The 144179-nt window shown below is 42.0% G+C and overlaps 1 protein-coding gene across 2 annotated transcripts; it reads left to right on the top strand.

Annotated features, from left to right (window-relative positions):
• The first annotated feature begins 8155 nt into the window (after window positions 1-8155).
• Window positions 8156-75057, top strand: LOC125020673 (polypeptide N-acetylgalactosaminyltransferase 10-like). 2 transcript variants are annotated; one of them, XM_047606088.1, is made up of 14 exons: window positions 8156-8423; window positions 24161-24263; window positions 27847-27985; window positions 30786-30952; window positions 53623-53808; window positions 56341-56524; window positions 63911-64028; window positions 67256-67363; window positions 69469-69690; window positions 71458-71574; window positions 72745-72894; window positions 74069-74303; window positions 74429-74589; window positions 74722-75057. In XM_047606088.1, the coding sequence occupies exons 1-12, from the start codon at window positions 8265-8267 to the stop codon at window positions 74231-74233; spliced, it is 1818 nt and encodes a 605-aa protein (XP_047462044.1). In that variant the 5' UTR covers window positions 8156-8264; the 3' UTR covers window positions 74234-74303; window positions 74429-74589; window positions 74722-75057. The 2 variants fall into 2 exon arrangements, with proteins under 2 accessions (XP_047462044.1, XP_047462045.1); XM_047606089.1 differs by lacking the exon at window positions 8156-8423 and adding an exon at window positions 21725-21756.
• Window positions 75058-144179: the final 69122 nt, after the last annotated feature.

The raw sequence follows: 144179 nt of genomic DNA on the forward strand, positions 1-144179 counted from the left end.
TATGTATGAGGACTGGGATGATGAGGTAAATCTATTGTCGCACAGCTGGGAGTTCGTCCTTGAAAGGCTGCTCTGTGTGTGTATATGACCACCTGGCTGCACCTGTGATATTTTTTAAGGACTTCTCACTCTTTCGAGGCCAAAAACAGAAGAAGATCCACAAGAGAGTTAATGTTATGTAGAGGGACGTGAGTGCTGTGAGCCCAGAGGAGAAAGATTTACAGAAGGCACTCGTCCAGGAACGGCTCTGGCGAATTTAACAACCTAATCTCTCTATTTTTTTTTTTTTGTCTCTGGCAGTTACACCACGAGTCTGAGGGAACACTCATAGTGCATAATTGTTTTATACACACAGAGAGCAGCAGTCATTATTTTCAACACAGAGGGATCACCGCATGAAAAATGTTCGACTTGGCTAGCGCACCCCCACCAAACGGAGGGATACGGTTTTCACAAGAGAGTCCAGCTGGTAGACTTTTTAGCGCAATAAGTAAATGAATTATTCTTAGTTGTCATTTGTTTTTTTGCGTTACGTAATCTTGAAGTAGATTGTTACGCCTTCTCTTAGCCTCAGAAATAGTCCCCAGAAATAAAAATTCCTCAGAAATGGAAAGACGCCGCGTGTTTTAGATCCTACCCACTATTTATTTGGTGTTCTCGTAATGACACTGCACTGGTTTCACGACTGGAGCGTGCGGATTAGCTTGCTCCCTTCTCAACCGTAGCTCACTGCACTTTCACACCAAATGGTGCGTCTGAAGCGCGTCTGTGTTTTACGGCCTCCTCCGCGGGACAAGTTTCCTCCCAAAAAGTCTCCCAAGCCCGTGATAGATCGCCGTGCTGCGCGGATTTAGCCAGAAAAGCGTGGCAATTATATAGAGAGCATCGGATGAGAATGCTCGAGTGGAACCATAAAACAATTCTGCTTCGGTTTTACTCTTCCACTCAGCATACCGGTCATGCCTGATATTATTCCGCTCCGTCTTGCCATGTGCGGCGGTAATTTCTCTTGTGAATTACCACTTCTTGACCTTTCATGGCATTAAGAAAGGGCACTTTCACATATAAATTGTGTATGCAGTGTTCCTCCGGTGTCTTTGTCACTAGTAGAAAGAAAGCAAAGGCAAAGAGGGAGTTGGATTATGGGTGTATTTTTCTATCCGTACAGGCAATATTAATGTCATTTATTTTTTTTCTTCTTTCCAGCAACAGTTATACAACATGTGGAACAGTGTCACATTAAGCATAACATTATATGATGGAGGACACACACAAATCTTTTTAAATATTAATCTGCAGCACATCCAGCTCTACTACTTATATTTTATTTAGAAAAAACACGTTTGCAAAAAAAAAGTATTAAACTTGGTAATAATAGTGATATATATATATATATATGAACAATGTCACAAACCATTGGTCCCACAAGGGCGACGACGTTAACCCATTTAACAGTGTAACTGAAGAAGACATAATCAAGGAAGAAACGCTTCACAAACGATAAACGTTGAGAATTGTTGCTTGGCAACTAATTGGTTGCCTCTCTGTAAGTGGCGTTTTCCTGTTTTGTTCCTATTCTGCTTGTGTCTCTTAGTCTGTGTCTTTCTGGTGGAGAGGGCACAGCACGGCTCAGAGGCGACATTTTTCTCCCCACAGCTTAGAACATTTGGCCAAAAACAGCTCAAAGTTTACTGCAATCAAAGGCAACCGTTCAGATCTTGCATTAACATCCGACCCAGACTGTCCAATTGTGACCTGCTTTAGATGAAACCTCTTATTAAAATTAGTCTCCACGTGCGTTGACGGTCAGCACTTGAGATCTGATCTCAATGTTCTGAATGCCATAATCATCATTTTGTGTCAGAACCATGAACAGCTGTTTGTTCTGTGAGCATCAAACTCCCCGGGTCTGCAAAAAGGCTCCAGCTCCAGTGAGTTCTCCTGGCTTCTTTCTATCATTTAAATCAACCTAACATAATGAATTATTTCAACTTAATTTAATGAGTTCTTGCTATTCCAACTTCTGAAACCAAAATTTCAATGTGTCAAACAAACTTGATAACATGAGTTTTACGACGCTAACGACCTCTCACGAACTGTTATGGGGGCAATATTGATGCGCCTATAATTAGCATATAACATCTTTTAAAATACATCAAAAGCTGCCTTAAAAATAAGAGTTAAAGTAACTTGAAAAGGAAATCGGTGTGAATATGTAGAGTTAGTAAAACTGAAAAATAAAGTGTAATAAAGTTAGTTTGAACTCAAATGATCAAGTTCAAATGTTACAAAATCAGGAGTTAAAAAACTAGTGCAGCTGAAGTTTGTAAGTTAACAAGACAAAGTCATTTTTTATCTAATGCATAATGAAACATGGTCATTTCAAGATTAAACAATAAACGGTCATTAATTAAGCGATTTCTATAACTTACCTTCCTGAGTTGAAGTAAAGCTTTTCTCAAAGCTGAGTTTATTCATGTGTTTAAGGCAGTTTTTGAACTTAAATTAATAAGTTAAACCAACCTCAGATTTATTACAGTGTTCGTATTTTGGAACAATATATGCAAAACTTCAAAAGCTCACTGAAAGCACGCATGTTATGTATCTGTTTAATTTGCCTGGGATGATTAATTATTCAGGAAATATCAAACTTCAGCATGATCCCATCAATAATGGATCACATGCCAATAGTGTATGTTTTGTACTGTCAGAATCACACACAGTGTACTCATATTCAAGAATGTAATTTGGTAATTCTTGATTAGATTTATTTGTTATTTAGATACTTTCTCAGGTACTTCATGGTACTGTCTTTATTATTTACATCAGGCGAAACTCTACTTTGCTGACAGTTTAATGTGACCCAAGTAGATAGAAAGTCCAAAAAAAAAAGCACACAAGATACTACTACTACCACTACTACTGACGTGGGATACATTGATGAACTGGCAAAGGAGGAAGAAAAAGGCTAAATAAAAAGGGAATAGTGAGACAATCAAGGACAGAAACCACATGGAGGAAGTGAAGACATCTGAAACGACAGAGGGTTAGTGATTTCCAAAACAGGAAATGCCCAAATCCAGAAACTGTTAAACATGACCAGGTTCTGCAGAGCCTGATGCGAATTAGAATTAGAATTAGGTACACAGCCTGCAGACATATGAAAACCGTGATAACAGGTGATGAGCAGGTGTTGCGTTTTTTTGTAGGGCCTGAAGGTCGAGAATCCTGCATAATTTATCAAGCTATTTATCACACTAAAAAAAACAACAACAACAACAACAACAAAAATAAAACATTTGCGGATAGCCGTGGATGGAGAGTTGGACGGAGTTTGCAGTCCCGATACCAAAGCAGATGACTCATCACCTGAAGCAGCGTTTTTTGAGTCCCTTGTATCGATGAAGGCCCTTATCAGACCCTCGCAGATAACGCGCGCCTCGGTCATTTCACTCTACGGCGGAGAGAGGGAGAGCATGAATCTTCCTTAATTCTCCCTAGGTGGAGGTTTCAGTTTCTTGTTTACAGGAAGGTAAGATTGTAGTTTAGCTAAAGTTGCTGGAGCAGAAATAATTGCCCACATTTGTCTGTTTTTGTCTCCTGGAGAACGGTGCCAGCAGTGACACTCAGCTAATGAGCGTTTCAGTCTGACTAAAAACAGCACCATTGCCCTACAAGAGGCAATATTTGTACTTCCTACTCAACCACCTAACACATATTTTATATTCGTGGTGTGACTACAGTGTAAAGTATGCTCCTATTAGTGTTTAATTCACAAGGATATTGTATCAAAGTTTGTATGGACAAAAAAATAAAATAAATAATACATGCAATGTGAAGATAAAGGAACAGGAAACGTATTTTGACAGGTGCTGTGTACTTCAAACTTAACAACATTAGACTACAGTATGGGCTGTTTATGTAAATGGGTTAAAAAACAGTCTACTCAAAAGATGGGATTCAGAGTTTAAACCCTGATCAGACCTCATGCCATCTACCAAATAATATTCATTTAAAGCCCACACAGAGAAAAGTTCTTGTAGTTTAAAGTCATCTTACCTCTGCTTTCATTTTCTAATTCTAACAGCCCAGTTTCACATCTGGCTTTTGTGTGGAAAAAAAAAAAAATGGAAGAAATCGTTATTGCCAGTTTGATAGAAACATGTTGAAATCAATATGTAGGCCATAAGCAATACGACAACTACAGAAAATTAAAGAGATGAGGCATTCACTTTCATCTTTCCTCCAGTGCCTTGTTGTCTTCCTCCTCCTGGGGGGGACGAATCACGACTGAATCAAACCACAACTGACGAGCGTGAGAAGTTAAACAATTTCCCTGCAGTAACACTGTCACAGATCATGTTCTGTAATTCTGTGAAGTTTAAAATCAATGAGTTAAATCACCGGGGGGCCGCAGGGCAGATTTTCTCCCCCTGCTCTTCCCTTGGAGTTAACTTGTTCCAAATGGGGCTTAATATTAAGATGTTGCCCGGCAGCGGTGCAAATGTGCTCTTCCAAGCAGGAACGACAACTTGAATCCGGGCAACGTTTTTTATTCAGCCCTGATTCAAATCATTCTGATTAGAGATTCTAACTTACCGAATAGTTTTATTTAATGTGGAAGGGAAGACCCAAATGTAAACCACAGGAGGAATGAGGCAGAAAGAAATAAAATAAAAAAGGTGCATTTAAGTGTAACAGGTGATGTCAAAAAGTTAAAGGAACCAAACTTTGGACCTGCTCCTTGGTAGTTCAGACCTTCACAAGTTTGATTTTTTTTTTTTTTTTTTTGGGATACTTGACTGTACCGGATCCTCACAAGTCACTTGAGGTAACTTGCGTGGACTCAGCCAGATTGTCATAGAGCACACTTCAGAGCCAAGGTTGTTACATTGGAAATACCAAGAATGTTTGAGATTGTGCATTGGTAATGATAAATGGCCAAGGTCCACAATAAAACATGAAAACACACTGAAAACTGTGAAACACGCTAAGTAATGGAATGGCACATACAGAGCAGACTTCTTTATTTATCGATTTGTTTTTGCTCCGCTGAACTAAAAGGCTTCGCTCTGATAGTGGTAAGGGAATAAGATATCAAGATTCAAAGAGTTTGTTGTCACGTGCGTGGTGTAGAAACATGCTTCCATGTAAAATGAAATGCTTCTTTTTCCATACATCCATGTGCAAATGAGCGTAAACAATAAACTGAAATGTAAACAGACACTGAAGAAGTACATGTACATGAAATAGCCCATGGATATAGACTCCTGTCAGCTGTTGAGGAGTCCGAGAGCCTGAGAGCAGAAGTGTGAACAGTGTGTGTCGGGGGTGGGTGGGGTCTTTAGTGATGGAGAGGTTCAGTGGAGACCTTCTAGATCTTCTCAGCAGTCTTCACGACTCTCTGCTGCCGTACCATGAGGTGATGCAAGATGCTCTGGGCGACGCTGTAGAAGTTTCCGAGGATCTCAGGCAACACGTCGAACTTCCTCGGTCTCCTCTGGAAGTGTAGTCGCTGTAAAGCCTTCTTGACCAGCTGTGTGGTGTTCAGTATCCTGGTGAGGTCTTCTTTGCCGACTTAAGGCTGCTCACCATGAAGTGTAAGATTTTCTTTTCAGTGTGTTCAGATTCCTAAATGTAATATTCACTCAGTCAGCTGCGCAGTCTTACTGTCACACATCCTGACCACTCCCTCTTGACCCCAAAGTACCGCACGATTCCTTATTGTCTCAAGTGGCAGCCGGTTTGACAGGCCTGAGTAGGAGGGTTAACTGGAGATTAGCCACGTTGTTTAACAGAGCGGACGGACTTGAAACCAGGATGCACCGGAGTCTCTCCCTCTGCTGATCCGGAGGCTCCGAGACGGGGAACAGCTCATTCCTCTCTCGTCCTCTCCATCTGTACCAGCCGGAGTTGTGACAATTCAATCTGTTCTGCGTCTTCCTGCATGAATTATGGATAAACCCAGCAACCTCTGAATGTGGTGGGGATTTAGGCTTTATAACCCCGCTTGCTCATGTCACAGTATCAGCGTGGATTTGAAAGAGGGTTGGGAAGAAAAAAAAAAATAAATAAATAAAAAATCAAGGTAATTCAGGGAGCATCAAAGCAGAGGAAATGTCTGTATTATTATCCTCCGATGGCAGACCAGTGATCGGCTCTTGCTTGCTGAAAGCCATTAGCGGAGCTGATTCAGAAAGGCCTGGGCCGCGACTTCCCTGATAAGCAATTACAGAAGCGCCATTCTGTCCCAGTGACCCGAGCTGTCAAATCTGCTCCTACGGGTCAAATAAACAGAGAGATTTCATCAAGAGCCTTTCCGAAGGAGCGACACAAATACAGACACATTTTGCACAAATTATAATTATAATGTGTGGCCTGATAATATGGTCTTTTTGTGAAAATGCTCTCAACGCATTCAGTAGCACTGTTTTGTGAACTAGTTCAGTGACGTTGAAAAGCTCATTGGGAAATATTTCATCTGCAATGAGGAAAGAAAGAAACCGTTATGAATAGAAAACATTAATATGCCACAAATGGGGGGGAAATACTTGATTATTTTTGATACACGGTGCCCTGTAAGGCTGTTATCGTTCAATGTTTGCATTCAGTTTTTACACCCATCTAATTTTATGGCTACTGTTCACGCAGTTTTCTTTCATCCTCCAGCATCAGCCAACATCTGCAATGACTCGCCAGTGTCGTAGATGTCGAGTGCATAAATACATCAGAAATAGGTACATTTATTAATCAGAAGCACTGCTGCTTGTCGTCATTAATACTTTAATCCTGCAGCCAAAATCCAAAGGAGAGGAAGAAGAAAAACGCGTTCTTTGTCCGTTTAAATAAGTAGAGGTAACACAGAACGCTTCGAGACCTTCAGCTGCCGTTCACGTGCGCATTCTGATTATACACTGAATTATGAGAACAAGGTTTATCAAGCTGAGCCACTGGATTATCTCGCCAATTTGTGTTTTAATAAACGGCATCAAGCTCGACTGAGGGAATCAGAAAACCGCAGGAAGATAGCTCGTACGGCCTTTCAAAATAAAAGCATCTGTCCTGCAAGGCGTATCCTGTGAATGGGGTTAATGGAGCAACACTGGAGGAGTAAAACACTAAATCAAACATCTGAACGAACGGTTGAATCCCTTGATGCTGGTTCTTTCGTGAAAATGTAAAATTTAAGTATTTCTTCCTGTTTATTTCTCCATTAAGTTCCACAGTTGTGTAGTGGAGGTTCAAATGCAGAGTTTTCTAATGACTGGGAGCTTTGCAGAACAGTTGGCGCCTTCCAAATTGTAAGACAGAGTTTTTCTTTGTGGCTCCCTGCAGCGTAATACCACACTGTGCGCAGAGAGCGCGTTCACTCTCTATAATTTAATATAATTACTCTGACAGCAGCCGAGCGTTGTTTAGGAACAATTGTGGAACAGCTTTAGGGTGAAAACGGCTTCATGGTGAGCTCTACAGTTTACGTGAAATTACCTTCTCTTCTGTCTTCTGTGCTAATAATTTGGATGAACTATTTTTTACAACTGAGTGAGTATAGAGTGTATATGACTATGGTGACAGTAAAGCTTAAAGCTTTTTGTTGCTCTTTAGAGTTTCTCACATACACGATTCACATAAGTACTTAAGGTGGACAAAGAGCATACAATCAAATAAATGAAACCCAAGTATTACACTTCTACAATATTTAGTCAAGAAAATGAATCATTTCCACATATCTGCATGTTATCTCCCTGTGCAACAATAATCATCATCAACTAACCATTCATCTTTTTCTTCTTTGAGCGTTCTTTTGTAGAACCACTTGTGTTCTTGGGCTTGTTGTCTTACAGTCGAGTGACCATTTTGTTCTGGTTGTCAGCACCCCACCAACCCTGGTGTGCACTCAGATATTTCCTTCAAATGTTCATCTCTCATTCAAAACAAACAATTCTAGTTTGGTTGAAGACAGGAAAACAAAAGGCATGCCAGTCACAAAGGGATAACAGTCATCGTAAATCTCCTCCATATGTTCACAATCTGTCTGAACTGTGGATTTGTGGAGAAAAGTCAAGGCGCCCTTTGAGGACTGGGGTTTTATTTTGAAAGTCACAGCCGGATGTTGCGTCTCTCCCGTGGTTGCACGGAGCTTGAAAAGAGCCGGTCCCCACAGTCAGAGTGAAAGTTGTCTCCGCTCGGAAAAGCGGTGAGTCGGGGTCTCGCTAGTTCGCAACCGCCGCTGCTTTTCACACGCACGCTTTCTCCCGGACGAGATGAGGCGGAAAGAGAAGAGGCTGCTGCAGTTCGCTGGGCTGCTCATAGCGGCTCTTCTTTTCCTCCCCAACGTCGGACTGTGGTCTTTGTACCGGGACCGAGTGTTCGACAACTCGCCCAACCCGGTGGACGGTCCGGGCGGCATCCTCCAGATACAGGTAAGAGGCGCTCGGTCATAATTCCCCTTGTTATGCTCTTTTTCAAACTGGGTAACTGAGAGTAAAATAGGTGAAAAAAAAAAAGAAAGAAAAAAAAAGAAAATCCCTGAATTCACGTTTTTCTCAATTTAAATCACTTACATGGGTGAAGTAACCGTAACAGAAATCACTATGAGAAAGTCCAGAAGGCGCAGTCTACTGGTTATAGAATCAGGACCATGGACAGCGACTTAGCACTGTACAAGTTCAGCACCGTGGAGAGCGCATAGACTTCAGGATCCCAGTGTCAGCCAGAGAGACTTAAAGAGACTCAAGTAAGAAAATCCAGTCATTCAATTCTCATTCATAGTGTATTGGCTGATTAATTGTAAATTGACATGTTTTGAACAAGTAATGCAGTAATTTAAAAAAAATAAAAAGTTCTTTCTGAAATTTGCTGGTGCTTGGTGTTTGGCATTTAAAATTTCGAACATCAGATTTATCCAGCATAAACAACTACAGGCACGTTTATTTAATACATGCTTTAATTTCAAATTGCAATTCTTCAGTATGTTGTCTGGGATCCTGAGCATGGGGAAAGAACTGCCTCACTGATGTTAACTCATCCATTAACTGATCTGTTATAGTAGTACACGGCACATGAAGAACAATGAGGAACATCCAATACAGGCTGCCACCGTCATAAAATTGTCTTTAAACTACTTTTTTTTTCAACAAATTCCTCCTTGCTGGCAGTCCTTTGGTAATAAAATCGATGTACTGTAATGTATTTTCTCTTTAGTGCCAGTCTTGGTATTAAACCACAGAAACTATAGCAGGAAATACTTGTATAACCAAATAATCTAAAGTATTGTCAAATGAGTGATGTTAGGCATCTGTTTGTTTGACTTTCCCGACACTTCTCTGTTATCAAGTAAATATTTAAAACGGTAAAGCTGACAATATTAGAGCTACTCAAATATATACGTGTAAACAAACTGCAGAAAAAAATTGCCAGTGTGGATAAATGATACAAGCTTGAAGCGTGTCGGGCACTGAGGCAGGAAACTCAAAACAATAAAATAAAAACAAGCGCCGCTTCAGTTTCTCTGTAAGAACTAAATTGGCAAATGTAAAACTAGCACCACAGCGCGTTGTTTATGTGCAAATTCATGCATTACCAGCCGCTATTAAAGCACTTCGCAATGCCTGTATGTTCAGTTAGGGATCTTTCAGCATCAGGGTCCTCATCATGACTTTCCTCTTATTGACGCCTGCATCGATTTCCCAGTTCCATTCCCACTGTTTCGACAGAGCAGATGAGAGAAGATGAGAACGAGTGATTAGAATCGATTGCCTGCCGACTACCTGACTTACTGGCTGTTTTTCTTTTTTCTTTCTTTTTTCTTTTTTTTTTACGCAGCAGATAAGTGTAGCTCTTTGTATCTCTTCTGTGCACCATTTGTTTTGCTCTGCTTTATTGTGCCGGAGTATTGAAAGACAATTGGACTTTGGAAATTAGATTTATTTTCAAGTTTGAAATGCAGGTAGCATATATTCAAATATATTTCAAAATCAATGGAAATTTGTATTTATTGCATTTGTATTCTATTAGCTGTAACGATCTCTTTTTGGCAGAGTTTAAGCCTCAGGTATTTTGTGATATGAATCAAATTCCACTTCATCCATCTTGTAGTAGAACTCCTGCTCCTGCATTCCCATCAGGCGAGATTAATGTTGGAAAACCTTGCAAAACGTTTACAATTTTTCAACCTCCTGACAACTCAAGGAGGCTGAAAGATTGCGGGGCCGGTTGTGTCGATGTTAATAAACACTGTGCGTGGCCAGCGCAGTGCAAGACGCATTCATTTAGCAATTCATTAGCTTGTTCCGCAAATATGATGCATCATCTCCTCGCCTTCCTCGTGTTGTTTAGCACCGCTGCAAAGTTGTGAAGTTGTACTTACTAGCGTAGTGGAACGGTCAGACTTAGACGGTGTCGTGAATTAGGATCGGAGTCAACTCCCACTTGACATTGAAGTGTGATTATTTCATAGGGGACGGTATGAACAATCAATGAAACACGCTGGTTGACAGTCGGCCATAAAGCAGCGCCAACGTCTCGTCGCATTCTTAGCTTTTAATAACACAAACCGTCCTGTTCGCTGATGGAGAATAGCTGTAGGCATTATTTTCTTCTGTTTTTCCTTGTAAACTTTTAATGGGAAAAGACAAATGGAACAAAGGACAAATAAGGGAAGAGAAAGCAACAATATGTGTGTTTGTGTTTGAGTGCTGCCCGCGGGCTGTTACGGCTTCACTGAACTAGATAAAAATCAATACCCTTATCCCCTTCATGCCCCCCCCCCCCCCCCCCCGCATAAGACTTGTTAGTGACATTTGTAGCTGATATTTTCTTCCCCCTTGTTGGCTTCTGTCTGCCTCACTCGAAGACAACACACAGCTTAAACCATCGGAGGATGATCAGAGCCGATTAAATACAAACAGGATGAGCCGCAGCCCCAGTCACACACAGTGTCTCCCGCTGAGCCATTAGATAAAACGGAATTAAAACGAACGACAGTCGTATTGTTTACTTTCTTCGAGATTTATTTGCCCTGACAGGAGGACAAGAGGGTTTGTTCTTTTAGCGGTGGCCTCGTTAGCGTTTACAGATTTTGATTTATTCAACATCGGATCCCTACGGTTCGCCCCGGAGCTTCACGACTTAAGGAATTTGTACTTTTAACACTTTCTCATTTGAACTCAAACCCAAAACCTTCTTCACTGTGACGCCATTGCACAGGATTTAGCCTTTTATCGGGATGGAAGGAGCTGCGTTCCTCAAGAGGACAAGATTTCCAACCTTCCATAAACGCAATGGCTTAAATCCAGCTGTGGTTGAGTGTTTGGTACTGAAAAAGATCCACTTTCCATGTCCCATCATTCAAGGTAAATGACAACAACAATCACAACCATTGACATATTTCTCTGAAAGTATTAGAAAATGGTTTCGGCAAGTAGACCAAAGCGCCATGCTTGGTACAGCTGACAGGGATCTAGTCAGCACGCTGTGTTACACCTCAAATGACTGCAGGTGGATTGAAGTGACTGTTAGGAGGGAACAAGAGGGAAACTTGGAATGACTCGGCTTATTGGAGGCTCACAGTCAGATCATTAGACACAGTGCTACCACAACAGCTCCACCAGAGACACAGGAAGAGCCAGAGCCTTGGAAGCCAAACCAGCTTCCCTCACCCCATCATGGTTTTATGGTGGAAAGTTGATGTGGAGTCTCTCCACTGGGAACTGATTATGCTCCAACAAATATCTGCTGGATCAGGCTAGTCCCTTTGGACCCGGCTTCATGAGGTGATGGTGGACAGAAAAGTAAGAATGATACAATCATATACTTCACTTGAACACAGTGGAGTTGAATGCCGTGCAGACCCCTTTCAAAAAAACAAAACAAAAAAAACCCTCCAGTCTATAGAACAATAGGAGCATTAGTAGCTGGACAACAAACACCACTTGAATCTTGATTCTGAGATATGTAAATATGTGATCATACATCTCATCTGAGCGCCGTAAAGTTGAATTTGCTTACCGCCAAATGGCTGTTATGGGCAAGTGAGTTGTCTGTTACGAAATATATCGACTGCAGAGTGTTTTTTTTTCTTTCCTTGCATCAGTTGAAACACGCTCCATGGTGAGCTGAGTCAGGCCCCGCCAGGTTAACGCTGGCAGGCAGAGGGTGTTAAATTATGGAGTTTAATACACAAACAAGGAAAGAGAAATGTCACTACAAAAACACTGCAATCACGACAACTGTATCCCTGATGAAAATGAACTTTTTAACCAAAGGCGGCTCTGAACATTTAAGCTTCTCTTGACTTTTTCCGCTGCTCTAATGAATCCGATTCATTGACACACAATCTCAAACTGATCCAAGAAAACCAGAACTCTGCTGTTTTTAACTCTCTGTTGGACAAAACGCAACATAACGCTTATGCCATTCGCTCTGCTCATACCTGCGCTTGTAAATAAGACCTCGTTTGCCCTTCTGTTTAGATACTTGCCTTGAAGTGTTTCATTCTCTCCGCACTGATTTACTCAGGACAGTAAAACTGCCGCTATACTTTTTCTCTACATGACAGTTAACAGGTCCTAATGTGGCTCCCTGCTGCCCTCATTCCCGTCTCATCTGCAGTTTAACTGCTTCGAACGGGGGATGCAACGGAGAGATATGAGCGAGAGATTAGTTTAAAAATGTCTGATGGATGCTGCTCCGGTTCTGATTACAAACCTATTCACCGTTTTAGTGTCCCGTCAGACCAAGCCAACCAGTAAACAGATTCGGGGTCGTTGTCATCTGATGAAAGAGGCCGTTCCTCTCCGCGGGATGTTATCTTCTTTCAGTCAGATTCTCCATTTTATCACTGGCACGAAAATGTTTCATTTTAAAAAGCGAAAGCCTCTTTCGCCACACCTTATATAGAAAGAAAAATGGCCTCAGTGTGACAGTCAGCAGCACAGTGACAGCTCTTTCTGTTCAGCCGTTTGATTTTCTCCTCCTAACCACACCGAGCATTGATCGCTGTGGTCGAGGTAAAGACCGACCGGCCCTCAACAAAAAACGTAGCACGACTCCGACTCGGCGGCGCAGGGGCGAGTCTGCTTTAGATGGGGTAGATGGGCCGACACTGGGAGGAGGAGGATTATGCGAGCACAGGTAAGCCACATGGGTCCTTTTAGCTAGTGGAGACATGTTGACAGAAGCCAGGCTCAGAAGCAGCGAGCGGAGGGAGAGGTCTCGCATCTGTAGGCTGAGATCTGCTGACAGAGGGGCTTTCACGCTGAGGGAGAGAGAAGACTGCAGGTCTGTCGCCGCCGCTGCCACTGCTGCCGCTGCGACAAAGAAATAGAGTTTGACCTTTGTCGCTGCAACAGTGCTTTTTACTCAAAACTGCACTTAAGATTCTACAGCGTGTCCATGCGCCTAATTAACTTACAGTTTTGTGTAAAGGTGCTGCAACACTTGCCTGGAGCACTCAGCCTCAATTGTAATGAGAATATAAGTCTCCATTTGGATTTCACTGTGTGGCATGTAATGAACCCATACAGAAAAAAAAAAAAAAAAACTAAACAGGCTAATTGTATAGTCCCACATCCGGAGTGCAGTTGGTCTTCCATCCATCAACGCATAAAGCTCGGACAAATTCCAAAAAAACGACTGTGGCAGAAACTTGGTCTTGAACCCCTCCATTGGGATCTGATTAAGCTCAGGTAAAGACCTACACAGCCAAGACAAATGTTTTGGGCTGAGCTTTTTGCGGCAGAAATGCGAGACGTACACGTCACCTGAGCGCCATGGAGTGACTCTGATTGGTAGGAGGATTTTTTTCTATGTGTCGGTTGAAATGCTGGTTCCAGCAGTGTGTGCATCCTTTTGAATAGAATGCACTCAGTTGCCACTTAATTAGATACAGGGAAGAAAGGGGATTTAAGTGACTTTGATCGTGGTGTGGTTGTTGGTGCCAGACGGGCTGGTCTGAGTGTTTCAGAAACTGCTGATCTACTGCGATTTTTCACGTACAACCATCTCTAGGGTTTACAGAGAATGGTCCAAAAAAGAGAAAATATCCAGTGAGCAGCAGCTGTGTGGAAGAAAATGTCTTGTTGATGTGAGAGGTCAGAGGAGAATGGGCAGACTGGTTGGAGATAACCAAGTAACCAAGGAATGCAGAATACCATCTCTGAACGCACAACACGTCAAACATTTAAGAAGATGTCCTACAGCAGTAGAAGACCACACCAGGTGCCACTCCTGTCAGCTAAGAACAGGAAACTCAGACTACAGTTCAACACAGGTTCGACAAAATTGGACAACAGAAGATCAGAAAAACATTGCCTGGTCTGACGAGTCTCGGATGTCAGGGTCAGAATTTGGCGTAAACAACACGAAAGCATGGATCCATCCTGCTTTCTATCGACGGTTCAGGCTGTTGGTGGTGGTGTAATGAGGGAAAGAACAGAATTAAGGCAGTTCTGAAGGCAAAAGATGGTCCAACCTTTTACTAGCAAGGTGTACGTAATAAACAGAATAATATACGTCCAATATATGTAAATGTGCTGAGTATAGGCAAAAATCTGTATCAGGACAGAATCTTGGGGTCGTACAGTGGCAAACAGGTCAGAGTTGCCCATACTGCACACTCATGAAAAAGTACTGTGCATCACTATAAAATATATTGTCCTGCACATTGTTGCAGGTAGGATTGCTCCCTCTTTTCTCAGCGTGCTCCTGAATCTGGTCTTCGAACTGAGCCATGAGTCGGGGGCTGATGGCGTGTTCCTGTCCGTCAGCTTTGCCCTTTGCGGCATCATGTCTGAGCGCTTAATGGTCACTGTACGGTGTTTGTGTGCCGCTCTTCCCTTCCCTTCCCTTCCCTGCCTGTCCCCCAGACATGATAATAAGGAGCTTATTTGAACAGCTCATGTGGGTTTGGATTGAAGCCAGTGAAGGCTGTGATCAAAGCAGTGCCAACACAGCTGTAAATTACCAGCAAACTCCCCAGAAACTCCATCACACCACGCCGGTGTGTGTGTGTGTGTGTGTTTGTCTTTGTTTTGCCTGATTTTGCTCTGGTAGATTTGGCTTCACTTGCAGAGGTGTAGAGATGTCCACCTTGTCAACACAAAGCCGATAAACCGAGTTCAGCGCGTCCCTGAACATGTGCGCACTCATTTTTTTATTATTATTATTATTATTATTATTATTATTGCCGCGGTTGTCTGCGTACTGCGCGCATGACACTCGCAAACACTGCGGGCTGAAAAGAGGAGTGAAGGTCTGCAGGGAGACAGCAAAACGTGTCTGCTGTTGTTGTACATCTATTTGTGGAGTCAGGGAACGATAAAAGGCCTCCACACTTGTGGTTCCAGGATTTTAGAACCTGGCAGCGGGGATTTGTGTCCACCCGGCCGAAAGGGCATTAGTGAAGCTGGCCGACGTTGACGGCTGATGAAAAAGAGTCTGAACTTCGTGGAAAGTTTCTGTGAAGTTCTGTGCTCCGCCAGTGACGCCACAGAGTGGCGCCTTCTAAAGTAACTACGGCCGCATCCACCAAATATTTGCGTTCGTGCACTGAGACAATATTCCCATGAAAGGAGGGAGGGCTGTGTTTGCATGCATCTCTCTTTTCACATCCAGTTAAACTTTCCAGCAGCTCATGTCAAATGTGCAAACGCAGCCCTCCTCTTTTCATTCCTTAAACAGCCCTCTGGAAGACGCCAGCGTTGTGATGCGCGCGCGAAAACTTGTCATGAAAGTATTTATTATTTAAAACAAGCTGTGTTTCTTCTTCCGACCAGAAATCCCTTTGTGTCCCTTCCCTATGTGCTCCAGACGTGTCCAAACAACACTCCTAAAATCAAGAAATGCGACATCCGAAACAGGCCTGATTCAGAATATTCAAGCAGTATGTGCTGTACCCGACACAGGGAATTTTGTGTGCACACGACGGTCTGTTTTTACATTGTGTATTTACGAAAGAGAAATGGCGCCGTGGTCTCATGACGATTTGGAAATACTCTCAAACAGCGTTGCTCTTGGGTTGTTTTTCCTGTTGACTCCTGAAAGCGTCTGTAGCGCTGCTTGTGTTTTATGAATCAACAAAACAAAAATTGACAGCGCCGCCACTTTTTATAACCCACTGTTTGTGCTCTTGATCTTAAAAACCATAGAGATTCATGATTATTTGAAGAGAGTAGGTCAAAACCCAAAGGAAACGACTCCAGACGTAACGTGAACTAGCTAAACTATCTAAGCGCTAGCTGGCAAAGTTCAATTGAAAGTCAAATGTCTACTAAAAATTAGATTTACTCGCTGATACTTTATTTAATCTTACATACATTTGCCCAAAGAATGGCACGTTGTCTGTTTCATTTGGTTTTCCTGTAGATGAGCTGCACAGATTGACACGATTTGTCGCTAAATCCAATATTGGTGCTTTTACGGTAATTTAAAAACGGACTGATACAAAACTCATAATCTTATTCCATGTGCCATATACTGTCTAAATTAATCGTTGGGATAGCATCATAATTAAGGGCTTGAATGAATGAATGAATGAATGAATCACCCCCCAGGTTCTCGTGTAATTTTCTGGGAAACTCTGATACGCACTCTGATACGTCTTCAACCTGGATTTTAAATAAAAAAGGATTAGACCCTTTATCTGCATTCATATTCTCTGGTCATCTCACGGAGACAACGGGGAGTCCAAACATTTTGTGAGACCCGTGATGATATCATAATCCGCCAATATCTAAGCAGATAGTCTGAGTCCGCAGGAGGCCGAGGACTCCTCCATGAGCCGTGGCCTCTCTCTGGTCCTCTGCCTGCTCTCCCAGCAGGACTCTGGATAATGACTCCTTTTGGGAGATAATGGACTGTGCAGTGGCCCCGCTGTGCTCCTCTTTGAGGGGTGTTTGGAGTGCCTCTCTGCAGGGGCCTCTGCCTGGAGGTCCCCTGCCTCAAGCTCATGTCTAGCTCTGACAAGACAGCGAGCAGGAGCCAGGAGGGATTTGCATGTGTTTCGCAACAGGGTTTTGCTCGCTCGCGGCGGAGTTTGGTGTAGGCACCGTGTTGCAGCGCCCGCGAAATCGTGGGAAGTTAAAACAGACTTTTTCTAAGCAGGAATAGGTCTTTCGGGGCAAGCAGAAGTTTTGTGTTCTGAGAAGACGGTGCAGGGGATTCTGAGCCTCCAGCACAGATTGACTTGTCTGTGAAGTGGCTAAAAAAAATCGAGGAAGGGGGGGAGGAGGAGCAGAAGGTGAGGTGGAACAGGAAAGGCAGGTAATTGTATCTCTGGGGGTCTGTGATCTGACAAAACAGGAAGGGGAAGGAAAAAGAAAAAAAAAGAACAGAAAAGATTTCGATTCTCGCTCCAAGACTTTGTCAGCTCTCTGCAGGAGGCCAGGAAACAGACGAGGGTGGTATTGACCCGGCGTGTTCGGACTCGTCCTCCTGAGAGGATGAATGGCCAGTTCTGCTCTTATCAGACTCACGGCTCCGCTGGTAGTACTGGTTTTCCCTCCGCGCTAGATAAGGAGTCAAATAGCGCCCATCAATCTTTCACTCCTCGCTCCTCCTTCCTCCTCTTTGTTTGGAATCCAAAAACGGCTAAAAATGAACAAAGCCGCTATTGGTGCCAGAACGCTGGGGACATTTTAAGCCGCCGTCTTCTTTTTGAAGGCGTCATAAAAGCTCAGCAATGTTTGATCATGTGGCCAGATTAACAATGAGGCAGCTGTGATATTGCTAGAGCCATTTCACAATTGAAACTAATATAAAGTCTGTCCCGGGGGAGGCACTGGTAGGAGGAGGCACGTTGCTCCTAAAAATCAAAGGTTTAACCTCAGCTGAACATAACAGTGCCCCATCTAGTACTGGATGGAAGTAGGAAGGTCACTTGGAAACCTTAAAAGCACAACATAAACAGGAATGTCACACTCAGTCAGGTATGAAATGGTTATTCTAATATCTCTATATTATGACTTCCACATTGAAATGTTAAGGTGCCTGTTCAGTTGTTTTTTCTGATTGACTTTCATTCAATCACAAGGGAAATTGCTTGGTCACAGTGGCTCAATCGCACAAAAAAACACGCTCTTGAAGACCCCCAGTAAAAAGCATCGTCAGTCCCCTGATTAACTTTCCGCTGCAAACGTTTTGTGGATGCTGCTGTAAATGTGCAGCATAGTTCCCGTGCTTCGCCACAGCATGAAATCCGCTTCTTGTTCGTTTGTTCAAGCTGCTCAGGTGGAAGCTTTTTTTTTCCCTCCACAGTTCTCTGGAGACAAAGCCGCCAGTAGCTTTTCGTGTAAACAACAGCAGATGTGTCTCAGCCGTTTCACAAATGGAAACACGCGTTTTGTACAGCTCTCCGGTCCAATGTTCATTTGTGCCAAGACACATTCTTGTCATTAACCCTCTGGAGTACGGAGTGCAATTGGCCGTTTTCGACTGACTTTTGGTTTTTACGGAGACGCTGAGTCTTTGCGTCCACGTCGTCTTAAATTGGTCACGTAATTTGGCTTGAATATTTGTTTTGAATTGTTGAAAGTTTGGTTTTACTCATAGGAGTCTTCCTCACTGTTCGTTGCTCTCAGTTTGTCGGTTACAGTAACAAACAAGGTTTTAGTGGAATATATTAAGAAAAAAAAATAGCACAAGCCTGCTTTCAAAGAAGGTGCAAAGGATTTGGAGACTGAGCAACAACCACCATCAGAGTGGATGAAAAACCCTGACACCCTAACCCTCACCATGTCGCCTTTTATTGCTGAAGTTTTTCCACAGTATTTTAGCAGAAAGTTTCAAAAGAGACCCGGTGGGGTCATTGGCATTTTCTCCCGACTTTGTTGTCACTTATTTCTTGGGAGAAAGGTTTCTCCCGCGTGCCGTAATACTTCAGTGGGAGAATAAAAGGCGCCGCTACAAAGCATCAGGCGGCACAAAAGGTGACAGCTCGGAGGTTAGCTTGGCATTTTCTTTTCTTTTTTTTCTTTTTTTTGGGAGGAGGGAGGTAAAGACCTTTACACATGCACATAACATTTAACAGACTCATTCAGAATAAGACTTGGCTAGTGTTTAATTTATTGTATTTTATATACAGAGTTTAATGTACTTAACACATGAAGAATAAAAGGTAAAAAAAAATGGTGGTCCACCAGAGGGTCTACTCTGGGCCACAGCATGAATTTAGTGCAAAATCTACCTAGAAAACTACAATATTTCATTTAAAATAGGTGCTATTCCTAATTCGACACAACACCAAGACCCAGAACTGAACAACAGGCTACAACATGCCCAAATTTCACTTATTTTTCATGATAATCTTTTTTTTTTTGTTTAAAATAGGAACTAAAACACTACAACAAATGGAAAATGTGTACAGGTCTACTTATAGGTGAATATTAAGCTGTTATGTTACTGGCCGGTGCGCTTGAGAAAACCAATAGGTTTTTATTCCAGAGCGGCACATGAGACACTATGAGTCTGGTGACATTCCTTATGGAGCATGTTTGAACCGAAACAGAGCAAAAATTAAATAAATAAATAAAGAATACATTGGCATACATTGGATAGTCCCGCAACCAATAACAGGAACGTAGGATGTGACATGGAAGGACTGACAGTTACCAGGGATTAAGTCACATAGGTCTTCAACACGGGATCCGTGGAGGTACTGCAGGGGGGGGGGGGGGTCACAATCTTTGGTTGATTAGACATTTATTATATATTTTTGTAATTTTCCCACACAAACTTAAAGAGAGCCTGTTCAGTCCCCAAGTGAAATCTCATGTATGTCTGTATGTTTACGTTTTACAGCAGTTGCACGGCCACACCACTGTTGCACATGTTTGAAATGAAAAAACATGAGTATTTGAACCTTCAACCATTTTTGAATAGCTTAATACTGAATGCAAAATGTTAATTATAATGTATATTTAACGTGATGTATATAAATAGCACTAGGCCAAATTTAATATAACACATATAGTAGGTAGGGCGTCACTGCTAAACCCCTCCATCAGTTTTGGGGTCCTTGGCCTGAAAAACTTTGAAGTCCCCTGCTTTAAGGTTATATTACTGTCAATATCCTTTAAGACCTAAACAGCTCGCTCCTCCGACAGCAGCCAGTTTGTGGTAAACTGATTAAGCGCCACTGTGCACGGATGACATCTTCTATCCATCACATTTGCCGTGGCGTTAAATTAGGAACACAAACAGTTCCTCAACACTTCCTTGGATGAAAACTTAGTCTCTCCGTTCACCTTTGAGCTGGCCAGACATTCAGACTAAACTCCACACAAACAACACGAGTCCATTCATGACTGGCGGTGTGTGTGTGTGTGCGTGCGTCTCACCTCGCTCCACAATGGGAAGGGAAATTAATTGTTGTTGTACTACACCATCAAACTCCGTCTCCCTCCAAGGTGCCAACTAAATCAATTGTGGTTTTTTCAACATGACATTACACACGCATAGAGAGTTCAGAGTGGAGCGGTGTTTATCTTCACCCGGGGACAGATACTTTGTAAGCAGCAAACATTAGATGAATGGACGAATTAGGCCGTTAAAAGGCTCCGCGAGAGTTAATTAGTGATCACTCAGGTGAAACCGGCCTCTTCCATCTCTCCATCTTGCCGCCCCACGCTCTGTCGTAAGCCGCACGCTTTGCAGGATAAAGCGTGAGTTTCCACGGCAGCCCGTCACTTATCGGACGCGGCGGTGTGTAATTGGCGATGGAGCACTCGATGGATATAATACATGGGTTGTGGTGCAACTCCAGCGCCTCCTTTACGTTGTGCTGCACCTTGAATAATGATGCGGTGAAGAGATTCACCCTTGGCCAAGCCTCGTTCCTCTGCGGTAGCAGCATCGCACAGCAGGGGGGGCGAAGAAAACATGAAGACTGCAATAAAGATGGATGAGTTTATTTACGTGTTAGCCCTGAGATAGACTGGAGACCTGTCTAGGGTGCAACCCGCCTCTCGCCCGATGACAGCTGGGATAGGCTCCGGCGACCCCCGCAACCCTGGTGAGGATAAGCGGTAGTAGAAGATGACATGGAGAGTTTATTTATTTATTTAGTTACTTATTTACAATTCTTCTTCGCCCAGCAGTGTAGATTCACTCTGTTGCTTCTTCGCTTGATTTGAATTCCACGCATTGCTGTGGATGTGACAGGTTCAGGCAAACCTAGACGTTGCATTCAGTGGCCTATCCATTGTTACATTTGCTTGTGTCAGATTTACTCATTGCCTTATTTTGTAATATCTTTATTATTATTATTATTATTATTATTAATATTATTCCTGCCTGAATCATGTCAGAACGAATGAGGAGTCAGGCGTTAAGAGACTCCACTGAGCTTCAAAGTAACACTCTATCCACACTTCACTGTCCAAATGTAGACACATTTGTAAGTTTCCTACAAACAATAGCTCCTAAAAGAGCTTCTTAAAGTTAGAGTTTGTTGTGAAAAATTGGATGCAGTTGTTTGAGTAACTGTAACATTTTAGCAGACAGGAGGCTAGCCTTGAACTCCCCTAAGCTTCACTTCCTCGTTGCAAAACCAATTGTATTTGGCCAGCGCCTTGCACACTGTATACAATATAATGTTTCCCACCGTCAGCGCTCACTGCTCTTGCTCTCACCGAGTATTATTTATTGGTGCACTTCCACTCCCGATCACATTGATAGTGGAGTGGCGCTGTTGAGCTCCTGCCGGCTCAAATCCTGTAAAGTGAAGAAGACCAACAGCGAGTGAGAGGATGCAGCGAGGTGAGCGGTGGCACACAGACAAACGAAAAATTAAAAAAAGAAAAGTTTGGAAATGATAAATGTCTTTGTATTTGGAGACATAGTTCTATGGCCTGGTAATGACCCATATCTGTATTCAAATAGTTCAAAGTGCCTCAATTATTTTTCTTATTTGAAGAAGGCAGATGGATGTTCAGTATAAGTGAAGCGTTACACTGAAAAAATGTGGTTAGAGCAAATGATTTCCGGCTGCTTCTGATTTTTTTTCCTCAAAATTCTGAAATTAAAGCTAGAACTAAAAAAAAAAGAAAAAAATTAAAATACATTCGCTTCAAATACAATGATTTTTAGTGGCCTTAATCTTCTTCCATATATAATAATATAATAACCAGTGGCATTCATTTTTCAAAGTTATTTTGAGATAGTATTCATTTTGCACATGCATGCTATATATAGCTATATACATACCTATATATGTACTCAAGGTACTGCAAAAATAACAAGTTTACTCACGACCCTCCACTCTGATTCAATTTTGGCCCTCCACTGGGAGGAATTCGGGCACTCCTGCCTCATTTATAAGATAGGGCCTTCCAAATCTGCATGTTTAAATAAATATTCAAAAAAATAAAAAAAATCTTTAAATTATTTAGACTGAAATGGGGAGGCTGATCTTCATCCTTCGTCTGCTGCTCGGCGCATCACACCGCTGACGTAATGTCATGTGACAGTGAAGTCAAGCCGAGCCGAACCGAATTCAATAGAACTGGAATGAATTGAAGGAAAATGAGTGTGCCTCGGTGGTGGGAAGGAAATTGATGTTTCACTAGAACGCTGGGTTAATGTGGTGTCCAGTTCCATTTCCTGCATATTAGTGTTGAGTGATCACGACAGCTTTTCTGGGAGTTAAATTCCCTTGGCTGTTTGTTCCCTGCAAGGTCCTCCACTACATCTGCTGCGTGTGGTTGTGCGTGTGAGAGAGAGAGCCAGAGCTCGAAGAAAATTATTATTATTCTCTCATCTTCCTCATCTCCAACCGTTTCTCACCCACACTCCTTCTCTCTTGTGTTTCTCTTTATCTTGTACTGCAGACTAATACACGGACGCACACACACACACAGAAAAACATGCAACTTACACCAAAGTAAACTCACACCATAATATTCACTCGCATTGTAAAAGTTTCCCATTCTCCTTGTCTTGTTTTTCAAGGTCTTGTTAGAGCAGAAAGCCTCAGAGGAATATCAGCACGATATGTGTTGAAATTTTAATCATAAGGAACTGGGCCAGCACAGCCCTGCTTCCTTTTAGTTGGACACGCACAGACGGACTTAATGCATGACGTATTTTATCTTCCTGTCCCCGAGATGAGTAATGTGTTCATGTTTTATGTACGCGAAGTTTCTGACCCAGAGTTGAGCTCAAGTGAAATTATCCACTGTGATTTTACCTGTTGCTCTCGCCTTGCGAAATGTAATTGTCAGCAGCCTGACATGTGACACACGTGTAATATAATTACATGCGAGCGTTGAGTTGTTAGACACGGAACGCTGACACGGTGATTTATTGGTGTCTGCCACCCCGGCTGATCGGCCTGGCTGTCTGTCTCTGGAAAGGAGAAAAACTAAACGGAGAACAGCTGCTGTCTGCGGTTTACACATGAACACACATGCTCCCAGTGCTCGTCATAGCGGCGCGTTTGACTGCGCCGCCGTATCAGCTAACAGCTCGGTTAATAGTACTGCATGCAGCCAGACGTGTCGTTCGTATTAACAACATTTGGCTAATTGCATCCTCCCACGGAGCTAATTAATTTACCATTGTGCTGTGATCCCGTAATATCTTGACTCACGGAAAGTCGTTTCGAAAGCGGAGAGAATTTCATAAACGGCTGCTTTTGCATTTTAATGCTGAGTCGAGAATAATAGCTTATGGTGATGAGGCGGTGGCTGAATATCATTTTATCATGTGGCACGAATAATAATAATAAAAAAAATAACCATTTTGGTTTTTCTCTCCTTTGTGTAAACCCCCAGCTGTCAGCAACACACTTTCGGAAGAAAAATAAAAATCATGCATGCTGGCTGGCAGCCTGGAGGCAGATTAAAGTGGAAATAAAGTCTGTTTTCTTCAGCAAATGCATGCCTTTGTTGAAAATATTAGCAGTGTGTTGCATTCAAGCGCTTTACTGCGCTTTTTACAGTTTAATATAAAAGATATCTTCCTCTTTTCCCAAAGTTTTGACTGTACGGATTTCATCATCATGGAGGATAAAACTTCAACAGGTTTTATCGTTTGCGCCAACGCTGTTTTGCGATAAATTCTTCATTGCAAGATAACAAGACGAGCAGTTCTGAATGATTCTGCCTCGGCCTATGTTCACATCTGTTTAAAGGATGTCTGCGTATGTTCTGTTCCCCTGCAGGGCTTGAACCAGATGCGCAAGGTCGCTCAGGTGGGACTCGATGGGGTGCGGCGGACAGACTGGCACGACTACGAGGCCATCAGGAAAGATGCCGCTCGCGTCGGTAGGTCCACGCCGTGCTGGTTTGCTTGGCTTGCAGAAATTAAAAAAAAAAGGGAGTATGTGCTACGTTTTAGCGGAAGGCCACACATGTGCGCCCGCCGCGGCGCTACAATTACACTGTCATTTTTCTTCTTCTCTTAATTCCCTCAAAGTGGATTTCTCTCTCAGAACCAGTGAGAATCAATGCTGCAAATAGTGTTCAGAGTTCATAATTAAACACAGTTAATCTTCTACAATGGGCATTGATTCTGCCTCAGGCCCTGACCGGGAAACATAGATTTGTCTTATTGTTACAAATGCAACACATTTACTATGCCTTTACTCTGTTGTATATGGAGAAAAATGAATGTAAGAAGTTACAAAGTGGTTTAGACCCAGAAAGATTATAAAAAGTCATTGTGGACAAATCAATAGTTTCAGACTATTTCAGGTAACTCCTAGCCTGGAAGCCTCCCCTAGCCCTCAAAACTTTTGTATGGAGTCACTGCTTTTGGGAACTGATCTTTTGAGCCATATATGTCATTTGAGCGTTTAAGTTGTCTGCTTCCCTTCACCAATGTTTCATTAAGTTAGGCCCACGACACCTCAAGAAGGCTTAACAGTGAGTTCTGGTGTCCAGCGTCCTGGAGTCACCCCCCTCCATGCTGCTACCACACAATCGTGTGACTTTCAACCGAGAGATTAGCTTAGCCCTACTACTTACTACTAAAACCACTCAGCTAACGTGTTTCCTCCTCAGCCACAGCCACTTGTTCACTCTGCTGCCAGGGACATGTTGTTTACTGCGACCCTCTGTTCTTTCCTGTGAATGCCCACCTCACACATTATTATTATTACCATAATCATTTTTATCTTACACCTATTTTCCTTCTTTTATATTTAAATCTAGTGTCTTATTTAACAAACTGGTTTTGGTTCCAGAAATAAATGGATCATTTTTTCTGAGGAGACACTCACAGATGATGCCCTTCCACAGATCAGATGTGAAACTCCAAGCCTGTGTGCATAAGAGAATTAATCCAGACGTCAGACCAGCTTCCCCACAAATATGTTTTTAGTGCGGATCTGGAGTCTCTCCGTTGGGAATCGATTATGCTCCTGCGTAGATCTACCAGGACAAAATCCAAATGACATGTTACCAGACTCATAAAAATCCATTTTGTCTCAGCTTTTTTCCTAGGTACACCAGGACGTAAAAAAAATGTCCACCTCTGTGAACAAACATCAGCCCCCGAACTTAAATTATTTTGCCGGTAAATATGAGCAAAAGCTGAGAAAAGTGATGATGCACTCTGAAGCTTGAACGTCTGTGAAATCCTTGCACTCGTTCTTGCACATTTTGATCCCAGGTACATTTTGATGTTTAATCTGTGCGTGAAAAGCAAAAACATGTGGGAGTGAGATCAGTGACTTGTTCTGAAAAGCGCAGCATCGCATTACAAAGTGTGGGTGGTGTCGTTGAGCCGGCCACCCTCGTGACTGCACAGAAATTCTCTGCAAACATTCTTCCACTGATTTAGCAAAAAAAAAATAAATAAAATAAATAAAGAGGCCAAAACTGCCTGAATGATGTGTCATTGCCAGTGGGATTATTGTCATTAAAGTATGTTAGTCAGTCACAAAGTCTAAAAGTGGACTTTTAAAATCTTCTCGGCGTCTATGTAACGTGTTGCGGGTACAAGTCAAGAGTTTATCTCTGAAATGAGCCATTAAAGTGGAGAGTTATTTTCCACAGTTATTACCTACAGGAATATAGACATAGATAATTTTTGCCTAATGGGACAGGGCAGCTCAGTCTGATTTGACGCTCTCCTCTGATATATATAGAGGCACAAACACACAGCCACGTATGGACGCTATATAGATGTGTTTGTGTGCAATGACAAGTGCTTAATTTGATGCTCTTGTGAAATGAGCTCAGGATGCCGAGAGTTTGTGTGGATATAAGGGTCGTTAGATAGCGATTACGTGAGAACTTGTGTCCTTCATATGATATTAAACCGAATATCTCGGGGCTTGGGCGGGGGGGGGGGGGGGGGTTTGAGTTGGGGTTGCTCTTTTAATGTCCGCCCCGTCGTTCAGTTCAGCTCGTGGGATGGTTTGCGATAGCTGCTCCAGTTCGATAAACCTCCTCGCACAAATCACCCGTAATTGACCAAGTCACGAACACCACATGTCAGGACAATATCCTGCCAATTATTTCAATTAGAGGAGCCTAATTAATTTCAAAGGGCTCTGGAACATAAGCTTTGTGCATCAAATGTCTGTCTAGATTTTCAGTCTGAACACTTGCTCCCGAACTCTGCCATTACCAAGAGGATTCTGCATGCAAGTACGTTTTTCCTCACACTTGCTTGTATGGGAGTTGACTTCATCGGTTAAAAAAATGCAGTTTATGCATTTCCATTCTCACTTATTTTAGACACTGTGTGAGAAGCTGTTTTCCATATTTCCTCCTTCGACTATGTGTAAATCGGTCGGGCGCAGCATGGGCGGCACCTTTTAATGTGCAGCCCTGTTTAACATTTATGTTTTCAGTAACAGCAGTCTGACTCATCTCTGCCCAGCCTTTATCGCACACTGTGCGTTTCTGTCGGCGTATTCACATGAGGTCACAGATGTATAATATAACAAAGAACATTATATATCATAGGATGCCCTCATGAAACATGGAGTGTTTCAAAGCACGGGAGCCAAAGCGGTTTTAATTTAATGTTAATGATGGTGAAGATGAAGATAAGTTGACGACGCTGGGTTCTGTTCAGGCCGCTGCTTGGGGCCCCAGGGGGAGTAGGAGGCCCCTCATGGGCTAAATTAAAACTACGGCAGTGGCAATGTGCTAAGTTTTGGTACAACTCAGTCCTGTAACATGTCGCGTGTAAGCTTCTTTAAAGCAGTCGAGTATGAATATAGTGCTCAAATTCAAATGGAAAAGAAGTTATTCTACTAGGAGTAAAAAGAGGAGAAAATAAATCATGACGGTGTGAACCAAGGTAAACACAGTGTCTGGAGCTTTCCCCGTCGCTTTTTAGAACACTAAAGAAAAAGATGAGCTAATTTGCACGAGGTGTTCTGTTATATTTAATAACTAATTTTTATTTATTTATTTTTTTTTTTACCAAAGACTCCAATAGAATCACCTGAAAATGGGATTTAAAGAGTTTTAAAGACATGGTTTATTATTGCTAAGCAGATGCAGATGCTCGGTCAGAAATCTAAGTTTGAGCGTCACTGAGCTCAGACCTATTGTGTCTCATTGTGAGATGTTTATTCAAGCTTTCGTGTAATCCCATTTAGAATACTATAATTCTCTCCACAGTTGTTTTAGAAAATCGTCCCTGGATTAATTCCGTATGGGTCCATAATGTGGCTGCTAAATATCTCATGTGACTCAGAACACTTTACTTCCTGTTAAGAGCCAACGAGCCGGAAGATAACACTGATGCAAACGTCCGTAGCAAAAGCAACTGGGCGCGTTTCCTGTGCATAGACCGTAGATTAATCACGAGATAAAATATGCATACGTGTTTTGCGTTGTGTCCATGAATCCTGAACATAAGCGCAGTTCTGTTTGTGTCTTCTAGGTAACGGCGAACAAGGGAAGCCGTTCCCTCTGACGGAAACCGACCAGGTGGACCAGGCCTACAGAGAGAACGGCTTCAACATTTACATCAGCGACCGGATCTCACTCAACCGCTCGCTCCCTGACATCCGCCACGAGAAGTGAGTCTTGTGTGTCTGTGTTTGTGCCTCCAGGTAAATGGATTCCATCCAGAGCCGGAAAGCTAATTTGGAATGTTTTGGTTTGTTTGACTAATTTCCTGTGTAAATCTTTGTTGTTGTTTTTTTTTTTTTTTTTTTTTTTTTTTTTGTCACGCTGCATTCATCTTATTTTATTACGCAAATTAGACAAGAAAGCAGCATTATATTCAAGAGTTAAAGATCAGAGTGTTCACAGGAATTAATGTGCAATGAGGCTTAAAATACAACAAGGACGAGGAACAGCTTTAAAAAAAAAAAAAAAAGAAACGGTCACAGTATCAGAGGTTGTCCTCATTCTTTCGAATGCCTTCAAATCTAAAAAGGCCTTTGCAATTAATTATGCAATAATCATGTTCGTGGTTTGGGATTAAACATGACAGGTGTGATTTCAGTTTGCAGCTTGCTCGATCCGCTGCCTCGCCATAAGTCAACACCGTCTCTTTAATCAGTTCATCTTTGAGAGAATATCAGGTCACCCGTCAGAGGTGGGGGAGCTCTGAGCCAGTAAGAAACCAGAACTTGCCTAGACTCGAGTCAGCTGTGTGCCTTGTAGCGGCATCGTGAAAGGCTTTTAAATCACAGCTTTTCGCGGCACGGCAGCAGTGGTGGTCAACAGCCGTTCATACGCAGCTGTCCTGCAGTCCCAAGACACGCGAGGCGTGCGTGCTGCTCTGTTGTTTCTTTTTTTTATACCCCTGAGATTTATCCTGTGGCCCCGGTCTGTAGTCAGGACCAACACATTCAGGCTGACATCTATTCACACTTGCGTTCACACCTACGTCCCCCTATCCGACACCGTTACGCTCCCGGTGCGCTCAGGTCCGGGACAACATCAGAAGCAGCATGTAAACATCAGATGTTCGCATGACAGCTGCTGTAATCAGAGCCTCGCTTTAATGTGGCTGTAACCGAATTATCGGCATGTAAAGGTTTTAAGCGGAGGGATGCTGTTGAGGAATGATGTCACCCTCCCCGGCTTCCATCACTCTCCTGTGACCAATCACACGGACACACCTGCTCCCACATCCACCACCACCCAACCCCCCTTCCCTCCCCCCAGTCAGCCCTGCAGGCAGCATCTGCCTCTCGGTGATTGGCATGTTGTCGGTGCATCGGCGGCAGCCAGTCCCAGGCCCGCGGCTGACACATTCGATTTCTGCACGCTGACGAGATTTAATTGAAGCGCGCGCTCTCACACACACGCACACACACACACACACCCCTTCATCCCCAGTGGAATTGGACAAGGTTTGTTAAGATTCAGCGGCCGGCCGCCTGTCGATCACTCAGCCCCGCCTGTCTCCCGGTGTTCATATTTGAATGAATAACACGCAGGCCGATGTTCAACACGGACACTGATCGACTGACAGAGCTCAGGACAAACTTTCTCTCCCGCCTCCCGTCAGTGCAGACGCGCAGCTCTCCTCCCACGGCCGGCACCTCTGCAGGGGGGTTCGGCCGTTAAGTTTCAAGGTGACGGCTGTGACCCGTCATCGGGGCGCACGTCGGCGGCCCGATAGCCGCCCTGTGCGGCAAATAATGACATTAAGGCTGCTTCTGGAGCAGGAGGAGCGTGTCAGCGGCGTCACCGGTGTGAGCAATGAGCTCCTCGTCGAACAGCTCGAATGAAGGTCTTTATATTGTGAAAGGTCAGAATGTACATGTAATGATTTTTTTTCATCACACCTCTAAAAAAAAAACCTTCCAGAGCATAATTTATTGGCCTAAAGTAAAATATTAAGCATCGACCAATGGGATGAGGCTTCTTTTTTTGTTAAAAAGAAAAATTAGAAACACGTAATAAATAGCATGACAAGTGAACGTATTGGTCAAAAACTGAATTAGTCTCAACAAAACCAAAGGATCCTCTAAAAGAATAGACACCATCAGCTCTCCAGAAAGTTGAGATTTAAAAAGTGTGTTTTGGGGTTTTGTGTCACAAATCAGTTACGTGATCTGTGCGTATTTACAGTAACCTGTAAAATGTGATGAGTAATTTCGATGGATACCGCAAATTTTAAATCCAGACAAACTTCACCGCCTCTCGGCCTGGAGCCCCTCGGCTGGGAACTGATTTTGCTCCAGCAAAGATCAGTATGTTGCACATTTTCACTACAGTTAACAGACAATACAAACATTTGTTGTCACACACTTCATTGCTCTGATCGGTTTATTGGACTATCCAATTGCAGGCTAAGAATTTTTGCACGCTTTTCATTTTTCTCTGTATCGGTCAAAGCAGGCACCGTAATAAAATCCTAAAAGAGTGTTACTAGACTCACATACTAATGGGAATTTAGTCTGGCTACACCAGGCAAGTATATGTATAATCAAGCATATGATTACCATCATTTATTATATAGTGAACAACATACAAGGACACGGCCTGCACTAAAAATGTGCATGTGCGTCAATATGAAACGGAAACGAGTCCTTGAAATCGATTTTATTTTATTTCCCCTGAAAAGAGAGCAAACATGCCAAATAAACAAAATGATAATTAATTGAATGTTGGTTTCAGAGAAGCTTGCGTTTAGATTTCAGCGGACTGAAAAGCGGGAACACATCCATTTCAGCAATACATTTATGTATCACTTTAGTGACCTGAGATCAGTTTGAAGATGCAACAACAGGATGGAGGCTGAGGAAGGATGAGAAGATGTTCCTGTCCTTTCTGGAAAAAGGAAAAAACACGAGATTGGAACTGAAAGAAGGGACGAATGAGAACATGTTTCTGTCTTTATGTCGTGTGTGTGTGCAGCTGTAAACAGAAGCTGTATGCGGAGAAGCTGCCCAACACCAGCATCATCATCCCGTTCCATAATGAGGGCTGGTCGTCGCTGCTGAGGACCGTTCACAGCGTCCTCAACCGCTCTCCTCCTCAGCTCATCGCCGAGGTCATCCTGGTCGACGACTTCAGCGACAAAGGTGCGGCGAGATGTTAATGAGGGAAAAATCTGCTAAGAGCTGACTGAACCCAGCAGAAACTAAGCTGCTATTGGTGATATCAGTGATTAAAATGAGCTTTTCTGCAAACTCGGTGTATATACGGCGCCAGTCAAAAGTCTGGACACACTTCCTCATTCTATTATTTATTAAATTCCTAAATTGTAGATTAATGATGAAAAGATTAAATCGTTGCAGGCACATGCGTGCAATGATGAGATAAAATAATGCTTTAATTTATTCCACAGTGGGGGAAAGACGGGCCGGAATACGTTTGAGATTTTAGCTTCTTCAAAGTGGCCACACTTTGCTTTGATGACAGCTTTCGCATTCACGACGTAGTCACGTGGGATGCTTTTCCATTTACAAGTACGCTTTGCAAGGGTGAATTTGTTGCTTCTCGGTGTGTTTGACACACAACATGATGTGTTGCTGCTGTTCTGATCTGTATGTTTCGACTCAGTGAAGAGAAATGACAGTCCAGAGTTACTTTGAGAAATAAAGGCCGGTCAGTCTGGAAAATATCCAGAACATTTGGTGTATCCTCAAGTGGCAAAAAACATCAAATGCTGTGAACAAACTAACAAGGAAAGGAAAACAGAGAGTTACCTCTGCTGCCGAGGTGAAGGTCATTAGAGTCGCCAGCCTCATGCGCCATTTCCACCTCTGCGTCAGTTTGTCAGCCCAGACCCTACACAGACCTCACACAACCTAAAGTAACATTTTTACACTCAGAGAAGACGCCACAGGGGGTCACGTGACAAGTTCATTTTTGATTCCATCTTCAGCTCATTTATAAAACACCATTCGATGGAAACATGTACAAACTGCACTTTAAATTTCAGAAGCATCGCATTTACTTTGTGAAAAACTGTAATGGAAACGCCGCCACTGTGACACAGGCAGAGAGAGCTGTGATTGATCTGCTTGGTAGTAGCATGTTTCCACTTTAGTGTTTCCAGCTCCTTCTCCATCTCCTCAGGTTTCAGTTTGGTTGTTTTGGTTCAATAAGGATGGAGCACATAGAGGAAAAGTCAACTGAGCAGGTTCAGAGACACAAATATTTGTGCCTCCAATCAAATATATGACTCGTCTTAGGAAAGAATTCGGCAAAAGCTTCAGTCGCCATTGTTGAAAGCGAAGCGTCAGAATCATAGGTCCATTTTTTTTTATTGTTCCAGCATCCCCAAAAGTAAGAGTTGGAAAAAACTGTTTCTTTCGGTTGTTTATTTCAATGTCTATGATAAAATGACAAAAAACAGCACAATATTAGAAAGTATGTGGTTTAAACATAATATTTTAAGGAGGATGGAGCATCCCTCTCCCCCTTTGTGCATTGCAGTGGTATGATCCACCCTCTCGTTCACCCCTCCCTCCCCCACGAAGCACGCGCTCACTCGTCAGGTTTGTCTGACCGTCTCCCGTAAGTCACTCAACACTTTACAGTCATTAGCGTTGATTCATTGATTCTTGATGAATGCTGAATTTATCGCTTATTAACACGTTCGATTGTGACGACAGCCGGACCATTAGATAGCAGTCACTAAAAAGCACTGTGTATAAAATCCCGTTACCCAAATCTCCCGAGACTCACGTCACGTATGGCAACACTGTAGGGTCAAAACAGTGTAACAGTGTGGCTGACTGCAATTAGCAACAGCCCCAACTTTTCCTGTTGTTGAGTAGGAGTTTGCTAACTAACTCTGGCAAATTAATAGTTCAGATTGTCAGTCAGCCACTGTCCACAGTTTAGATCGGAGCTGTGCTGTTGTTAAGCTTGGTAGGAATATGTGTTGATGTTAAAGCCAAGGTGTAAGACTAATACTGCCTGTAAGCTAACCCCCAAAGCACTGACCATACAATCGCCACTGATCAGAGTTACAAAATTAAAAACCCATATCTATAAATTAAATATCACTGTAAAATAATCAGATATAAAGATACTGAACTGTGTACTATTCTGGTCCAGCCCATCTGGGTTTATCTGCTTCCTCGGCAGTAAACGTGTTTGCTCCATGCGCTGGTGTGTACGCACAAGTGTCCGGGTGATATTTTCTCTCCTTTCGTCAGAATCTCTTAAGAAAGTGTTTAACTCCTTGTTAATTAGCGCTGTCTGTCATGGTCCCTCGTCGAAGGATGTGTTTCTACCTCCCGTCTCCACGGTAATGGGATGTTCGACGGCCTCAGGCTCCTTTAGAGGTTACCACCCATTGGGGCTCCGGGGAGTGGAAACGGGCAGAATTAGTGCCATAGTCGACTAAATTCTAAAGCTAATTTACGCTTAATTAAAAGTTGTGTTTGTTTAAAATATATATTTGGGTAATATACGTGTTGAGTAGTTTGTAAAGTGTTTGAGGGAACATGAGATGAAACAGAATCATTAGAATTTGAAATCACTATTATGCTTAATTTTAATCAGCATGAATAAAGTTTTTTTTTTCATTAGCAGACTGGATAAAAGTGCAATAACCTGCGCTGCACAGGTGTCAAATATACAGCCCGTGGGCCAAAAGCGGCCCATCAGAGGGTCTCATCTGGCCCACAGCATGAATTTGCAAAGTACGAAAATGAGAATTAGAAGAATGCAGTTTTTCAATGAAAATAACTGCTATTCCTAATTTGTAAACTGTTTTAATAAGAGAAGTGGACTAGGACTAAACAGCAGATAGAAATGTGCCCAAAGAAATTTCTTTTTTTTTAAACAGATTTTTCCTAATTTGCTTGTTCTTCTTTGCACTAGAAGTGGAAAAAGCCAAATGATCAAAACACCTTCATGTTGTTATCGTTGTCCTAGCATCTCCGCTAACACGAGAGCTTCATAATCAAACAGGTAATGTGCTATAAAAAACTCGTAACCCTCGTCACGTTAGGAGGCTCGAGTGGCGAACAGTTTTTATGCCAGCCCGTGCACGATTCCCAAACGGAAGTTAGGTAGCTGGAGGAGGGACTGTGTAAATTCCATTTCCAATTTGAAAACACAACTCACTGAGATAGCGGAGGTCAGGATTCCCTGCTTTGCACTCAACAGGAAGGTGTCTGAGGTCGCGTGAACAGGGTCTGAATCTGCAGTCTCTGGATCTGCTTGGTCTGTTTTGTGTGTCCTTTAAGCTGCTGTCATGCCCTTTTCAATTGGCCCATGGGGACAAATAAATCAATGCGAACTGAACTTTGAAATTTGAATTTTGAGTTGATTAATCCGACTAACGTTGTTACAGAGCGAGCTAGACTGACAAGTGCACAAGTATAAATGGCTTTGCACCTAATTTAAGGTACTGCGAGACTAAATGCCACAATCTACACATGTAGCCTAAAATGTGCAGTATCATAAATGGGCTTTTTAACATAAAAAAAACTCACAGTCAGAGTTCAGTTAATTTAGCACCCGTCAAGGTTTACGTGGGACGGACCTATAAACTGAAATTAAAGTCCTGAAGCCAGTGAGGCGTAATGTCTCATAACTTTTATGTTAGGGCTGTGCAAATCTGTATGCTTCTTACACAGAGTCTAATCAAATGAAGTGAGAACCCCTGTATAAGTGGATTAAAACCTCCTGCTTTAACCATTATCTCCCTCACAGCAGGTGGTTTCCTCTCGTAAGCTCCTGGTCGGCACTTCAAATTAACACTGTGGAGAAAAGAGAACTTTTTTTATGGATTCAGACGAATAAAAAACAAAACAAAAAACAGGACAGTGTGTTTCTTATCTCGTCCAATTGTTTACCTCACACATCCCCGAGGGAAGGGATTTAACCGCTGCAGACCGTCTGCTCTAACGCCCCCTCTCACCAGCACCAGCACCACCGCGCCATTCGATAAGAAACGAGTTTGGTTGTAAATAAGGCCTAAGAGACACTTGGACAAAGTGAACTTCAGTCACTTCTGGTCCCTGATTCAGAACCTCCTCTTACGACGTTGAAGAGAGTAATCTCTGTGCAGAATACCGCAAATCGATGCTCAGCTTTGAAACCCTGCATAATAAATCAGGGAGTGGGTGAATTATGGAGGCGGAGAGAAAAAGTGATTTAGTGTGAAGTGTGGTTCAGACCTACGGGGTAGTGCTTAATTTCTGGTTCGCACATTCATTTACCAAGCTGAGAAAGTAATTTTCTGGAATAATATGGAAAAGAGGAGGCGAATGAATTGATGATAGAGTGTAGCGTGAGTTATTGTGCGTTAGAGTGACGCCGGAAAGGTTGGGAAAAAAATGCTTCCCGAACTCGGCCAAGTCACCTGACCGGCCTACTAAGTCAAGACAAGTGAAAAAGCTGTCAGAAGTGAACATATATGACGTGAAACAAGTTGTGCAGCAGCATATACAGTTACAGTTAGCTCATGGTACCTGTTAACAACATAGTTTTACTCATCTTCACCTTTACATGATGTGTTACTCTGTTTTTTGAACTTGAGGTGTTGTTATAATTAATAGGGGGATGAACACATGAAGAAGGTGCTAGTTCAGCCACTAATTCTTTCTGCAGTATTTGCATTAATGGGTCAGGGGTTCAGCACTTTGTAATAAAATTACAAACTGAGCCTTAACGCTCTGGCGATTTATTGAGTGGGAACAAAGGATGCTGAGCTCGTTCCCATGTGGCCAAATGCCATCAACTCAGAGGAATGGGAACAGTGATAAACTAACTAACTAACTGAAAATGCATAAAAAAAAAAAAATAAAATTGTCGCAGCAATTTTCATCTCATCCAGTCAGCACAATAAAAGAAATTTGTTAAACGTAACATAAGCCACGAATACATACACAAACGTACAACCCCCGAAAGACGCTTTTTATTGTGTGATGAGAGCAAAAATGAAAGATTTCACTTGAGCAGCCGGGATCTAATTCTCATTCACGACGCAGAATCAACCTGCAGGAGTCATTAACAGCCCAACGCACCATGACAAAAGCCGTTACACACACCCACCCACATAACACACACACACACGCAGTGAGGAAGCCTGCCAGTCAGTTCTGCTGATGCCGAGTCGTTACGTCTCCACTTAACTTCGGCTGCAGAGTCCACAGTCGTCTGCAGCAGTTAGACGACTCCGAGGGGCTCGTAACAGTGGCTCTGGAGATGAATTAAATCTCAAGGAGAATGCATCATAAAGATCACATACACCGATGAGCCATAACATTATGACCACAGAGAGGTGACGTGAATAATGCTGGCTACTGTCTTCATATCATGGCTCTTCTCATAGTGTGGGGCATATTTCTTAGAGGCAGGATGAATGGGCAAGTGGAAGTACCACAGAGCAACTGATGAAGACGACCCGGTCTGATGTTTTCTTTAACGTCACGTGCATGTCTCGGTTGCCTCATTAACACCTTGAAGAAATGCAAGCTGGTGGAGGCAGTTTGCTGCTTTGGACAATGTTCTGCCGGGAGGCGTTGAGTCCTGCCAGTGTTGCTCACCTCCTGCCTGAGCTTTGCCGCGGACCATGAGCAACCCTATTCCCTGACAGCTGTAGCCTCTTTCAGCCTCACAATGCGCCTTGTCACAAAGTAGCAATCGTTCAGAAGTGGTTTGAGAAACACAACAACTAGTTCACTTGGCCTCCCAAGTCCCCACATCTCAGTCCCGCTGAGCATTCGCGGGTTGGATAAAACATGTGCGTTCCGTAGAGGCCTCGCCTTGCAACGTGCAGGACTTATAGTGTCTGCAGCCATTTTGGAAATGAATTAAATAAATAATATAGATAATATAGAGTAAATAAAATATCTGCTGTTAGAATCGCTCAACAGTCTGTCAGAGTCCTCCAGTTAACAGATTTATAGAGGGTGAAGTCAGAGCTCCAGCTTTAGTTCCTATTTGTTTCACTGCAACCCTCACGTGACAAATACTCATTGCCAGGTGGCACTGATGTTAGAGAGGTAGCATAGCAACAGAAGCTCCAGAGGTACAGGGAGAAGGTTGCTCTGGGCGTAACCGCTTGCTCTTTTATTCATCAAACCTCTCATCTGCCTGTTGCACCTGTGACACTGTTTTGTTTTGACGTCTGTGGTTCTCGGTCATCCAGGTCATGGTATGTGCAAAAAAAGCCTTTAAAAAAGCAACTGGACTGGTTTTGTTTTCAGAAGACGTATCGCCACTCACACGAGTCGCTTCTTCAGTTCTAAGGGACTGGTGGGAAGTTTAAATATAGGGAGCTCTGTGTGTAAAACCCACCAGGAACTTGCTTGACTGTTTGTCCCTGTCCTGTTTCCCTTTGGCCGTAGGTGTGAGTGTGAATGGTTGTCTGTCTCTCTCTGTGTTAGCCCTGAGAAAGACTGGAGACCTGTCCATGGTATACCCCGCCTGTCACCCAGTGAGAGCTGGGATATGATCCAGCCCCCCCCCCACCCCCCCCCCCCCCCCCCCCCCCCCCCCCCCCCCGCCCCACCACAGAGAACAAGCGGTTACAGAAAATGAATGAAGCATGGAGGAATTATGGGCGAATGCACCATTCAGCTTTTTCTAAATGCTAAAACTTAACCATCTTCCACTAAAAGAAAAAGCTTTTTGTGAAATAGCCCCCCCGCTGTCAGACCTCACGGATAACGTTAAGAGCTTGTCATGGCTATTCTTTTAATATTCATGTTTTTTTTTTTCCTTTAGCATACACCCTCTTCCTTCTTTATGCTCTGACAGTAGTCCTGCAGTTTTCTTCATGTTTTCTTCTTTCATGTCAACATTTTTTTAGTCTCCAGGTCGAGGCCAGCTCAGCATTTTGGTGAGATCCCTCGGCCTCTGCCTCTCGGTTCATCTCTCGCCTCGCGTTTCTCCCACTCTCACGCTGCGTCTGACCGGCAGTCAGCTCACTTTTGCAGCCAGCAGCTCAACTGTGACACCGAGCTACAGGCAGCGAGCATGTTTCACGATCAGAACCGACGCAGGCGCTTTTATGGCACCTCGTTTTGACACTTGCTCTCGTCTCATTTTCCCCCATCTCTGCCACCGCATATTTAAGCCTCACAAAAGTTATACACTAAAAGCTGCAAAATTTCCATTGTGCTGCCAAATCAGAAATAGCAGATGTCTCACTCAATGTGAATGGTTTTGCAAGACTCATTAAACGTGCAATTAAATGCTGAGTGCCCGCCTCAGACCTCAGAGAAGGCTCTTTCTCTTTTAAACTTTATTTCGTATATGTACTGACGATAGACTACTTCTTTTAGGGGTTAAATATCCCAGAATGCGATTAGCATGTTTCACCCGATACAAAACATGACATTTCTGTTTCTAATTGGTTGGATTAAACTTCACTCTTCTGTCCATCACCACATAAATCCCACCCAAATGATTTGATTGGCCTCTCTCTTTGCTGTAGCATAATCAGTTCCCAATGGAGTGACCCCAGACCAATTTCCTCTCCATAAACATTTAGTTCCCAGGGTCTCAGGGTCATGCAGTGACCACCTCTAACCCATCAATATCCAGACCTTTAAAGGGAGTGATTGTGACTCCACTTACTGATTAAACTGATTAAGTGATTTCCCCAGTTTCCCTTCTGCTGTCTCAAGATGGTCACACTGAGCAAATGGTCGAACATGTTTCTTAGCTCAGCTTCTTCGACTGAGCACGAGCAGTGAATTCTGCTGCTGCAGAGCCCAAGTCATTTCACGGATTTATGGCCAGACAGGGCAGAGAAAGTTGTTGTTACTCGTCACATAGTCAGAGTTAGAAATTCACAGAAAGGGAACACGGAGAAATCTGCAGGAGGTGAAGAGAGGGAATGCTGCATGTATGTCAAGCTGTATGGAAGTTACGCGGTGCGCGCACGTCGCAGGGTCACACGTTCCACCATATCAGCCTTTACCAGGATCAGATCGACAAAGCTCCTAAATCTGACTCCCAGCGGACGCCAGTGCTCGCATTGTCAAACCTCACCTCTGCTTCTAATCCCCACTGACGCTCACTTGGGATGACGCGTAAAGGAATCTGACTTTTCAAAACAATGTCTTAGTCTCAAGTATCTCATCCATTGTGGCTTTGTTGTGGGGACATTTTAATCATGTTTCGGCTGCAGGTTTAAATTAAGTAAGTCCAAAAACTGCTTTCCTGGGCAAGCAGTACAGTTCAAATGTAGAAAGTTAAATGCTAAGGAAGCTACCTTTGGTGCAGCTTTGAACCTACTCTAAGGATTACGTGACTTCCAGTTTGATTCATTCTCAGTTTACACCAAGGCCCAGTTCAGCTCATTGTCTGGTGACATGAGGGTTTACGGATCCATTCTTACACTTTCCAAACCTTTTGCAGATGCAGACTCATCAAGGCCCCAGAGGATTTAAAATCTAGATTATTATGTCAATAATTTCACAGTAACCATGGAGAGAAATACATCTCAAGACACGGAACAGTTGACGGTATTGACAAAAAAACTCCTGAGGCAAATATTAGTTACAGTACTACTGGGGTTATTGCTAAACTTCAAAGCTAACACTAACACAAGTTCATCTTCTACTTCTTGTTTGATTTACAAGCCAGTTTGCAGGTGCATGACCGCCACCTGCTGGACTGGAGTGTGGATCAGTAGATTTGGACCAATCTCAGTTTTGTTTGCATCAATATTCCCTGATCTTGGATTATAATCTACATATTTACCACATATCTTGTATCCTGATGCATATTGATTTCAAAATGATATACAGTTGCACAGGGACACAGTAGGAATCCTCTCACATAATTTCCTTTATTCAAAGGATTAATTAAATAAGAATTGATTTCTAATATCTGCCTGCAACAGGCTTTTGAATGAGCTCAGACTAAGCCACAGACCTGACGCAGCATCTTAAGGGACAACAAAATGAAAACGCACAGATGCAAAACCGAGAGGATGCAGTGTAGATTCAAAGCTCGCTGACCCGTGGAGCTGACATACAAAGATAATTAGGCACATTTGAACTTAATTAACTAACCTAGTAATTACAGAAGACAATGTATTTAATTTCACGCATCGATTCCTTGAGCGCTAAAGAGAAAACAAGAAAGGGCAGGAGCACTGGTTTACCCTCAGCTGAACTGACCAATTAGTCTTAATGGAGTGCAGCCGGTGATAGTGCAGTTCAGTTCAACGATACTGGAGGTGGCCTTTTCTAGTCAGCCGGGGGAGGATTAATGTTTTTAGCCGAAGACCTGAGAAATGTTGTTTCCGCCACGCCTGCATCACTTATCTGCTGCATATACAGTTTGGTAGATACACAGAGCTGCCACAACATTATGACCATAGGCTACTATTGTGCAGGTGTCCCCACCAGACCTCTAAAGCTGTGCTGACCAGGCAGGCTACATTTTTCCATTGTGTCAAATGGGCCAAATCTGCTGCCCACGTGCCCATTGCAGTGGACAACGTGGGGTCAGCATGGACACCCTGACCTGTTTGGAGCTATGCAGCACATGTTGATGCACTGCATGTTCTGACACCTTTCAGCCAGAACCAGCATTAACTTTATCAGCAGCTAGTAGCTCGTTTGTGGGATCAGACCACATGGGCCAGACTTCGCTCCTCTATTTGCGTGAAGGAGCCTCAGCTAGACCACTGTAGATCTGGAGCACCGTCTTTAAAGAAGAGCTGCAATTTTGGAGACTCATTCGTTCAAGTTAAGATCAATGTTGAAGACAAAACGTTCACCTTCTGCCGAATAGATTCCAACAGCTGACAGGCGCCTTGATAACCAGAAAATCTGTGTTATCCACTTCAGCTGTAGTTGTAATGTAATTGTTGTAATGTTATGGCTAAGTGGCGTGTTTTGTTGGCAGTTCAGTAAGCTTTGTTATGCATTAGAAGTGCTCTTGGTGATTTTTAAGCTCATTAATAAAAACGAGCTGACTGAAAACATAACTCAGAGCCGCAGCTGCAGGAGAGAACATATTCGCGAATTCACACCTGGCAGCGGGCCAGGGAGTCCAACGGCACATAAAGAGCAAGGCGAGGCTGGAAACTTTGTTCAGACTCTGACAAAATTTAATGATGCAGGGAAAAGGTATTATTCATTCATCTCCCTTGGCCGTGTCGCTGTAAGGGTTGAAAGGGGCCGAGCTGAGTTGCGGAGTAGTTTCTTTAAGACCTATGGAGATGCAGTGTGGAATATTCAGCGCAAGAATCTCTGTGTTGAGTCTCTCACAGAATAACACACAGTATTGATCACAGAGAGCCGACTGGTCAGAATAATAATCTTTCAAGTAAACACCTTCTGGTAAGCTGGAAACTTTCTGTCAAAATAACATCATGACCGCCTTCCTGATATTGTGTAGTTCTGCCTTGCACCTTCAAAATAAGTCATCAGAGACTGGACACGGGCCTTCTGAGGGTGTCCTGTGGTGTCTTGGAACAGGATGGGGCCCGTCTATTCAATCCTGCAGGGGATGGCTGCTACCACCAAGGAGTGTCATTGCTTTTGCTACCTTAGTAACATCCACACAAATGCTAGATCAAAAGATTTCCCAGCAGAACACTGAATTGTCACTACACACATCTCCTGTCAGTGGTCATAATGTTGTGGCTGATCGGTGTATTTGCAGACGGATTTTACAGAAGTGTTGGAAGTGGATGGCAAGTTAATATATTGCGGCTTAGTCGATCTAGTTCATAATTATATAATCCTAAGTTGGCTCTTGGATACAAACAGTTGCGTAGCAGCAATGTACCCGCAAATTGTGTTGAAAACCCTGCGACGACAACAGGGCTATAAATGTCCGTGCAACCAAGCGATCTAGGTTTAACTGCAGCAAAACACTATTCTGACTCACAAGTTAAGAGTTAAACTTTTCACTTTTAGCATTTGGTGTATCTGTCTCCCCGTGTTGTAGCCGCAAGCTCACAGCCTCCCACTGAAGGAAGCACTAGCGTGTGTTTTATTACTGCAGAAGTGATAAACTCTGATGAGAGCGGCTTCAATAAAAAATGCAGCAGAAAACCATTAACTGTGCCAAGCGTCCAATTCTAATTCCTTGACGATGGCGGATTGTGTTTGGGTTGTTTATGTTTGTCCACTGCACAGCCTGGAACCAGCGCTGCTTGCCCTGTCATTTTGTTCAGCTCCGTAAATACTTTTGTTGCATTTGTCAATAACATTGATTTTTCATTCGGAATGAAAAAAAAAAAGGACTTGTGTCCTGTAATCACAGCCAAAAACAAAGCCTGTATTTATTCAGTGGGACCGCACTGGCACACTGCACTATCAGCTACTCTGTGATGGAAGTCTGCCATCAGCAGATTGATCGTCCCATTTCTTGCTCACTTTCTGCTCCCCGATGGGATCAGCTGAGCAAACGGCCGCGATACTTCATTTCCCAAAAAAAGAAAAAAAGGAGCAGCATGTACACTGATCTCATGCACGGTGACTTCTGATGTGTCTTCATTCATATGTCGAGGTGGAGGTGCCAGTCGCGCAGCAGAGCACCCAGCAGGTGATGGCACAGACTCTAACCTGAGGCCTTCGGAAGAGATTTACGTTGCACGTTGCTTAAAATCACTTAAAAATCAGAGCATAGCATCAAGTTAGTTGACATTCTTGGATACTAACGCTGCCAGTTGAGTAGCAGAGGGTGCTGTTAATCCGTTTCAGCTGCTTTAATGTAAATGATGTTAACGGCAGGTGCACAAGTGGGGCATCAAACTGGAATGGGGTTTCAATTTTGTGTTTGGTCAGGGTCAGTGTATCACTACTGGAAGCATGGAATACCAGTTTCCATAGACAGTCCACTCCTCCAGGATGGCACGTTTTGGCGAGGTTTGCTGTGTCTCCCAGCACACTCAAAAGCTTGGAGGAGGACATTCCAGGAGACAGGCAGTTACTCTAGAGATGAGCACTGCCAGAATCCTGCAAAGAACAGTCAGAAACAGGCTCCGTGAGGGCCCGACGTCCTCTAGTGGGAGTGATGTCCACAGAGTATCAGGCTCACTAGACTGGCATTCCGCAGAAAACACCAGAATGGGCAGGGGCCCTGTGCTTTCCACAGATGAGAGCAGGTTCACCCTGAGCACATGATGTGAAAGGGTCCGTGGAGGACTTCGTTCGGTATGCCTGGTTTGGTGGTGGGACAATGATGCGCTGAGGAAGGACACACAGAACTGTACGGGCTAGACAACAGCACCATGACTGCCTTTTGTATTGAACTCCTTGGACTCATGGTGCAGTGGGTCCTAAATTCCTCCTGTTGGATCACAATGCCCAGCCTTATGTGGTGAGAGTACAGTTTCTGGAGGTTAAAGGCATTGATATTGTTGACTGGCCCCCATGCTCACCTGACCTAAATCCAACACAGCACCGCTGGGACATTTTCCAAAGCCACCAGTTTGCACCTCAGACTATCCAGGAGATGTCCTGGTCCAGATCTGGGAGGAGATACCCCAGAACACCATTTGTCTTATAATTAGGAAGGAAGGATACAAACTTTACAAACCTGCTGCATCATTTTTTCACTTTTATTTTCTGATTGTCTTTGAGTTCAGCCTTCTGTAGTGAGTAAATGTTTCCATCAAGCGTTGTTTCTTTGACCAGCGTATTTTTATTGTATTCAGTGGACACAGTCTGAATGAAACTACACACATTTTTGCTCATGTTTAATCTCGTGATGATACAGCAAAGAAAAACCAAGAAATATTTAGACTGAAAATCTCTCTGCTGGTATGACCACATTACGAAGACAAGCTTTTTAAAGTGTTTTGCTGTTGTTTGTTGTCTTTCATCACACTATGATCCCAGCGTGAGAGAGAAAAAAAATGACACTAATGGAGTCTGAGTGCGGAGGTGTGCTTGTCAGATTTCTACCATTCCCCAGACAATTCTTCATCTGAGTGCATCTGTTTATCTTTGTTTTTGGATTTCAGAGGCTTCAAAATGTGCTTCTTGTGCTGCGACCATGTGCATTTGGTTAAAAATACGTGTCCTTGGTGAACTCTTTCTTGTCTAGAAGTGGTTTCCTTCATGTCTTTGTCTGTTTTTATCAGTGTATTTCAGAATCAAGTTTATTGGCCGAGTATGTGTGCACATACAGTACAAGGAATTTGTCTTGTACCACTGAGCAAAGTATCGAGTCAAAGCACTTAAACAAGCATGAAAAATAAAGCTTAAAAAAAGAAATAAATAAAGGGCAGAAGCAAATATACACAATGCAGTTTCAACAGTAAGTATATAGAATTAATGAGAGCTGTTGTGAGAATGGTCACACACTCTGTGACCGCTCAGAGTTCGTCCGAGCGACAGCCCGGAGGAAGAAACTGTCTTTGTGCCAGGTGGTTGTGGCTCTGTAACGCCGACCTGAGGGGAGGAGACTGAACAGATAGTGTCCAGGGTGAGAGGGGTCCATGGAAATTTTACTAGCCCGCTTCCTGACCCTGGACTGATCCAGGTCCTGGATGGAGGGAAGGTCAGTGCTAATTATCGTCTCCGCAGACCAGATTGTTCTCTGCAGTCTGTCCCTGTCGGTGTCTGGTGGCAGATCCAAACCAGACCGTGATGGATGTGGTCAGGACAAACTGGATCATCGCTAAAACAACACTAAAAAGTAAAAAAGTACCAGAGAGCACAGTACTGTGGTGACCCCCCGGAGCGCCATCTTGGGTCTTCATTGAACATCAGACCAACAAATAGAAGCCAATGTCTCTAACTAGAATAAATCCACCTACCAAGATGGACCCACCTAGAAATAACTTGGGTAACTCTTGGCCAAAAAGGTTCATCCTCTGTACAGCATCAGTTGGAACTGATTATACTCCAGCAAAAATCTGCAGTGTCAGTGTCAAATCATTTGGTTGGACTTATGCAGTTGCAGACAGAAGATGGACAGCATGTAGTAACCTCTGTAAGCTCTGTGGAGCTGATTTATTTTACAAGACAGTGGTTCTGATTGGTCGTAGGACTAGACAGTTGAGTTTTTGTAGATTGTGAAGGCATGGAAACAGAGTGATTGACTGATTGATGACCTGGAGATCATGAATATCCATGGAGGCTTTTCCATCAAATATTGTTTAAGACAAAAACGATTAGAACCCATTTTTGACCTGGTGGCACATGAACAGCCAGAGTGTTGTGCTTGTTCACAGTCTCTTTCATAGGAATCTCACCACTAGCTGCAAGAGCTGTTACTGTGGAGCGAAGTGTTTGTGGCCTACTGACCCGACGATATCACTATATTTTGGCTACACCTGCAAGCAGGCAAAAACTGGGGCATGGGCACGTAGCCCGAGCAGAAATAAATATATGTATACAGAGTAGTGACTGCACAGAAAGGCTACATTTTGGGCCAGTTTTATTAATGATTTAGTTGTTGCCTGAGAAAGCGGCTGTCAGCAGCTCAGAGTTACTTTTGAATGGTCTTATCTACGGCAGCAGCCTCACCATCTGCATGATGGAATGGTGGAGAGAGGAAGCAGCGGTGATTAGCAGATAGGAGATGATTTGTGAGACAGGCGGCGATGGAGGAAAATATGAAGACAGAGCGACATAGAGAGAGAGAGAGAGGCAGCAATGCAGAAAGTACGAACAAAGTTCTGCATGTTTATTCATTCAAGTCAGTGTGTGTGTGTGTGTGTGTGTGTGTTCCTGATTGTGTATGACTGAGGGTGTAGGGAGATAATGAGGTAATGGCGCTCAGTGAAGTGTGACAGAGAGACGAGCACAGGCACAGGAGAGAGCGATGTGAAGAGGGAGGTTGAGAGGGAGACAGACGGCAGAGGACAAAAGCGGCTAATTGAGTATTGCCATTTAGAGACGTTGAGCCTTCAGTGGGAGCTGATCGATGCAAACGTCCCTCTGACGATGAGGGGACCTGATGAGTCACGTATAATTGTTTGAGGACAAATTAAATGGCGGATGCGGCGACGGTGTTGTTTTTATTGCAGTGAGGCCTCTGCATTAAGTTATGACCTATAAAATGACTTGAGCTTCATTTATCCCCAAAACAAGTCAAGTAAGCAACACATTTTCTTTATTTGGAACTTTTGTCTCCCACATCTGGCAGTGAGAAAACATGTAACGTATTCAGCCCATTCTTTTCTTTGAGTTAGAAAAAGCCACACCAGAAGTCATCTGGGTTTGTCCGCGCTGACGACGGCTTTCTTTTTTAGGGTGGAATCCGTCCTCTCAACAGTTTCTTTTTTATCTGGAGCATCAGGAAGTTCACGTGAATGTTTCTATTGTGATTTCTTACTATGCTTTCTCCATTTGGTAACGTGTTTCCGCTTTAGTATTTCCGGCTGCTTCTCCATCTCCGCAATTTTCTAATTGATTGTTTCGGATGGAACACATCGCAGAAAGGTTAACAGAGGAGGTTCGGAGATGCAAACATTTGTAGAATGAACTTCGGCGAAAGTTTCAGTCTCCGTTGTTGAAAGCGAAACAGGAAGCAGAAATTAACCAAACTGGCAAAAAGGACACGCCGATGACTAGCGCCAGGGTGGCGTTTTTACAGACTGATGAGCACAGGCAGCAGTTATGTGCGTAGTTTCCAGTTCCAGAGGCTTAAACTTTGCTTAACTCTGAAATAATGTTTGGATAAGCATTTACATCAGAGTGATTTGATTTTTGCAAAATAAAAAAAAATGCTATATATCATTAGCATGGGAGCCAGGCCAGGTAAATTTGGCAGGATTTTATGCAGTGATGGACAGAAGAGTCAGGGCAACACAACATTAGGATGTGTATGGCTCATTGGAGTTGGTCTGGATTGTTTTTTATTGGTTGTAGGACCATCTAATTGCCTGCTCTTGTATTTGTTTTCTCTGCAACAGTTAAAACAGGCCCCATAATGAAATCCTAATAATGTGGTACATATTTTATAGCACATTTTAAGGTTTATAAGGTTTATATTTACAAAATCAACACAAAACAGGGACATGCTGTAATTAACCCCTTCTATTCTGAAGTTTGGAGAACTCATCCACTCGTATTTAAAATCTGTTTTCATCAAAAGGGCACTAATTGGGAAATGAAACGCAAGTGCAAAATTCAACACACGTGTGCAAAAAAACAAATAAACACAGACATTGCAAACAACTGTAGGACTTAAAGCTGCAGTTGGAGATAAAGAGATTTCCAAGAATTTCGGGGTAGTAACTTTTGGATTTCTGGGTACAGGTCTAACCTCTGACATTGCATGTAGGTAGTGAAATACTTCAAGTTTAGCTGACGTGAGAAAATCTCAATAGCAACTTCTTTTTTAGGTGGAGAACAAAATCCAACTCCCTGCCCCAGGTATAGCTTCAGGCTATCAGGGCCCGAAGCTTAACCTGGCTAAACACAGGCAATCTTATATTTTCTCTCTCCTCAGGTTCTGTAGCAGATAATCGTTCTGTATGATTAATTTTCTTTCACTTTGCCTCTCTCTTCAATCATCCTCGGAGAAAGCGTTTTTCTTTTTTATTACGGTATCTTTTTCAAGTCTGTTGGCACTTGGAAAATTAGGAAACGCCTTTATAGTCATCCTATGCACGATACAACGCAATTGCAAGATCACTCATTACCGCGGTGCTTTTAAGAAGCATGAAATACAAACATAAATTTAAAAACAAAGTACTGTACTGCTGCACTCACAATCTCATTCACAGGCAGAGTAAAAGCATAATAAATATAAAATATATTGCAAACGAACGTAAAATATTCAGTTGCATTTTATCGTTGTGGGAGAAAAAAGGGCTTTGAGGAAAAAGCTGTTCATCAGTCTGGTGCTGGAGTTTTTATGGACCTGTAACATTTCCCAGAGAAGAGGAGGCTGAGCAAGCAGGGCGAGAAGAGTCCTTCACAATGTTTGCTGCCCTTGAGAGGCAACGGGCGTCTGCAGTGTCGTGGACGGAGGTTAGAGGGCAGCCGATGGTCCTCTGTAGTGTGTTCACGATTCATTTTAGAGTTTTTCCGATCAGCTGCTGAGAACCCTGCGTACCACCCTTTGAGGCAGTATTGTTGATATCCTCTCTATAGCAGAAAGGTAGACGGCCGCCAGAAGCTCAAAAAAAAATGTTTTTCCTTTAGTACTCACAGGAAGTGCAGGAGCTGCTGTGGCTTTGTCGCAGCGGCGGCGGTGTTGGCTGATCGGGAGAGATTCGTTTCCAGGAACTTAAAGCTGTCAACCTGCACAGCACTCTCCATTGAGGAGGAAAGGTGGGAGGTCGGCCCTGCACTTCCTGAAGTCCACAATGAATTCTTTGGTTTTGTTATTGTTAAGGTTGATGTTATTTGCTGGAGCACCACGATGTCAGTTTCATCCCCACCTGAGAGGGTTCCAACCACTGTCAGAGTTGGAAAAAAGAATTGATGTGAAGTCATGTGTATAACCGCCTTTGGCCCATTGAGAAAATACCATATATCAATGAGTGTGTCCCAGGTTCTTTCTTAACGAATCTTAACTGATTTTGATCTTGGGCAGCTATTCTTCTTAAATCCCCAAGGTAATACACAGTATCTCTTCTTTTTTGATGTTGGCGACAATGCTTTTTCACACCAATATCAGCAGAAATGCTGCAGATGACTTCCTAAGGTCTTGAAGGACAATATGTTTGGCATTTCTTGTATGAAGTGAGGCTGAAGCTCCCTTGTGATAACTTGCAGTTGTGGCATCTGAAAATGTGAGTGCATCCGAAGTAAATGAATTGTTCTCAGCAGATGTTATTCTCTCAGAGATCCAAGTGTATATTAGCTTGAGTTTGCTGACAAGCTGGTGTCCTGGTGCACAGACGCATCATCTCCATCCAGATATTTCCGTCCTGAAGATAGCGGCTAATGCAGGCTAATATGTAAGAGGTTTTCAGTGGATTTGTCTTTGCGAGTCGATTATTTCCATTTCCTTAAAAGTGTACTTTCTCATTTTGTAATCTTACAACACAATTGATGTCAATGTCAGAAGAGAGAAGAGAAGCCTAAAATGCCCCTACTTCAACCACTGTGCGCTTAGTCCAAGATTTGTTTGTCACGCCAACCCCCCCCTGCTCTGCATCCTTAACAATGCAGCAAACACTGACCTACATTATGCTCAGCCACTCCCTTTGAAAGCATTTATTTAATGATAGCAGCAGAAATTTACGCAGGAAGAAAACTGACAGAGTGAGATAGAGTTTACGAGGACACTGGAATATTTGATTGAATAAACACGGAGCTCCGCTTCTCTGTTGGTTTGCCAGAGGGTCTGGGTATTAATCCACCACACTGGAAATAGCTCAGTGTGCCACGTTGGATTCATTGCATCTCTCCACGCTAAGTGATTTAAAAAAAAAAAAATAATTTAAAAGAATCATGAGGGAGGATGTTGCTGGTGTAAACATGCACGCGCTTATCATGCAAGAAGTTCACCTCAGACATTACTGAAAGTATAATGCATTTATAAAAGGCCTGATCCATTTTTTATGTACATGCATATATTTACAAGACTAATATTAGCGTATGTGTCTACAACAGCTTGTGCAGCTTTCAAATAAATTAGGGGTGGCTATGGCTCACTGGGTAAAGCGGGGTTGTCCATGAACCAGAGGACACCGATACTGGTGAAGGTGTGTGTACTTGTGCGAACGAATGGGTAAATGTAACTGCCTGTTACCCTCAACCGTTAGTCAATAAGTTATTTCAAAAAAGTAGTGTCAAATACATGTCTAAAGCTTTATGAGACTTGGTTACCAAGGGTTCAAATGTTTATCAAATAGTCTGATTCCATTCCAGTCAGTTTGTCAGTGAGGACAGATGGTGTATAAAGTGTTCTACTTTGACACCTGAGACAAAGATTTTCATCCTGCATTCAAACAACTGGGGAAGCAGTGAATTTCTGGCAATTTAATAAGGGGTGTCCAAACAGGAAGTGACATCCAGCAATGTGGCGACAAGACACCAAGGGACCTTGATTAAATGTGAGTTTTACTAAAGGCGGAAAAACCTTCAGTGACAGGTGTGTGTCCTGGTGTGTGTGTGTGTGTCCAGTTGTAGCTAGCAAGTTGAATTAACCTTGATTTGAGGCAAAGCAAGTGGACGATTGTCATATGACGCAAACCCTAAACGTGTTCCCCACAAGCAGTCGTTCCCCACCACTTTGGTTCTCTCTTTTAATTACTTTTTATTCAAACTGTTGTTTACATTGAAGGCCACATGCTCCAATTTGTTGGTCTGATAACATTGTTTCACATACTACAAGTGCTGCTCGAGTCTTTTCCTCTTCATGCTGTCACCGCTCTCTATTCGAAGAGAGATGCCGAAGAGCAAGCTGCATCTTCATTTTTGAGGATGTGCTCGTTTCACTCAAACATTTGTGTTGAGAAACGTACAAGAAGGTGACTCCCAAGGCAACCAGAGCCTTGGGAAATGAGCCAATTGTTTTACGTGTGGATGGGACTGAACCAAGCTGACGAAAGAAGGCTAGCCAGCGACTTGCCGCGCACGAGACCTGGGTGACTGATTGACCCCGGGGAGGCAGGCTAACTGAAAGGGAAGTTTCGGTTGAGTCTAATCTGTGCCGGTTTCTATCCCCCACCTGGTGTGTGATGAGCAGTTCCTCCTAGTGCTTCACGCTGGGAAACAACCCCAACATCTACAGCACCTCCGCCCTCCAGTCTTTTCCATTTCACAATCTAATAAAGACTAATGTGTTTGCTGACATCAGCTTGCTCTCATTAGAGTGATTAATTGCCTCCTTGCTTTTGGTAAACAGTATGAGCTGTATTCCAATTTATTCAGGGAAATTTAACCAATCATAATTAAATGCTCTGATCTCGCTCCCTCACCTCTCCCCGTACAAGCTCTCTCCGCACAAGGGGCGAATGTTCTTTGATTAATTTTGCCCCGCTTCCTGTCATTAGCGGGATGATGCAGGTGTCACTGGGCGCGGGCCGAGCGTTCATAAAGAACCGGCGTCGGCCTTGTAATGGTCACTTTTTAATGGGTTGATTGATTGCAGGAGCACAGAGAGGACCGAATGCCTTTTCCTCACAGTTTGACGTTGACCCCACGGAGCCCCTCCGCCCTTGTCGCAATGTCACATTTTACAGTGAGCAGGTCGCCGGGAGCGCAAAGCTATAAGCGCAGCAGAAAATAAAGATGGCTGACCTTCACTGGAGTCCGGTGGGAGCTGGAAAGGACAAAGCTATTATCTTGAATATCGAGGAAGGATGGAGGAGGTATCTCATGTCGGATTAGGTTTTGATTGAATTTTTTATTTTTACTATTTATTTTTTAAGAACAGTGTCACACATTCAGAGTGAAGGCATTAGTCCGAGGTGAGTGGTGGTTATTTGCAGAAATGAGCTTGAGGCCTGTAAGCTTCAACAGCACAGCTGGACATTTCCTGCTTTTGTGCGTGCTCACCGTCATGGCTTTCTGGGGCCCCTAACGGACCCGAGTCATCATTAATTCCACCCGTGCTTAGCTGGATGCTACGAAAACTAGAGATCGGATTACATCAGCATCGATGGCCGATACGGGCTGCAATGTATGGGCTGTCCGGGTCCACATTGACTGCAGCTACAACAGCACACGGCTGCCTGGTGATGTGCCTGTCTGTAAAGTTTGCTGGAAGAAAAAAAAATATATATGTATCGGCGATACCAATAAAAAACGTAAATATCGGCCAATATATTGGTGCCAATATATTGGTCGATCTCTAATGAAACCGTCCACACCACAATCACCTCAAAAAGTGAGGTGCCAAACAACAGAGGAGGAAAAAAAAAAGCACACTAGTCTTCACAAGCGGTGGAAATAAAACCTGACATATAATTGTTTCTAAGCAGTGGTGATAACAGAGCGAAACATTGAGGTCAGGTTGATTCCTTTCACATCCTACACTTGAAAATGTGATTCCCCCCAACAAAAAAAGCACTCTAGTGGAAAGAAAAATACAATTTCCACTCCTACAGACACAGAAACGAAGGGGAGTGACTGTACGAGGACAGCTGTTTAGATGTGAACAACATGTATTTATTCAATTCCCTCTTATCATTTTGTCTTCTCTGTAATTTTTACCATTGTTCTGATGTCATTTCGTATTCTTGCTGAATCTATCTGTGATAAGACTTTTTTTGATTTAGTAAAGCCGCATGCTTTCAAAAGGACGCCTTTTCCCGCAATTTCTACTTCTCTCACTTTCTGTCAATGTCAGCTGGCTTTGATCTGCAGTTGCATTGTAGGTAAATGAACTTTTCAAATGGATGAAGACAAAAGGTCAGACATTCATTTAGTCCTCCGCTCCTCTCCTGTGGACGGGCGGTTTTGTGGCTCTTTGTGGTGAAGCCGTCAAAGCCATGTGGTTCAGCAGTGTTTTTCCTATTCAAACAACAGAGGGCATTCAAGGCTTGTGCTTTTACACTGGAGAATGAGAGTTTATGTAAAACTGTAAAAAAAAAAATAAATAATAAAAATCTACTTTTTACATTACTTTCAAAAGAAACATGAAGACAGACTGCAACAAAAGCACAGGTTTGCAGTGTGTTCGGAAAATTGCCCCAGTTGGATACCAAGCCATAGTGTAGCACCTTTTTGCCGTACATGAAATTTACATGAAATACATTCATCCAAACATTTCACAGTGTGGCTGCAGCCATCATGGGTAAACATGGGTATTTGGAATATGTAACAAAACCAGATATTTAGGTTGCTTTTACAAAACACATTTAACACATCTCATTTACAACATAACAAATAAAGCCTCTCCCTCTCAACCAACTCGTTTCTGACTATTGGTATTTAAACTGTTGCGCATGGTGAGCTTTGACTCAACTGCAATGCTATGTAAATCGTTTCCAACGACAATTTCAAAGCACATGATTATCCTACACAAAACAGTCTGACCATGGGACACTGCTTAGACGGTAAAAGTCTCTCCTGATACAAGATAATGGACAGTCAGCTCAAGATTGCATGTTGTCTTGAAAGATAACGTTCATTCTCATTTACTGATGTTTGTCCTGCATGAGCAAAAAAAAAAACAAAAAAAAAAAAAACACAAAAACAAATCCCTGCCGGTTTGTCTGATACGTTGCTCCTGTGGCCTCATGTTCTGTCTGAAATCCCTCAGGTAGACAGTGCAGCAGAGAACAGAGGCCTTTTTTCCCCTTTGTCCTTTTAAAGAATGTTTATGATGTGCAGGTACAGGCTGTTGAAGGAGATGTACAACTTCAGTCGTTTAAAAACTTTTCCCTCCTAAAACCGTCCTTAACTGCTTCTGCAGCAACTGTGCTTTTTTTTTTTTCCCTTCAGTGTTTATCTAGTGTGGGGTTGTAGGGGCCTGGAACCTGTCCCGGCTGCCAGCATGCACTAGGCGCTAGGCATTGTGCAGGTGTTTGGGTTCTTAAGCTGAAATACTCGTCTCGGACATCAGCTTGTCGTTTCATATCGCCGGTTGAAATTGAAAACGCGTTGTGTCTTAGTCACGCTGCTCTAGCGTCGTATTATAAACCATATAAACATATTACGGCACGGAGCGAGGATCTGCGATTTTGTCCTTCTGTGCTTATTTTGACATCGATCATCAAACACGTCTCTTTAGGGCCAACATGAAAAGGAGGCTGCTTAGATATGCACCACATAAGAGAGGAAAACAAATTTTCCTCATTACCTAAATAAAAAAAAAAAAAAAAAAAAAAAAAACCTCCATTTGATATGCCCTGGTGAGAGGAAATTATAGCACCAGACAGAATAATTAGGGACCGAGCTCAGCACTGGGCGGATGATCTTATTCTGTTCCATTTCCTTCCGCGCAGAGCACTTGAAGGTGGCGCTGGAGGACTACATGACGCGGATGCCGAAGGTCCGCATCCTGAGGACCAAGAAGAGGGAGGGTCTGATCAGGACCCGTCTTCTGGGCGCCGCCGCCGCCAAGGGAGAAGTGATCACCTTTCTGGACTCTCACTGTGAGGCCAACGTCAACTGGCTGCCTCCCCTGCTGGGTGAGAAACACACTCAAGCCTCTAGTTTTCAGTATAGGTTCACCATAACCTGGACGTACTCAGTGGAGAAAGAAGGAGTGACGGAGACTGTTGTAAAACATCTGGTGAACCGTGCCTTACTTTAACTTAAAACTGGGTCAACACATTTGGCATTAAATTCATTACCCCCTTAGGTAGACGCTCTCAGCAGCGTCGGTTTCATGTAGCAGGCGCTGACACACTTTCCAGGCAGACACGTTACCCAGTAGGCCAGCTCCCTAAAAGCAGAAAGGCTGGGGTGGTAACAATGAGACTGAGAATTGGCTTACAAGTCCTAAATTTCCCTTAGTTTTTCAAATCTGCCGAAAAAAAAAAAAATATAAAGGCAAATCCTAGTTTCTTTAAGTTTGAAAAATACGTAAACTCTTTCCACTTTCAAACAACTTTCAAAACGTCCTCACTCTCTTGGTCAGACCACACAGATGTTTGTCGTCGTTTCGATGCCGCTGCCAAATTGCTCTCTCCAACATCGAATTGTACACACACACACACACACACACACACACACACACACACACCACCCCTACTGTGAGACTGAGTGCCTCTTCTTCTGCCTGATGGACTTGCTCACAAACACGGTCTCACTTTCTCAATTACCCCGCCACCCCACTCCCCCACCCCTCCCCCATTAAGGACCCGTGTTCATCTCTGTCTCCCAGCACGGCGCCGTCCCTCTTGGAAAAATTTCGCAGCGAACCTTATGACCCGTGTTACCGCTCCGTCAAGCTGTTAACACATCGTTTGGGAATAGAACGTGTGTCTGCCGGTGCGTAACATAAACACACAGCCGTGCTCGCGGCGACCCGCTGCGACGCCTGGAATAATATTAGATGTACGGAGGCTGTGACGAAGCACTGATCAAGATTACACTGCGAGTGTTCAGCGGCAATGAAATAATCCACGACAGCCTGTTATTTCCGTTTTAACGATAGAAAGGAAAAAAAAAAAAAAAAAACACTTGTATAAACTTGAAAAATGTCAACGAGAACGTCCTCTGTTATTTTACTCTCACAGGTACCGTGTAGTTTCAGTCCTTTGTCATTGCTCGATAGCGTGCAAAAAAAAAAAAGCAACAACCTTGTGATAATTTTCACCTTTAACTTTTCAACCAAATTTAGACGTTGTTTAGACGCACATGAGTGACGTCTTTTCAACGTCTTTTCAACTACTTTTTGCTGGGTGGGATATAACTTAACTCTAAGTGTCTTCTCATTTATCAACATGATCGCATCAATAATTGACCACATGCTGATACTTTTTAACCTCTTAACGTTCCGCTGGGTCGTATATGGGAAAGCAGTCATTTTTTTCTAACAAAACTGAGCTCTGTGCAGAAGTTGTGTTTAAGTAAATGCTATATATCGTTTGAAAGCTCAATTCTTCTGATTTTGACTTCTGAAGAGAAACGAGCGTAAACTCAGATATGTCGTATGTCACAAAACGCTCCTTTTGCATTGCTAAGCATCCAAACCAGGGGCGTCACTAGGCTTTAAGGACAGGGGAGGCTTTTTTTTTTGACTAAAATGTGATTTGACGTCACTCATTCTGCGTCGGTAACTCTAATAGTGAATCTGGTATATAAAATATGATTCCAGTGTAACCTTTCAGTAGAGCCCAAGATTATGACTGTACATTGAAGCGTTAAAGAGTTATGACCTTTTTCTTCAATGCGTGTCCAAAGGTCCTTTTGGAGTCTCCAACGGCCACAGTTTGGAGACGCCTGGTTATACCCTTAGAAAAAAAATAAATTCAGACAAACACAGCAACTTCTTATTTTTTGCCTGTGTGCCAACTTGTATTACTCAAGAACAATGCCACTTAGAGCGATTCTTTTGTGATAGACATCACCGACATCAGTCCCATTCAGGCGATGACTCACAATAGTTGTGCACTTTTTTCCTGAATGAATGAGGCAAAAATCTCTTTAAGCAACTTAGACGGTCTTAAATATTACCCCAGAGTCATGTCTGTGCGTTCACACTAACAAATGAATGTGGTCAATTGCGTCCCAGACCACCTTCAGATGTGGTCAGAGACTGGATCGGACCACTGCTTTACAGCTTCTTCACAGCTGGACACTTGTGATTGGATTCTTTGGATAACCAGGTCTGAGAAGGACCTTTGTTAAGATTGGTGCTGTGGTGTTTATATATTTAGCATTAAGCAGACAATGGTGCAAATGTTTTCTAAAACTCCACCAAAAGCCTGCAGTGCAAAATATTTCCACTATTAGAAGATGTCAGTCGCTCATCCCTCGTCGAATCTTACACAAAGGTGGCTTGTGCTTGCACACATTTTCTTACTTTCCTTCGCCTTCAACTCCTGTATAACAGGAACATTGTCTGCATTCTCAGATGAGACCTTAGGTTTGAAAGCATGTTGTGCTGTTCATTATTGTGTATGTCGCAAATACACTTTGAATTTGAACATTTCTTCTTTTACTGAAAATCTGTGGAATGTATTAAACAGACATGAACCGTCTGTGTCTCTCAGACCGAATAGCCCAGAACAGGAAGACCATCGTGTGTCCGATGATCGACGTCATCGACCACGACAACTTCGGCTACGACACGCAGGCGGGCGACGCCATGCGAGGGGCGTTCGACTGGGAGATGTACTACAAGCGGATCCCCATACCTCCGGAGATGGAGAGGGAAGACCCCAGCGAGCCCTTTGAGTGAGTATCACAGAGAGCAGAGCGGTTCGAGAGGTTTGCTCATTAAGTTTTCAAGGTTTCATCAAATGCAGACGCTGGCACAGCGAACTGAACAGTTTAAGAAACGGGGGAAAAAGACAAAGAATAGAAGAAGTATTGAAGTCACACTAGCAGAACTAGGAAATCCAACAAATCTGAAATACACCACTGAGGGAGGCCAAACGAACGGGCGAGGTCTGGCTGAGAGAGACGGTCTTTTATAGAGGCCTGATGAGCAGATGGGTTGCAGGTGAGTTCAGTCATCCAGCGGAGCGGGGCAGAGACAGAGAGTCGCCCAGGGATCAGCTGCCAGAGAAAACACAAAGAGAGGGAGCTGAATACAGAACATGACTTTCAGCTGACTTATAATTAGAGCATTTGCTGTTTGTTTTTTTGGCAAAGGAAAATCAAAGACCTAGAATCTATTTGAGTTTAATGATGGGTTTAATGATGGCATTTTTGTTTTCCTCCAGAGGGCTTTCATTCAGTGTCAACTCCCCTTTAGCCCAGCTCATCTGTTTAAAAGCTTCTGCCCAACGAGAGCGCTCATTAAACTTTGCCTTGGCGTTTCAATTGTTTGCCAAAATATTGGTTTACTCACAACCTGTCAGGCGTGGACGAAAGTTTGATGGAGATGACGCTAGGTTGGGAGGCTAATTATTGAGGGCAACGTACACATCGCATCCTTTGAAGCAGGACCATTGTCCATAATCAGAACAATATGTATAATATCAGAATATCAGATTCGATTTTCAATAAGTGTGAAACATGAATGATCGTCTCCACATTCATCTCCTTTTACCAAAGACAATTTACAGCTGGATGAGCTCAGATGAGTTTGACTTCCCTTCTCCTCTCCTTCATGTGTCTTTTGTTAGTTTTTTGTTTTTTTTTGCTAATTTGAGAAGTAATTTTCTTCTTAGAGAAGGTTTCACAGCATTTTTAAATGTCCCTCGCAGATAAACACAGACTGACAGAATATCCGGTCACGCCACGCTTTTGAACGAATCACGTCGCCAGAAATCGACACCAGCCAATGAGAGCTTGAGTTTAGCTTTGGATCGGCCTTTCTACTTTCACGACTGGCTGCTAATACAAAGGATATGACCATATTTGGGCCCGACAGACTTCTGCAGGAGAAAAGAGCTTCACAACGGTACCTCATATGCCGGAAAGAGACAAGGCTCTCAGTGCAACGAGTCGACTTAGAAATCTTTAGGAGTAAACTAGAGGCATAACGCAGACAACGAGTAGTGAAATGAAAACCTAAATGTACACGTTGGCTGCCTTTTTTTTTTTTTTTTTTAAACTAGTTTGATAGAAGACATGTTAATGAAGCAAAATAGCAAGAAAAAAAAACTCAAAATTGATAAGTGGATAAAAAAAAAAAGAACTTTTGCCTTAACACAAAAAATCTCTTAGTCATGTAAGTGTTGGCAAAACAAAGTCAACCCTGCTCTGTTCAGTGATTATATACAGGCTAAGAAACAGTATTTCACGACTAAAAAAAAAACAATGTTTCTTGTTAGACAGCGGGGGAAGTGCATGCCCTCATACATCAGGCAGGAGTGGAAGACAAACTCTCCTGATCACCACTTCACTGGTGCACTGCAGGGCTCTTCTAACCGTAGACTAGACATCACGTGAACTCAACAGCGGGGTCCAAGTGCAGGCGCAGCCTTACACAACAGCACTTAACCTACAGGACACACACAAACAGGTTTCCAGATTCCCATGTGTAAATTCTTTCCCTCCTAGTCATCAATGTGAGCTGGGTTTGTAGGTTTGGGCCACTTCAACGGCAACAAAAGAGTGTTTTTTTAAAGAAAGAAAAGCAAATAGACACTCGTTGCCATGTGCCCATGTTCAAGGGTTGACAGAAAAATGCCTTTTTTGATTTGATTTGATTTAATCTCATTCAATATCAGTTCACTTGGACACATTTCAGTTTCAAACACTAAAACGTTGTCATTAATTCCAGTGATTTGTGATATTTCCACATTTTCCCTCTAAACCCACATTCTTCTTGTAGCATTTCTTTGTTGTCATACTTTTTAAATCAGCTTTTGGACCTGAGATGTGGCTTCCGTCATGTTTCGGATCTGCCTGACAGCGAGTATTTTCAAAGTTGATGCGAGGATATAATGAATCGATCAAATGAAGATCGATTTGATTCAGAAACCCAGTCCTAGTGATTAGAGCTGATTGCGCATTGTATTGTGATGAGGTTTTCTTAAGTAACATAATGCTGGTACCTCCAAGTATCCAACTCCTGGGTGTTTTATCCAGAATTACCCTGCCTGTCCATGTGATCAAACCTCCTCCTTAAATCCTCCCTAAATTCTGTCTGCGCCAGCCCAATAATGCTCCACGTTTCTGTTGCATTACTGTGTGAAGCATATTTTTAGGTCTCGAGTTTATTTTCCTTCATCGTGCACTTTTAAAGATGAAGAAAACGCTCCCTTGTAGACAGAAGCAACCTGAGAAGAGAAGAGATGAGCAACGCTCGTTAGAAAAGCGACGAGCGTTTGAATGTGTCAGGCGCTTTTGGATGAAAACAGTTGCAAAAATACGTTCCCGGTTTGGTGTGGAAAGTCTTCACAGCACCCTAAACCGCCCCATTTCAGCACCTTTGGGATTAGGTGGAATTCAGGCTGCCATATTGCCACACGTCAGCGGTCGACCTCGCTAATGCTTGTTGGGTGGAGCAACTCCCTACGGCCACTTTCAAAATCCATTTGACAGCCTGAAAACCACAAGGCTGTAAGCCGTTAATGCCAATGGATTTGTGTTAAACAAGTGTGTCACGTTCAGGTGTACATGTTGTTTTGGCCATCTTAGCGCAGGCTTTTCCATCAGCACCAGAAATGGAACGCAGAACATTACTATCGCTGGGAAAAGCCAAGTGGAAATTATGCTAATTTTATTACACTGCGAGCGTTCAAAAAGCCATTCATCTATCGGATGTGTGTATTGTGCTGCTGTGAGTGGTAATTTAAAGCATTTTTAATGAAGAAATAAAAGCAAATAAGCACGTGTGTGTAGAGTGAAAGCATTAAACGGAAGGAGGAATTTTAAATCTCAAGCTTTGCCTGCACAACAAACTGTTACGAGTTGAAAGTAAATCTGATTTATTCCTAACACAGTAGACACTAAAACTATTTCCAAGGGGTAATTAGGGCTTCACAAAGCACTGTATTTTTATGAGGTTTTCTTAATTAACTAAACACAAAAGAAGACATTTTTTAAGGCTACTACCTGCTTGCATCTCATTACTTTGGGTCAGCGGGGTTTCTTCTGCAGTGTTTCAAACAGATACTAGTTGTTGAGAAAAGCAGAGACTTAGGACAATGTGTTCAATTATATACATACTTTATGAAGCCTTATCCATAACTTAACCTGAACATGTCAAATGCTTTTGCATACAAATATTGTTGCTAAGCTACACTCATCGGCCACTGTACTTTTTGCCTCAATTCTTCGTGTCATACTTTCAACAAGGTGTTAGAAACATTCCTCAGAGATTTTGGTCCATATTGACATGACACCTTCACGCAGTTGCTGCAGATTTGTCGGCTGCATATCTTTGAGATCTGGTGACTGTTTAGGCCATTGGAGTACAGTGAACCCATCGTCATGTTCAAGAAACCAATTTGAGATGATATGAGCTTTGTGACATGGTGCATTATCCTGCTGGAAGTAGCCGTCAGAAGATGGTACACTGTGGTCATAAAGGGATGGACATGGTCAGCAACAATACTCAGGTAGGATGTGGTATTTAAAACATGCTCAGTTTGTGCTAAGGGCCCAAAGTGTGCCAAGAAAATATCCCCCACACCATTACACCACCACCACCAGCCTGAACCGTTGATACAAGACAGGATGGATCCATGCTTTCATGTTGTCTACGCCAAATTCTGACCCTGACATCCGAGACTGGTCAGACCAGGCAACGTTTTTCCAATCTTCTATTGTCCAAATTTGGTGAACCTGTGTGAACTGTAGTCTCAGTTTCCTGTTCTTAGCTGACAGGAGTGGCACCTGGTGTGGTCTTCTGCTGCTGTAGCCCATCTTCTTCAAGGTTGGACGTGTTGTGCGTTCAATGATGGTATTCTACATTCATTGGTTGTAACCAGTGGTTATTTGAGTTACTGTTGCCTTTCTATCATCTCCAACCAGTCTGCCCATTCTCCTCTGACCTCTCACCTCTCACTCAAGGCATTTTTGTCCACACAGCTGCGGCTCACTGGATTTTTTTCGGACCACTCTCTCTAAACCCTAGAGATGGTTGTGCATGAAAATCCCAGTAGATCAACAGTTTCTGAAACACTCAGACCAGCCCGTCTGGCACCAACAACCACACCACATCCAAAGTCACTTAAATCCCCTTTCTTCCCCATTCAGATGCTTGGTTTGAACTTCAGGAAGTTGTCTTGATCACCTCTACATGACTAAATGCATTGAATTGCAGCCATGTGATTGGCTGATTAGCTAATTGTTAACAAACAATTGAACAGGTGTTCTTAATCAAGTGACAAGTAAGTGTATGATCCTGGTTTTGCTTGGAAGGGCTTGACAGAGCCCTGAAATCACCGTAACTGGAACCCAGGCCAGCCGTCATCACGTTGCTAATCCGTGCTGGGTGGAACAATTCCCTGTGGCCAGTTTCTCAAAACTACTTTGAGAGTCGGAAAACCAGAAGATGCATGGATTTGTGTTAAACCAGGTGTATCACATCCAGGGGCCCACGTTGTGTGTGCATTTTTCAATTACCACCAGATATGGAACATAGAACACTATTATTATTGGGAGAGGCAAAGTGGAAATAGTGTTAATTTTATTACATCGCAAGCAGCCGAGAAGCGTGTCGTTTATCATTTGTGCATATTGTGCTGCTTTGAGTCGAGTGGTAATTTAGAACTCCATCAGATGACGTGCCCCACAGAGCGTGCAGCAAACACTCCTGTTTTCAACTCTCCACGTTGTTTTTATTTTAATAATAAAAAAGAAAAAACTGTTAACAAGCTGGATGAGTGTTAGAGACAAACCCGGCATAGCGCGCCCAGAGTAATCACGATGTGTTAAGAGATATTGAACCAAAACCCACGCTGGAGAGAAGTGCAGCGGTTCCCGTAATCACTCCGAGAGTCATTTAATTGTTTGCAGCCTTGGAGGAGGAAAGCTGCAGAAACCCGGCTGTTATCACCACGGGACTCAGATCTGTGCTCGCTGCTCGCGAGGCGTGGGAAGCCCCGGGGTGTTTCTCACCGCCGACTGTACAGTAGCTGCCCTGTTTGCCTTTAATTGATCCTCCTCAGGGACGACTTGGGCGAGAGCAGACTACCTGCTGCTTCCCTGCCTTCCACCTCAATCTCCTGAAAAACTTCGGCAACACGACGCACCTGCAAGTGTGCGTGTTGTGAAATTTCTTCACCGGAGAGGGCCACATCTCGTTTAAGGAAGGAGGCACAAATATAAGAAAAATATTCCTCAGCGTCACTTGATTGTTAAGATTAGTGGAACAGTGATGGGGTTCAGAGTGCTGTGATTTCTCACAAGAAATCTGAGATAAACTTTCGACTTGTGTGCGTGTGCACCTGCTGGCCCAATTTGTCTGCCTCAGGTGTGCAGCAGCAACAATCATGTGCAGCAGCAACACAACAGTCTAAAAAGGCGTGCACTCAGCAGTGCAGAGCTTGTCACCGCAGACAGAAGCCACGGCACTCTGTAGTGGGTTAATTGGTTCTGCACTACACAGAGCATTTTCATTATCTGCTAAGAAATAGTGGCACCATAAATACATGCACTCTGACTTACTGTCTGCACGGCAAACTGCACTTTCATTTGTTTTTTTTTAAACCCCTGTTTCATTTTCTGTATATAAATAAATACATGTCACTGACAAGTACGTGATACTTACTTTTTGAAAGGTTTTAAATTTGGCTTTGGAAAGTTATCATTTATCGAGCAAAAGCAGTTGTAGTCAGAAGTCACAGAAAAGGACAAACAGTGGTACCAGGAACTCCAGAATTAAGCCAATTAAGCCCTATTCACACAGGATTAATCTCACTGAGTAGCTCTTGTAATTTGAATAATAACATCTCTGATCTTAAACCTGTGCACAACAGCCATGGCCATAATATGTAAATTGAAAATTACCCACGATATGCGTCAAAACACAGAACTCCAGGAACAGTATTGGTTAATTTGGGATGTGTTTTATTAAATCTGCATAAAAATAAAAAGCATGCTCTAAACCAGGGATGGGCATCAATAAGATTTTATTGATACTGATGCCATTGGGACGTAAAGATTCGGCACAAAAGGTATCGATAAGGGGAAACGATAAGCATGAAGGCTAATGATATCAGTGAATTGAACCAGTTGAAATCGGTTCTTTAAAAGAACCAGTTATCGATGCCCATGGTGAAATCTTGAATGATGATAAGATGCATGACATGCAACAGCAGCACACTATTATGGATCAGATTTTATTTATTGATGCAGGAACGTGTTCAACGCATCGATAAAAGCGGAGCTGATTCAAAGCTGGTTTATGAATTTCCCCTCCGTGGATCATTTCAGAGTTCACTTATCTTCACAGGAGCAGGGGGATTTTTAAATTCACACGATGTCCCCAGTTAATACTTATCCAGTACAGATAAGGCCATACACTTATTCAACATGTAATAGTGGCTTTAGTAAAGTTTGTAGTTCTCTTATTGTACCTATTGTGCCTTCACACATTGAGAACCTCTCTGGCCAGTAATGGCTTGTTAGAGAACCTTTCATTGGAGAAACAGGATCAAAAGTGATTCGTACAATTACCGGTATCTTTTTGTTAAAGGCCCTAGTCATGTGAGTTTCAGGTGGGCAGCAGCTACATATACTTATAATAAAACACCAACTCCCCACCAGTATTTAAGAACAGAACAAGCTACTGAGTTGAAACATCTCCAAGAAACCATACGAGTCAGGTTGACCTTGTTTTAGTTACATTACGACACTGAACCGTGTTATTTAAGTTGATTCTGCTTGTTTTCAGTCAAAGACAGAAAAATAGCTGTGAGACTCCTTTCACTATACTCGACTCCTTTTCTTTCAAACTGTACTGTATTTACTGCAGAACTGAATGACGCTTTTACTGTACTTGATCTTTTGAAACCTCCTACTCCTATTGAAATACAGTACATGTGCAAAACGTTTCAAGGTTTATAAAGTAATCTGAGGGCCTCAGTTAATTCCTTTTGATAATCAACAAGTAGTTGACATTTCAGTTGTTGGAGGGGGAGGCAAATGGTTCCAACTAAAGCTGTAACACACAATGCATTGCAAGTAACTAATGTCCTTTGCTTTTTATTCTCACAGGTCTCCGGTGATGGCAGGTGGACTGTTTGCTGTGGACAGGAAGTGGTTCTGGGAGCTGGGAGGATACGACACGGGTCTAGAGATCTGGGGAGGAGAACAGTACGAGATCTCCTTCAAGGTAAAACGCATAATTTTTTTTATTTTTCCTTTTAGTATCTGGCTTCCAGGGTCAGGTCCCGAAAGAACACAAGAATACTACAAAGCACATGACGCACATCAATCAGGCATAACATTATGACCACCTTCCTAATATTGTGTAGGTCTCCCCTGTGCCTCCAGAACAGTTGTGACTCCTCAAATAGTGGACATGGGCCTTCTGAGGGTGTCCTGCGGTGTCTGGCAACAGGATGTTGTTAGTGAGTTCCTTTGAGTCCTATGGGTTGAGGAGAGGAGCCTCTGTAGATCATCCCACAGATACTTGATCAGTTTGGGATCCAGTGAATTTGGAGGCCAGGTCAACGCTTTGTGCTGTTTTTCATGTTTTTGAGTTGTTCCTAAAGTGTTTTTGTGTCTGTGTCTGTGTCAGCATCCTGCAGGGGTGTCGCTGCTATGGGGTGGGGGTGTCTGGTTAATGGCTAATGTTATTTCCTTCTCCTGTCAGTGCTCATAATGTTATGGCGGAATGTTTTCCCACTGTCGTAGGCTGAGTTCATTTGGAACTATTCTATATTCAACTAATAATCGTTTTAATTATAAATTAATCTGCCTCTCATTTCCTCCATCACTGTGTTGTTTGTTTTGGAAAGAGTAATGTCATCACAGATACGCAGACAGCTGCACAAGTCCTGTTTTTTATCCAGCCAACAGTCGAAACGATTAAAACGTCTGTTCATTAAAATCATTTATAGGAACAGCTAACATTCACATTTGGAACCATAAGACGTTTGTATGTGATGCACAAAGTTAAAACAGCATCATGGCTCTTTAAGACTTGAAACTCAAACTTAAGGATTTAGAGTCCACCTTGTGCGATATTACGGACGGAGCTGCACCCTCGTTGAATCCTGTGCTAAAGGTGAGGATTTTATTCAAAGCTGTGAGAGTGAAACAAATGATAGCCTCAACTAATGCCATCAATGACCCACTGCTGAGCCTGCTGAGGAAAGTTCTTATGCTTTAATACTGTTTTTGAGCTTTTCATCTTGTTTAAGTAATTACTGAGATAATATCCCACACCATGGTTATTATTTTGGCCGAGATTATCACACTCTGAAATTCTGCCATCAGCACACGCGTAGCTATAGCCTCTTAAGTCTGCTTTATACCCTCCAATTTTCAATTTGGTTTCCATTTTATTAAGATCCCCATTAGCTGATATAGCGCAGACAGCCAGTCTCCTGAGGTGAGAAGATTAACAGGCTCTCATACTAATCCTTACAACTAAACTGCTGCTCCCACCGACAGCAAGGCTCTGCCTGCATGCGAAACACAATTACCTTATTCAGTGTTCACTGTTAATCTAAAGCTCCATCCTGGTTGACACTGGTGTGGGAACACCAGGCGTTTCCTGCTCACACGGCGAGATAATGTGTCGCTTGGAGCTCTGAGGCAGCATGACCTCACATGCAGGGAGAGAGGACAGCGAGAGGCGTAAAAGTTCCTTACAGCTCTCTGGTGGAGTTGCGGTTATGCAAACATTTTTGCAGAGACAGAGCTGCTCTGGGGGCAGAAATAATTAAACCTCAGTGGATGGAGTCACACACACACAAAAAAAAAAGAGTATTTATTCAGAAAGTAAAAGTTGGAAGTAAGTGGACGGTTGGAAGAAGAAAACTCTTCTAAAGGCATACATTAAAAAAAAAAAGGCATGGTTTATTTTTTTATTTTTAATTTAACCTTTATTTACACTGGCAGACAATTAAGAGGGGACGGGGCTAAAATTAGGTTATATAATCTATAGAAATAACAAACGGTGAATAAGCAATACAACTGTATTTAAGGAGATTAAGGAAAGAGATTTTTTTTTCTTTAAGAAATAAGCATAATTTGTAATTATTGTCATAATACGTAAAATAACATTGGGTTCTTAATTTACTTCTAACTGTTTACCGCTAACACTTAGAAAAAGTGAAAAATTGTAGACATTTTCCATCAAAATATGACTTTTTCTAACAGTGCAATGCTTGTTTCCCTGGCAACACCATGAAACATTATGCGCTGGCCAGATCTATTTAATTTCAAGATTCTCTGATCAGTCAGGTGTCAAACCGTGTGCAACACAACGACCATGATATCGAGATGACATTCACGTTCATCGCACCAGCTAATCTGGAAGCGTTAACATCCAGTTTTATCCCGACTTCACATCTGTTGCTGTGAGGCATTTGTAAGATCGTTATTATTCATGATGTGGGAACAAAACACACGAGCGGGCAACTGAAACATGGTAAACTGCAGGCATTTATGTGTTTTTTTTACTTTTTTTTTATTCCTGGACATCAAAAGAGGCAGCTCAAGTGTTGTGTTGCACTTTCGGTCAATGGAGGCTTTTGTCTCGTAGCCACATGTTTTATTAACAAAGCCACAGTGAATTATGTGGTTGTGCAGTTTCTCTCCGTCGTTCACTTGACGTTCTATTATCCCTGCCTCTAAACTCCCAACAACACACGTTTACACTGCAGGAATAGAGGCGCTACACCTCTCTCTTCGCGCGTCCCTTGTTTGTTTTCATGTTTTAATCCGTCTTTTCAGTTCCGCACTTTTCATTTTGCCATTGTTTAAAAAAACAAAAGCCCCTCTCCGACTCGCCCGCTGTCTCTAAGTCGTCCTTTCTTCCCCGTCCTCGTCGCGTCCTCTCTTTCTTTCTGACGGCTTATTCTCGACGTCGCGAGCCAAGTGTGAGAATCATTACAGTTGTTCTTATTGTAGTTGGAGGATTAAAATGAAGAGCTACTGTCGGATGTCGCTGTTCTGTGGGATGGATGCGTAATAGGAAATTAAAATTTGCCCGCTTTTAGATAAACATATTAGAGGTCTTAAAACATATTAAAACCCCAATGAATAATTGTGTAGGTTCAAAGGTTTGACGAGACAGTATGCTGTACCGTGCTGATAAACTTCTGAAAGTTTAAACACTGCAGTAATGCAGACTTTTAACAAGTCGTCTTTATCTCCCGTTTCAAGGTGAGGCCATGCCGTCACCTTCACAATTTGGTTTTGTTGCTCCAAGCTGCCATCTCAACTTCATCGCCACCTTTCTTTCTCCTTGATCATCTCCTCCCTTCATCCTCCTCTAACTTTTCAGCCCTTTGAATTTTTAAAATCGACATAGCTCCTAAACACAATAGAGAATCCTCTGATGAAAGTGCTCTGTCCTCTCCTCTCCCTCCTCGCGTCTCTCTGTAGGTGTGGATGTGTGGTGGTCGCATGGAGGACATCCCCTGCTCCAGGGTAGGACACATCTATCGGAAGTACGTCCCCTACAAAGTCCCCGGAGGGATCAGCTTGGCAAAGGTATTTCTTCACACCGTAAGGCCTCCGCGGATCATGACAAAATGCAATGCAGCAGATTAGTCGCAGATTTTCATTGTGTTGTGAAAGTATAATGCTGAGGTTTAGTGTCGGTACCACGCCGCGTGATATGACTTCTGCTTCGTCTGAGTCATGACACAACCGATTGCATTTTAATTTGAGTAGAACTAAAGTTCAATAGGTGGTTTAGACTTAGGATTCACAGAGGACTCTTCGTTTGCAAATACAGCGTATTTGGCTTTGTACTATCCTGGCAAATGTGGCAGGAAATATTTAACTGTTGGAGTGCAGGGGGAGATGGAAAAAGTCATCTTTTTCATGCAAATACATGTGCACAAAAACAAAGATGAGGACACAACAGCATGAGTTGTGAGACCAAAATAAAAAAAATCAAAAGAGCCTCATTTGCAAAAGAACGCAGTGACAAGTTTGCGAAAACAAGGCAAGGGAACAGATCACAGGGAGGAACTGAAGCAAAATCCCCAACGTGGGTTGAAAAGGGAGGCAAGGACTGAGCAGGAAGTGAACGCTCGTAAGCTGAGCCACTAGGAACAGAAAACGTGGAGACCTGGAGGTATTTAAGCTGCAGGCTTGACAGTGACAACAGGTCAAAACAGAAAATCAAACCTGTGAAAAACACGGTGCACAGACAATATTAAGGCAAGCACACAAGCAAACATAAACCCTATACTCACACACACCACATCGATGTGTGAGGCAGCCTTTAAGTGGTGCAGGATAAGGAATGGCAGCGTTTTAGTTTTCTGCATCGTCTACTAAGTGCACTACTCTCTTTTCCAAATGTACAGGAGTACTTTACACTCAGCTGAGCATTCACGAACAAAAGACGACCACCGGGCTAGAAGCAGCAGTATGCAATGTATCCCCTATCTACGACTTATAGCTTTGCAGGTGTTACTGTGAAGAATGAGCTTAAGTGCTTTGTTCCTCGTTTTCTTCCAAGTAACTACGCGGAATGAGGAATTTTCTAAAAGAGCTAAATCATCTGAAGTGCAGCTGAGCCGCATTCATTATATATGCTTCTGCTGCGGCCTGGAACTCGGCTCAGTTTGGCTCAGTATGCAAGCGAAAGTTACTGGCTTTTGTTTTGCTTATTTTAATTCTGACCGTTGGCCTTTAAAGTGGGCTTCAGTGGAATGCCGATGGCCCTGAGTTGTTTTGACTTGTGGGTAGCAATGAACCCTGTGGTGTCCTGGTACAAAAGCAAAGCTGTTTCATTATCAGGGGAATATAGCGTTCTTTAGCAGGTTATTTCTTTTTTATTAAAATTTGACTCCTACTAAAACTGAATTAACCTCCTCAGACCACGCGTCCTCATATGGGGACGTTAAGTTTTAGGTGTTATTGCAGTTTATTCTGCTTCATTTAAACCATTAGCGGACTCTTTAGTCTGCCGCCTAGTGATAGCAAAGGCTGAAACTTATTTATTTATGCTTATTAACATGTCTAGTTTGATATGACACGCAAATTTAACAAATTAGCAATTTTTGCTAATTAGCAAGTACTCGTTTAAGGACGTTGGGACTTCATTGTTTGCAATTCTGTTTTTGCACAGCCATGTTCAGGTATTAAAATAAACAGTTTTATATTTGTCACACATTGGTGACTTCTTTATAATATAAATATGAAATAATCCTAGTGTCCACATATGAGGACAGCGTTTTTTTGTTTTTTTTCCAAAACTACTACTTCCTGTTCAAAGATGATGCTTAGTTTTCCCAAAAATCCCAAATACCTTGGAGGAATTAAAAACACATACCAAATAAAGGTTTAGATCTCAGGAGGTTAAGGAGACTAATCAGTAAAGGTTTAGATTTGGGAAAAGCAGCAGTGAATATTTTGTATAACAAAGTATCAAAGTAATGCTGATAAGTTGGATAGTTCTGGAGAAATCAATATCATTGTCACAACAGAGTGCGTTTGCATTCACAAAGCAGTCCAATGTGGTTCTGTAAGATCCTCCTGACTGCAGGACTTAATGTGTGAAAGGCTCAGAGATGCCCCGGAGACTTGGAATCTAAGACAAGTAGGCTGTTTAGTGACTTCATCTTTCCACATCCTTCCAGAATCTAAAACGCGTGGCAGAGGTTTGGATGGACGAATACGCCGAATACGTCTACCAGCGCCGGCCCGAGTACCGCCACCTGTCAGCGGGAGACATGACGCCACAGAAGGAGCTGAGGAACCGACTCAACTGCAAGAATTTCAAGTGGTTCATGAGCGAGGTGGCCTGGGATCTGCCCAAACACTACCCGCCGGTGGAGCCTCCTGCTGCTGCATGGGGAGAGGTGAGAGCTGGATTTGTTCACTAGTTTGTTTATGAGCTGTAATGGGCAAGTGGAGGAAACATTATGGGTTTGTGGAAGCACGTAAAACTGCAGTCTGTTGAATGTCCACAACCAGGTACCCTGGTAAAAAAAAAAGGTCTCTACTGCTCTAGTTATAAAAAATGTTTTATCACTGCTCACTGCTTATATCCAAAAAAGCTGAACTCCAGTATAGAATAGTGTAGGTCAGGGCTCTTCAGGGTTTTTCAGCTCAAGGAACCTCAAATTGATGAGAGATTAAGCACCTACCTACTATATGATATATATATTGAACTCGGCCTAGTGCTATTTATAAATGTACATTATTAACATCATTTCGCATTCAATATTAAGCCATTCAAAAAACACACAGATTGAATTATGTTTTGTTTTAAGCATGTAACAGTAGTATGTATCTATTTTGGCCTTAGTAGGTGTTTGATGGGAGCTGCTGTTAGCTGCTCTTCTGCTAATATTGCAGAGTGCTTCTGGATTTCCCCTGGGGACTCAATAGGCTCTTGGCCAATTGTGGGGAACCTGTCAGAGTCAGCGTAATACGTAATATGTGGCCTTGTGATTGGCTTAGCAGCGATAGGGGCGGGGCCTACTGTGTACAGGAGGCTTAAATTGACAGGTCTAGTGTGGCGCTCTGTATGAAATGGTGCACTGTTGTGCTGACTGAAAGATAACATCATCTGCCTCCTTTTATCTCTTTACTAAAATATGTTGGATTCGTGTAAATGTGTATTTAAAGACATTTAAATTTGTGGGGGAAAGAAATATATATATATATATATAAAAAAATGTCTAATCAACCAACCCCCTTGCAGTATCTCCGCAGACCCCCAAAGGGTCACAAACCCCCTGTTGAAGACCTATGGTGTAGAGCAACTGGACTACTATTCCCATTTCAGACATGAAAACTTTAAAAAGTAAAAGTAATAGGAATAACAATTATCAAAGGAAGTTATAATTGACTATAAAGTATCTTCCCCGACTAAAAGTAAAGTTAAAACTGTATTTTTTGTTTGAATTTGTTTCAAAATGTCGGCAGTTTTTAATTCACTCTTCTTTTTCTTCATTTTTCTTCTTTTTTTTTGTTAAATTGCCTCAACGCTTCTTTGCAAACTCTGCCTCCGGTACAACAGGTTAAAATTTGCATATCCACCATGACAACACTTTGTGAGCCTTAAAACTTTAAGTCACCTTAAACAATTTAATCATTCTCATTATTTTTTCACACAAGCTGTTGAAATTGCATCATTAATAGTATAGCTGAACACATGCTAGGTGAAGTGGCTGGAGGCTGGAACACCGCTCCATGGTGTGGTGTGATCTGTATGTATGACGAACACAACTTATTAAGAAATGATTCATGAATTAATCAGCAAAGATCATTTCTTTTGCTACAGAGAAACACAGGTGAGGGAGGTTTGTGCAATGAGCTGTAGATAATGACAGCTAAGTTCCTGATGATAACAATGGAAAAAACGCTGTAGCTCCCCACTGGGGCAACGTGAATACACACCCGGGGGCCTAACACGCCTCTGGCCCCTTTACATGTGAGGTGAACAAAAAAGAATAAAGCGCTGTGAATGAAGGTGACAACACAGAGGAGCGTGAATCCACATTCACAAGACAAAAGACTGTGATCAGTATATTGATACACGCGCGCTCTACAAGTCTGTCTGTTTGACATTGTGTGCTCTGGTTTGTGTGCGTGGGTGTAAATGTATTTGTGCTGTCTAGATACGGAGCGTGGGCAGCGGCATGTGTATGGAGATCAAACACTTTGTGTCCGGGAGCCCCATCCGGCTGGAGAGCTGCGTGAAAGGGAGGGGTGAAGTGGGCTGGAGTCACGGACAGGTGAGGGTCATTCATTACACTTTCTCTTGTAAACTTACTCCTCTTCTTCCTCTCCATGTGCAGCAGTACCAACGTTTATTTCATGCTGAATTTGCCACGCTGCTCCACAACTGCAGCCAGGAACCACTCTGCCGGGAACTTTTTGTGCTCCGGCCAAGATCCCGCAGACTTGTGAAATCATCTGGGCAGGCGTCATGTGATGATGATAGACAGAACAGTCAATCATCAACATGGAAGTGTATTTTTTACCACAAATTGTCTCTAATCGGTTGAAGGACCACAACCACAACTGCTGTACACCTAAAATTCACTTTTCCAATATTCCAAAATGTGTCTTGCCCTGAATCTTGGCAAAGGGAGAAGTGTTGGTTGACATGTACAGTAGTTGCATATCCCATCACTTTTTACCTACTGCTTTAGGCTAGGCTAGCTCGCTGGTGTCTTCTTGTTGGTTGCTAGTTGGTAGCTGACTGCTAGCCTTATGGTTGTTTTTTCTGTTTTGTTTCAGTTGGACTGGGCTTCTAAATGTGTTTTGCAGAGGGGAGAAGTGTTAGTTGACATTTAGTCATATGTCCCCTCACTTCTTACCTAGTGCTGTTGGCTAGGCTAGTTAGCTGGTGTCTTCTTCTTGGTTGCTAGTTGGTAGCTGACAGCTAGCCTGCTGGTGTTTTTTTTTTTTTTCTTTCAGTTGGACTGGTTTTTCTAAATGTTTTTGCAGAGGGGAGATGTGTTTGACATGTAGTTACATATCCCATCACTTCTTACCTACTGCTGTTGGCTAGGCTAGTTGGCTGGTGTTTTCTGTTGCTTGCTAGTTTGTAGCTGACTGCTAGCCTGCTGGTCGGTTTTTCAGTTGGACTGGTCATGTAAATGTGTTTTGCCTCGGATTTTGGCACAAGGGATTGTCACATCTCATCCTGTGTAATAATGAATTCTATTACTATTCATCTTTTTGGCCTCTAAAATCAGCGAGCAACTACCCACGAGCTTCACTCTACTCTGATAACAATATTAGGCAATGTGCATGGTAATGTTTGCTAGCTAAATATTTGCTGCTCCAAAGACAGGGATGATGATCAAATGTGACTTTTTTCATTCTCCTCAATCCCGCCAACTGTGACAGGAAATGAGAGAAACAATCTGATTACAGCGCAGATCTTTTCTTTGCAGGTGTTAACGTTCGGTTGGAGGGAGGATATTCGGGTGGGTGACCCCATGCATACGAGGAAGGTGTGCTTCGATGCGGTGTCCCACAGCAGCCCTGTCACCCTGTACGACTGTCACGGCATGAAGGGGAACCAGCTGTGGCGCTACAGAAAGGTACAGAAATGGGGATGGAGGGTCAGTGCATTTTTAAAAAAAAAATAAAATAAATATATAAGGTGACGTTTATTACAGCGTTCTTCCAGTAGTTTTTCCTCTTTTCAGACTTAGAGAGACTTCAGTCGTCCACAAGGGAAATTGTTTAGTCACAGTAGCTTGAGAGTGACACTCTTGAAAACCACACGTAAAAAGAAAATGGGATAAAGGACTCAGTTTAAAAAACTTTAAAAAATAAAATAAAAGTAAAAATATGATAAAATGAAATAGTATAACCAAAACTTTGCAAAATTTGCATATATTGAATGTACAAGAAATAAAGTCCTAAATTAATATACACTATATACATAGGAAATATTAATAAGTTGAAATAATGTGCATTAACATTAATAACTCAGTTATTTGTCACAAAAAGGTGAGTTCTTGTACAGCTGTATAGAGTTTGGTATGAATGAAGTAGCGTTCACTGTGGGAGATGGATGAGTCTGTTAGGATGAGCTCCGATGTTCCTCTATGGTCCTATGGTCTAATCAGTGTTGGTCAGTTAAGCATCATTACTATCAAGGAACAGTTTCAATGAATTGGTGAAATACAAAGATAAATGTGACAATGGCGATGCAATATAGGTATTGATTTCAACCAGTCAGTGTCAAAGTCTAGTCTCATCACATCTGTAGGACACAGCTGTGGTAGTCTGCAAAAAAACGGTGCTTGAAAATGAGGATTATAGCACCTAAAATAAGTGAAATGAAGCATATTTCTTCTTCTCAGTCTATTTTTGCAGCGTATAGTATCACTCCAACTGTGAGGGCTAAAAGTTTAAAAATACCCAGGGGCTTTGCAGGAGCTCAAGCTATCATTATTTGTTTTTGATTATCTGCATGCTGTGACTGTGAACTATTATAAATGATGTAGAAGTAATCAAGAATAAGATTGAAAACCATGACCTCAACAGTTAGATGAACTCCAGTTACAATACTGAGATATAAAAGTGGCCAAACATTAGTTTGAAATGGAAAAACAAAATTCCAAGGACTATTTTATGCAAGGAAAACATGTGGATGTGGATTCAGCAAAAGACCTTTAATGAACCCATGTGATTACATCTGTTTTGATTGCTGTACCAAAACTATTTCAAGAAGTACATAAACGCCCCATCTTTATTTCTCTGCAGGATAAGAGTCTGTATCACCCCGTCAGCAACAGCTGCATCGACAGCAGTCCCAGCGAGCGGCGAGTCTTCATGAACATGTGTGACCCCTCCTCCCTCAGCCAGCAGTGGCTGTTCGAGAGGACCAACGCCACCGTGCTGGAGCACTTCAACCGGGGCACCAACTGAGGTCACTGAACAGTGAGATGAGACGTCTTCCAAAGAAAAAGATCACGAAACAGTGATCACCTTTGTTGCAGTGAGTTAAACTTTTATACTTGTGACCAAATGCAATGGCCAAATCTGATGTGAAATAGACAGTTTGTGATTTCTGACTTTATTCGTCATGTTGTTAGCGAATGTTGTCTTTTTGCTGTCATCCAGTTAAGAATGGAAGCTCCATGTGAAAACACACAGCTTCACAAACATTCCCCGTGGTTCGGTAGTCATCCGGCGCGCTGCCTGAGAGCTGAGGAGCTGGTGGGACTGCACGCAACAACGTCCAGAATCCAATCATACAGCACAAGCCTGTGAGGTAACAGGAGGTAAGAGCAAGACACGCTTCCCTGAACACTAGTGAACCTTACAGTCAGTCAATCTTCAATTCACTTCTCTTAAAAATACTGAGAAAACCGATATTTGATTCACTGATTGTATTCTGTCCTTCTGACCTGCAGGGTGGGAGAACCGAAGTGAGACCAGATTCTGGAAACCCAGGGAATGTGGTTTTAAATGAAGGAATGGAATGGAATGGAACTGAAGGATTGACAAGAGCCAAACTCTTTCAGAGATACTGTACTGTATTATTTTTTTTACACTCCTGGATCTTTCAGCTTCGTGTCTTATGAACAAATGGAGGAAGAAATGAGGAAGGGGGAAAATGCTGGACAATTATTCCCGCAGAGCGTGCAAATGCAATGCAAGAATGCATTGTTTTTAAAGGAACTATATCTTGTGCGGACACATCTTACAAGTGGATTTTCTGCACTACATAATAAAGCAGTAAAATGAGAGATGCTTCGTCTGTTTCCTTTATACGTTTACTGTATCTTGTGCCTTCTGACTGTTTGTGGATAGCATAAAACTTTCAAGGCTTTAGGTAAAAACCTTGAATATTTCAAATCTGACGTTTTTTTCTAACAGTCCACATAGCTCAATCACAGAGGCATAAACTAACATAATGTTGTTGTGACACTCCTTAATTGTTATATTTGAGAATGGAGGGTGCAAACAAATAAATAAATATAAAAAAACATTCACAACAATAGAATCAATTTGAACATGAGATTCTGGATGACGTGGTGCTATTTGATCTATTATCATACCAGTGTATTCACAGTTTTTTCTCTCCAGCCGCATGTGTTTAACCACCTTGACTCAGCACCTGCACTTAAGCACAGATCTTATTGGAAATCTGATAAAGTCGAGACCACACAAAGTCATCACTTCGGCTCGGTCCGGAGGTGATGAAACTTGCACGGCAAGCTAACATTTGCCCATAAAGGACAGCAGCTGCCGAGGCCCAGAGTTCATACGGCACTTTCACTTTTTTATTGACGGAGTGAGTCATCAACCTGAGTGCGAAATCCAATATCCGAGTATGAGTCCAGAGGACTTATTGGTCGTCTAAAGCCACCGAGGTCAAACAAACATGGGGAGGCTGCTGCAGAAATTGCTCTAACCTTGGGGTTTTTAGCATGGAATTAAAGAAAATGAATGGGGAATTACTTTGGAGGAACTGCCAAACTTTTCATGAAAGTGTGAGTTCTCCCGAGACATGTCTTCAGAAATCTGTAGATAATACAAATACTGACAAATGTGCTTATCTTAATAGGTAGGTATTTCAACACCCTTGACCAATATACTGTATATGCAAGCTGATTCACGCACAGAATCCACAACAAATCCTCAACAAAAAGCTCATGTCAGCTCATCCAAAATACTTCTACAATCAAACTAGAGATCAATCGATATGGATATTTTAGGGCCAATGCTGATTTACAACAGCATTGGCCAATGGCCGATTTGTGCTGTCGATTTTTCTGTACTGATACTGTATTTTATCCCACCATTTACATGATAAAAATGACACAATGTTACACATCTCAATGTATGGGCTGCACAGGTCTGCAGTGTCTCCAGCACTGCAAATGCAGCAGGTAATGTATGGGCTGCACAGGTCCGCAGTGTCTCCAACAGCACAGGACTGCCTGTGGATGCGCCTGTAAATCTTGCCATATATATATGTAGAACTTACCCTACCCAAGACCTGGGCCTCTGCTAGTTTTCATCAGCTATCCCTGGCACACCAGAAGTCAACCAAGGTTACCGCACCAAAATCACTAAAGTGGACATGGTCACACCAACGCCCAGAGGCTTATTAATCCAGGCAAGGTCTAAAAAGTGCAAACCTACCTCGTGTGGCAGGATTAGTTTCAACCACAGACACGTACGCTGCCACTGCAAGGCCAGCGGGGCTGCAGAGGGACATGGCAAGTGTTTCCTTGAATGCTTGGAGTCGATCCAAGTGGGACTGTTGCTTTAATTGACACGCTTTCCGCCCATCGCAGCCCCTGCATCACAATCTGCAGCTATAAATCTAAGGAAATATCTTAGATTGTGTTGACTCCAGACTTAAAGACCACCTGAATGTCTTCATTCTTGCTTTATAAATCAAAAACGGCTCCGTGAGCATCAATGATCACAGCGGACAGGCTGACACCTATTTTGATTAAATATAATATTTTCATTCACTTTATTATTTCCATTCTTGTTTGAAAAGATGCAAGGCAGAAACCTCGACAACAGGAGCTCTAAAGAGACACGGAGGTGAGCTCCGAGTGACTGGCAGGTAATCTTCACAATTACTGACTCCGTAGCCGCATGTGTAATTCACCGCGTCGAGTCATTTACACAAAAGGGGGGAGTGACCCTCTGTCATTCAAATTCCATTTCTTACACATCCGGCAGCTCCGCATTCACCTCCATCATATAATAACCTTGCAAACTGCACCCATTCCTTTTGATGATACGATATGAATATCGCCCAGCATGAAATGAAAGGATGCAAGCCGGAGAAGAAAAGGGAAACCTGAAACAGAAGTCCTGCACTGGCCATGGAACCAAACCGCTTTTCTTCTTTCGTGCCAACTTTTAATTACTGGATAGTTGGTTTATTCGCATAAAAAGGTCAGGATGAGACCAGATTTTATTAATATGCATTTTAACCAAGCTAATAGAAGTATTAGTTGCATGCTGGCGATTACAGAAGAAATGACGCCCAGTTAAAGGGCAGCTTTTCTCTCTGAGCGACTACCATCCTGACTCTTCTCCTTTGCCTCTGCTCAACTCAGTCCATGGAGCCACGAGATATGTGACACACCTGCTCCACTCATAGCTGAATAATTACAGCTAACCTGCTCCTCCGTAGGGCTTTGCTGCTATTAATGGCCCCCGCTGTCACACACAAATGGAAAAATGCGGTTGCAGGTCACCCGGGACCCTGTGGACATTTTGAGGTCAAATCCTTTAACATGCCTGGCTGCTTTAGGAGGCCGATTGTGGAAGGATGCTTTTAGGTGTTGTAACCCAACCTCTTCACTTCAAACTAAATCAGTTTGGTATTTACATTTCACATTCAGTGAAGACTAGGGGTTGTTATGTGGTGAATGTCACGTTAACAGAGGCTAGTCACTTATAATGAAAACACCAAAGAAAGTAATACTTTGCAACAATTAAATCTATACTTTTGTCCTGAATACATATGCTGAGAACACACAGATTATGTACTACATACTGTGCACTGCAGATATGTATAGCCTGTATAAAAACAGGTGCCAACTCAGCACCATCAATTTTATCTTATAGTACTCCACAGCGTGATGTTAAATGGGATAGCGTTGCCATATTTCTCCGAAGCCTTCTCTTTGTAGTGCAGCTAAATGTCTGTATTGTTGATGAGCAACCTCCTTCCCTCTGTCACCATGGCGTGTCTGGTGAAGCCGTTAACTGACTGCTGTCCAGAGGATTTGGTCCCTCTGCTAGCGTTATCGGACGCCTTTTCAGATGAGTGTGCATTACAGTGGTGCTTTAGTTGTATTCCACACTGACATGTCACAGTAGAACAGGCTTCATCTTTAGTGAAGTATTTCCACACAGCTGATGAACTGCTTCAGTGACCCAGTGGGCTCCCCACCTGTCTATGTTGTCTGTACAACCACTAGTGAATACCTGAAGATTTGTCCCCCTCACACTTCCAGCATTCTAGCACACATGTTCTTTTTCTCATCATCCTTCTGTCAAGGAAGTGAGTTTTTCTTTCCCGTCTTTCCAATGTCTGTCCAAGGCTCAGTCGCTTAGTTAAATAATGACTGTTTTTCTTTCTATAGACATATTCAGCGGTGAGTGAGTCTCAGACTAGATCTGCAGAATAACAGCACATCTTTGACAGCAACACGCAGCAATTGCACTTCATTGTTCCGCAGTCACTTACTCGCTGCTTGTTGGCGACACACATATGCTGCTGTCACTTCCGCCTTTGAACACAGTAGACAGTATGCAATATATTCTGTTCGGGTTTCGTGCACCAGGCACGCAGCCAAAAGCGGCTCTCGTACAAGAGCCAAACCTCTCCTCAATGACACTTCAGCTGAGAAAGCTGTATGTAAATATGTAGCATGAGTGTACTCATCATTTCACTCATACTGGTGTTTTTGCACCACCAGTTCATTTATTTCTATTCATTTTCTATAAATTGTCTTATTGAGGATAACTGAATGAACAACAGGCAGAACTCAAGGCCAAATTCTGTAGGGTAGTGCCTTAGGATTAAAAACACCTATTAGAGGTCAGTCAGGCAGGATCTTTTAGACTAAAGCTATTGAACTATTTAAAAATAAATGATCACCTGAAAAGACTGTAGTGCGTATAAATGCCTCAAGGGTTTGGTTACAATCTGAAATTTGTCCCTGAAATATCTAACATCAGAGCAGAGAACGATATATAATAACTTATGTGGTGTCAGTGAGAAAGAGAGATTTCACAGCTTGGTCCAAAATATGTATCACATCCCCACGTCATGACACACCTGCCGCAAATCCACTAATCACAGCAGCTGTTAAAATATTCTACCTCATCCAAAATAAGGTTGGTGTTTATTTTGCAGACAGAAGATTAAACTGAGGTTGGACTTCACGCGCTGGCTGGAGACACATTAATCCTCTTGAGGTCTGAACAGATCCTGTGTCCACATACACTACATATCCACCTTTTATCTCAGTGTTTCATTGCGGCAAAACCGACATCGCAGTCATTCTTACAGTTTTTAAAACCTCTACTCTGCCGTCAGATCACACAGATTTGAGGAAGTGAGATTGTCACGACACTGTCAACTTTTATATTTTGTCAAAATTAAGATATTATTGCATGCTGATGCAGTTGTAAAGACTAGCTTGACTAACCCTGCATACACCTGGCGATTTTGACAATGAGAGAAGCTGACACGGTGCTCACTGTGATGGATTACCTATCTCAAAAATGTTTCAAGTCTCAGTAAGTTGATTTTAGAAGCGTAAAAAAATCAAAGTATCGCCACAGGATGCATAGAGTAAAAGAAGGAAATAGCAACTTTAGGCCGTCAGCTGTGAGGAAAGGACATGATTTGCATTAAAAGGTCTACAACCGGCCCTAAATGCTAAAATGGTCCTACCATTGCTGTAATCTTTCTTGGAAGTATGTCAGTATGTTCAGTACAGAAAGCGATAGTGCAGATATTTTCTCCTCTTTATTCCACTCTGCACTTATGAACCACTTTGGTTTGTGACAGACAGCAACCGCTGCCAAATTTGAGCTTTCCCTTTGATAGACAGGAGTCTTTGCAGACTCAGTGCTGATTACTTTCAGGTTTGCGTCATAGCACATAACAAAATTCACACTGGCCAAAACGCCTTGAAATGGTTCAGATTTGAACCAGAACAAAGAGGTTTGCAACTCTGTGAATTGTATTGAATGAACAAACGCCTACGTTCGTTGAGCATTTTTTGCTGTGTATTCACTTCCTATAAATCAATTACTTTATCATATAATTGAGATGATATTATAATACTGCATCAAAGGGAAAAATGACTGTACTGTGAGAGTCAGCCACTCCCATCACTGCTATGATTAGTCAGAGAGCTTGCAGAAGAGATCCAATGTGAAAGCGTTTGCCAGATAGTGAAGAATCAAAACCTGTTCCCCTCTTCAGTTCCTCTGCCACCCCATATTTTCCTCCAGAGTTAGCATCAGGTGAAAACTTTGATCCTGAACCATTGTTTTTAAACTAAATCTTATCTTTTACCCGTCACACTAAAGTTTTCCAATGAGTATCGTGTTGGTCCTTGAGGAAGTATCTGAAATACTGATGGCCAAAATTCCATGCAACTTTCTGTGCATGCAACTACTATTTGTTACACATACAGTGCCTCACAAAAGCAAAAGGAGACTGTAATAGCAAAACAAGCATGAGGTTTGCAAAGCGTATCCCACCCCCTCGCCCCAGAGAATTAGGCGATAACCGTTTCAGGCATCGCAGGAGCTTACCGCTAGCATTAGTCTATGTCACACTCTGCAAGCACACACTGCACACGCATATGAACATTATGAGGCTGCTTTGCTTGTTGTGAATGTGCAGACATTGCCAAAGCACCACCCTGAAGAAACTATAAATGGTGAAATGCAAATAGCACTGTAGCTTCTGGTTTTAGATCTTCTAAATGTCTTCTTTATGTAGACGATTAACCCTAGTGTGTCACTGTAGGGCACACAAAGACTTTTTTTTTACTTCAAATGTTTCAAAAATTTTCATTTTCATGTAGAAGATGAAGTTCAGTGAAGTTACCACTTACTGACCTCATAAAGAGTTAACTTTTGTCTTGAGGATCCAAATCAGGGATGCCCACACATCCTTGGCTGGCAAACTACTTTTAAAATGACCGATGTGGTACATTTGCCTGATTTAAGCAATTCAATTCAGTACATGTATGGTCACTTAGCTTCCTCTGATTACTTGCACTGCCCCCTTTTAGGTGATTTAAATTGGAACTAACTACTTAGCTTGCTGGAGTTTTGCAGTGGCTCACACATGAATGGAGAGATCTCAAGCGTCCCAGCAAATTGGTCCATCATTTTATTGTACAACAGACACGTGTGAAAAGTCGTAATGGAGATCGATGACAGACTAAACATTTATATTTTTAGAATGGCACTTGATCTACCTGCATCTACAATGTGGAACGACGTTTGCAAACTTGGGCCAGAAAATCAGCAGCGTTTTCTTTACCCAAGCTGCTGTATTCACACTGGCAGGGTGGAGCTGAGATGAATGTTAATACTGGAACCCTGAGATTACGCAGAAATGCTCACTTGAAAGCGTCAACGCTGAAAAGGAAGCACCCCCCCCCACGCTCCCGGGGTGGTCTATCATTTTAATTCCATTTCATCCCTTTTAAAGTCACATCTCAGTAACTCGGTGTGCTCAGTCCTAAATTTGAGTCATTTGTCTGAATGCTCGCGGGGTTTATCTGATAGTGTGTGAATGACAACCAAAGCAAATTCAACAATCTCACCCTTCTATTTCTCTCCTCTCTGTGATGTTCCCTGCACTACAGGGGGCATTTTTGTGATCAAGTGGTGTCATTTATTACTCTCTGTGTACCCATTAGTTTACTTCTGCTTAGGTTGGAAACTTTCTACATTCCTCACATCCCCTTTCAACAATCCCTGGCATAACAGTGGATTTAGTGACGATAAAAAAAAATTAAATAATGAACATTTTTGTGCGTACAAAAAAACTAATCTGTGCTTCTTTTAAAAATCAATTTGGAGTCATTTTTTAAGCTTGTAATTTTCTTTAAAATGTGACTGACATGCTTCCTCGATACTGGCACTTCTCTCCCTTTTATCTCTGCACACTTACTCAAAAACCCTTTTTGGAATTCATCTTTAAATAACAGATGTATTTGATTGATTTCTCACATCTCCATGGCAATATTTTCACATTCTGTAACCCAGACATCCACCGGCTGATTGTGATCAAGCCGCACATCGATTTTCTCACACTTCAGTCACCCATAAGCTCCTCTCTGCCTCCTCTCCACAAACATTGGATCTAATGCCTGGCCCACATCCTCATCCATCCAGTGGAGGTGATTACTTCTTTCGTACCAGGTCCTCAAAGCACATAGGTGCTCGTTCCTCTAACAATAAAATAAATCACACATGGCAAGAAAGGGGTGGATATAGCGAAGTATAACAATTCTTTCTTTCAGGACCAGGACAGAGACTGTAGTCTAACAAATATATGGCAGAAGAGAAGGAAGACAATAAAACTGTTATATGATCTGAGTACATAATGAGTTTGGCAGAGCTCTGAAAGCCAAATCATAACTATGTAAAGCTATAAGGAAACAAAAGACTATAAGCCACATGAGTCACGTTTCTCTCCGGTCTTTGTTCTGTGTTTGCTTTGGGCGTGGCCACTTTCCTCCTGCAGGCAGCCCCAGGTGTCGCTCATCTCCTGATTAAGACTCTACATAAATACCCCGGTCTCCGTGCTGTTCTTCATCAGATTGTTGCTTCTGCAAGGCCAGATTATGTTCTGTCGCACTTTGTGACAGCCTTCTCCTAAGTTTATCCTGTTCTCCTGCCTATGTGTTCTTGCCAGTCCGCTCACCTGCTCATCTCGCCTCTGTGCTTGTGAGTGCCTCGATCCCTGGACGCCACTTTATTCACCATGTCACAATAAACTTGTTAAATCTGGACCTTTGTGAGCCTGCGTCTGCTTTTGGGCCCGATCCCTGTCAAAACCATAACGCTAACCCTCTTACTCTTGCTAAACCTTGTGCTTACTTAACACAGCAGTTGTGGGTTGTTCCCCATTAGATACTCATGCTCTTGTCTATCCTGGTTAGATACCTAGCTGCATTTCGCTGCGTATGTGCCTGTTCTATATGCAGTGACAACAAATTTGACATAAACTATGGATTTCCCAAAGAGCAGTTTTGAAGCTCAGTGCGGTGTCTCTGGCTTCCGCCATTATGCCAGACTCTTAATAACGTCTGTCTAATTTAAAGAAAATGGTTAAAGAAGTGGTAAATTAGTGGAGCTGGGTGGCATCTAGCAACCTGTGACATCTAACTCAAAGCAGCCATGCCCTTAATTAACGCTGAGCAGTTTTGAAGCTCAGTGTGGCGATTTCGGATGCCGCCGTGCTGCCAGAGTACAGCTCAGGACATCTTTCATTTAACAGATTAGATTCTGTATGTATTTTATAAAAATGTGATATTTTTTTCTACCAAATTTAGGCAAAGCACCAGTGCATGTGAAGATTGTTTTAATCTCCAGGCATTACATTGTAAACATGACCTACTTACTGTAGTTCAGTTTCATCCAGCTCATAAAATTCATTAATCCTTCATGGAGCAGTTTTTATAGCAGACATTAAATCAAATACTAAAAACCACGCTCACATACACAGCCACACTCGTAGTAACCTTCAGAAACTCCATGTTCAGCAGCATGAATCTGTCACATAAAGGACCGTGAAAGTGAAAAGCCTCTCTAATATGCCGCCTCGCCTCTGTTCGGTGTCCCAAAAACCATCCGACTTGTCAGAGTAATTTCCCTCACTTGAAATTAGTTGCTTCTAATAAAAATTTAATTCAGTTATTACAAGCACAGTAACGCCTCAAGTGCTGCCCCTAAGCCCATCGAGCTTATGGAAATGTATCCGCCAGATGCACTTAAGCCTCATGCAAATTAATTTTGATTTGGTGGAAATTGGTTCTGTTCATTAGCGCGACATTACCCGAGCTAGAAATGGAATCTGACCATTTGTCTCCACACATTGACATTAGTTCAATTTGGCTGAAGGAGCGCTCTGCAGGACTACGGGGTCGCTCCAGTTGATAATGCTCATGGGGTCCTGTGATGTCAATAAATGCGTTCGCACCAAATGACTTTCTAAAAAAAAAAAGAAAAAAGTTAGTGCAATTTCCTCTGTTCCATCTGCTCCTGTAATGGCCTAAAATCTATTTCAAGGAAGGAAGGAGGGAAGCTGTGACGGATGAAAGTTAAATTTCCCTGGAGAAACTGATGAAAAGGACTTGTGCATCTAATGCATCGTAGTAAAGAAAACTGTGCATTGTAGAGTGTTTGTCGGGCCAGCCAGTTATGAAGAATAGATGCCCTAATAGGTGCAAGTGAAAGTGTGTCATGACCGTCTGACAGCTTTTAAATAATCTGTCATGTCGAGCCTTTTCTCTCCATAAACTGTGAGTGTTTACAAATATACAAACAGCTCGCAGCGCAATCTGTCTTCTCTTTTTACACCCTGAAATATTAAATATTAGCTGTAGCCCTCATGAATTTAAGATGGAATTCTCACGTCTCTGTTGCTTTTCCAAAAGCTGTCAACATGTTCGGTAGGGAAGGAACTTGGCGGCCCAGGGAGGGATCATTACTATGACTTGATTCAGCTGAAGTGTTATATTGTGCCATGCAGGGGCCGTGTACTCGTTATCTCTCCCTTGCCGCTGTTTTGTAAGGGCGGATGGACTGATTGGTTTCCACCTGTGAAGTCTGGCTGATTCAAAATCCAGCCCGGCCGATCATTCGTCCATGACTCTCCCTATCAAGGACCATTCCACAACAATGACAGTGTTTATGTTGTTGTTGTTGTCGTTATTTTTGTCAGAACATCTCATTGGAAAAGCTGGAGCCGAAAAATGTTGGGTGCAATTGTATGTAATGCTTTGGTTTGTCCATTTAACTTTTTTTTTTTTGCTGTGTTACCATTTTTACTGTTTGCGCTGCACCACAATCAAAGAGGGGAAACACATTAGCAGCCTTACATGAGAGCAGTACTGTAGACCCCTTCACAGTTTGTAAACAATGCAATGTTTTTCGAGAGGCGGGACTTAGCTGGAGGCAAAATATCTCAAACGCTATAGCTTGTGAATGCTGGTTAGCATATTACAACAGACTCTTTTCCCTTGAGTCTAAGTCAAAGAATGGATGAGGAAAATGCATATTTTAGAGAATATACTAATACACTCACTCTCCAAGATTGTGAGAGTTATTTTAAAATTTGGGACTGTATTCAGCAACCCCTACACCCTCACTCGCTGAATAGACAATCTGACCAAAGGAGGACACAGAGGGGACAAAGTCTGGTCTGTCTTAATCAAGTGAAGCCTCGCTGTGGTTAGCATTAGCATTAACATAAACAAGAATCCCTCAAATGATTAACTTAACATAATTTTATGAACACAAAGGAGCTGTCTTGATCAAGTGAAGCATCTCCTACGAAGACATTACCAGAACCACTGTGGAGGGTAATGTAGTAAAGCACCTTCAACTTGGACACCCCTGAAACGCATTGTGATAGCGAGTGGTTAGCATTAGCATTAACATTTAACAAGAATCCCCCAAATACTGATTAAGTTAATGTAATTTCATTCACAATCTAGTCTAATCCATAACGTTGTCTAGACAGAAACTGATGATGCATTACATTTATCTTATCTGATAAGAAGTGTTGTTGATTTCTGGTATGTAATCTCAGTTTTGACAGCTAAAAATATAGCAAGGCGACATTTTCACAATTGAAAGCGACAGTGTTTTCCTCAAACTTCCCTTCCATGTTTTGCCTCCAGCTAGTGCTGTGACATCACAGTGAAGGCCATGAAGGGGTCTATTAGAGACTCCTGATTACCAAACCTCTTTTATCAGTGAACCTTAAAAGTTTAGAGCCATATTAATAACACCACAATCTGACATCAGTAGTGGTACAACAATGGAAAGTAAAGCACTCTAGAAAAACAAAAAGTTTCACTTCTGGAGGAGAGCTGCAATCACACCATCAATTTTACACACCTGCGGGCTCCATCCACCCCCTGTCTGTCATCTACGTCTGTTCCATCTAGATTTGTAGCAGGAGGAGGCCTCTGCTGGGATTCGGTCTGGTTCAAAAAAGAATTCCTTAAAAAACAATGGGCTGGTCTTAATAGAAGGGCGGACAATTCAACAGAAGCATTCCCAAGTCTCTGATGCAGAGCGGCGCAGACACGAGTCAGGGAATATTCTGAGGATTATTTCTCTCAGAATTCAGTGGCGTCTGTACTTGTCACATGTTGTTTGACACTTGAAATCCGAGTGTTGTTTCAGAATTGTTGCTTAAGAATTCCAATGTGAGAGATTTCAGTCTGCTACTTTTATCCTTCCTTTGCACAGCATTTCATTTCTTTCACAGTCAATAAAAAATCCAATCTCTCTCTGAAATGACTGACAGTCTTGAGTGTATATTTTTTTTTCTCTCGCTGCAATGTTTCAGCGGGATTAAAATCAGTTGAAATCCTGACGATCCCCTGGCGATCTTTCATTCCCATCCTAGTTTTGATGGTAAATTATGGCCTCTTAGTATAAATTAGTTAACCCATCACTCTGGCACATGTCATTTTTGCATGAAGCCTCATCGACTGATACAGGGCAATAACTTATTTAATATAAACCTAAACGTTTCTAGCAGTACTTGATGTTCCTGTATTGTTGCTTGTTTTTTTTTTTTTTTTTTTTTTTTTTTTTTTTGTGTTGTTTTGTTTTTTTGTTTTTTGGTCTAACAGATACTGATCAGGCATAACATTATGACCACCTTCCTTATATTGTGTTGGTCTCCCTTGTCCCTCCAAAACAGTTGTGGCTCATCTGTGGATCATTCCACAAATACTTGATGAGTTTGGGATCTGCTGCTGCCATCAAGCAGTGTCATTGCTATTGGTGGGGGCGTCTGGTCTGGTTCAGGTGGGTGGTAGATGTCTAAATAACATCCACACAAATGAATGCAGGTCCAACAGTTTCCTGGCAGAACACTGAATTGTCACAAGATGGTTATTTACATCTCCTGGTAGTAGTTTTAATGTGTTGGCTGATTGTATCCGGATAAACATCAGGAGGAACTCAGTCTCACGAATGACACTAAAGGCAAAGAATGAAAAGAAAAATCAATCTGTGGCTTCCAATTGTTCATCATGTTGCTTTTGACCACAGAAGCTGTAGAAACGAGCCGATAGTTGAAACTGCTTGAATAAGGATCTGGACACTGAAGTATCACATTGAAATTGATTTAACTGTATGGAGAAGCCAAGAAATTATGATATTCCACAAGGAAAACACTAAATAGAGGGAAAGATATGTAAAAGCAGCTCCTCGTCCATCAAATTCTCTTTTTCTTGTGGACCGAAATCAGGAACACACGTGGAAGGAACACAGAGGAATGCAAGGGGTTGGTGGAGGGCATGGCAAGAGACAGACTTAGATAGATATGATTGAAAAAGTGAGATCTGAAGACCTGGGATGCTCTTTGGATTGTCAGACGGAGGAACCTGGGGACTGAGTGGGACCGAGGGGACTATGTTAATGTAATGTAAACAGTGCAAATGGTGCAGACAGTGCAGGCAAGAGTGCCAGCAGTGCAAGAACGTGAGGCAAACAATATGTGCAAAGACAAACAATACGATATAGATGGCACAAAACACCTGGGAGACAATACACCCATAAAAAGACATTACTAGGAACAGAGAGCAGTGCAGACTAATAAGCAGACTAACAGAGTGTGAGTTTGGGTGGTTGTTTGACTGAGTGGTCCATGCGTAACGCGTTTTCGCACTGCAAACAAACCGCAACTGCAATCGGGCTAATAACACCCTCTCTATACAGGTTAAGCGTGGTTAATTCGTTCCTGGGCAGAGGGCGATTGCTGTGTTTACACCAGACCAAACGAAACCATCTAAAGGATAACACTAACAAAATTAACCGCGTTTCTTTGAAGCAGGAAGTGCTGTGACATCCTTATACTGTAACAAGAAGGTTAAACAGAGGTTGCATGTTTCTCTGCTCGGAGCAAGGCTATTTTTGAACATAATGTGTGTGGCTGAATGAGGTCAAACGTGTACAAATGCGGTTTGACATCCAAACCGTAGAGGCACGCATTGAGACTCGGATACATTTCAATACAGTAGAGACCTACTGTACGGTTTGACAATTCCCACCCACTCGCACTCACTCACTCACGCACTCACGCACACTCATCACAGCCATCTTGCATAAATAATACACAGGAGATGAGCATAAACACAACCTGCCAGTTTTACTAGACTTGAAAAGAAGCTAGGAGTAAAAAGAGAGAGTGAATAAATAATAAACGAGGGAAAGCTGCTTGTTTTTCAGCTCCAGCTTTACGGGCGCCTCACATTCTGGTGACTCTGGATCCAGAAATATGACATGAGAGCTGGGAAAGTAATGAAGTGCTGCTGGCTAACACCACGAAAGGAAATATCACATGTCGGAAGCTGTTTCCTTTCCCCTTCTTCCCGCCAAATACCTACTTAGGTGAAATCCCTGCCTGATTTAAACAGAATCACACTTTGAATAAGGACAAGCGGGAGATTCTACATCAGTGACATTTAAAAGTCAAAATCATCAAGTCCAGGGCAGAGCTGTCAGTCATATTTGTTATTAAAAACCACACTAAGATCTGCACAGCCAATGCATTTGTGCATCCGTTACCTTGGAAACCTTCAGTCAGACCACATCAAGATTTTATGGTTGCACAGATGACAGACGTGGACATCATCAGCATGGACATGATACAATTTGTGTACTTTTTCTTTCTTTCGTCATATGATTCTCCATTTAACTTATTCAAAACCACAGTGAAATGTTACCTAATCCATAATATATGTTGTAAGCTTCCATCTTAAGCCCCTGTGGACCAATAGGAGGGCTGAAGTTATTGTCAAATGTCACAAAAATTCTTAAATTGCTCCCAGAATTTAAGATCAAATCTGTGCTTATGCACGAGTCCCATTGTTCAGTAATCAATCACTCACAAGCCCTGTGAGTTAGTGGAAGGAAAAAATTCACATTGAGATATGTTCACAGCTGCTTGAGACTAGAAAGCTGCTGCTTCACCTTCCCCACCAAAGAGCCTGGTTCAGAAGAAAGTAACTCCTCTTTATGACAGTAAGAAAGCCTTGAAGCAGCAGCAGCAGCTGTGGATTATGAGTGAATAAAACCCCCAAAGACTCTGCAGCAGAATGTGCCTTCGGGGATAATGATGCAGCCTCATATCATCTTGGTCCCTGCTCTGCACTGTATGCAGCATGCTGCAGTAAAATGGACGCTGCATGTGTGTCTATATGTGCGTGTGTTTCCGCAGGCCATGTAAATGAGGGTGGTCTGAAAAGTCAGAGGAGGCAGCGTGGATGTGATCCAGGTGTGTTTAATTATACAACACTTGTTGAACAACACCTTGCGGCCTATTAGCCTCAAGGCGTTTTGATGGCCATGCTGCAGCAAACAAAAAAAAAACATATACAGTAAGTGGGCGGTGACACAATCTTCATGGTTTGGGCTCTGTATGCCACCACATAGGATTTGAAATGAAACAATTGATTTGTAATGGAATTCGGGCTTAATTCAAGTGGTTATACAAAAATATCCTATGAAACGTTAAGGCATAGCAACCATTTTCAAAAAATCTCCTCATTTCAGGGGCTCAAAAGTAATTGGACAGACATTACCATGAATAAAATTATTTATGAATCCTTCACAGGCAATGACTGCCTGAAATCTGGAGCCCATGGAAATCACCAAACGTTGGGTTTGCTCCTTTGTGATGCTTTGCTAGGCCTTTACTGGAGCTGTCTTCAGTTGCTGCTCGTTTGTGGGTAAATTTTGTCTTAAGTATGTGAAATGCATGCTCGATTGACTTGAGATCTGCTGACTGACTCAGACATTGCAGAATATTCCCCTCCGTAGCTTTAAAAACCTCCTGGGTTGCTTTTGCGGTGTGTTTTGGGTCATTGTCCATTGGTACTGTGAAGCGCTGTCCGATAAACTTTGTTGCATTTGGCTGAATTTGAGCAGAAATATATATCCCTGTACACTTCAGAATTCAACCGGTTGCTTCTGTCTTCTGTCACATCATCAATAAAACACTAGTGACCCAGTGCAGTTGGAAGCCCTGCATGTCAATGCGCCGCACAAACACTGTCATGTTTTACAGAAGATGTGGTGTGGTTTGGATCATCAGCTTCTCCAAGCCTTCTGGATACCTTCTTCTTCCGTTATCATCCATCATTCTGGTACAGGTTGATCTTAGATTCATCTATCCAAAGAATGCAAAATGTTTTTTGGAAATCTGATCAAACCTTCCCATTTGTGAGACTGATGAATAGTTTGCACCTCATGGTGAACCCGCTGTATTTACTGTCACAGAGTCTTCTGTTTATTGTAGATGTAGCTTCTAATACACCTACTTCCCGTAGAGTGTCCTTCCCTTGGCTGGATGTTGTAAAATGGTTTTTCTTCACTATGGAAATGATCCTGCTATCATTCACCACTGTTGTCTTCCACAGATGACCCTTTTCTGACTTTCCGAGCTCCTGTCTGTTCCACTTTCATTGAGATCTCCTTTGACTGCATGTTGTGGGTTCACAGCAACAGCTTCCAAATGCAAATTCTAAATGCATGTATCTTGAGCAGATTGGTCTGGTCTAAGCTGCCTTTACTTGCTCCTTTGGTCACGAAGAAACAGACTCATAGATGACAAAGTGACACCTGGAGAGGTACTGAAAATAATCACTAAAGCCAGATTAAACCCAAGATGTACGCTCCTTACTTTATTGTATGCAAAATGCATTTAGCTAAGAATTAACTTTTACAATCTGTTGACAAAAAGATAGAAAGAACACACCTCATTGGTTTGGCAATATCACACAAAGTCTCCACCTTTAAAGACCAAGACTTCTGTTGGTACCCATGGTAACAGATGTTTCCTGTGGAGACCTCACTTTACCTGCTGCCCGGTCTGCCTTGATCCCTGTACCATTACTTCAGGTCGTTGTGTTGTTGTTGTTGTTTTAACACAGAATGCAATCAATGGTAATGTGGCATTTTATCTTTCTCCTGCTGTCCTCTGAGTATCTTCTAAACGTGAACACATCAATATATCCTGAGATCTGGCAAATCGCGAGTTTTTACGCAACACGACTTCAAGGTATTGCATAAGAAGGTCATCATGCAACCAGCTGCCTACAAAGATAAACGCGAGATTCCTCCGCGTGGCTTCTCTGCTGTCGCCGCGTTTGTGGCTCATTACACCAGCCGAGCCACTCTGCCCACACAACATCACAGCTCAGAGGCTGTCTGACAGATGGCCCGCCGTGTTGGCTCCATTAGAGCTGGACAACAGTTAGAGTCCTGACGTAAGGTCACGGTGCAGCAGCGGGAGGGGGGGTTGTTTCCGCGCACAGAGATGTGACAGGATGACAGGTCGTCATCCGCTCGACCAGATACTCAATGGAACTCAAGCTCAGACTAATGTGAAGCAGCATTTTAATCCAGTTTAATTTGATTTAAAGACCACATTTGAGCATGTAACGGTGAGGTGCATTTATTGTAAATATCAAGAGATCTCTCTTCGTTTTGAGTGGCAAACCCATCATTGTACTCAACCTGTTCCATCAGCCTGCCTCATCTCACAAGCTTTGATTGAATGCGCTGGGAATTAAAACCAATTCTGCTCTCATCATGTATTTGCTGTAATTCAAAAACTGGGAGATGTTTGCTGCAGGTGCGCAGAGAACTGTGATTATTAAAGGTTGATCAATTAACTTTGAATAATTGAAATTGAAATTAAGGGATTGAAAAATTAAATTAGGTGAGAAACTATCAACACACACGAGACACAGGTTTGAAATTCTAAATTTGTTCTATTCGGCAGTGGCCGCAAATGACACTTATCTGTCAGAAAGCGATGAAATCTGCATTGAATTAATCAAACTGCCCGCTCTCCATTAAGAGAGGAGCTCCTCTGCTGGTTGATTTAGCCTGTCACTCTCTCTAAAAGCTGATAGGGTTCTTAAAACTGGCACAAAGCTCACACAGTCAGAGATACAGTTTTCGCTCTATATGTGACAGTAATGGACGAAAGGGCCCACTGTAGGTAAAGGGGAAGTACGTGATAAAAAATACTGTGAACCACTCCAGTCCACCGTAAAGGTTTGGTTTGTTGTCAATCAAGTCACGTGTTTAAGAATTTATATTTTGTATGTAAAACATAAAATGGGAACCATCTTTCAATCTGTAGTAAACATTAACCATTTAACATGTAACCATTTAAATGCAAAATATTTTACCTTGGGTCTTGTCTTCATCAGAATACCGAAATTTTAATTTTAATTTCGAGCTGTTTTCCACAGTCAGAGATACAGTTCTCGCTCTCTTGTAACCTCTTCTAACACCCTTCGAGCCACAGCTGCAGACCATCGGGTTCAACATGTCCGTTTGGTTTAGCGCATTGTCTGTTGAATCCCATGTAGCAGGCCGTGTGGCACATTTCCCTGTTGTTGTAGTGTAAAGAAGTACATTATGAAAGTGTTAACAATTAACAAACTATCCTTTTATAACACATTTTATGAACTGATCTCAAATTTTGTTTTGTTAAGTCTGTAACTCTTACTGACACAGCATGAGCCCTACTGGACAAATTAGAAGTAGCAGTTACTTTTATTTAAAATAAATAAATGCAATTAATATTTCTGTGCCTTTTCACACTTCAAATTCATTCCGCGGGTCAGAATGGGCCCATTGGCCTATGGGCCATTTGTTTGACACCCCTGTCGTAGAGTCCACAGGGCTGCATTCAGAATAATCACCAGGTGATTCCTCTGATTAGTGCTCCATCTGTGATAAAAGGTTCGCTTATCACTGAAATCAATGGGTGAAGACTTGTCTCCTGCCACCTGCTGCTCTGCAGGCTGGCAGCATTTCTCACAAAAGACACAGCTGCTTATGCTGATTTAAAATAATAATAATAATGATAAAAAAAAAAAAGCACAACTGTTCCACTCGGGTAAAGAAAATATGCAACATTTATTTATTTTTTTTACTGTCTCTCTTTCTGTGTTAGCCCTGCAATGGACTGGCAACTTGTCCACGGTGTAACCTCCCTTTCACCCAGTGACAATACATAAATGGGATTAATTTGCATTAACATTAAGTGTGAAAATCATACGAATAATCACATTTAAATAATTGAATTTATTTGTCACATATGAAAATTTAAGATCAGATAAGATGATCCTTTATTTAATCCACAATAATAAAATTTGTAGCATGACAGCAGCAGAAAAGATGCCACCATGCAAAGAAAAATTGCAGTGTGTGTCTAGTCTGGGGTTTGTTTTGTACTTTCATTTGCATATTGTGCTTCTAACAATGTGTCACAGTACATTATGTACATGCTTCACTCAGCTAAATACTTAAGTATCAAGATGATCTGCTGGCACAAGAGCAGACAGAATATTCTGCTATACAACAAATCACAAGGAAGTGTTGATGCCCTGTCCATAAATGTGGAATTCATGTCAAGGGTAATAACAAATAAATGAGGATCAACTTCACTTTCATCTCTCCAACAATGACCTTTATGAGCAGTTCTGTCCACATCACAGTACTGAAACAGCCTTAGTCAAAATGACCTCCTAATGGCAGCAGACTCTGGACTTCTATCTATTCTCATCCTGCTTGACTTGACAGCAGCTTTTGACACCATCTCCCACTCGATCCTTCTCTATAGACTGACATCCATCGGATTACACAGGATCTGCTCATACCTCACTGGCCGAGCGCATTAAATTCAACTAAAATCTTTGACATCCCAGCCATCCCCCATCTCCTCTGGTGTACCACAAGGCTCTAACCTCGGCCCAGTTCTCTTTATTATCTACCTCCTACCACTTGGTCAAATATTCCATAAATACATAATTAAATTATACATACATACATAATTACATAATTATATACATAATTAAATACAACATTAACTTTCATTGCTATATGGACAACACCCAGCTCTACCTTTCCTCCAACCCCACCTCAAGCCTCCCTCCCACCTCCCCCTGTGACAGCCTCCAGGAAATCAAGACTTGGTTCTTCTGCAACTTTCTCAAACTCAACAGTGACAAAAATTATATCCTCCTCATTGGATCCAAATCCACCCTCTCTAACGAGTTTCACCATCACCGCTGACAACTCCTCTGTCTCCCCCTCCTCTCACGTCAAGAGTGTGGCTGTCCTCCTTGACGGCACTTTCAACACTCCCATTAATAACATTACCTAGCCTGCATATTTCCATCTACCCAATATCAATCGTCTCTGCCCATCCCTCACTGCTGACAACACTGCCATCCTGGTGCATTCTCTCATGACCTCTTACCTTTACTCACTTCTCAAGTTCCACTTTAAACTACAACTTGTTCAAAATGCTGCAGCCTGGATTATCATCTGACATTCAAAGCTCTCCATAACCTTGCCCCAGCTTATCTGAAAGAACTTCTCCACATCAACACACCCAGCTGGACTCTGAGACCATCAGCATCCATCAGCCTCACCATCGCGCCTGCCCGCATAACCACCATAGGGTCCAGAGCTTTCAGCCGTTCCCCCCAATGTTGTTGTTATTTATTTCAACCCTGTCTTACTCTGTATTTTGTCCTTGGGAGTTTTGAAAGGCAGCTATGAATAAAATGTATTATTATTATTGTTGTTGTTGTTGTTGTTGTTAGCAAAGGATATCCACTGCTAGCCTTGACTATGAATATCCTTAATCATTTCTTTCACGTTTTCCCTGTCGGTTCTGCAGGCATTCGTGGTCTGATCCCTAGCTGCAAACTCCAGGCTAACCTTAGCTCCACTCACGCTCCAGCTTTACCATTTTTTTTTTTAATTAGACAGGAGAAAGAAAAAGAGAAACTAGGTGCCCTAGCAACGGCGTCAATAGTTCCAATGAAGAAATTAGCCGAGATTTAGCCATTGCCAAGATGGCTGCAGTCGGAGACACCACACTGAGATTCGAAGTCGCAGTTTGGGAAGGCGATGCCACAGAGTGTATCTACAGTGTCTTGGTCAAGATCTTGGTCATTTCAACTACATACAATGTAACGCAACCATTACAGTTTTGTAGTGTGAGTTTTATAGTGATAGTGGTGTTATCAAAGATCTCAAACATTCAACAGTTCCAGACTAGAGGCTCATTTGAATAAAATCTCTGAAGCATACTTGAGAGGGCATTGGTGTGAATCCATGATATATGTAAAAAGTTTGGCCCTTAATCGGCCAGATACTCTACTTTCCTGAGACGCCCACGCTGCAGTCTGAGCGCAGACAAGTCAACCACACATTAACTGCTACATGGTGAATGCCAGAGCATGCTGTTTCTTCTTAGTTGGTTCAGCAAAAATTAATTTCATTCATTCAGGTTTAATGACATCCAGTGGCATAAAAAAACAAACAGAAGGATATTAGCCTCATGTCATCAGCTCTCAACATATTTGTGAAAGAGCAGAGCTTGCAAAACGTCTGCGTGGTTGTTAAAACTTGATCTCTAATGTATTTAATTTTCTCAAGCTGCACTGTGCAATCCATCATGAAAACAATGGTCCCTATAAAAAGTGCATTCGTTCATTGTGCATTGTAGGAATAACATTACGGTGGAAATCTGATTCTCTCATCAGAATTCTGAGTGAATATCCCATCTGAAAAAGAAGGGTGACATTAATCAAGGAAAGGACCTTAAATGAGATGTACAAAGCCCCCCACCCCGGTCTTTTCTCACAACATAGTGTAGATTTCTTACATTCAGACTCTCGTTCAACATGACTTCATCACCCATATGTGCCAAACCTAAATATCACAATAAAAAACTGGTAATGGAGACGCCTTTATTTTGCTACAAAACTTATGAGGTGGTTTTTAAGAAGTATCGATATACAAGTGTATTGCAAAAGTGCAATGGTATCTCTTTTTCCGCAGTTCCTTGTCACCCACGTCACCGGATCAGATGACCAGTTCATTTGGAGTCCACCTTCCTCAAAGTGAAATCTCGCGAGACGAGACTTTACAAGAGTTACAGCTCATTTGCATCTTTAAATGGAAACACATATAAAGCGCAATTGTACTTAAGTTCAGAAATATCGCTTTTATTTTGATGAAATACTGTAATGGAAACGGAGCTGCTCTGCTGATCTGCTGGTACAGACAGAATATTTTGCCATGCAACAAATCACAAGGAAGTCCTGATGTTCTGTTGTGAATGTATGGAATTCATGTCAGGTAATAACAAATAAATGAGCACCAGAATGTATCCACTGTGTATTGCTGTTGGCCTTGACTGAGAATATCCCCCTTAATACGTCTCCAGGCATCTCTTTCACATTTCTCCTGTCGGTGCTGCAGGCATTCATGGTATGATACAGAGCAGCAAATTCCAGGACTATTTAAAATAAGACAGGAGTGAGAAAAGGCTCCATACTTCAGGTGTTATCAGAGTCAAAGTGTATACTCCATGGAATTTCTTTGCACTGCGGATTGTATCTCAGCTTTGTGAGTAGACTCTCACTTTCAGCCGTGATGTGGTTTCAGTCTCTTCTACATACGCTCACTGCAAACCACATGGCAGCAACTCAGGGCATTTGCAACACAGTCAAGATGATATGTTCAAGTTGAAAGAACAGAGAAGAAAAGGTGATTTAAATGACTTGGTTAGCAATTGTGAGCAGATGTTCTGTGGGCGGAAATGTCCTGCTGCAGGCCTGCTGTAGTCCGAGGAGAATGGTCAGACTTTGAGCTCATAGGAAGGCAAAAGAAACTCTACACTCTAGCCATTAAAGAAGATGGGTTACGGCTGCAGAAGATGACATAAAGTGCCACTCCTGTCAACAAAAATAAAGTCTGAGGCAACAGTTAGCAAAAGCTTCCCAGAGATGGACGGGAGTAGTAGAGCAGCAAAAAGATGAGTCTCAAATTCTGTTGGGACATTCAAACGGTAGGGTCAGAACTTGGCATAATGCACCCATCCTGCCTTATGTCAGCAGTTCAGGCTGGTGGTTGTGGAGAAAAAGTATGGATGACATTTTCCATAGCGCACCTTGGGCCCCATCCCACAAAGTGACTGAGAGTTCATTGTAGTCACCAGATCTCAATCAAGTAGAGCACATTTGGGACGCGGCAGCAAGGGAGATTTGAATAATGGATGTGCAGCCCACAAATCTACAGGCAACTGCGTGATGCCGTCACGTCATCATGAACCAAAGGAATCTTTCAAACCACTCGTTCCATCTGCCATGCCGTGAAGAATTAAGGCCATTCTGAAGGCAAAAGGGAGCACAACCCTGAATTTTTACCTAACAAGATGGCCAGTGAGTGTTCTGTAACTTCAAATTAGCTTAAATATCATATCAAATAATCATTCTTTTCTCTAATTCAAAAGAAAAGTAACATTATCACTAAACATTATTCTCTGTCAAGCAGAAATACAGTGTGAGTCATCCAGAGTCAGCAACGCGTGATTCATGCCTTCCTGTGTTTCTGAACAAATACTCACGGCCTCTTTTAGGGTATTATACTGAAAAGCTGTCCCGGAATTAGCCTTATAAATGGCAAGGAAGCAAGCAGATGGACAAACAGCAATGCAAACAGTTTTCCTCTTGGATTTATTGAGCGTGAACACGGACAGAGCTGACAGGAAGATTACCATCACACACACTCTCACCATCTCTTACTGTCTGGCTCTGGGTGTATACATCTGTGGGTCCATCTGTCCATCAGCAAGAAGGAAATGGGAAAAAAAGCTGATATCAAATTATAGATCACATGGCAAAAAAAAAAGGAAAAAACGGGGGGATCAGCAGAAGCAACGAAGGAGTTGTAACTACGCCCAGCGCTCTCCACCATCATTAGCTCTGGCGTGTTCAGTGGGTAATGAAGTTCAATGAAGACCAAGAAGTACTGTCCATTTTCCAAGAAATAAATTCTTTAATTTAGGTTTGAGCTCAAGCCCAAGCTGCTAGAAAAATATGCAGGTTTTTAAATTTGCTGTAATGAAATGGGATGTTTAGTTGATTTGTGGAGAAATGAAACACTGGACAGTGACAAGGCCTAACCCTGAACATTAAGCACAACCTTATACATTAGGTGCACAGTAATTGGTTGGGACACGGTGAAGATTGGTAAGTGCTTAAATCAAAAATAAAATTTGCCTTCAAGCATGATAAGCAAGAACTTTGTTCAATTGCTGTAAAATAACCTACAAAGAACTCTAGTGATATGTTTTGTATGTCTAAAGCAAAGGTGGAGGTATCAATGATTCATATTTTTCCAGCTTGTAAAAGAAGTTGTGCATATATTAAAGTTGCTTTTACTATTCATAGAAGCTTGTTGGCTCCCCAGGGGTTTCTCTCGGTTCACTTCTGCTTTATTGCTCAGAAAAATCTAAATATATTTTTAAGACAAGTCAGTGTCTTTCTCTTCCCCACTCTCTTTCCACTCATTTGGAAGTATAAAGGCAAAACCAAATACTGAAGCAGTTTGACGGAACCACTTTTTGAGCTTGACAGGCAGCTTGGCCCACAGCGGGGGGACATCTGAGCTCCCGTCCAGATTCAAACATCCCCCTCCTAATGTAATTACCCCACCACAGGCTGACGCTCTCCGTCTCATCCTTCAGAATGAGACTTCCACTCAATTAAAATCAGGCACAGAAGAAAAATGAAAACCGCATTCAGACAGATGGGGATGATGGCTTTTGCCTCTTTAAAAGTTTTAAACTATAATTCCAGCTGCTCAGACTCGTGTCTTTGCACTGGCATCATGTTTGGCTACAGCCGTGACGACCACAGTTTGAAGGCACTGGTTATTAGTCAGTGTGGGTTTCCCACTGTTGCGTTAGTTTGGCAGTTAGTTTATTGCTTTATCTTTTCGCCTCTCTTCTTTTTTTTTTTCCCAAACTATCGTCACTTTAGGGCTAAAACTTGACAGCAAAGAGTATGTAGCAGAGTATGCATCTTTTATTTTACATGCAGAGAACCCAACCAAAAGCCATCATCGTAAAACTAGAAGACTATGATTGATTGTCATATGTGTACTCTTGCACGCTAACATGTTGATTTGCATGCAAGTGAAAGGCCGCCATTATGTCTGACTTTGCTTAACTTCAAGGACACCGCACGCATGTCTCCGAGAGTTGGCGCAGGGTGAAACATTAGTAGGAGTGGAAGCATATAGATTCTCAGAGATGCATTGATGATGGACATGTAAAATGATCCAGAGAGGCTTTCAAAGGACTTCTGGTGTAGATTGCCCTCAGATTTCATATAATGACAGAGACAGGAAGGTGACAGCCTAATGACTGATGGAGTGTAAAGCGTTCAAAGACCTACTTCCAGATGCCGGTCACGGCGTTCAATCAGCGTGTGGTGACTCAGGGTGTTCATCTTATACAGGTGAGAGGGTAAGCAGGTCGGTGGCCTTAATTGGAGGTAAACTACAGAGCAGCATCCCGGGATGTGTAATAAAACGCGTTGGATTCGATCAGCTTAGCGACATCATAGCTAGAAGACACCTTGTTTTGTCTTTGCGGCCTTCTATTACGTTATTGATTCTTCCTCTCCTCCGCCAGCACTCCGTGCTGCTTATTAACCTCTCAGATTTAACCACACTGAAACAAGTGAAGCTTAGACCTCCAGGGGACAAAACGCTTTGCTGCACTCAGTAAGTGAAAATGGAGAGAAAAAGAAGGAAAAGAAATGGGTCTGATTTAATCCTAGTTTTGGTGCCTAAAAATGAGCGAACAGGGACTACAGTAATGACCCAAAAGGTAAAACGATCCGACCTAGGACACGAACACAGGTTGAATATCAAGCTATAGCGTCATAATACCACCATTCAGCCCTGCTCCTCACCTACACTTTGGATCGCCTACCTTCAGTTTTATTTTTATTTTTATTTTTTATTCTCTTTTCTGCAAATAATCATATACATTGTTTCTTTGTTTGAGATCAAAGAATACACAAATCCACTTCAAGGCACCATAATTAAAATCAAACAAGGATGTTCGCACTCTTGATGTACAGTACCTTACTATCCTTGAAATACACTGTGACTTTTTTCTATAAAAGCATTGCTTGATATAGCACTCCTCAGTGGTACTGATTTATATTTTTAATTAGTTATTCAATGTCTAGTGGCAGCTACGTTTTTTGTTTTTTTTGTGTTTTTGTTTTTTTTCTAGGCTAAACCATTCGTGACACGCAATTGATTTCATTTTATTTCATTTATTTATTTATTTTTTTTTCATATATATTTTTTATTGGATTATCAAAATACAACACATTTCCTTTAGTGAGGATACATTTCACCCATTTTTCCCCCTTTCAGAACCCCCCCCCCCCCCCCCCACACACACACACACAAATAAGAGAGTTACATTCACAAACCATGAGCAAAATGCAATGAGTACTGCTGACAATGAGCAAACACGACTCTCTCCTCCTCAAAGAGAAACAGGAGGGGTGAACAATTACCAAACCAACAAACAAACAAGAACAACAACAAAAAAAATAATAATAATTAAAAAAAAAAAAAATAATAATAACAATGATATAAATAACAAAAAGGGACATTTAGAGGAGGGATCCAAAATGCTTGGAAAACAAATTTAAAAATGTAACTATCACAATTTGTACACGTTGTGCTTAAAGTTCAACCATCAACTCATCAAAACAACCCTGGCCCCTCTCAAAAAAAAGAGTTACATCAGTGTATCTCAGTCAGAACCATCCACTTTAATCATCTAAGGAGGGAATTGAATCAATTAAGGAGAGAAAGGGATTCCAAGTTTTATAAAATTTATCGGCACACCCCCTAATACTGTATTTGATTTTTTCTAAGTGTAGGAATGACATTAGATCCTTCAGCCAAGAGTTAGGAGAGGGGGGATTCTTATCCTTCCACTGGAGTAAAATACGTCTGCATGCAACCAGAGATGTGAAAGCAATAACATTATTTTCCCTGTTGGTGAAGTGTGTGAATTCTTCAGGCACACCAAAGATAGAGGTTAACGGACTCCTGAGCACTGGTTTGTTTAGAGCTTTTGAAAGAGTATTGTAGAAAGAGGACCAGAATGAGTTTAACTTCGGACAGGAGAAAAACATGTGCGTGTGACTGGCTGGGACCAAAGAACATCTATCACATGAATCACTTGTATTAAAAAGTTTTTTAAGTTTAGCTTTGGAATAATGTATCCTGTGTAGGACCTTAAACTGAATTAATGTCAGACCGGCACAAGATGAGGTGGAGTTAACCCTGTCAAGGGCCCTCACCCACCATTCGTCTGACATGGAACAACCTAGCTCCCTTTCCCATGAATGTCTAGTCGCCAGTGGGGATGATAGTGATGACATGATCAATTTCACCACAACTGAGATAAATCCACGAGCCGTGGGGAGAGAAAGAATTACATCAAAGAGGGTGCAAGGTGGTTTATGGGGGAAATTGGGAAAATTACCATGAACAAAATCTCTGGCTTGAAAATATCTAAATAGATGAGCTTGTGGAAGGGTAAACTTAGTTCGGAGGTTATCAAAGGAGATAAAAATGTCCTTGTCATAAAGTTGATCAAAATTCACCAGCCCTTTGTCTTTCCACAGAGAGAAAGTTGAATCAAGTGCTGCGGGTGGAAATAAATAGTTTTCCCAGAAGGGCATTAGTGGGGAAAGAGAGGTGATTTTGAAGTGCCGTTTAAACTGCTTCAGGATTTTCATAGTAGACAGTACAATCGGGTTGGAAGTGACTTTAGTAGGGTATGCATTTAGAGGGGAACATATTAAAGCTGGTAAAGAGACAGGGTTGCATGAGTAAGCTTCCATCTGACACCAGTCTGTATTGGGGAAATTGTACCAGGTATAGACTTTTTGAATATTGGCTGCCCAATAGTATGCCCTGAAATCCGGCAGAGCGAGGCCTCCCTCCTCCTTGGATCTTTGCAAAACTGAGTACCTTGCCCTTGGAGTCTTTCCCGCCCAGATGAAATGTGAAACAATTTTATCCAATTCGTTGAAAAACGCTTTGGGCAAGTAAATAGGTAAACACTGAAAAAGAAATAGAAATTTTGGTAGAACATTCATTTTGATAGAGTTGATTCTACCTAGAAGCGACAATGGGAGGTTATTCCAGCGTAATAAATCCAATTTCACCTTTCTGACCAGTTCCACAATGTTATTTTTATGTAATAAAGGGAGACTATTCAGATATTAATGCCTAAATATTGAAATCTAGAAAAGGCTAAGCGAAACGGTAGTGTTTGAGCTGGAATCTGTCTTGCTGTATTATTAAGAGGGAAGCATTCACTTTTTGTAATGTTCAATTTATAACCAGAAAAGGAGCCAAAAGTAAAGTAAAGTTCATTTATTTATTTTAACGAACTTTCTTCACCTATTTTCCTTTTACTTGTGTTTACAACTAAGCTACTATGGCCAAGCAATTACTTCTTTTGAAGAAATAAAGTCTGTCTAAATCTATGGATCTTTATTAAGCTGGAGATTGCAGAAAGACAGTGATGGACAAACTATCTATGAGTGTGTCCTCTTTTTTGTTAATCATCTTGTTGTTGCAGCTCAGCACCTCTGTTTGTGTGTCTGTGCTAAGGTAACTTTCAGCACCCCTTGTGTTTAACCAGATTTTTACTCTGTAAGTGTTCACAGAAATGTGCAATCAGCAAGGCAGAGCAGGGAAGATCAGATAACTTTGGACAGTCAGCGACAACTATTCATCACAAAAGAACCATGCTCACTGTGGTGATAACATTTCTTTCAATAAGAAATGCACAGTGGAGCAGACGCATTCAGTTTACTGACAGCTAATTTTAAAGTAAAAATCTGGAAAACTCTGCAAACTGGGCTGAAAGATTCAAAGAACACAGTATGAGTGTTTCATTGCAAACGAATCAAAATCCTCTACAGCGAACGCCACTTAAATTTGCATTTAAAATGGTTTCACTATGGCTTGTGTCAACATGCATATCAGCGCTACACATGATCGCTTGATTTCTTCGACTTCTGATTCATGCAGACCGGGTGGAAACACGGTGCCGTACGTAATGCATAGTGAAAGAGTGGAAGTGCTTTCAAAGGCCCTCGGAAACGTCTCCAGAGGTTCTCCACCGACGGCCACTCCCAAACAAACCTACTCAGCTCTAAAATCCTGCCCACATACACACACACACACACACACACACACATGCACACAATATATGTATATTAGAGCCCAGTGGAACCTGCGTTGAGGAATATAATTTGATGTTCCATTTATAGGACAGGGCTGTGATACAATGGAGAAATTCATCATCTATTACAGCTGCAGGAACCGGCTGTTCAAATTAAAGTCTGTTAAAATTGTCTTCTGCATTGTAGTTTGGAGAAAAAACTGAAATCCCTGGAAATCTGTTTGAACCACAGAGGTGCCCTGAAAACAGTTTCACTCACATCCTTTGAGAATATTGAAGAGTACCTTATAACAAATTAATGTTTTTGAGTTTGTCTGTAATGGAACAAAGACACGTTGAGATAAAGAGCTGTTTCTTTTTGACAATATGTTTTATTTTTAGGGGGTTGGCGCTTCTTGTTCCACTGCATTGCAGTCAGTGATGCATTCTGGGAAATACCTAGGGAATTATTTAATCTAAGATATGGGGTTGTTTTCAAGTGGAAAACTGGTTACCAGCTGTTTTTTGACCTTGAAATAAAATTTAGTTTGATTCCACTGCCAGCATGTCAGTGTTGGGCAATCACAAATGTAGTAAGTCAATCATTCTAACAATGTAGACCAAAGTATAATATTGGATTGTTACATTTTACATTCAGCTTGTTTACACTTGTCCTGAGGGAGAGTGAAAGTGTGACAGCTGTTCTCAGTTACTGTGTTTCTGGTTTGTCCACTGCGGTCTTGTGAATTTCATATCTGAGGAACACCTCCTTCACCTTGGCACAAACACTTGGTCTTAAGGCTGAAGTGATTAGGATTTGGTATTCAAAACTCAAAGATCACTTCCTGTCCCGTGCCTCGTTGTCCCCTCTCTCGTATTTAACCTCTATGTTCCCTTCCCACGACGCTACTTGGTGTTTGTTATTTGTGCCAGAAACGTGCCCACCAGTTCCTAGTGTACTTGGTGCTTTTAGTCCATTCATTGTGGGGTTGTTTTTGGATTTGTCATTGTTGGTATTTTCAGATAAAAACTTTCAATCCACCAACTGTCTTGGCTCACGCGTTTGAGTCCTCGTCCGCCTGTTTCAACCATTGCCTCCACACGGGCGTTTCTTCACATGGATTCTTTTCTGTACTCGAGTTCTTGTGAAACATCAACACTTGCAGCCCGGGTGTGTTCTTGCTTTGCCCGTTTTACCGAGGATGCCTTGGTGAGGCAACGTGTTGACTCCGTACAGCCCAATATCCACTTAAATAATTACTGCACAGTCTTCTCGTCCACCAAAGTCAGCACTTCAGAGTCGGACTTATATATATATATATACATGTCTTGCTGCTTCCTAAGGTGGAACATCCAGAGTTTTAAATAGTTCATTGTGGAGCTACAATAATTCACTGCAAGCTTCTCTGAATAAACATTTAAAGCGATTGTTGCGCAGCAGGAGTCAGTTCACCCTCCTACGTACATTTTCGGGATACAATAAGCCACAAGCCACATGTTCCCCGATGCTCTTCAGTGTCGGTGAGCTGAGGTGACACTGCCTGTAGGTCCCCGATTTTAGTTAATTTCATGCCACGCTTGAAGCTGCAGACAGCTATTATGACGGCGGCAGACAGGGCGCTGTGCAGCAAGCCGATGTATCATATCGCAGAGTTCCTGGGGTCAGGCCTAAAAACAGAACCTCGCAGGTGTTACCTCATTATTCCTAAAAGGAATCACCCCAGGTCGTGACCCTCGGGTGTCTTCAGCTGTAAAACGGTGATTAAAGGGGAGAGTCACACCTGATGCTGAACCACTGCTTCACAAAAGGACTACTGTAATTTACAGGAAATATTGCTGTAATTAGTCATTTATTTTTTTCTGAGTGCTTGGTTAAATGAATCCTATTTACTCTTGATAGTATCTCCTCATAGTGTATGCAGCCAGTACGTAAACACAGATGTTAATTTTCCCATCTGTTTAGCTCTGTGTTGAGGCGTGTAAGACTGATTTAAAGAAAATCAAGACTGGCTTAGTCTTAAACACGTGTCGGTTGACCTGTTTCCTTTTTTTGTTTTTTCATATGTCCAAACGGTGGTTCTCAACTTTCAGCTGACAAGAGCTATTTAAGGGTTTTCGAGATCATGGTTGTTAAGATAAGTAAGCCCAAATTTGCTCTGCAAGTGTAAACATATTCAGCCAGATTTAAGCGAAATAATGATTGGAACGCAGAGACGGAGCAAACAGATGGACTTTGGGGAAGTGTATTATGCTGCAAGAATGACTCTTCAAGGAGATTTTTTTTATTTATTTAATGGTGCAAGAACCTGCAACTCACATGAATCTAAGCTGACCACAGCTGTTCTTTCTGTACAAACACAAACTGTGTATGCACAATATGTGTGCAGCTCCAGAAGTGTGCTTGCAACTTGCAACATGCCTGTAAAGCTCAGGGAAGGAGAAGGAGTCTGCTACCTCGCATGTACGCAATAATGTCGGATTTGAAATCAGTTTTTGTGAGGATGGAAATACATTCAGCTGGCTTGGTAAGCCTCTGAACACAAAGACATTTGTGTTTTTGAGTTTGATTACATTTATCTTCCTACTAACTCTTGGAAGTATTTGCTTCTACGGGATGGTGTTACCTGCTATACTTGAATTTACTGCAAGGAATACAGCGATCTAAGCTGCCTCCTAAATTATTTATGGGTGCCTCTTTTTCTTTTCTGTTTTTCTTTTAGAAAATAGAAGTTTTGGTAATGGAAACAGGCCTGTAATATTGCTGAAAGCAGATGTTTCTTGAGTGAGTGTGGATGATAGAATTAAACTTCACATTCTCTGATGGTAATTTCACAGTCTGAGGATTTCTGAGAGCTTGTTCCCTTCACTGTGGGCGAATTGGGCATGTTCAAGATCCGCTGGTCGGCAGCTTCCAGCTTTACATTTCTGTTACCCTTTATCTACCTCGTATATCAATGCATTAGAAGAGCATTACTGTACTCACACCTCAACATAAGAGCAAATAGGAGTTCGGTCCCCACTGATTCAGTCTCCCCTGGCCCTTGATTTCCCCCCAATCTAGAGAGTAATATGTATGGATTTCATTCTATAAAAATGAACAAGGAACTGAACAATGTGAATATAAAAATAAATAAATAAATAATAATAATAAAAGCCTTGAGCTGTTGGCTCACAGTGAGTAGAGTAAGTAGCAGAATGAAATCAATGTGATTAATAACAGAAAGAATGACCATTCCAAATGTCACTGGAAAAATACTCCGTTTTAAAGTGGATCACACTCATCATGGCCGATATTTGATTGACTGATTCAGAAGGTCGCCAGTGAATCGATGAGCGCCACATACTTGTATGACCACCAGGAGCCTCGATCATTCTCACAATGATCTTTCTTATACAGTTCATTTGCACCTTTCAAAACTTCAGTAAAAAATGTTGAGACACGAGCAGCATGAAAAAGTAGATTTGAATCTTTAATGTTGAACTTCTACACATGAGAGTTGTACATCTACAAATGGCAAACAATGACACGTGTTTCTTCAGCGCCGAGCAGATTGGTCGAGGGAGTACGTTCCGCTGTTGGCGGCATTAATCTCTAATCAATGGGCAGATACTGCACTGACTCCCTTCACAGAGCACCATGTAACCAAGGGAGCCAACTGCTGAGGCTCGTCCGTTGTGTCTCCCTCTCTGTGGGAGTTCACCCACACAAATCCGTTTGACAGTCTGACTTCACGGCAGGGTTTCCAGACTGCTTAAGTGCTCTCACGGGCCGCAGGCGTTGGAGCCGTATGTCTTACTGTGGTGTTCCTAAACAAAACAGTGAATCCTGTTCAGCTTCTGGATTGGAGAAAGAAGTGTCTTCATTGTGGGATTTAAAGTGTCTAAACAAAATAACTGTTCCCTAACACTGTGAGAATGTATTCACGAAAATAACTGGGTGCTCATGACTATTACTATCATGACTCTGTTATTATTACAGCTCTCTGGATCGTCTGGACACACAAAAATAAGTTAGTGCTTGGGAAAATCTGTAATATAGCCGACAGGCTGAACTACCTCCATCTATGGTCTGACTCATCTCTTGCCATTGATGCTTCAAAATGTCAACATCCACAGTGTCATTGAAGGAGCATGAAAAATAAGGCTCATGGGTTTCATTGCTTAGGCTGGAGCTGGAAAGTTGCTCCAGATGATAATCCTGTTCGAGTCCCACAGGCTGGAGAACTACTAGGTAATACTAGGTAAAGGTGGTTGAAATAAAGCGCTTTCTCTTTTTCATATTCTCTTACAGGAGTTCATCTTTAGAAACTTTTTTATAAAGAGACTGAGTAGCAACTATGCACATGAATGGTAAATCTCCAAACCTCTCAATATCAATCAATCAATTGATCTTTATTTATATAGACTCCTTCACGGCCTACCTCACTGTGACGTCACGATGTTAGCTGAAGGCAAAACAGAGGGAAGCTGGAGGGCAAACACTGTCACTGTCAACCATGAAAATGTTGTCTTGCTGTATTTTTGCTGCCAAAACCTAAAAATCAAAAACACTAACTTGAAGTTTTATCGCATACCAGCCTGGCAGTGGCTTTGGCATTAACCAAAGCTTGGCGCATTGGAGTGCAACAATGCTAAACTGAGTGTAAAATGCGACACTTCTGCGACAAGATTAAGATGTAATGCATCATCAGTTTCAGTCTGGATAACATTATGAGTTAGAATAAATCGTGACTGAAATCACATTATCATTATTTAGGGGATTCTAGTTACATTTTAATGCTAATGCCAACCGCAAGCTAATGCAACGTTACTTGCATGTTTCAGGGGTGTCCAAGCAGAAGTTGCATTAACTACATTACACTCCACAGTGGTTCCACTTACTTCTTGTAATATCTTTGTTGGAGAAGCTTCACTTGATAAAGACAAACCAGATTTTGTCCCTTTAGTGGTCAAATCATCCATCTAGTGAGTGAGAGTGTAGGTATCGGTGAATGCCGTTCCATCGGTCGCAGTCAACTGTTTAAAATAACACTCACGGTCTTGGGAAGTGAGTGTATTAGTATATTCTCTAAATGTATGTGTATAATATGTGTTTCCCTTGTCCATTCTTGCCAAAACAGTTCACTGAAACATGCTAACCGCTGTTTACAGGCTACGGTGTCTGAGATGTTTGGCATCCAGTTAAGCCCCGCCCCTCAAAAAAACTCACATTGTTTACAAACCTATAGCACTTTAAAAACAACAGTGTTGTACACAGACACGAGCACAGATCAGAAGATTAAACACATAAATAAAACAATCAAACTACCAAAATATTAAGAACCAACATCTCAAACTGAGTGAAAAGCCCAAGAGAAAATATGTGTTTAAGAGAGGATTTAAAAAGAAGGAGGGAGTCTGCCTTTTTTTTTTTTTTAACTTCTTAACAATGTGCATGATTTCTGGTGCAGTGACTAACTTCCTGTTGTGTTCAGCGCTTGCGGTCTGACGCGACATCTTTACATCATGTCTCTTCCTCTGTCTTATATCACTGGCTGGGTACAGATGCCGCCTTTGAGCTCAGAGCGCCGCAGAGGATGGTATCACCAGGTCAGAGCTGCCAGCCATCCAAGACATTTACAGCCAACACCGCAGGAGGAAGGCACAGTGGATCCTCTCTGACCTCAGCTGCCCTGGATAGAGACTATTTACACTCCTCCTCCTACACACACACAGATGCACACACATGAACAATTTCCCTTTATTGTGTTTCTATATATGTGTCTTATTTTGTCACACATTTCATTTTTATTTAGATGTTTCATCTTTTTTTATTCTATTATTATTATTATTTTAATTTATCACATTTTACCTATCCCAGCTGTTATTGGGCGAGAGGTGGGGTACGCTCTGATACCCTCGCAGGGCCCTTCCTCTATCTTATGTAAGTATATTAATAAATATAAATATTTTTTTAGAAGAATTCCCAGAAAGAAAACATTCCAATTTCACCTTTGCATGCCACTAAAAGGATTACGCCTCACACATTCCCAGACGGTTCTCTTGTCTGAGACACACACTGTTCAAAAGCTGCAGAGCTAAAGAGAGAAAAGGCATGGCAAAAATGTCCTCTGCGCTTCGAATATGCTGCTCTGTTCATTCCTCCTCGTCTACTGTGAAGGTTAGGGTTGCCATGTTAAAATGCACGCAGGTTAATGACGCTGCCATAAAGCACTTGGGGTACTGACGCTTCAGTGAAGAGCATTTGGAAAGCTTTCGATTCTGTGCAAGCGCGCATTTCCGTTGGACTCCTGAGCTTGTCTGGTTCCTCGGGCTCACACCTCATGTCTCAGGTCCTCGTGTTGTTTTTTGTCAGGACGAAATCCCCCCTGTGGCTAACGAGCATCTGTTTGCATGGATAAGATATGAGCGAGGTGCAGCAGTCAGCATCGCTTAAGGAATCACTTCACATTCAGCTCATTCGAAAAGACAACCAGAGGACGGCCTCAGCCCACGTGCCCACCAAAGAGCTCTGCGAGACCCTGCAGCGAACCTGCAGTCCCTGAGATAGGAAATGACAGCTACGCAAATGTATGTTGATTTCATCACGGCAGGAAAAAAAAAAACATGTAGATTTTTTTTCACAGCAAAGATTCCTGTAGAAACCAGATTCTTTTTTCCTTTCTTTTTTTTTCATTATTATCACTTTCATTCATGGAGAGCCAAGCTTCAGTTCTGCTTAAATCTTGTCTGCTGTTAAGAACATCCTCACTAGCTGTATCACACTCTGGTATGGGAGCTGCTCGGCGCTGGACGGTGAAGCACAGCAGAGGGTGGTGAAAACTGCCCAAAGCATTATGAGGTCTCCACTCCCTGCCATCAAAGACATCCACAGCGAAAGCTTTCTGCAGAGCATTGTCAAGGATGCTTTCCACACAGCACAGCCCAAAACCAGCAGGCTCCAGAACAGCTTTTTCTCAACTACTGAACTCTACCCCACACTAACCCCCCACTACGCTGCTGAATCCCTCCAGAACTCATCCTCCTATTACCCTTACACTACTGACACTTCGCTGACACTCATATAGTTATTAACTAGAGTTATAGCAACTATAAATATTCGGCTTTAATGACCAAAGTAACTGTGGTTTTATTCTGTGAATATCCTGCTGCAGTATCTGTACATTCATACAGTCAGACACTGGAACTGTATCTGTACACATGTACATACTCTGCACTAAATGCATTTCGCTGCCATGCACTCAGACATGAGCAGTGACAATGAAACGTTATGTTATGTAACCTAACAGATGAGTCGGGGTTGCGATGTCTCATTTTGAAATAAATAATGAGTAAACTGTCCAGGATAATATTCAGGCACTTGGATCAAGATTATTGCTCTAACAATATAAAGAAAACTCAAAGTTGGGAGCTTCAACAGCGTCTCATGAACAAACAAGTCTTTTTTGTTGTTTTTTTTTTAAAGAGATGTGGCTGCAATCTCAAGGCCCAATTGCAATATTTATCTGGAGGCAGGATCTTCTTTGCATTGCGTCAAGTCTCCCTGAGATGTCTGAGTTAAGTTTACCAAGAATTAGTGTGATGCAAGTGCCTATAACTAAATGATGGATGAGATGTTATTTTCCTTTGCTTTCCTAATGACCCCCTCCATTTTCCCTTAAGTCCTCTAAGATTACAGCGCTGCAATTTAAGACTTAACGGAGGATGATGACGACACCGCGCATGACGACACCAAGCTGTGTGACATAAATCAGCATTTCAAAGGTGTTTTAATGGAGAGCGGAACTTACTGGAAGCCTGGAAAATAGACAGAAACCTCAGCTGGTTTAGGCTGCGTACACCTGCGAGCTCTCCCTCCCTGCACGACATTAAACGAAACAACATAATGAGCAGCCTCATTAGGCAGATATGACGAGCAATGGAGACATAATGAAGACGTAAAGTTAACAAAAACAGCTATTTACATTAAATTAACAGGGAGCTTAATTGCACAGAATGAACACGATTATCCCAGCATATATGCTAATTGTAGAAATGTGGAACGCTGCAAATCATCATGGCAAAGTGCAGCGGCGGCGGCAGCACCTGTTGGGGCTAACAGTAAAAATTCTAAACAGTGAAAACAAGTTTTTATTATTCTTCTCGGGGGCGTTTTAGCTCCAAACTGTGTGTGTGTCTGCAGCTGCGCAGTCGACTCACACATTTTCTAAATCTGCAAAGCACATCGGTCGGCAACACGGGTGCAGGATGCACGCATGAAGGAGGGCGTTAGCCGCCGCGCCACGCTCCCAGGAGCTCCTGACAGCCCCGCCTTAAATTATGACTGAGTACCAAATTACCAGAGCGCTGTAGCATGGGCAGCTGACAAATGTCTTTACAGCCAGACAAGCGTGCGCTTTGTGTGAAAGATAGTTTTTAATTTTGTCCGTTTCAAACTTTTCATTCACATTCCTGGGGGAAAAAAAATAAAAAAAATACCACAGAGGCAGAGCTGGAATTGCTTTCCGTCGGCTCGCTTAGAAAATGGTATTGCTGTCTGGGGGGTTCACTGGGGATGGCATAAACTTGGGGAGTGGAGGTGAGGTAGCAATAAGACAGTGGCACCCAGTGCGGAGGAGGAGAAGGAAAGAAAGTAAAAGGTGATGAAAAAATGCCATAGAGGGTTATATCACACGGACACGTTTGCTGTTTCTTGTTTGTTGTTTTTTTGTTTTGTTTTTTTTGTTTCCAATTATCACTTCTAACCAAAATGATTTGTATTCTTAATCAGTTTGTAGAATGAATTACAGTATTAACAATACACCTTTCTTAGAGAGAGCGTGTGGTGTACATATTATAGAGTGTGAGTTGAACTTGATAAATGGTAAAGGTCATGGTAAAGGTCTTGTATGTACACCAATCAGTGACAACATTATGACCTATGAAGGTTCTCAGTCATCCAGGTCATGGTACTCCATAAGATTTTTTTAAATTTTTTTTTAAAAAGGCAACTGGACTTCCTTGGCATTTCTAAGAGACTGGTTAGAAGTTGAGGTTTAAATAGGAAACTTACTCCTTTGAAGATAGCAACGGCAAAATCTTAGCCAGAGAGGACAGAAGGTTTGAGACAGGAGTAAAGGAAGCCATCTGTAGCTAGGTTTACATGGAGACTTTTTTTTTCTCATTCCCATTGAAGATTTCAGGTCAGCTGTTTACATGTGAGGTGATCTACTCCGATGTGATGTTTACATGTACCACTACATTTAATCGGAACGGTTGTTTTACAGACGTGTGACAAGCGCAGATCAGTGAAAACACCACACGACTGATCTCTCGTCTAATCAGCATAGTAGGTGCTATTGTTGTTACACTTTAATTATTAAAGCAACAGCTTGATTTGGACAGTTTGTGGGGTCATATCCAATTTTGCTTCTGCGTTGTTTAGCCTTATAGCAGCCGGTCTTCAAGGTTTTCCAGTGGTTCTGAATTTGTTCCACACTTCGGTCTATCCCGTCATCAATTAAGTTTTGATGGACCTTTTCAAATGGTTCAATATTTCTATTGTTTATGCCGTCTAAGTATGTCTAGATTTCTAAGATTTGTTATTAAAAACAGACTCTCTGTGGAGTGGGATATCTGTGGGATGATCCACAGAGGCTCTGCCAGTGGCTTGAGACTGACCGTTGTGCTGTGCACGTCACGCCCCTGAGATTTGCACCACTGGACGACTGTAGACTTCTGGGATCAGCATAAATATCCAAGTTGGCATCATAAACATTCTCCCTGCACTGTTGATGAAAATTGAGGGTAACAGTCACGGTGTGGAGCCATGTGGAAAGATTTTCCTGCAGAAAAATGTCAGGAAAAAATCTGTCAACCAAAATATTGATCACAAGAACAACTGCTGGTTTTTAGCACAATTTATTTTCTTTATTTTTTTTCTTCAAGAAAATATGCAAAGCTGGAGGTTTCAGGAGGTTTTAGGATTTGATTACAGAAACAAGCTGAATGAATAAATCTGAATAACTGCACTAATTTGAATACTGTTTGCTTTTTCCGAACCTCACCAAGCTGAGCCTGGCAGTGTGGTTACACAACAGTACAGAGAAGCTGCCGAAGGTTCAGAAGATTTTTTTCTTCTTCTTCTCCCCAGTGCACAGTGAGTGCCTTTCAGTAGAAAGCTGTGATATTTGTGTCGTTGAGATTTCATATTCCTGTGTACAGATAAGTCATTGAACCCACGCAATGAGCTCGGTTTCAAGCAGATACTGCTGACAGAGGACGACTAAAAGCTTGCCACGCTTCCTCCCACATCAGCCCCAACTGCAAAGTTTTCCCTGTCTCTGTTAAAGTGTCGAATTCAGACGATCTGCTCACTCCTGCACAAACTTTCCCACAGGAGTGGAGCAGTTCCGAGAACAGTTAGAAGTTTTTAGGGAGCAGGGAGGCGCTATCAGAATGGCAGTGCTGTGCACTAAGCGCTGCCTCCTGTAAAAACCGAATGTGGGCAGACCAGGGCTGACTGCCGTACCTCGCAGCACCAGCGCGTCTTTTTCAGTCGCTGTTAATGAGGACGACCGCCTGACAGCCCTGCTGCTTCTGCACCAGCGCACACTGCCCTTCAACCATACATATTCAACAGCCCCTCTTCATTTGTATAACATTAACCTCACTTTCACCCTCTGCCTGTCAACGCTGACAGATACATGCAGACTGTTTGTGGGAAAGGTTAAAATCAGGGTTTGTTTGTATTTTGAGATTATTTGCCTGAAGGCAGAGAAGGTGGGAGTGCGGATGCTGTACATACTAGAGTATGAGTAAGAGTAAAACAAAATGGAAAAGGACCATGTGATTCTGTTTAAACATGGTCATTTGGGTTGTATATTTACCTCGTGGATATTGGCTGAAGAAAGCTCATGTAAAATAATCCACATTTGGCGCAAATATTCTTCTCTTTTCTCATCTTCAAATATATTTCCAGTGCAAACATGTTGTAAGTAGAATTACAGTACATCTTATGCAAAAGAAAACAAAGAAAAAAAAGTGGTAAATAAAAAGTTTGGACGAAAGTTTGGGGAAAAAAAACACCTCTGCATTGTCCTCCAACCAATCAGCCATTTTGATGTAAACAAATTCAACTCCACGGCGCTCAGATGATGTGGATGACTATGTTGCCTCTACTCTCCTGCCGCTGTGCATGAAATTCACCAATCTGATTTGCCCTGCTGATCTTTTTCTGGAGCATAGTTGGTTCCCAACGGAGAGACTCCAACTTTCGGAGAAGATTATGGTGACTCCCGGGCTACTGAAGTTAAGGTCTTTAACAATATCCCCCTTCTTACTATCTAATTTCCTCTTTAAGCTGAAGCAAAGAAGCACTCCCTGCACAGTCTCATGTAGGCCGTTTGCCTCGTATAAAATCAGAAACTATTCTGTTCTTTTGTTTTTCATCTTGAAATACAGTTTCAGCCTCATATATTACTTTGACTAATATTTTATTTATTCACATCATTGATGCTTGATATGTAGTATATATTTAAATATGATTTATAAACCCTAACTGAATGCAGATCACTCATGAGTTCCTGTGCAGGACTCCTCATAAGATTCACCTTTCGGTGTGAGCAGACGCTTGTTGTCGTTCAGATCTCTTGTCGGCCCTCCGAGCCGGTGATGGAGAAGCTTTCAGAGCAGCAGACAGAAAGTAATAAACGGACAGGTGATATTTTCTGCTGTGCCAGAGAGACATTCTCTCTCCACTCCCCTGATCTGCGTCTGACTGCAGGTCTGAGCTCACAGTGGATTTCAGTGAAAGTAAGTAAGTAAATGCAAATGCAATGCTGTGCTATGTTATATAGCCACAAAACTGGAAAGTCCATCAAACAATTAGAGCAATGTCATGTAAACTCCATGCCACTCATATTACATTATGATCTGTCAATGTTCATCAGTACAAAAAAACAGCAGATCTCACTTCCCGCTGGAGGACATCTACCAATATGGGTTCCTCTTTACAATTATTATTATAACAATGAATTAATTTAGAGTAATGATCTGACCAAGTACTGTCCAAATACCGGAATGTATTCTTTTTTTTTGTTTGTTTGTTTTTGCATCATTGTCATCATCAAGTACGCAAAAAAAAATTGTGGCCGGAGAAAAGTCCTTATGGACTCAGAGAAGGTCTTTGGCAAACATTCCCATCTGTCCTTAAACTGCATCAGAGTCATACTTACAGTCTTACAGTCTCAACATTTATCAAAATATCCAGTTAAAGCCAACTCAGGCTGCTGAATCCTGCCGAGTGACAATTAATTAGAGATGTTAAAATTCTGGTAACCTGCTCAGCGCTACGTGCTTACATCAATATATCCTTGGAGGGAAAATCAAATTAAACTACATACTGGTGTACTTTTTAGTCGTTTCTGTAGAGAACAAAGGCTTCTATAAATGGTATGCATGCCATTCACTGTTTCTTTATCTGTTTAAGTGAGTAGATATTCCCTGACATCACTCTCTTTAGCTCTCATCTTTCTCCCTCTCTCTTCTTATCTCTTTCTCTCTGTTGACCCTTGTATCTTTTCTCTAAAGGGGGGAATCATGTCTTCTATTACATTTCTATTCCCCATTGTAACCCTCCCACAGGATCAATATCCAATTCTGCTTTCTTTCATCTGAAGAAATATTCCTTAACCCTGCTCCTTCCATATCGGCGATTTAATAGTTTTGGTATTCTTTGATGCTCCTGCACCATCATGCCCGGACAAGAGCTGTTTAAATCCCGCTCAATGTCTTCAATAAGACCTTCCATCATCCCCTGGTATGTGTGACATCACCCCCTGTCAGCGTGCATGCTGGCTTTTATGTCAGTTTTACTGGTTCCCAGTCACATAAGACAGGATTAATGGACAGTTCTCCAGGGGTCATTCTGGGTTCGTTTCTCAACCCTCTCTGCTCAGTTACGTTATTAAATTACAAAATATATGCATCCAAAACTGTCGTGATGTCACGACCCGTTGGCCATGAGCTGGCTACTTTGTATTTGTGTGCTTGGTGTGTTTTTGTTTTGGCTGTCCGTGTCACTCGCTCTAGGGGCTGCTGGTGGGCGTGGTTTGGCAACTCCAGACGACACACCTGCTACTCATCTCACCTGCACTCCGGTTCCTCGTCACCTAATCAACTCCCCTATAAAAGACCAGTCTGACCTTCCAGTCCCCGCCGGATCGTTGCATCAGCTCACCTTCACACCCTCTGCCTGAAACCAGATCCGCCTGCCAGCAAGCCCAGACCGAGACCCCTGGAGCTCCGATCCATGCGCTCGCCCAGACTCTTCAGCAACTCACGCCACGACTCATTTCTGTGTTTTCGAATAAACTCACTGAAAATCACTTTAACTCCTGGTCTGCGTTTGAGTCCTGTCACCAGTCCTGACACGTGACTCATCAGAGAATGGAAATGGGCCTTCTGAGGGGGTCCCGTGGTGTCTGACTGGTCAGCCAGGACCTGTTTGTCAGTCTGGAAGCTGAAGTCCCACAGAACCACCTTCTGTGCTATGGTCCATTGTTTTGTAGGTAGTTCTATTCCATACTGGGTACAGATGTTCCTGTACTATATCCCAGACACTTGGTTGTGCTTCTCCATGTACGCTGACTCAGGGGCAACTTTGCACAGTCTACACCTTTGGTATGAATATACTGTATATATGTGTGTGTGTGTGCATGTGTGTATTTGTACAGCTATCTTTCCAAGAACCAGTTTTAGTTTTATACCCTCAGATTGAGTACATTTGTGTGAAGTGAGGATATTTTGGCCACTTCTCATTTTCTTTGCCTCATTTTTTAGCTGTTTTGAAGGTTAAAAGTCAGTTTTAGGGTAAAGGTTCCAATTGGATAGGGTTAGGGTTAGGGTTAGGCATTTAGTTGAGATGGTTAGGGTAATGGGCGAGGGAATGCATTATGTCAACGAGTGTCCTCACAAAGATGGCCATACAAATATGTGTGTTTGTGTGTTTTTATTCCGTCACTGAAGAGTACATGAAGCGCCATGAAACTACTATTTTTAAAGAAAGCATTTAAATATGAGGAGGCAAACGTAAATCACATAATGCATTCAGAACATTACATCTGTGCAAAGCCTGTTCTCAAATGTAATCAAATAAAGATCCAATGCCTTAAAGCCATACTTAATTAATAACTGCATTTGCGGATTTCATTTTATGCATATTTTCCTTTAGTGTATTTGGTCACGTCTCACAAAAGCGGTTTAAAGCTCATGGGATTTTATTTGACCAAGTGAATACAGAGGAAGCAGGGTTGTTAGCAATACCGCGGGTTGTCCAGTGCTCTTTTCATTTGTGCGTGCATTGCCAGGAAGGACTCTGGGGATGCAATGAAGGGCCGTCGAAGGCTTTGGTTTCTACGACTGCAGCCTTTTGAACACGCTTCACTTTAATAGTGGAAAATTAGCAGCAGGAAGCTGCTAATTTGTTGCAAATGTATTCAAACTCTGCGAAGCATTGATGGTCAGGTTAAGAAACATTTTCTTCTCCTTCTTTCATCTACCTGCCCTGTACCATACACACAAATGTGACATTCATGCCATGTTGTACAAATTGTTATAAAGTAAAAGGAAGATGGCATCAAATGACCGGACATCCTGTGATGCAGCCATTCGTCTATAGTCAGGGTTGACTACATTGTGAGTTTTGGGCTTTGAGTTAGACTCCAGTGCATAGGTCTACAAGAGGGTCCCTACTCAATCTTTCCATCAGTTTGAAGAGCCCTGCTCTAGTGTATAATGTTTTTAAGATATGTTCACCTGAAAACAAATAGAACTTTGCAAATGGAATTGCCTCTATTGTCACAGGTCATTATTAGGTGTGAAGAAAAATTAATAATAGTAAGTAGGCATGAAGGCTCAAACGGATCAATGTTTGAGGCTGTTACTGAGTTGTGTGCATATTGTTTACTTTGTCTTCTCATATAATTGCTGTTATTTTGTCATCATTTGTTGGTAGAGCCACAGTGAGTTTTGCCATTATTATTTTTTTTTTAGTCAGTTTTCAGTTTACTGCAAATATGGCTTGTTCGTTAGTTGTTTTAATGTTTTTGTCCTGTTGTGGCAGGAACCCAACACAGTCAAGAAAGGTAGGATTTAATGACAAACTTAATGGGGATATAAATTAAGAACAACAGGCTATAAACAGGCTAAGAATTAATAAATCCAAGAAAAAGACAAAAATCTGATCATCCAAAGAGAAGCAAAAGCAAAGACACTCGGAATCTTTTGGGACTGGACAGGAGGCAGACAGGAAATTACACTAACCGACCCAGGGTAAAGGATCATTTTCAAGATAAAACTGGAAGGAAAAACAAAACTGACAAGACAAGAGTGCCAGGAACTTTTTCAAAATGAAACATGGAAACTTTTCATCTCTGCAACACTGCAAATCGCCTATTGTGGGATTAAAAAGGATTATCTTATTTTACAAACATTTAGAACACACTAAAAAATAAAGCATCAGAGCAATAAACATGGACATCAAGGCAGTTTTATTCTCATTCATTTCTTTTCTTAATCAGCTAACAGTGCAGAACATTTAGCTACGTGCTCCATTGAGGCCTCAAGTGTCACTCCACCTGCTCCACCCTGCTGCTCTTATTTGGAAAGCCTTACATCCAAATGGAAATGATGCTGTAAAAGGTTTCATAGGCTTTCATTTGGCTCAGATGCAAACCAGTGTTTGAAGCACCCCTTTGTTATGTTCATCATTGCAACGATAAAGCCGGCCTCATCCTCCAAACTGTCTGGAAACACACACACACACACTTCTACAGCTTCTCCACATTACCAATTTGTTTTGCACATTTTCTGGCTGCAACGAGAAGCCACACACAGACACGTGTTTTTATTGAATGCACCAGCATGAATCAGATCTCCACTACAGGAACCCATGAAGGGGCCAGCACTCAGAAAGAAGAGAGGATATGTGTGAACAAAATGCTTTAGATTATCTTACCTGGCTTTGGAGTGGAAGGAGAGTTCTTCTTTGTGCAAAAAATGCTGAGTGCAAGATGCACAAACAAGAATACCATCGCAGCATTTGGCCCTGCAGGCATCACAACTGGTGTATGTGCATGTACATCCCTAGGCACTGCTGAATAAAAGATGAAAGCTGAGTTTATACTGCCTTCTTGGTTGACTTTAAATATTTATATCTTTTCCGATTGTAAAGACTAGCAGGTACCACAGGAGAGCCAGGTCAAGGAGACCCAAGAGTCTTATCTACTGTATATAATCTCTCCGTCTTTATTTTTTATTTTCCCCCTTCCCTCCCTTCTCTCTATCTCCTTTTGCCTGGCATAATTAATCACTTCAGACTGATGTTTACATAGTCTGATAGCCCGAGGAAATGTCTCGGAGGGAAAACCCAAATTCGATGCCTCAGCACAAACAGAACGGAACATGAGATGAGAAGTAAGAGTTTAACTCACGGCTGCGGGGGGAAGTTCATTCCCTCATTTTTTCATCCATGTTCAAACCATTCAGTACCCAGTAGCCTATGATAAGTGAAAAACAACAACAACAACAAAACGGACTTCCCTCGCTATCGCTGTACAAGACTGAGATTGAACAGGACAGGTCCGAGCATCCCCTGGAGGCTGCGTTCAATACGCCCTGTAGTGAAAAGTGTGACAGACCACTGACGCTTTTGCCATTAATGATAAAACCAGCTGAAACAAAAGCTGAATGCTCTTATGAGATGTCCAGCAGCAACAAGTTTAATCATAAAATGGCTCCCTCAACCCAGTATCCACATTTTACATAATTTCAGAGTTTAGACTCAATGTAGACTCAATGCGTGTTCTTATTTAGCAGAATCAGGATCAGAACCAGAATCATAAGAGACTTTATAGCCAAGTACTTTTGTACATATGAGGTTTTAGTCTCGGTGTTTGTTGAACACAGTATGCATAAATGGAATTTAAAAAAACAAACAAATAAAGTAAAAAAATAAAATAAAATAAGATAAAATAAAATAAAATAAAATAAAATAAAATAGCAATAGTAAATATAGCCTATGCACTGTCTATGTAGCAACATTTAAGTGGGATGGTGGAAGGTTTGATTGTTTATGGAGGGGCCCTGGCATTGTTCAGCAGGTGCACTCTGGATGGGAAAAAAAAACTGTTCACCATGCGAGTGGTCCTGTACTCCATGTAGGGGAGGGGAGTCTGTTATAAAATCTGTGTCCATGGTGAGAGGGATCAGCCACAATTTTATGTGCACGCTTCAGAGTCCTGGAATCTTCTCTGGGGAGCGAACGTCACGCTGCAGTCTGCTCTGGTCCATAGCACCAGGTGGTGATGGAGCTGGTGAGGATGGACTCAGTGATGGTAGTGTAGAAGTGCACCATCATTGTCTTTGGCAGGTTGAATTTCTTCAGCTGCCGCAGAAAGTACATCCTCTGCTGTGTTTTTTTTTTTATCAGGACACTGATCCCACTGACCCATTTGAGGTTCTGGGAGATGATGGTGCCCAGGAACCGGAAGGACTCCACATTGTTGAGTGTAGAATCACACAGGTTGACGGGGAAGAGTCGGACAGTGGTCTTTCTGTAGTCCACGGTCATCTCCGCTGTCTTGGCAGCGTTCAACTCCAGGCTGCTACGGCTACACCAAGTCACCATGCGGTCAATCTCTCAGCCTTTAAGGGTGGTGTCATCCGAAAACTTCAGGAGCTTGACAGACTTGCGACTGGAGCTGCAGCTCTTCGTGTTCAGGGAGAAGAACAGAGGTGGTTTATGCATTTATGCTTTATGCATTTTATAACTTTTGCCACACATTTGGCTTAACTTGACAAAAAAGCATGAGCCGCTTTACACTCTTCTTTTGTCAAAGTTAAAATCTCACCCTGAACATGTTGAATTATTCATCAGATGGCTTTCTTTCTCCGTCTGTGTTCCTCTGTGTATCAGGAAATTGTACCATACTGTTTCATTCAGGAAAACTAAATATATGGAAGGAAAAAAATGGTTCCAAATGGTTCAAGTGACCTGACTTCAAATGTAGCTACTCCCGACGAGTTCTGATGTGACACTGACCAGTGGCGGAGTATATTCCACCTATTTGAAAATGATGTGACAAAAGGCCAACAAGGTTCTCTGAGCAAGTGGCACGAGATCGCAAAGTGACTGTTCTTAGAGCACCACCTGCTGAAGTCATTAAGGCTGTTTGGAGTCTGATGAAGGTATGAAGCGACACTGGAGGGGATTAGAGAGGAAGTATATGAGAGCATGGTTGAGTGGGATGACTGTGATCAGTATAATGGCGTAAACACTGGAAAAGGTGTTACTGTAGGAATTTGTGAAGGACATGCAATGACGTTCTAATAAAAAAAAAGGAGGAGAAATTATGCCCTAAAATCCAAATCGCTCATGTAGATTCACATTCCTGTTCTTCTTATAAACATTTCAATTTCACGCCATGAATAATATAACATAATAATAACATAATATGTTTTAAATTTCCCCAGGCCTCAAACTTTTCAAACTTTAAAGCTGGAAATCAAAGGAGGCTAATGGAATAGACGTGGAATGCACAATTAGGATCTCTGCAGGGTTTCTCTGCCCCGCTGTGCTAAATATTTGTTCAGATGCTGCACTTGAGGCACTCATGTAGAGCTATTTGTTGCCCCCCACCACCCGGCTTGTAACGGATCCATTTGTTGCACGCATATGCCACAGCTCAGACCCATTAGAGGTTGCCACTCCGTCCGTCTGGTTGGCTCACCTGTCTCATTGGATTTGAACTTGTAGAAGAAGGGGAGGGCTGTCTATATAGATGTGTTCCGACTTTCTACGTACAACATACGTATCTGTGAATTTCAAAAGCACAGCACTCAGGTCCTCAGATCTGCATCAGCAACAAGTGTAGCAGTTGGTATTTCCATTTTTTAAGTTTATTTCATTTCTATAGCACACCATTAACAGACACAATAGAAAAGTATAGCCACACTCAATATACCTCTACAAATAGATGTTTATTTGACTGAATGCCAGTATCTTTAGGATACTATAAATCAAAAAGCTGCTTAGGTGACACACCTATGTGCTTGTAAGAGCACAGAGTGGCTAATCCGCAAGAGGGACCATGTGTTCATTTTCACAGGATTTAATGAGACTGTGGAGCCTCGGGGTCGAAACCTGATGAGAACCAGAAAAAGGGCCACCACAGCGGGACGTCTTCTGGCTGAAATCACTCCGTTCGCTGATTGCCACCGTGGAGCGATCCTGCCAGAGGATCACAGGCGCAGCTTGGGGCTGCTCACTCTCTGCTGGCAGTGACGAACAGAAGGTGCCACTTACCTGGCCCTATCTGACCGACTTGCTGTCAGCCTCAAGAGCACTTTGTCTTTTGGACGGTAAAAAGGTACCCCATCCCCCTGGACTGGCTTCAGTATAGTAGGTAGAAGATAAAAGAGCGACTGATGGACGGGTGGGTGGTTGGATGGGCAGAGATTACACTGAGGGATGGATAATTTGATTGGCAAGGAGGGACAGTTAATGTTTACCTGTGCGGATGGAAAGGTAATATAAACTGAAGGGTATGACAAACCAGCAGATACTACGGTAGTAAAAAAGTTTAGATTTCAAGGTGATGCTCAGGAGGAACTTTTAATTGAATATTGACAAATATGAAATTTAACATGACTGCAGCACATGCAATCTGTCATATTGACTGGAAATGTTGTCAATTTATATTAGTGGGCAGTACGCAGAAAACGCTTCATCCAAGTAGCTTCTTAAGTTCTTGGAGACTGCTGAGAAGTTTTACTAGCAACATATCTGGTATCTGTTATTTATATAGCATTATATAGTGTCCAGAACTGACAGCATGTGAGGCTGGGAAAACAAATCTCATCATCTATAGGATGGAGATAGACCAGCTGGTGACTTGGTGCAGCCGTAACAACCTGGAGTTGAACGCTTCTAAGACAGTTGAGATGATCGTGGACTACAGGCAGAACACAGCCCAGGACCTCAAATGGGAGCGGAACATCAGTGCCCTGATCAAGAAAGCACAGAAATTCAACCAAAGACAATGATGGTGCATTTCTACAGTGCCTTCTGATTTGAGTCCATCGCCACCTGGTGCTGCAGCCTCTGCTAAGGACCAGAGCAGACTGCAGTGTGTCATTCGCTCTGCAGAGAAGGTGATTGGCTGCAGTCTGAAGTCCCTCAACGAGCTGTACGGTTCCTGGACTCTGAAGCGTGCAGCTAAGATTGTAGCTGATCCCTCTCACCCTGGACACAGACTATTCAACACTCCCCTCTGGCAGGTGGCTGCGATCCATCTAGTGCATGACCACTAGCATGGGGAACACTTTTTATCCATCCGCAGTGCGCCTGTTGAACAATGCTAGGCCTCCCCATGAACACATGAAACCACCACCATCCCACTGTAAATGCTCCTTTTACTGTGTTGTACAGTGAATATATTTTTTCTATATTTTAGTGTGAATATTTTTTATTTTATCTTAATATATATTTTTATGCAACAAACACCAAGGCAAATTCCTTCTATGTACAAATATGCTTGGCAATAAAGTATTTTCTGTTTCTGAATACAATCTAAATTGTGGGAAGACTCCCGACGAACCCACAGCCTGACAACCCCAGAGCAAGCAGCAAGAAAAAACTCCCACTTTAACAGGAGGAAACCTTGAGAAGAGCCCAGTCCATATGTAGGGAAACATAGCTTGAAGTTGAAGGTCAATATAGATCTATATAACATGACCTGGATGAATGAGAACCTTTATATGCATGCAGTGTGAGGCTAGAAATGCCAGCATGCCTTACTAAATGTAATAAATGCCCTTAAACATCTAAAACTGTCGTCCAGATTAAACCACAGAATATCTGACTTCTCCATAGCAGAGTACACACAAGTGTAGTTAGGTTTAGGCACTGAACCATCACCGCTGTTGTTATATGTGTCAGTGTAAGGGTTAGCTTGTTGTTCTTGACTGGTTCAACGGTCTTAAAATTGCATTTTTCCATACATTTCATCTCTGAAGTCCTCGAAAAGACTTGTGGAACTACCAGCCGGTCCTAAACGTGGACAGCAAAAGGGTTGATGGAATAAAACATAAAGCAGAAATTGGATAAAACTGAAGGCCATATGACTCGCTAGGGGCCCGGCACACTCCATAAAAGATCTCAGACGAGACTACAAGGCTGCTTCAATTCATTCGATATTCTCGGGAAACAACAGACAGGCACGCAGTGTTCAGGGACAATAACTCAAACTTCAGTTGCTTGTAAAACCAAAGAAGACAAGAGATTCATGCAAAGGAATATACATGGCTCAGGGTCCTTTGTGTCAGTGGCATAAAACTAAGAATAACAATCTCGCCCACAGTAAAAGGACAGAATGATGCTCGGTTGACGTCTGTGCTCAGTGGAAACATTGTGCATGATACTGAATGCCCACACTCAAACAGGCAGCTGCAAACAAAAAATTCATTGTTTTTAAAAAACAATGAAACGATCAAAAAGAGCATGTGAAAGTGTCAGATTAAAGCCACATTCAAATAAATTCAAAATTTCAATCGCCACATTAAAAAGTAAAGTCACATAGTAGAATACTTTGGAGAAAAACACCAGATGTCTCCTTCCCGCATTCATTACGGCTCATGACTCAATAAACGAACTTTAGAGTAAAACCCTGCACTGATTAGTTTATGATGCATATGTTGTACGTCAAAGTTGGAAAAAAACTATAAACTCAGAATAAAAGCTGCTTTGGAAGCATCAATGTGGTAATTATAATCTTTTTTTTTTTAAAGGTATATTAGAACAAACTTTTCATTTGCAATCCAGAGGATTTTCTGTGTGGGTTATTCAAATTGCTGCAGACCTGATGAAGGAATGAAGTGAAGCTTGTTCTATGAACGACCAAAGGAGCAAATAATCTGACACATACCTTAAAATTGCTGCACATGTAGTCCTTGTCAAAAATAATAGAGCTTCACAGAAGAGAACCCCAAGTGTTAACTGTAATGACAGACCAGTTGCACCTTAGTGACAAATGGGTACAGCTATATTTAAGTGGGGCGGCACAGTGGGTTCTCTACGTAATGACAGCTGGGCCTATCTGTTACAGAAGATGAATGAATATATTTAAGTGGTAATTAACTGGACTTGTAGAGAATTTTTGAGAAGCCATCAACATCCGAGTAGCGTCTTTGAGAGACTGGTGTGGAGCTGAGGTTTAAATATGAATATTTGTGAATGTAGCCCATCAGAATCTAGCTCCACTTGTTTCTGTTAACGACCAGAAGCTGGTACAAAGTTACCAGTGCCTTAGAATTGAAGAAGCTACTTGGATGAGTGAAAATATATAAAAAATGCCTAATCAACCAAAGATTTTGCGACCCCCCCACAGTGCCTCTGCGGACCCCCTAGGGGTCACGGACCTCCTGTTGAAGACTTATGACCTAGAACAGCAAGTTTCTATATGTAATTAAATTAAAACAAAAGTTCCTGGTGGCTCTTATCTTGTCACCGTGTTACATTTCTGTCCGACCAGCCTAAGCGGTAACTTAAAATGATTTTGCATCCTGATCTTATTGTTGCAGCAGCTACAGAAAAGCACTCTAAATAAAATGTGATATGTAAAGGAATCACACAGGGTTCTGGCTGGAGTGCGAGGCGAGTGCCGCGTGCTGCGTGGAGCACTTCCCCTCTCAGACGAACTGCGGGGACTTAAGCCTTTCAACCGAACTTTGCTCATCATAATCTAATAACTGTAATTTCTAAATCGCTTCCCAGCTTTACTTTGCTCCAGTGCAAGTGTGTAATTGGAAAGGAAACTCTGGCTTTGCATTCAAATGAGCTGATTTAAGAGGAGAGTCGCTGTGAGTGGTGCGCGTGCATTTCAATATTATAAGTATCCACGCTTGAGCTGTCAAATGACTCTGCGCTGTACGTCTGGTTGCGTGCAGCCTGGGTTTGTGTGTGAGAGGAAAAATACATTAATCAAGACAGATGAGAGCAGAAACGGTTTCAAAAGAGTTTTCTAAGTGATAGTTTCCAAATATGGAATGAATAGGTTTGAAGTGCTTCACTGGTTGATCAATGTATTTCGCTGCTCACTTTGAGGCAAACAAAAGTTGTTAGCTTGCAGGGTTTGCTCTCAGTCACTCCATCCACACTTGTTATAATAAAATTAAAATGTACCAGTGGAGCTGCAAAGGTTAGCTGCTGGTGTATCCCAATTTTTGTAGCTTTGGTTTGGATTCCCCCAGAATTTATGTGATAAAACGTAACTTGCTGCCTTTGACTTGGATTTCTCTGTGCTCCTTTGTTCTCTGCCCGCCTTCTACTTCTGACCTGAAAATAATAGAACTCCATAACACATTTGGAAAAAGCCACCATTCTATGGACAGGCTCAGCCAAGACAAAATCTGTTTGTCCAAATAGTTTGTGCATTAAAGCCCACCATATTTGAAGAATTCTCCAGCTACAGTCGCTCAGGAAAGTTACTCGGCACATAAATAACAATACGAACACGCAGGCCGAGACAGAGGAGAAAAAAAATAACCACACCAAATCTGCACCATTTAAAGTCTGAAAGCAATGATTCATTCCAGTGAGTCCCTGCAGTTTCTAGCGTGTCACTTTAATGGCCCTTCAAGAGGCCGACCAGCTTTGCGCCTGATGCCAATTTCACCCTGTCTGCTTCCTGTTGTCGCCTTTTCTAACATTACACACACACATTTGTGAGGCAAAAAACTCGGCGCATATGGGCTGGTGTGGCCGCAGATTGTGCAGCCGCTAGATCTACTGTGGTTATTAAATGAGACTTGCGTGGAGACGAGGTGCCTAAAAACACACACTTTATTCTCCCTCGAGCCTTCATCTGAATCCTCATTAGCTGGTGCACTGTCCTTTAAGATCTCTGCATAACAAGAAAAACAATCCGGTATCTACACTGATGATCAAATACACCAGCTTTTAATTGAGGTGTGGATCGTTATTCTCTGTGAGGTTTTGGGGTGTGAATGGCCTCACTTTGAACAGTTTGAATATTTGTATAGAAAACAGGTGTTAATGAAGAGTGAAAACACTTCAAAGGTTCCAAAGGTTCCGGCTGGTGTTTGGTAGACGGTATTCTGTCGTCGGTTAACGCTTTAATTGTTTCTTACATTTGCAGCATTAGTATGATAATCAATGGGTTCCTATTCATGCACTTCCATGATATTTTTAAGCCCCTCAGGCTCATTATAAGATGAGTTACTTGACTACCGCTATTAGATTTCCTTTTTGTTTGCACAGTGAGCATGGCAGGCTTTCAGATCTCACTCAGCCTTGATGGTGTTGCTTGTTAGTTTGTTTTGAAGTCAGGGTTAATGGCTGATCTATTCTGTCTCACGCTGGGCCTTTGACATCCTACACTGACCAAAGACTCAGATAACAAGACTCTGGAGGAGACAGACAGACAGGCAGATGTAATGTAAGAAAGGCTAGCTTTGTAGACAATCTCACTTTGTGATACAGTTGATACAGGAAACTGGTTTTGTATTGGTCTTTTGATAAGTGATGATCTGGATGTTTGACACAGATCACAACAGTCACTTGTGGTCTATGTCAAACAATCGCCTGGATGTTAAAAAAAGGAGTTATATTTTACACCAGGTCAACAGATTATTTTAAGCTTTAAAAGAGGTTATCGCCACATTTTTCAAAAAGAAAAAGTGACTGGAATCTGTTTGAATTCAGCTCTCAGGCTGAAACAACAAACAGCATCAGTGGTGGAGTACAGGCTGGTGACGGTGACTTTTTATAACACCCAGTCTGTAATCAATTATAAAAAAAATAAAAATAAATAAAAAGCGCGAGAAAGAGGAAGAAGCGCAGGGAAATGCCCCCACACCTGAGACAGACCTCTATGATGGAAGCACTTCAGTTCAGAGAGACAGGCAATGTCCAGGTATACAGTGAAAATACATCACAGTGCCCCTCACATTCTTAAACAGAGGCATAACATACATTTTTCATAATTACATTCTCAAATGTTCATTGTAAAAGTCATTTTATTTTCATATACACAAGTAGACGTCTAAAAATATCGATGTCAGTATCAGGATATTAGCCTTGGTATTACTTGGTAATGGAATTGAAAGAAAAAATATTTGTAGCGCACATCCCTAGATTATGGACTGTAATCCGGATTGTATGTTTATATATGGCACACAGGGCTTCTTCTTTGTTTTGACTGAGTTTTGTCTTTAGCAGGAACATCGGCACGTAGAGACTTGGGATATGTGCTACAGCCTTTCTACAACTAGATGTGGTTTTGCAGTGGATTGATCCTTGGGGGAGATTCTCGAAATGACGCCAAGGAAAGCTGGAGAAACAAAGATTGTTCTGGTACATGTGAACATGGCCTGTATTGTAAACTGATAGAAGATTAGCTAGTTTAAGTGTCCATGTTCAGTGACACTGAATATTCAGTTTGAAGAGCTTAGCTTTAAGTTTATGTCCAGTATCGACAGCATCAATAAAATACTCTCTTCATCATTTCAACTCTCATTATCTTTGATCTTAAAATCAAAGTTCTAGTCAAAAGCTGAGTAACTGAGGCCTCACATTACAGTGCAGCAGCAGTAATAAATGACTTTAGATTAGTACAACTGTGGCTTCATGAGCTATTTTTAAAAGGGGAAAGAAAAATTTGGGTGATGCCACTATGCAGCCGAGCAGCCAAAAATCGACTCAACTTCCTGCTTTTGTTTGTTTCAGTCTTGATTCCCAAGAGGGAGAATGCCAAACCTGTGAAAAGTTCCAGTGGCAGGTTCTGCTGTAGAGTATTTTTTTTTCTTTTTTAAAGAAGGTTGCTGACTCACTAGTAGCTGCAGTACCAACTGACTGAGCGTGTGCAGAAGCTTCTCTGTATGCCTGTCAGGCATCTACTGCCCGGGATCAGTGGAAGAGACAGGTGCAGCAGACGGCCTGTAGACAGATATGGGACTAGGAGTCAGGCTTTTAATTACAACCACATTATGAAGATCTTTTCTTACGTTCAGCTAATTATAATCTTCTCAAGACAGATTTTTAAGGCTCCACTGTACGTCACCGAAAGCAGTGCTAGCCTGGAATACAGCTGTGCAGTACTGTTTAGTAAATGACTAGTTAACGTTTATGATGGAATACGTAGTAATTCGACGTGAAATGTCGAATGTATGTTAAAGGAATGGATCATGAATAATGTGTTCTTTCCCAGGATTTCATATAATGAATTTCTGTTCCAGCTGGTGCAGAAAACTTCCTGATGTAAGCTCACTTCTTCTTCTTCTTCTTTTTTTTTTTTTTTTGCTTTCTGGCTTCTCACATCCCATTTTTTCCTCCTCACACTAGCAGTAAAGACATACAGACATATGATGACAGGATTGCTTATCTGTCAGACTGGACTCCAGCTATGATGGGACAGTAAGATGCTGTTTGATCTGACAGCAACAGGCCTCAGCACTCTATGTGCCATCATAAAATTGTTACTGCTGTTTTTTTCACAGCTGCTACCGAAATAGGGGCAGAAACACAGTTTTAAGTAATTACTTCGGAAGTGCTTGCTTTAGTTGTGTCAGTGTGGCTTTCATGTGTTCACCAGCTTTCAGTCACATTTTGGAAATGCCAATATATCCATATGCCTGAACTCACAACTCAGTCAGAAATGATGATTGCATATGGTGCCTCTCACAAGTCTTCCATCGTAGGTCAGGATCATGGGCTGGATCAGGGGAATGAGGAGAGCATTGCTCCCCTTGAATTCTCACAGTGTTGTGCAGAATTTGGCATGGCCTTTCTAGGGTGACCCTGAGTCGATGAAGACAGTGGAAGCAGACGTTCAGCATCCCGATGTTCATTTCCATTGTCAGTCAGTGGGCTCAGGGTCAGGATAATGGGTCAGCAGACAGGGCCAGCTGGGGAACCCTCCGTTACCAAGGAGGTAACCATCAAACTCTCCTATGAAATGACAAGGGTACAGTTTAAATTTCCAAATTGAGTGCTCAGTGTAGACACAGTAAGAATTTGTGCGTCATGCACAGACCCGGGCCACTGTATTGATCATGTAGGCGGCATCACATATGATCTTCGCAATGGAGAACAGTAATTATCTGCAGAGGCTGTGCTGGAATGTAAAAAGCTTCATCTAGGCCTGTCTGCACATTAATACAGTGGTAAGATCTTCAATTCAGATAATCTCCTCCACTGACTAAAGGAGCTGTGATGGGAATGTGAGTACTTGGAAACCCTTAAAACATATAAAACTGACTGATTAGTGCTTCAAGTCTCAAAGGTTTATACTATATATTTACTATATATTTATACTAATTAATTATCACTTAGACCGATACCTGCTATTCTGTGGAACTACACATGCCCTGCATCGCCAATATTTTACAAAAGAAAAGCTGATGGCAAAAAGGAAGTGGAATGCAGAGAATTTGCTCAGAGCTGAGAGCATGTCCACCATTTGTTACGTGAGCTACGCGAGGATTGAGAATATTGTTAAGATAAATAATTGATAGGTGCAGAAAAATGGAAATGCTCACTAAAGGTACTCATCGGGAAATGATGAAACTTCTAATCAGTGTCTACAAATCCTTTCCCGATGGAGTACCTGTGCTTCGATATCAACAGGCTCTGCCAGAAAAGGACACGCCGTCAATAAAAGAGCAGGAGAAACTTAGGGTTAGCTGAAGAAAACCTGCCTGTGAGCAGGTTAGATTCACATTGTAGCTGCCATTGCCACTGATGAAACTGATAACCCAGAGTTTCCTTTAACTCAGTGAATCAACTCTGAGTTTTCTGAAACAGACCTCAGGACTCATGGTGAATCAAACCTCAAACAGTGCTGGAGTATATAGAGAGTAAATAGTAGAGAAATATGGCCCAACAACGTTGGTATTCCATGACAAATTAGCTCCTACAATACGGATGCATACATTTAAACTTGTGTGTGTTCTACAAAGGAACAAAAGACTGGCCTTTCATTTTCACCCACTTTGTCATTTCCTAGGCTCTTCGGAAAATCAGCTCTGTTAGTCACCAGAGTTGGTGAAAATTTTATCTGCCAACTTTCCAATATTTGGAGTAATTTCCCACCAAGACTTAATTTACACATGTCACAATGATCCATTGTGTATTAACCCTACATGCTTCCTGAAATGAGTCATGGTCAACTCTGCTAATACACGTTATTTGGTGATGATATCTCTGCCAACCCACCAGACAGAGCAAATCAAATAACAGATCCTGACCCCCTTCCCTCTCTCTCCTCCCTGCCTCTGTTCAGCAGACTCGATCTCGCCGGGTAACTCAATTCCCTGAGAAGTCCAAAGCCAATGCCAAAAACATTAATTACAGCCCACCTCCCCACAGCTTTTCTCAGCACAAGGCATCTGAGTCAAGCAGACAAATTTAGTCTCCCATGACCGGTCAGTTGTTTGACCACACGCTTAGACACAACTTAAATGACTACACGCTGCACTCTGCTGCATTAATGTTTCTGCCTTAATTAAAAACAGACTGCTGCGCTTGGAGCCTGAGCCCTTGAAAGGTCATAGCGTCTGAGATTGATACACATCTGGTTTGGCTGTAATGATAATAACATCTTATCAAAATCAATGAATAATCAGAAATGCAAACGTTGGATAGCTACCTTTCATGGATGGATGGTTAAAAAAAAAAAAAAAAGGGATATTTGCCAACATTCCTGTTGCCATAGTGAGAATGAGAGGCTGCTGATAATGAAATCAATAATATGAGCAGCCTCATGAAGAGTAGTTTAATCTGCACTTCAAGTAGGGCAGTGCTTCTGATGTTTTTAAAGGAGAGGTCAAAATAAAACTGATTCTATGACTCCAATGAATGATTGAAGACAGAGGAGTAGCATATCATCCAAAAAGTATTTCTAGCTTGTTCAGCATCCTGGGAAAATTACCATGGTCTAATGGCTGATACAAGGAATTTGTGCAATGTATAAATCTTTTAAGTTGGCTTAAATCAGGACCTTATCAACAACACTCATGTTGGTGTCATATCATTGAATGTTAAGTCTGTTAATTAACCATGTGATGGTTTGTAACCATAGACTGTATATAAATATGGACTATGCATCCCCACTTCTTTGCATTGGCCAAGCTGGCGTTATTTTCCCAGGGGTACGAGCGGCGCCATCTTGAGAGTTTGGAGCCAGTCGTTCGTTTAATTAATTCTGCGCTCTGCTCTACCGCCATACGTCGTACACTATGTGTATATACACTATACCTTTTTTTTTTTTTTTTTTTTTACCAACTCTGCTCCCATGCAACCACTTAAGGGCGTAGTTGGCATGGCAACTTGTTCATGATGTCACATCCTGTTTCTGTAGCATCGAATAACTAGCTAAAAAAAAAGAAAAATGGCAGTTAATCAGTCTGGAGCATGGGTCTTCAACAGGAGGTCCGCGACCCCTAGGGGGTCGGTGGATGTACTGCAGAGGAGTCACAACATTTTTGGCTGATTTTTATATATTTTTTTTAATTTTCCCCCACAATTTCACATTTCTTTAAATACACATTAACATAAAATTAACATATTACATTATACATATTACACGTTGACTCTGTCAGGTTCTCCACAATTGACCAAAACCTATTCAGTCCCCAGGGGAAATCCCAGACCCATGCTGATGTTTATATCAGGTATTTTTAGGTTTATAGCAGGTGCATGGCATTGGCCACCCTACTGTTGCACATGTTCGGGGAAAAACATGAATATTTGAACCTGTGTATTATTTGAATAGCTTAATATTAAATGCAAAATGATAATAATAATGTATATTTATAAATATCACTAGGCTGAGTTTGATATAGAACTCATATAGTAGGTAGGGGATCCCTACTAAATCTCTTATCAGTTTTGGGGGTCCTTGGCCTGAAAAACATTAAAGACCCCTGGTCTAGAGTCAGGGCTAAACCGGTTTACCTCGTTGGTGTGTGTACACACTGCTTTGGTACTAACTTATTTATTTAACACAAACCAGAAAGTTCTGTCTGTGAAATTATGGATCTAATGATAGACCCACTACACACCTGAAATCTACCCGCTCATTAAATCAGCATTGGGAGCCGTCCACATGTCCTTGAGCCATGCTGCCTGGTTGGGCACTGCCTGATTCAGCTGCAGTCTTGTAAGTATAACATTTGTAAGGGTAACATTGTGAATTGGATGGCTGGCAAAAACAGAGGCACGCTGACCCCCTGATGTGCCAGTCCTTACATGATTGTCACTTATTATTTTACTAATGTTGAATGTTAATGGATAAATATCAGTCATTCAGGACCGAGGAATATAAGTGCCAATATTTGTTCTGATGCTGGGTTTGGGGAACAGGTTTTCATCCATATTTAAAAAGCACCAGCACAAGCAATCATCCAGCACACCTGCAGCTTCAAGTGCTGCTTCAAGTGTCCTTCAAGGGTCTTGTCTTCATCTTTGCCGTTTTCAGAATAACATAACTCACGATGGATGCAAACAGGCTGATGCGCGAACAGATTTGCGTCCCTCACATGTGTCAACTCTTCAGATTTAGAAGTTAATTAAGGATTACTGATCTCAGGTAAAACTGGCTCCCTTTCTGTCAGTGTTTTTCTTTGCTGCTTCACATTTCCATATGAGTTTGTTGCTTGATTTAAAATGCATTTCCTGGCACTTGTGAGATGTTGTCAGTTAATGAGCAGTTGGCTGATAGAGACAAAATAGGCTGTGTGGCTCATTGCATAGTGTGGCAGCTCCAATTCCCCGCCGGAGAGCTGCTGTTCCGTGAATATTAAAGAGGGTGGAAAAGAGCCCAGAGAGCAATGATTTTGTGCCAGCACGACGCCGTGGTCTTCTCTGGAGCGCCAGACCATGGATGCGATTATATCCGAAATACCAAGCCATGTTCCCCATGCTGCAGGGTGCAGAGGAAAACCGATGAAACCTTATTTATTAGCAGTAAACATGTCCTCACCTACTCCTGGACAGAACTTAACGTTCAGTGAACAGTGTCTCCATAAGCAACCAGAAAATCAATGCCTGTAATTATAAAGGGTATTTTATGAGAGGATATAAATAGAAAGGGATTTTTTTTTCTTCTTCTTCAGCTTAATTTAACTCAACTTGCTTCGAGCTAGCTTCTGGTTCACTTATTGATTTCTTCAGAGTTCCCACAACTTTCTAGCCTGGAAGCCAGAGCAACTTTCCCGCCTACAAATGTTCTTTGTGGTGGAAAATTGGTGCGGAGCCCCCACGCTGGGAACTGATTGACTGTGGTTTGGGGAGGGCTCTGTTTGGCGATTGACAGATGGGTAAATAGAACGTAGTGATCCACGTCACCTGGACGCTGTATGTTTCTAATTGGTCTACATCACAATAAATGGCTGCTGTCAGAGAAGTGAGCAGTTTAGAGCCTGCTTTCACATTTCTTAAGATCCAATCCAGTCCAACTTTGTTTATAAAGCATTTAATAAGCCACCAAAGTGAACATATGGACTAAAGGTGGAGACGAACACGAATACAGTATTCGGAAAGGCACAAATAATGTGCTTTTTATTTATTTCGAACAAATACATTTAAAATGATTGTGTTTGAGAAGAAGACAAATATCCTATTGAAAAGCTGCCTTTCATCATGTGACTGTACTGAACATTTGTGCGTCTGCCTGGATTGAGTGGCGTTCAGGAGTCAGGGTGAAAAGTCCTAACTCTGTAACAGAGGAGGCTCTGACTGGACGGCTTAACTGCATTAACTGCTTTAACTGGGTTGCAGAGGCAGCAAATAACTTTTGGGAAGCGGAGTTTGACCGGGAAATTATTCTGTTACGTTTCATTAGTATTGGGACGTCTGCAGTCAGGTTCTCTCAAGTTAGCGTTCGTCTCTTAGCTCGGTAATTCAGACTATTGTCTATTGTTAATGCTAAATGATAAATTGTCTGGCTTTTATATAGTGTTTTTTTACCTACTGGTACTCAAAGCGCTTTATAGTCACAGACGCATCTACCCATATATCGACCATACGACATGCATCCTATATTATGATGGCTGATTAAAAAATACTTATTTTTACATGTACAAATCCTAAATTAGTGTAGTGTAACTCAAAGAAATACACCTGTTTTGAATTTCATTCAAATACAAATACTAACAACAAATACAAATACCGGATGGTTTGCACACCCCTACTATGGACAGTGTCAAGGTTCCATGTCTGTCGATGTCATGTTGTGTTTCCTGTTTTATTTTTTTAAATTCCTAGTTTCCTGTCTTGTGCCGCATTGTCTCTTGATTGTTTATTGATTTCACCTGCGTTGATTGTCAAGTGTTTCCACCTGTGTCGTGTCATCGCTGAGCCCTCGTGTGTATTTATAGCTCTGCCTTTCCCTTTGTTCCGTGTCGCGTTGGTAATGTTAGTCTAACTTCTCCACGCCATGTTCCATGATTCCTCGTCCTTGATCCACGTCTTGTTACCATGTTTCCTTGCCGTGTTTGATGGTTCTTTTGTATTTTTGATTTTTGTATTTTCCTGCCGTGCACAGCGCTTTTTGTTAATTATTAAACACCTTTTGTTTTGGAGATCCTGCCTCATCAATAGTCCTGCATCTGGGTCCTCACCTACAACCTCCCCAACTCCCCCTTCGTGACAGACAGTAACTTTAAGAGTCAAACTATAATGCTTTAATCACTTGACTCTGATTGGTTGTAGGACTATCCAATGGTCCGCACAGTTTGTGTTTTCTTTCCCAGCAAAAATACGCCCCACAATGAAATCCAAATGTTAAAAGCCTCAAATTCTGATAAAAATCAATTCAAGACAGTTACACTGGAAATTATGAGGAACAAAAACGTGACTCAGCCAAACTGTATGGAGGACCAAATTTAAAGTTATAAATAGTTGCGTACTTTACAGTAAGCCTGTTTCCTTTTATGCCTTTTTACATTCATCTGTGAATCGACAGCCATCGTCGCGCTCTCTTTTCCAAACTTCCACTGAGCCAAAAAACACACTTTATTCTTTATTATTAAAGTCCATCAAAGTCTTTATATTATTCATATTATGTGAGCTGGGACTGACATGAATGTAAATTGCAACTTGAATGGCGGCGGCCGTTGTTTTATGTACGTGAAGTAATCAAGTTCCGCGCTCTCGACTTTGTTTATGCGTCCGCTGGCATTTTGTCAGTTGCACCAACGGCTCAATTAATAATTAATAGGCTCCATGCAGTTGCTCTTGCCATTCGTATTTGTATTGTTCCACTCGAAGAGATTAAGACTTTAAGCAGATTTCAATCTCTTGGTTCCTGCTAATTGCACCCTCTTACATGCGAGGTAATTATTTCTCCATTGTGTCACAGTCGCTGAAACTCATTTCTACGGCGCAAAACAAAGTTGTCGGAGTAAACGTCTGTATCTTGTACATTCCCTGTTTGGGATCTCAAAAGAAAGATGACACGGGATGCGTGAGCACAAGCTTTCCTCTGTGGTTGCAGAATTGGTATTCACCTCCCAGGGTCATCGAGCATGAAATAGAAGAGTGCATTTTCTTTGTGTAAACTTGCAGCTCTCAGCAGGGCACAGTCGGCCATTCAAGGAGAACAATTTCACATGAAAGAGCGCGGCAGAAAATCAGTAAATGGATTGAACGCAAACTTAAATCCATGTTGCTCTTAATGTGGAATCCCTGGATAAAATAAAATGTAGTGGTCGTCCCTGGGCTGTGTGTTTGTACTTAATGACGAGAGGAAGAAGAGCACAGACTTCTTGTTCTGTTGTAGAGCACAGACTCTCAGAATTGCATGAAAAGCTGGAATTGAATGCATGAACAACAATGATCTCCTAAGTGTCCGTAAATGTTTGTGTGTGTATAATTTTGATACAAATGTGAAGAAATATCAGCTTTAATAAAGTCTGGGGTTTTGATTCAATCATGTAACTAGGCTTGCCTAATAAACTTCTTTTTTGGTGAAAAGACCTCCTAATATTGTGTAGGTCTCCCTTGTGCCTCCAAAACACTTGTGACTCATCAGAGAATGAACTAGGATTTTCTGTGGGTGGCCTGTGGTGTAACATCCACACGAATGAATGTCAGGTGAAAAAGATTCCCAGCAGAACATTGGATTGTCACAAGATGGTCGACGTTAATGCCAATTTGACCAGTGCCCTTTGATAGTGGACAAAAAATTAGTTAAATGTACATATGTGTTGGGGAGAGTTAGTCAGGAAACATTGCATTGGAATATGCACCAGTAAAAATCTGCCAGTAAAAATCTGCCGGGAAGATTTCCATTTAGTAGTGCTGGGTCTAAAGCAGCAGTTCCCGACCACAGGGAAAGAATGAAAGAATAAAACGTTTTTAGCTGTTATTTAATTTCAGTTCTATCGGAGTCTGCACACTGTTTGATTTTGACCTTGCCTATGCTTTGTGCATTTTCATGCCCATTGGATGAAGCTTGATGATCATGCTAACCCAGGCCAAAGTCAGCAAAAAACAAAATTATCTGGAGAGAAGAAGAAGGATGAAGGAAAGAACCAATGATGAGACAGATGAAGAAGAGTACCACAATATGTAAAAAAAAATGCAAACAAGCTCAGGACTCCCACTGATTCTGCACTGCTGTGAGTCATGCAGTGCTGCCATAAAAAAAGTTTTCTTTCTAGGAATCAACTATAAATACAAAAAGTAAAAAAACAAAAAGTATCCATGAAATCAGTCTTTTCAAGCAAATCATTGGTTTTAGAAGCAGTATGAGTAATTTAGAAGAATTACTCATAGAAGCCTACATAGAAGCACTAAATGTACATGTATTAATGGTCTTCAGATGAATGAAACTGCTAATCGTTTGCCTTTTTCTTCTCTGTATGGACAAGCAATAGTGTTAATCAGTGACGGGCTAAAAGTTAAAAATGAGCTCCCAACAAAATAGCCGAAAGCTACCAGCCCAAAAAAACAACATTTCTGGCTCAAGTGTGGTTGAGAAAAGATGTTTTTTTCTCCTTCATTAACCAACTACCTAATTATTCCCCATGCTTCCAGAGAAAATCATACAAACAACTGGAAGCTAATATATGTGCACTGTGCTGCAGCAGAAACACAGTATAGCGCAGAACAGCGTTGCACTACACTATGTGTGTAGATATTCTCACGAAGAAATTGAGAGTCAATGAACACTTCCACAAAAAATTCAGTGGACAAATGCAAAGTTATTGCTGTGGTTTTTTGAGAGATGAAAGAGGATGTGTGATGCATAATTTCCTGTCGACACTTCCATTTCCACGTATTAAATAATGTACTAAAAGTATATGGAGTATATGGAGAGAGGAGGCAGAAGAAATGAAACCATCTATGGGTGTGTGTGTGTCCCGTTTGCATCTCTCTGCCCCACAGCTACAGTAACTTCTCTCAGAGTTTTATTCTGTCTATGATCTGATACTTGAATGGAATATAAATCTGAAATAATCATTACTTGAAAACAAATCTGTGTGAAAACACTGGCTCTGACACACAAACTCTTATGCATGCACTCTGGATCTCCTTTCAAAGACATGCATGTTAGGGTGAACTGATGACTGTCCGTAGATGTGAATGTGAGCGTGAATGGTTGTTTGTCTCCTGTGACCGGCCCATGTTACAGAAACAGAATGGCTCCTATTGGTTGTTGGACTATTCAGAAGTAATCAAAGCCCAACAGTGTGCTACGCCAGGCTAGGTAACTGAAGCATTCATGGAGGAAAAAAAAGGAGACTTGAAGGTTAAATATCACAACTGAACATCTGTGAATGAGCTCTTGAATGAGTTGAAAGTTATGCAGTAATATAAACCCATGAGCTGAACTGATCATTTCAAATCAGGAGCAAAAACCATTTAAAAATCTTTTAATTGTCTTTCCCTCAGGGTGAACGAACTCAAAAACAAAGTGGAATGACTTTTATAAAAGAAAAGCCATCTGGTTGGCTTTAAAAAGTTATTGCATTCTTTCTAGTCTTTCTAGCAAAAATGATTGATTTGTTTTTTACTTGAAGTTCAAACCTCACACATGAGTCTGATCTGATTTTAGAAAATGTTATGTGCACAATGACTGGCTATGCTTGAGATGTATGTAGACTCGGGCATTAGTGATGTCACACTGCCAGAATAACACGGCAAAACCTTTGCAGAAAAAGGCATAATTTGGAATAAGGAGACAGCATTTCAATAACTTGCAGAATAGACAATGCAGGATATGGCCAAAACAGATTTGGAGCTATATTAAATCGTTTCACTAATACATATTGAAATCACTCCTCATTTCAGTGAATACAAACTTCCTCTAGCAGCATTGTGATATATATATTTTTTAATTCAATTGGGAGCAAATGGCAGTGACTCCATTACAGCATCCTCACCTTGTCCGCCCAAGGTGTTGGATGAATTTCCAGACGCCTTGGCACAGCACCAAAAGCTTCTAATTTATTCCTCGACCAAAATATTCCGCTGCCCTTGTGAACTCCATCACATCATCCCAATCTCCCGCTGCTCGCTTAGTGAGATCCAAAGCTGCTTTTCTGCAGTACAATTATTAAAAACGCTGAGGAAAGGTTACTCTGAAAAGGATGATTTAGGGTGGAAATTTCTGAAGTTTAATTTAAAGCTCTCCTCTAGCCTTTTATAAAGTATAATATACGGTATTCATCTACTAATTTCATTTAGTCCTGTTTAATCTCCACAGAGTATACTTTTGGACTAGTCAGTCCAAAATATCAATGCAAAGCTGGTCAAGATAGCAGCATGCATAGACACAGTGGCTTAGTGTTTTTGTTTTCTTGTGTGGATTACGTTCACTAGTTAAAGATTCATCATCAATGCTTTGTTAATCATTCCCAAAAATAGTTTTGAGGATGAAATACCTTATCCATGAGCATAATGTCTTAATACTAGAAGACGGTATCAAGGTTGAACCCCTGAGAGCCTGCGTTCAATTCCACTTGAGATCTTGCTTCTTGGAGAGCCAAGCGGAATTATCATCATCCCACCTAAGGGCAGCTCAGCTCAGCCATGGACATATGGGATGCAAAGCTGCTTCTCCAATCACTACTCCACAGCATTATTGGCCAAACATGTATACACATTAAGAGTTACACAACTTCAGATCTTTTTTAGTCGACTGTTAAGTGATGAAAGTCAACACAGATTAGTCACTGATGGCATCAATGATAAAAAACACAGTGTAGACCCTGTCATGGTCTACGTCACTGTGACGTTGCAGTGTTAGATGAGGTAAAACCTCCAAATCTTGAGGGGAACACTGTCACTGTTAACCATGAAAATGACGTCTTGCTGTATTGTTGGTGCCAAAACCGAAAAATCAAAAACACTAATTTAAAGTTTTATCACATACCAGCCACTGCCATTCATAGACAATTTTGGTTTGGCTTTGCCAATTAAAAGAAAGAATTGGAGTGAAACAATCAACAACAACGTGCAGCCTTCATATCAGGTCAGATTAATATGTAATGAATCATCAGTTTCAGCTTGGACAACGTTATGGGTTAGACTAAATTTTGACTGAAATTACGTTAAGTTAATCATTATTTGGGTGTTTCTTGTTAATGTTAATGCTAACAGCAACCTAGTTAGCGAGTTAGTTGTATGTTTCAGGTCCAAGCAGAAGCTGCATTTACTACTTTACCACAGTGGTTCCACTTCCTTCTTGTAATATCTTTGTTGGAAAGGCTTCACTTGATAAGGACAGACCAGACTTCATGCCCTCTGTGTAAACAATCCATCCATGGAGTGAGAGTGTAGGGGTCAGTGAATGTAGTCCCATCAGTCAGAGTCAACACAAGGCTCACAGTCTCGGATAGTGAGTGTTGGTAAATTCTCTAAAATATGTGTTTTCCTCATCCATTCCAGCCAAAACAGTCCGTTGAAATATGGTAACCGCCATTTACAGGCTATAGTTTTTTCTTGATGTTTTGCCTCCAGTTAAGCCCCACCCCTCAAAAAACTTCACTTTGTTTACAAACTGTGAATGGGCCTATTAAGCAATGCTTTACAACAATGCAATCTATATTGTTGGCCTGAATACATATGCTAACATACACATGTGTGTTTTTACACACAGTAAGTGGTGATTGCACTTGGAGCTCTAGAGAATCCCATGTAGATGACTAAAATGACTAAAGATGACTAAACACAATACAATACTGTGATCCTGAAGAGGCCTCCAAATTTGGATTTGGAGGCCTCTTCAGGATCATTACCTCTGGAAGACCAGAAGAGAACTCAAACCAAATGTACAGACTGAATTTATAAGCTGGTCCTTGCGGCTCTCTCCTATTCACATAATCAAATCCCTATTGTTTGCTCTTTTTTGAAATATAATTTCTTACAAACTGAAAAAAAAAAGTTTATGAATTATGCATAAGCTTAAAAGTGAGATAAGGCGGTGTGCTGAGAGGAAGAAGGGGAAGGGAAAGAGTCGTAGGAGGGGAAGAAATATATTGGCCTCCGGAATTACTGGGACCCTTGGTGAAGATGAGCCAAAAGGCTGTAAAAGTAATGAGCTAATCTTTACCAAGGCCACCAATAATTCTGGAGGGCACAGTAAAACCACGGTAACATGCTGAATTGAAGCTGCGCCGCCATGGATATTATTCATTTGTTCAGCTGGAGTCATCTTCAGCCCTGGCAGGCAGAGAGAAAGAGAGAAGAAGAGAGATAGATCGGCTTGTGACATTTATGTTCATGTGAAATGAAAATGGAGGGAAAAACTTGTTTTCATTATTGATATTATTTCATTTTTTTAACCGTTATGGCTTCATTCAGCAACATGTCGAATGTCAGGCCAGTAAAACTATCTGAACTGAATTGACACAGAGAGAAGAGGAGAAGGGGGTGAAGTATAAAGGGTTATTTCACTGGTGGCAGCTCCAGCTCTTCTCTGAGCTTTGAGGCCTCAGGCAGCGATCACACTGACAAACACAGGCGGTGAACAAGTGCACAGTTTTCAGTGGATTTCAAGCCATTAATATCAGGTCATCATCTCTGTGTTGTGGAACTAAAGAGGGAGAACAATTTAAAAAAAACATGGGACTTCATGGGGTGTCCTGTGGTGTCTGGCAACAGAATGTTGTTAATGGAGGACTTTTTTTTCTTTTCTTTTCTTTTTTTCTTTTTTTTTTTTTTTAGTTTTTCCTTAACCGCCTTTGTGTGTGTGCCTGTGTCGCCAGGCAGCATCCTGCTGGGGATGGATGCTGCTGCCATCAAAGAGTGTCATTACTATGGGTTGGGAGTGCCTGTTCTGGCCTAGGTGGGTGATATATGTCTAAGTAACAGCCACATGAATGAATGTCAGGTCCAAAAGTTTCCCAGCAGAACACTGAATTTGTCATAAGATGTTATTCACTTCTCCTGTCACTGGTCATAATGTCTTGGCTGATCAGAGTATTTCCCAACTGTAATTCACATTTCAAAGAGTTTTTTCTTTGGTGTCTTTCAAATTTTTCAAATGTTTCACGGTTATACTTTAAGTCAGCCTGGCTTCCAGCTTTCCTAATCAATTATTGTCAGAGTTTCTTCATCTTCATTCCAAACATGATCAGGTGTCAAGTTTGAGTGGTAAACTCAGTTCAGACCTTATGCCATTAAAGAAATATTAAATGAGTATTCTATTCAGTCAGTGCGGAGCTCTGACAGAGGCCTTTTGTACCTTGCCTTTTTTGAGGGCAGCCCGAGCCAAACTCATACACATAACCAACAATGCTGCCAAGATAATAGGTCTCCCCACACCCAGCCTCTCAGAGCTCAATTGTAAGGCCATTACACATATTGCAAATGGCACAGTACATCACACACACACTCAGTCGCCACTTCATTCTATTGCCCTCTTGGCACAGGTACAAGACCTTGAGGAAGAAGGGCTCACTTTGGCAAAAGCCTGATACCAACAGAGCCTATATCCATCCATCCATACATAACTGCTTCTCCAAAGCTGGACTCTCCTTCTAATAACGTATTCGAATTCTGGATGTTGATGGAACCCACAGAATTCCCAGGTCGGTAAACCTCCAAGGGGAAGAACCCCGGTGGGGTCCTCACCCAAAAACCTAAACAGGTCCCTTTAAATACAGCCATAGTGGCCTAATAGATGCTGACCAGTTAGGAGACCCTTTTCTTACGACTGGCTTAGAGGCAACCAGTATGTAGCACAAAGAATGACTCCTCCCTTTTCCCTGCTCCCAAGAATAACCTGTACTTCAATAAATTTGCAGTCCAGAATCATCTTTATTCACCTTCATGCATGGCCAAAACAAACCAAACATCTAGTCAACGCAAGTTCTAACTTACTTACTGAACAAATTACAAATATAATACAGGAAACCTTCCCTAGGCTCTCTGACCTCGGAGAAAAACATGAAGAAAACTAAACTGGCTGCTCACTCCTACTTGGCTGGACTTCTTCAGGACAATTTTAACATTTTAAAAAGACATGGCTGCACAAGATGGTCAGATGGAGGCCCTGAACATTCAATCATTAAGCATTCGTGTTGATTTACACGAAGAAAAAAAAAAAGGACAGCGACTGGTTAGAGAATCTAGAAGAACCCTTTTCAGTACATCTTAGAAAGTTTAGAAAATCTTTTGGTATCCTATGTCATCATATTTACCACACAGGCAGACCACGTACATCATCATCACACCATGTTGTTTTCTGTTAATGTTGTTTGCCATTGTGTTGTGCCTTATTCTACCTATGTTAGAACCTATGTTATTTATTTATTTATTTAGTTTGAGTTTCCTGTTTTATTTTGTTAAGTTTCTTGGTTTTTTGTTTGGTGATTCTTCCCGTGTTTTCCTTGATTGCTCATTGGTTTCTCCTGGTGTGATTTCCCTTATTAGTTTCACCTGTGTCTTGTCATCCCTCAGCCCCTCTGTGTATATATAACCCTGCCTTT

This window comes from Mugil cephalus, chromosome 15, assembly GCF_022458985.1.
Source record: "Mugil cephalus isolate CIBA_MC_2020 chromosome 15, CIBA_Mcephalus_1.1, whole genome shotgun sequence".
Lineage (NCBI taxonomy): Eukaryota > Metazoa > Chordata > Actinopteri > Mugiliformes > Mugilidae > Mugil > Mugil cephalus.

Excerpts from the sequence above, each read along its gene's own strand:
- LOC125020673 (XM_047606088.1), top strand. The coding sequence starts at position 8,265 with ATGAGGCGGAAAGAGAAGAGGCTGCTGCAGTTCGCTGGGCTGCTCATA. Across the intron at positions 8,424-24,160 it reads GCGGCATCCTCCAGATACAG|GGCTTGAACCAGATGCGCAA; the intron begins GTAAGAGGCGCT and ends GTTCCCCTGCAG. Across the intron at positions 30,953-53,622 it reads CGACGACTTCAGCGACAAAG|AGCACTTGAAGGTGGCGCTG; the intron begins GTGCGGCGAGAT and ends CCTTCCGCGCAG.